Raw genomic sequence first — 129,019 nt, 5'->3', positions numbered from 1 at the left:
AATGACAAAGTTGAACTTGGATGGAAAACAAAACCTCTTCTTAAACTGGGCTCTAATTCTGGAGTCCTATAAAAATTACACATTTAAGATTCCTTAGCTACTTTTTTAGCTGTCTGGCTAAACATTAGCAATCACTTGCTGAAAGTTTATGTCTCTTTGGTGGATGCCATAGTAATCCTAAGGGCCAGGACTCCAGAGTAAGATTCCCTGATACAAGTCTCTGCTACACACTCTCTCGTGGTGGGATTTAGAAGTCACTTAAACTTTCTGTGCCTAGTTTCCTCACTTGTATTGAGCTGGGTGGAGAAGACTACTTGAATGGATTCCTGTCAGTGTTAAAAGAGTGAATTCATAGGAATTGGTGCAGAGTTGCATCTATTGCATCTTTAACCTCCCCTCTGCTTTACAGCTCTTTTCTTGCCTTGTCACTCTGGTTCACCTTTCCCAGAAGCCTGACCAACATTTTACCTGTGATGGCATTTGACAACTTCATGGTTCATAATAGTTTCTAGGTCTCTTATTCTTGGTATTCAGAAAGCTACATCTTATTCATAAACCAGGAGTCAGTGTGATAAATCTTGAGACTGAACTAAAAGGGTAGGTTCAATTTTTGATCATTCACATTTTGCCTCAAGGAGGCCAAATCTTAGGATCCCCCACCCCCAAAATGGGTGATTCTTCTTTACCAGAAGGAAAGCATTGTTAGTTCAATTTTAGTTCTATTTGGTTTCTCCCTGTAATTGTTTCCTGTTTTCTTCTTCTTTTTTTTTTTTTTTTTTTATCCTTAAAACTGGTTTTTATCTTGGATCCTGATTCCCTCATGTAAAATCTGACTGACTACAGGCTTCCTCATTAGTCTTCATCTCTATCCCTTTTCCTGGGAACCTGATGGAAGTCTTGACAGCTTATTTTGCTCTAGTCAACCCCTTTAGTAACATCCTGAGTCTAAAAATGCTTTTTCTTCTATGTGCTTTCGAGCCTTCTTCAGTAAAAGAAGCCCTAAGAAGTTACATGATATCTATGGACACTTACAGCTCTAATTCAGCTCTTCTGTTAGATTCTTGTTAACACTCTAAAATTTCAAGCTCATTATGTAAAAGACAAATATGTTATGCTACACACCAAATCAGGTTCTTCGGAGTTTCCCACCTGAATTATATGCTCCTATTACTTAGACTTGAATCCTTGATTTCCCTCTCTTCTTTGCGTAGCTCATCCTATTTGTTGTCCAACGCTGCCAATTTTTCTGCAAATTTTCAACACGATTTCATCCCTGACATGATTGATTTCTATGACAGTCACTTAATGCCTTCCCAGTGCAGTCATGCATGCTCTTCCTAATGTACACTACAAAGACTCCTCTTCTGTGACAAAGTACAAGATGAATCAGCTTCTTTCTCCACCCGCATACTCTGATGCAGGTCCAGACATGGTGGATTGAGCAAGGAGTGGACTAACGCCTATAAAACGTGTCATATGATGCTTGACACAAAGTAAGTATTCAACACGTGAAAAAAATTCCAGACGACGCAAAACAACGAATACTGTAGTGTGTGAACTTGTGCCCCACTCTTCCCAAGCCGAGTGTCCATGCTGATGAACTGTAGCTTATGTGGATTATTCCCTACTCCCCTCTTTACTGTGCTTCTCCCTCGCGTACCCCATGCAAGCCCACCACATGTCTCACCTCCACTGGTGTCTCCAATTTCTTCCCTCTTTCCTCTATCCAACTGCCCCCAAAGAAAAGACAAGATCATGGTATTCTCCTGCCTACAGGCTACTTATGACTTTGGAAGATAAACTGGAAACACAAAATCACATTCAAAACACACAGAGCCACCTGTGGTGGAACTGGTTATGGGCATGTTTGTGCAGTTCTTGGTGGTTCAGTTCTTGTAGGTCTACCTGACCTGGACCACAATATGTGATCAATACCTCCACATATACTCTCTGTCTTGCTCATGTTGGGTCCTTCCTTTGCAATGTCCTGGCTCACTCATTGTTCATTTCTTCCTTTGAAAAAATATGACTTTTTGAAGATCTAGTTCAAATACATCTCCTGTAAACAGAAGGCATTCGTATGTCTAGAGCAGATTCACTTACAAGCTTCTGTGTGTGTGTGTGTGTGTGTGTGTGTGTGTGTGTGTGTGTTTCTTCATATAGGAAACTCATTGTGGTTTAAAAAAATAAAGATGCATATTCATACAGTGCTGTCTGGCAAAATTTTTTTCCCCGCCAATATTTTTTTTAAGTACTGGTGATTGAACCCAAGGGTGTTTTACCACTGAGCTGTAACTCCAATTCTTTTAATTTTTTTTTGTTTGTTTGTTTGTTTTGTTTTTTGAATTTTGAAACAGGGTCTTGCTAACTTGCTGAAGTTCTCCCTAAGTTGCTGAGGCTGGCTTTGAACTTGAGAGCCTCCTGCCCCAGCCTCCCTAGGGGTTCACAGGCATGCACCATTGCTCCTTTCATGTCAATACTTTTTGATGAAATAAAATTGGATTGACAAATTCACAATGAAAAAAGCTATTGAAGATTAAAAACTAGGTTTTTGGGTCCCTACCTTACTTTCCCTTGGCATAAATTTTCCATGGTAGACATCATGCTTATAAGATTCTGCATTAAAATGGTGGAATGAGACAGATATCATTACCCTATGTACATGTATGATTACACAAATGGTATGAATCTACATTGTGCATAACCATAGAAATGAAAAGATGTACTCCATTTGTGTACAATGAATCCAAATGCAGTCTGCAAAAAATAAAAAAAATAATAATTAAAAAAAGATTCTGCACTGAATTCTTTCTTTAATGCAGAGATACTGAGTTAAATATTAGCATTTACAACTTTGCACAAGAAAGTAAAGCATTGAGGTTCTGGAATCCTTCCCTCTGCTTCTCTAGTGCATAGTGTGGGTGGCAGACAGCAGAGGCACTGCCCCAGTATTGTGGTTTGGGTCAGTTGAAAAACTCCTACCACCAGTGATTGCACAATCCTGTTTGGAACCAGCACATAGAGCAGTGGCTACTCTCTAGGTTTGTTGGGGGAATATGGATTCACATATATTTTAGGCACCTGACCAAGATTAGACCACAGCATTGCCTAAAGATTTATATTTTTCTCATTGGCCAATGTGAAAATCACCTTTGTGACTATTCCTTTATTGTCAACATGTTCTAACACTGTAGTGATTTTTTAAACTAAAGAACCACCTGTGAGAAACAACAATTAAGAGCCACTTATATTTGGGAAATTCAAGAAATGATTTCTAATGAGTTTGTCAAAGTCACATTAAGTATTTTTGAGCTACCTCAACTCAAGAAGTATCTTGTGAAACCAGAAAGTAAGGAAAGGGGGACATATTTTGAAGAGCTTTCTCTGAGTTAGACTGGGAGGACATGGTGGCAGGGTACCTGAGAACTCATGTGTGCACGGAGAGAACACCCTCAGTTGAAGCATGGAAAGAAATGTTCAGTGGTGAGCCTCTAAGGCAATGACCATGCTGTGCTGTGAACTGATAATGTCCTAGAAGATGACACACAAGATATGGGCCCCGCCCTCCTGTTTTCTCACCCTGTGAGGAACAGACCTCTTCCGTTATTGGAGAAAGGTTTTGGTTTCATACATGGCAGACAGCTATGTGCCTGGCTTTTGTCCTTTTGGAGGATCATTTCTATTATTTCTGCTCCTGGTTTGGGTTTCTAGGTCTGAGATGTCTCCCCACCTCTTTATGTCTTAGGAGCAACTTAAATTGCTTTTGCTTAAATTTTATTTCAAGTGAAGTAAATATATGCATCACTCAGCTGGATTTTAAGTTAAGTCATGTAACACAGAATCTTAATGTAAAACCAAATACTATAGTGCTAAAAAATAGAAAATAAAGGAGAAAGTAGTGCTTAACATAGCTGGTTAGTAAGATAAACCAAGCACTTTAATCTTATTTTACTTAAAAAATGTTCTTATTTAAAAATCTTTATTAACACATTAATTGCACATGTTAATGGGTTCAGTGTGATATTTCATATGTGCATACAGGGTGCACTAACCAACTTCTCTTGTTTTACCCACCTCCACCACACCATTTCTAGTCTATAGTAATCTCTATTCTACTTTCAAGTTTAGTTATTTTAGTTTCCACATATGAGAGAGAACACATGGTACTTACATACCTGGCTTATTTCACTTAATTTCATGTTTACCAGTTCCATCCATTTTGCTGCAAGTGACAGAATTTTGTTGTTATTTATAGCTCATCATATTCCACTGTGTGTATTTGCATTACATTTTCTTTGCCCATTTATCTATCAATGGGCACCTTGGGTGATTCCATCTTAAGCTGTTGTGAATGGTGCCCCAGTAAAAATGGGAATACAGGTATCTCTTTGGTACTCTAATTTTTTTTTTCTTTGAAGATGTACCCAAAATAGGGATAGCTGAGTCTTATGCTACATCTTTTAGTGTTTTGAGGAATCCCCGTACTGTTCTCCATGACTATATTAAATTACAATTCCACCATCAGTGTAAGAGTTCTTTTGATCTCTACTGTGGTGATTTTGGGGCATATTCTTTGCTTTAAAATCCATTTGGTATATCCTAAATTACATGTAAGATTAAAGAAGAGGTTCTCAGTGATGCCCTCCGTATGGAGTGACAGTTCATGCTTGGGAGATGTCAAAGGCTATTCTGTGCCATTGTTTATTTCTTTTGTACCCTTGCGCTCCTGCAGAAAGCCTGAGCCCAGACAGGAGATTGCAAATGTGGAGGTTTTGCTGGTTGCGTCTTCTCTTTTTCTTTTGCTCATTTTGTCAATGTTAAGAAAAGAGTACAGATATAATTTATATAATTTTATATTTGTTAGGTGTAAAATTTATTCAGTTCCTATTATACACAAGAAGAAAATTCATTTCTTTTATAGTTAACAAATGTTAGGGAAGACTTGTTGAAATATTTGCTTGTACTACTTTTTAGAGTGCAGTTCACAATTATCTGCATCAGAATCACTTGTGGTGTTTATTAAAATAAATATTCCATATTAAATCAAAACCAGAGACAACCAAATATTGGGAGAGGAATGGAATTCTTCACTTTTTAATATTTTCTGGATCATGTTTGCATACTCTGAAGTACTAGTACCATTAATAGGGATTTAGTGAATAGGTTTATGTGATCATTTGAGGGTTTATGAAGAAAGTGTTTTAAGTTTGCTTTTAGAAGCTTTTGCACATGTATGTTAAGCATAAAGTTAGAATTATAAGAGTTGAAACACACTTATTAGTAAAATTCCACAATCTCAGTAAATTCAGTATTTCAGAATGTCTATTTCCCCCCATAGCTTCTATTAACTACATGGGAGAGAAATGGAGCCATAGTCTTGGGGTAGGAACATGACCAGGCCACATAATAAGCAAAATAAAAACAACTTTGCCACATTACTGCTGTTAGTCAATAAGACACATGCAAGTTATATTGCACGTATTCCAAAAACGAAGTGGAAATGTCAAATCTCCAGAGTCAATAGGACTAGAAAGGTCAATTCCAGATGCAATTGGTGACTGTCCAGGAGGTTGCAGCCGTTGGGTTGCACTATGTTGTCCTGTGGAGGCCGTGTAGGGCAGTGGCAGGCGATCCCCATTAGATGAACTGTATGACCAGGACCCAGGGAAAGACTTATCAAATACGTTGTGAGCAGGGGCAGAGCCAAGTCTTTTCTGCTTGAAATGTATTCCCATGGGAAAGAGGTCTATTGGAAATTTATCAAGAAGTAAACCCTTAGGAAATTAGAGGCTAAGAAAGCCAGAGCTGAAAGGGTCTTCATATACAAAGTTTTGATGCAAAATTACTAGTCAAACAAGGGGAAAGATTTATCTCAAGAAGTGGGAGAGGAATGAAAGATTCTACACACCGGCAAGGATATTTGTCCAGGGGCATTAAATATGTGGAAAATTGAACTACATGTCCCATGGCAGAGAAATAATTAAATGATTTATGATATGTTATTATGAGATAATGACCAAAATTGAGGACAATGGATATAATTATCATTGCCACTGACTTTGTAGTCAGACACAGATCAGAATCACAACTTTGTTCTTACTGAGTGAACCTGTGAAGTCACAGAAGTCACAGAAGTCTCAGTTTTCTTACATACAAAATGGGGACAAAACTGAAATAAGTGTAAATATATACAAAACCCTTAACTTAGTGTTCGATTCATCAAAAGATTAATAAATCATAGCTATCAGCATTGGTATGATGGTGATGATTGACTATCATGCAGTTACTTTATTTTGAAGAGAATTAAATGGAAAAGTCATAAAACATAGTATTAATAAAAAGTGGGATAACTTTTGAGGTCAGCACAATCCCAAATTTTAATAAACATGAGGTTACTTGTAATAGAATTAAATATTGAGTGATTATCTCAGGGTTATGGAAATATTTCTTAATTATGTGTTTCTGTATTTTTATTTTATAATGAACATATATTATTTATAAAGTTGAGGAAGAGGTTAATTGAAATATGGAGCAAGAAAAAGTTCACAGAGTTTAGGATTTTTCAAGTCTTACAAACTTGTAAAGAAAAAGCTTTCCATCTTAGTACATAAAGCTCACACTAAACATATTCACAGTGAATAATTGAATTGAAAGCAAGGGAAAAGAAAATATTGCATTCTCTCACATTATATTCAAGTGCACTCATGTTTTTGGTCTTGAAACTTTACTTTAACTCATTTGGGGTTTGGCATTTGTAACTTTTCATGTTTGATTCATTCTGTTATTTTTTCCCTTCCCCCCACCCCTCCCACCCCTCTTTACCCTCTATACAGTACTTCCTTCCTCCATACTTGCCCCCATCCCTAACCCTAACTCTAACACTAACCCTTCCCTCCCCCCTATTATGTGTTATCCTCTACTTATTAGCGATATCATTCGTCCTTTGGCTTTTTGAGATTGGCTTATCTCACTTAGCATGATATTCTCCAATTTCATCCATTTGCCTGCAAATGCCATAATTTTATCATTCTTTATGGCTGAGTAATATTCCATTGTATATATATATATATACCACAGTTTCTTTATCCACTCATCAATTGAAGGGCATCTATGTTGGTTCCACAGTCTGGCTATTGTGAATTGAGCAGCTGTGAACACTGATGTGGCTGTATCTCTGTAGTATGCTGATTTTAAGTCCTTTGGGTATAGGCCAAGGAGTGGGAGAGCTGGGTCAAATGGAGGATCCATTCCAAGTTTTCTAAGGAATCTCCACACTGCTTTCCAGAGTGGCTGCACTAATTTGCAGTCCCACCAGCAATGTATGAGTGTACCTTTCTCCCCACATCCTCACCAACACCTGTTGTTGCTCGTATTCTTGATAATCGCCATTCTAATTGGGGTGAGATGGAATCTTAGGGTGGTTTTGATTTGCATTTCTCTTATTACTAGAGATGTTGAACATTTTTCCATATGTTTGTTGATTGCTTGTAGATCTTCTTCTGTGAAGTGTCTATTCATTTCCTTAGCCCATTTGTCGACTGGATTATTTGAATTCTTGGAGTAGAGTTTTTTGAGTTCTTTATAGATTCTGGAGATTAGTGATCTATCTGAAGTATGATTGGCAAAGATATTCTCCCATTCTGTAGGCTCTTTCTTCGCATTGCTGATAGTTTCCTTTGCTGAGAGAAAGCTTTTTAGTTTGAATCTATCCCAGTGGTTGATTCTAGCTTTTATTTCTTGTGCTATGGGAGTCCTGTTAAGGAAGTCTGATCCTAGACCAACAAGGTGAAGATTTGGACCTACTTTTTCTTCTATAATCTGCAGGGTCTCTGGTCTGATTCCGAGGTCCTTAATCCATTTTGAGTTTAGTTTCGTGCATGGTGAGAGATATGGGTTTAGTTTCATTCTGTTGCATATGGATTTCCAATTCTCCCAGCACCATTTGTTGAAGAGGCTATCTTTTCTCCATTGCATATTTTTGGCACCTTTGTCTAGTATGAGAAAATTGTATTTATTTGGGTTTGTGTCCGTGTCCTCTATTCTGTACCATTGATCTACCTTTCTATTTTGGTACCAATACCATGCCGTTTTTGTTACTATTGCTTTGTAGTAGAGTTGAAGATCTGGTATTGCAATACCCCCTGTTTCACTCTTCCTGCTAAGGATTGCTTTAGCTATTCTGGGTTTCTTATTCTTCCAGATGAATTTCATAATTGCTTGCTCTATTTCTGTGAGGTACATCACTGGGATTTTAATTGGAATTGCATTGAATTTGTATAGCACTTTAGGTAGTATGGCCATTTTGACAATATTAATTCTTCCTATCCAAGAACATGGAAGATCTTTCCATCTTCTAAGGTGTTCTTTAATTTCTTTCTTTAGTGTTGTATAGTCTCATTGTAGAGGTCTTTCACCTCTTTTGTGAGATTGATTCCCAAGTATTTTATTTTTTTTGAGGCTATTGTGAATGGGGTAGTTTTCCTAATTTCTCTATGTGAAGATTCATCACTTATGTATAAAAATGCGTTGGATTTATGGGCATTGATCTTGTAACCTGCTACTTTACTGAATTCACTTATGAATTCTAAGAGTTTTCTGGTGGAATTTCCAGGTTCCTCTAAATATATAATCATGTCATCAGCGAACAGGGACAGTTTGAGTTCTTCTTTTCCAATTCGTATCCCTTTAATTTCTTTGGTTTGTCTAATTGCTCTGGCCAGAGTCTCAAGAACGATGTTGAATAGAAGTAGTGAAAGAGGGCATCCCTGCCTTGTTCCAGTTTTTAGGGGGAATGCTTTCAGTTTTTCACCATTTAGAATGATATTAGCCATGGGCTTGGCATAAATGGCCTTTACAATGTTAAGGAATGTTCCCACTATCCCTATTTTTTCTAGTGTTTTGAGCATGAAGGGGTGCTGTATTTTATCAAATGCTTTTTCTGCATCTATTGAAATAATCATGTGATTCTTGACTTTAAGTCTATTAATATGGTGAATTACGTTTATTGATTTCCTGATGTTGAACCAACCTTGCATCCCTGGGATGAAACCCACTTGATCATGGTGCACTATCTTTTTAATATGTTTTTGTATGCGATTTGCTAAAATTTTGTTGAGAATTTTTGTGTCGATGTTCATTAATGATATTGGTCTGAAATTTTCTTTCCTTGATGAGTCTCTGTCTGGTTTAGGTATCAGGGTGATATTGGCTTCATAGAATGAGTTTGGGAGGGTTCCCTCCTCTTCTATTTTATGGAATACTTTGAGAAGTATTGGAATGAGCTCTTCTTTAAAGGTTTTGTAGAACTCGGCTGAGAACCCATCTGGTCCCGGACTTTTCTTTGTTGGTAGGCTTTTGATGACTTCTTCTATTTCAGTACTTGAAATTGGTCTATTTAAATTGTGTATGTCCTCCTCGTTCAGTTTAGGCAATTCATATGTCTCTAGAAACTTGTTGATGTCTTTGAAATTTTCTATTTTGTTGAAGTATAGATTTTCAAAATAGCTTCTAATTATGTTTTGTATTTCAATCCTGTCTGTTGTGATATTTCCTTGTTCATTCCGAATTTTAGTGATTTGGGTTTTCTCTCCTCTTCTCTTTGTTAGTGTGGCTAAAGGTTTATCAATTTTGTTTATTTTTTCGAAGAACCAACTATTTATTTAGTCAATTTTTTGTATTGTTTCTTTTGTTTCAATTTCATTGATTTCAGCTCTGAGTTTAACTATTTCCTGTCTTCTACTACTTTTGGTGCTGGTCTGTTCTTCTTTTTCTAGGGCTTTGAGCTGTAGTGTTAGGTCGTTTATTTGTTGAGTTTTACTTCTTTTATTAAATGCGCTCCATGAAATAAATTTCCCTCTAAGTACTGCTTTCATAGTGTCCCAGAGATTTTGATATGATGTTTCTTTGTTCTCATTTACCTCTAAGAATTTTTTAATTTCCTTCCTAATATCTTCTGTTATCCATTCATCATATAATAGCATATTGTTTAATCTCCAGATGTTGGAATAGTTTCTGTGTTTTACTCTTTCATTTATTTCTAAGTTCAATCCATTATGATCTGATAGAATACATGCTAGTGTCTCTATCTTCTTGTATTTGCTAACATTAGCTTTGTGGCATAATATATGGTCTATTTTAGAGAAGGATCCATGTGCTGCTGAGAAGAAAGTGTGTTCGCTCTTGGTTGGATGGTATATTCTATAAATGTCCGTTAAGTCTAAATTATTGATTGTGTTATTGAGATCTCTGGTTTCTTTGTTCAATTTTTGTCTGGAAGATCTGTCCAGTGGTGAGAGAGACGTGTTAAAATCACCTAGTATTATTGTGTTATGGTCTATTTGGTTTCTGAAATTGAGAAGGATTTGTTTGACATACATGGATGAGCCACTGTTTGGGGCATAGATGTTTATGATTGTTATATCTTGCTGATTTATGCTTCCCTTAAGCAGTATGAAATGACCTTCTTTATCCCTTCTGACTAACTTTGGCTTGAAGTCCACATTATCGGAAATGTGGATAGATACTCCAGCTTTTTTGCTGAGTCCATGTGCATGGTATGTTTTTCCCCATCCTTTCACCTTTAGTCTATGGGTATCTTTTTCTATGAGGTGAGTCTCTTGCAGGCAACATATTGTTGGATCTTTCTTTTTAATCCAATCTGCCAGTCTATGTGTTTTGATTGATGAATTCAGGTCATTAACATTCAGGGTTATTATAGAGAAATGATTTGGTTTCCCGGTCATTTGGTTCATTTTTAAAATTTTATTTATTTATTTGTTTGACACAACTTGTTTCCTCCTTTATTTGACATTTCCTTTAGGATAATTCCTCCCTTTGCTGATTTGCTTCTTTGTTTTTCATCTCTTCCTCATGGAATATTTTGCTGAGAATGTTCTGTAATGCTGGTTTTCTTTTTGTAAATTCTTTTAGCTTTTGTTTATCATGGAAGGATTTTATTTCATCGTCAAATTTGAAGGTAAGTTTTGCTGGTTATAAGATTCTTGGTTGGCATCCATTTTTTTTCAGGGCTTGAAAAATGTTGTTCCAGGCCCTTCTAGCTTTTAGGGTCTGGATTGAAAAATCTGCTGATATCCGTATTGGTTTCCCCCTGAATGTAATTTGGTTCTTTTCTCTCACAGCCTTTAAAATCCTGTCTTTATTTTGTATGTTAGGCATTTTCATTATTATGTGCCTTGGTGTGGGTCTGTTGTAATTTTGTGTATTTGGAGTCCTATAAGCCTCTTGAACTTGATTTTCCCTTTCATTCTTCAGATTTGGGAAATTTTCTGATATTATTTCATTGAATAAATTGTTCATTCCTTTGGCTTGTTTCTCTAGGCCTGCCTCAATCCCAATAATTCTTAAATTTGGCCTTTTCATGATATCCCATAGTTCTTGTAGATTCTGTTCATGATTTCTTACCATCTTCTCTGTTTGTTAAACTTTGTTTTCAAGGTTAAATATTTTGGCTTCAATGTCTGAGGTTCTGTCTTCCAGGTGTTCTATCCTATTGGATATGCTTTCTATGGAGTTCTTAATTTGGTTTATTGTTTCCTTCATGTCAAGGATTTCTGTTTGTTTTTTTTTCAACATCTCTAACTCTTTATTGAAATGATCTTTTGCTTCCTGTATTTGCTCTTTTAACTGTCGATTGGTGCGATCATTCAATGCTTGCATTTGCTCTTTCATCTCATCGTTTGCTTCTCTGATCATTTTAATTATGTACATTCTGAACTCCTTTTCTGTCATTTCTTCTGCCATGCTGTCATTGGGTTTTATTGATGTAACATCTAGATTTGTTTGCATCATTTTCTTTCCTTGTTTTCTCATATTGTTCAGGTATCAGTGGACCGCTGAGATATTGCAGATTTCCTCTATTGACTTACAATGTCCCTGAAGATTTCTATATATATCCCCCCTTAGCCCTCAGTAGGCTGAAGTCTTGGAGGAAGTTGATAGTACGGTGCTCCACAAGGAAGCTGCCTCTCTAGGAGTGGTGGCCTTCAGGTGGGTTATATTCCCTGCTAGTGGGCAGAGGTGCCTCCACTTGTTGACCAATGGTCATCCACAGGGGACCTAGGCTGTGGGCTGAGGCAAGGCCTGTTTGGGCCTGAGTCTCTGGTTTTACCGTCCTTGTGGGGAAACCTCACCCAGCAGGGAAGACTCACCTGCTGGGGAGGTCTCGCTGGTCAGTTCCCTCCTAGAGGTTTCCCTCAATTTATAGCTACCGCCTGGGCTGGGCTGCCTTCCTCTGCAAAGTTCCCAGGGGCCCGGCCCTACCTCCTGGGCCTGGGAGCCTCACCCTTCGCAGATGAATCTCCTTAGGCTGCCCCTCCTCAGAGAATCTGCCCGCAGGCCTGGAACTTTCGCTCCGCCCCTAAGCCTGTCTCTGTGCGGCTCTTCCACCAAGAAGCCTCCTAGATCCTGGGACCCTGCTCTGCACCTAATCGCCTGGCTATGCGGCCCCTCCTCTGAGCAGCCACCTGGGGCCCCGTACAATCGCTCTGAGTCCCAGAGACCCGCCACACGCCTCTTCCTCCAGACAGCAGCCCAGTATTCCTGTGTGGTCACTAGGAGTCCAAGCAACTCACTGCGTGCCTCCACCTCCCACCAACCACCCGTAGCCCTGGGCAATCAATCACTCCGAGTTGAAGTGACCCTCCCCGTTCCTCCTCCTTCTCCAGATAACCCCCCGCGTGTTCAGGAGTGGTAGCTCTGAGTGGCTCTGAATCCACGTGACCCGCTGCACGCGTCCTCTGGGCAACCGCCCGGAGCTCTGGTGCGGCCACTCAAGACCAAGCGACCCACCACGCTTCTCCTCCAGGCAGCCCCCCTGTGTTCAGGAGCTGTCACTTTAAGTCCAAACAACTCACCACTTGCCTTCTCCTCTGAGCAGCCGCCTGGAGCGCTAATGCAGTCACTGCGAGTCCAAAGGACCCGCCGCGCTCCTCCTCCTCCTCCTCCTACTCCTCCGGGCAGGCCCCGGTGTTCAGAAGTGGTCTGAGTCCAAACAGCTCGCCATGCAGCCCCTCCTCTGGCAACCGCCTGTAGCTCTGGTGTAGTCACTCCGAATCCAAGCGGCCGCGCTCCTCTTCCTCCTCCTCGTCCTCAGGGCAGGCCCCGGTGTTCAGAAGCAGTCGTTCTGAGTCCAAACAGCTCGCCACGGAGCTTCTCCTCTGGCAACCGCCTGTAGCTCTGGTGCAGTCACTCCGAATCCAAGCGGCCGCGCTCCTCCTCCTCCTCCTCAGGGCAGGCCCCGGTGTTCTGAGTCCACACAGCTCTCCTCGCCACTCCTCCCCTGGGCAGCCGCCGGAGCCCCAGTGGTTGCTCCGAGTCCCAGCGCTGCACCGAGTGGCCTCCTTTACGGCGCTCCCAGTTGTCCGAGTTCACTGCTCCAGTGGGGGGAGGGGTGTCTCGCCGGCAGCTCTACTTCACAAAGTTTCCTGCGTTCCGGGACCACCGTCCCATCCGGGACGCCTTCCCAACAGGTGAGAGTCACCTGGCTGCTTTGAGTTGGTCCCAAGTGTCTCAATATCTCCTCTTTTGAATCCTGAGTCCTGGAGCAACATGAAATGCAGCCACCCTCTAGGCCGCCATCTTGAAACCTCCTCCATTAGTCTTTAAACAATGTCAAAAGGTGATCTGGGCAGATCCGGCACTTTGAAGCCCATGGAGCTTTATCCCTGAGATACAACCTGGGCTGTACTGCAAACCACCTGGGAGAGCTCAAGCTCCTTGACCTTCATCCTCCTCATCTGCAAAATGGAAACTGAGAATTAAGGAAACTCATACAAATGAAGCACTTCCAACAGTAGCTGGAACAGTCAGGAGCTGGAGTTGTAGCTCAGTGGTAGAGAGCTTGCTTCGCATGTGTGAGGCACTGGGCAAGGAAATAAGATTTTAATTCAGAAGTTCTGCATAATTTTTCAGGGCTGTCCTAAGCCAGTCTCTCTTACAGGCCTGTTGCTCCCAAAATTCTTGGGAAATCTTCAAATTTGTTTGTGCACTGTTAATTAACACTCCCTGTTATGGTTTGGGTGTGAGGCGCTGTCCCCCAAAAGCTCACATGTGAGACAGTGCAACAAGTTTCAGAGGAAAGACGATTGGGTTGTAAGACTCTTAACCCAATCAGTGATTTAATCCCCTGCTTGGGATTAATTGAGTGATTACTCAGGCGCCAGGGTGTGGCTAGAGAAGGTGAGAATTGGGGCGTGGCTTTGGTATATTTTTATACCTGGTGAGTGGAATTTTCTCTGTTTCCTGATCATGATGTGAGCTGCTTCCCTCTACCACACTCCGCCACCATGATGTTCAGCCTCACCTCAAGCCCCGAGGAATAGAGCTGGCTGTCTATGGATTGAGACTTCTGAAACCACAAGCCCCACAATAAACTCTTTCTGCTCTACAGTTGTTGCTGGTCAGGTCATTTAGTCATGGCTTTTTCAAAGCTGACTAAAACGCTCCCAATGAATAGATTAAGCAAATAGAGATACAATGTTTTGAGGAATCTATAATTTAGGGGATTTTCCCAATACTATTTATCAGATAATGCAAACCATATTAACCTGAGGAGCTGGAGACTAACCAGACCACCAGAACCAGTCTTGATATCACCAGACTGATACCATTCCTACCTACTTTCTATACCACCCCTCACGAAATTTTCTTCACAAGAAGACCTGATAACCCCCAAAGCACATATTTCACTCTTGAGATGATCCACAGTCTCCCTTGAACATATACCTACTTTTCTCACTAAATCTCTGTGTACACCTCTGATTGGCATGTGCTGAAATTTTTTTCCATCAAGTACACCAAGAACCCAACTGGTCCTGAGTCAAGTTCCCCTTCTCTCAGGGAACTCCTTCTCCAGTGCTCCTTCTGGGACACCTCTTCTCCTGTGATACATGTACGGATATATTACAGTGAAGCCAGTTTATATAAATATATATATTTATATATATACACACACATATATGTATATTGTAACTATACATTATAACTATAATTATAATGTATATATGTATATAATGTATATTATGTATGTATCTGTATATACATGTATACATTTATAATTATAATTCACTGATTAAAATAATAATAATAATATAATGGGAGATCCATAGAGTAGAGCAAGGAGGTGAGGGAGGGAGGAGGGGTGGGTAAGGGAAAGTGCAAGGGAATGAAATTGACCAAATTAAGTTCTGTACATGTACAAACAGGACAGAGCGAATCCATTGTTGAGATAGTAGTTTGGGGATGTCAAGATGGCGGAGCAGGGTATAAGAAAAATGTTGGCCTGAATACAAAATGAGGAGGGGAGTCATCATATCCCTCTTAATGATAAATCTCATCACCATAGCAACTCCTGCCACAAATTCTACACTTCAATTAGCCAAAAATAAAGTAACTAAATGGGGAAAAAAATGAGCAAGGTTTTCAGTCAGGTCCATTGACAGGGAAAGAGGCACAGCTCAGCATAGAAGAGGAGACTGGTGCAGGCAGGGCCTGGAGCCTCTCTTCCTAGGCCAGCACCACTCTTCTTTAGGGAGCGGCTTTCGCGTTCAGTAAATCTACCCTCTACCTGCTGCTTTGCATGTCTCACTCAATTCTTTGTTCAGCTAGCCAAGAACCTGGACCCCAACTGGACCCTCCCCTGGTATAATTATTTTGTATAATTATAATGCACCAATAAAAATCATTTAAAAAATAAATTAACAATAGATAACAAGTAAAAGAGCATACAGATTTTATTAAACACAGAAAGATGAGATTCAAAGAGGGTTAAACAGGTAGAACAATATATAAAGCTTATAAAAGGGATAGGGGCTTAGGCACCTTGGGGAGAGGGGAGGTGGCACAGGCAATGTGCCCAAGGTTGGGGGAAGGATGTGCCCAGAGGGTTGTCTTGTTATGCAGACGAGTCTCTCAGGTAAGAGCTACCTATGATGATCTCTGTCGGGACCAGAAGTCAGATTCCCACCTCTTCTTCCTGTGAAAAGATCTTTCCCATATCCAAAGGGTGGAGATGGATATCAGAAAGAAAAACCTCTGTTAATGTAGATAGATGGAGATTTCTTTTACAAAAGTACAACTTTTCAAGTCATTCCTCTGCCTGCAGAGGTCTATAGACCCTCTGAATAAACCATCTCTTAATGTGACAAAGAAATATATTTGGGATGGGATTTTTACTCTCTCACATGTTATTATTACTGTTGAATGTTGTTCTGGAGGCAGTTTGTTATTTACAAGGTCAACTGTGTCCCTTTGAAGCTCATTCTTAGGGAAGGTTTAAGGTAGACTCCCTTGGGATAATTTAATCCTTTACTAAAGTATGACTCTGCAACCAATAACCAGAGTTGGGAAAAGTCCAACTCTGGGAAAAATCCAGTGTGGAAAATCTTCCCTCTCCATCTCCTTAAACTTCAATAAGTCTGTAACTCACCAGATGCTTTGTGCACCTGGGATTTTATGTGGAAATCAGAAAATAGAGGTTAAATTTCACATCTGGGGTGATGCAGGATAGAGAACAGCACTCTAGGAAAATGAACCATCCACTAAACTGAGCTAATGTAGGAAGATGAAGAGATCAGAGCTGGGGCCTAACCAGAAAATGACAAGTAACTTTCTGGAATATGTAGAGAGTTTGGGAGTCACTCCAGGGAATAGGACTTAGTCTACTTCATTTAAATTAGAGTTTCAGCAGAACTAACAGAAGTGAAACCAGGGCATTCTGGGCATCCTTCTCTGGCCATTAATAATCATCTTTTCCACCCTAGTAATACTGTAGCACACGAAGTTAGCACACAGCTTTCCTTGTTATAACTTCCTTTCTCTCCAAAGGTCTTCTCTATGGTATAGTATTGGGGTATAAGGATTACCAGTTGAACTTCAGTGGAATTCAAAAGCCTACTTATTCCAGCTTGAGGGCTAGTCTCAGTTTAATGTGATATCAAAAAATATCACAAACCCAAGTCCAACTATCTTAAATACATCATTTCTAGACATCTTCTTGAACAGAGAAACAGAGGGAATACTATGTTAACTTCATTGCAAAATTTCCTGAAAGCCTCTGCAACGGAAAGCAAATTGAGATATTTTAGGGGAAAATTATTGAAAGGATATCACACGTTCACAGGTTTGATAGGTGTGGAAAGAAAACAGGGAGCAGAAGCAATAGGTACTACCTATTAGTAAGGTAATGGGGGTCATCTTGTACACTCTCACTTTGCTGGTTGAAAATTTTCATTTCCAAAAATCAGAGAAAAGGAACAGAAAAAGGATAAAAAAAAAGAATAGAAATGAAAAAAATAGCGATCATTTTAAATTATTTTAGGGGATCTCTTCTCTCACAGTTTCCATAATCATCGGTTAATTTGAATTCTTCATTGCATAACATATGTAAAATTCTTATGAGATGCATCTTATGAGATGTCAATGTATAAAAACAGTTCCAAATAACAAAACTATCCCTAAAGCTCTCCATATGGTTCACTGATTTCTCATGAGGCTCCAAACAATAAATTATAGAATGATGAAAGAATTTGGATAATTTCCTAGAGAACAGAACAAGACTTAACCTGCAAATACAGTTTTATTTTCTTCAACTATAATTAGGCATACTGTTTCTTCCAAGAATAACAGTACTAATTTACACCCTGCCAAGACCTTTCAGACTTAAGCAGAAAAGGGGAAAATAAAAACTAGCCACACTCTACCTACCTGTAGTTACCACCCATTAATACATTCAAATTATTAATCTAGCAAAAGGATTAATCCATAGATTAGGTTAAAGCTCTCATAATCTAATTGTTCACCTCTGAACATTCCTGCAGTGTCTCAGCATGAGCTTTCTGGAGCTATGTAGCTAGTCAGTCATGCATGGGTGAACATGGTAAAAACAATGAATGGTGACTGAAAATCACAGGGAGCCTTATGTGACAGATAACCATCCTGAAGATAGGGACTTGGCAGCACAATTCACAATAGCCAAACTATGTAACCAGCCTAGCTGTCTATCAACATATGCATGGATATAGAAAACTAGAATATAAATACACAATGGAGTTTTATTCTTGAATAAAGAAAAATGAAATTATGTCATTTGCAGAAAAATGGATGGAACTTGAGACCAAGGGGTTCACATATGAGCTTTGGAGGACACCTAATATCTAGACCATAACAATTGGGGAGTGATATTTGCCAAATTACATTGTTATGTGTGCATGTATGAATATGTAACATCAAATATCATCATTATGTGCAACTATAATGCACCAGTAGAAAAATGTGGAAAGAATAAAAAAGATGGGGACTTGGAATGTTATAACCTTCCCCATCCTTAATTTTAAAAAGATTACCATTCCAGACCATCTCTTGTACCCAAGTCTTCAGACCCTCCCTGAAGTTTGTTACCAAAGTTATGTATTTCACAACCCCCAAACACCCTGATAGCAAAAACATCAAGATCCTCACAAGGAAAAGTTGGTGGGGGCTTTAAAGAGGCAGGAAATAAGGGCAAAACCAGGAAGACTCCATAAAAACCTGTTTTAGTCAGCTTTTTCAAAGCTGTGACTAAAAGACCTGTTAAGACAAATTTTAGGGGAGGAAAAGTTTATTTAGGGGCTCATTGTTTCAGAGGTCTTATTCCATAGAAGGCCCAGCTTCATTCCTTGGGGCTCAAGTTGAGGCAGAACATCATGGCAGAAGAACGTGGCAGAGGGAAGAGGCTCATATGATGATCAGAAAGCAGAGAGAGACTCCACATGCCATACACAAAATACATATCCCAAAGGCACACTCCCAGTGACCCATCTCTTCCAGTCACACCCTACCTGCCCTCAGTTTTCACTTGGTTAATCTCATCAGGGGATTAACTTGCTGTTGTGTTAAGGCTCTCATAACCCAATCATTTCTCCTCTAAATCTTCTTGCACTGTCTCACACATAAGCTTTTAGGAGACACCTAATAACTGAACCATAACAAATCCCATTAAGGGGCCAATAGGAAATTGAGACAAAACAAGTTGACTCAATTTCTTTAAAAACCTCAACTCTGAACACCACATCATTCTCTCTTGGAAGTGGTCTATGCTTCTCCAGTCAAAAGTCAAGAGGTAGACTTGGATAGGACTCTGGAAACTTCCTGGAATCCCTAATAAAACTGTAAGGCAGGAAGAATGCTCTTTCCCCCTTTCCTATCCCTTCTAATAAACTCGTGCCTGTTACTTTCAGCTGACATGTCTGAAATCTTTCTGGCATGATTGTAAGACTCAGGTGAAGTGTCTTCATGCTGCCTCAGTTTCCTGAAGGTCTCAACCCTATACCAGGAGGACACTTCATATACTTTACAGATTGGTTTGGTGTTAACTCTGTACCCACATGAAGATGGTTAGTAACTCTGGATAACAGGTCTCTAAGGGACAAATTCATATTGACCTCTGTCTTGAATCGCAAACTTTTCTGATGCTTCTACTGTATTATTTATCTGGAAAAAAAAATGGGAACTTGGTATGTTATAACCTTCCCCACTCTTAATTTTAAAAAGGCTTCCATTTCCAGACCATCTTTTGTACCCAATTACTGGGAAGTTCCCTTTGTTTTGTAGCCTGAGTTCCTTTAGGAAAACTGCCAATAATATTTTTGGCCTTTTTTAAGTCTCTTAGAGTTTGGACAAAACTTCTTGCTCAATTCTTAACATTTTTATGGGAACTTGAAAATTGCTGTATTTTACCATGTGATTTAGTCATCTTATCATTTTTTCTTTAAAGATAATAAGAAGAATTAAGCCTTGTAAAGTTGACTCTACCCATAAATGAGGGACTAAGTGGTTCCCTTGGTAATCCAAGGGTTCTCTGTGCTAAGAGATACTGCCAAAGGGAAGGACGGACCACACTCAGAAGTCATATTGCTTCACACAGAACAGAGATTAGATGCTTATCCCTCTGTATTTAAAAATATTCAATATTCACACATCAGCACTGTTCCAAAGCTTCTGAAATGTCCTATTGAAAACTAGATTTATTGTGCTATTGTGTTATGCTAGTCCTCCTAGCATGCTAATATAAGGCTAAGGCAAGCCTTAACTCTAGAGAGAAGCTTCCATATTTCCTTGTGTAAGGAGCAAAATTAAATGTGTGACATTCTGTGTGCTGTGTAACTTGCAAAAAAACAACCTGTATACTCTGTGCTGTGTAACTTACAAAAAACAACTTGTGCTGTGTAACTTGCAAAAAACAACCTGTATACTCTGTGCTGTGTAACTTACAAAAAACAACTTGTGCTGTGTAACTTGCAAAAAACAACTTGCTTGTGTTGTAATGAGGTAATGATGTGGTGTTGCGCCCAGGTAGGATTAGATAGGATTGACGTTGCCCCCAAGTTGGAGACATGTGCAACTGACCCCGAGTAAGATAACTAAATTCCCGCAGACCAAGACCGGCTGGCAGGGTCTGATAAAAAGGATTTAAAAGGACTCATAATGAGTCTAGCTCCAGTCCCCATTTTACACCAATGACGCCAGTGTTGTGCCAAGCCTGACGGGGACTCACTGACTTGCTCATTGCTTGCTGGAACATTCATCATCCTGACCGTGACCAAGACATTCCTGTGGAAGTGACAGCGGAGCTGCACGTGTGCATCCTGCCTGAGACGTCTCCACCCGGCCTGCCTGCGGTGACCTCGCCACCCTCCTTTGCCTTCCAACCGTCCTCCAAATCAGGACCTCGACCAGAGGAGAAGGGAGTTCCCCAGCGAGATCTCCTGAGCTGTCTTCCTGACTGACCTCTGGGAGTTGCTGCCCTTCGACTCAAGACACATCACACAGGAGTGGACCTTAGGAACAGGTCTTAGTAAGGAGTGAGTCTTGTTTATTCGGGGCTTATAATAATTTAGTGATTAAGTTATGTGTGATATTGGTGTGACTAAAAGTTAGAATAACTATAAATAATTGTGATCAGCATCAAATAAAAGCCAATTGATTTTGGACCAAATTTACTCTCATTGACAACTCCTTGCCGCTCGTGACACCTTGCATCAAACAATGAGAACTACATAACTCTAAAACCAAATCTGAATATCCAGGAGTAAAAAGTAAAATTCAGAACTTAGTGGTAATAATTAATTCATCTCAGATATTCTACAGACACCTAATATTTTAATCTGTTTCAGATTGTTAATTTGATAAACCTTTTAAAAAAGTAATTTGGACAAAAAAAAAAAAAAAAGGAAAGTTTGATATGTTAAAACCTTCCCCACACTTAATTAAGAAAAACTACCATTTTTGGACCATGTTGTCATTATCTTTTATACAGACAAAATGTAGATAACTTCTTAGCCAGAATGTAACATGAACAGCCTTTAGTCCAATGTCCAATAGAGTCTTCCTTCTCCTCTGAAACCTTGAGAGTTCAGTTTTTCCTGTCCCCAGTCCTACCAGTATTCTGATCTTCTGAGCTCCCACCAGAACAACAAGCTTCTGATCTTCACCCTCCTACACTTGAGTGAACACCCTGAGGCTACCCTCATAGTCCTATCAAGTGCTGGCTATGTTTCCCCCAGGCTTCTGGAGATGGGGCAGCCTTTCAAATTCCTCATCATTGTCGCTGGCAACCAGGACCATTTCTCACAAAGAAACAACAAAACTAACAATCCCCCCAAACCTCAAATTCTTTAGTCTGTCAATAAATTATATCATCTATCAGGTCTTGTATCGACAAGCAAATATGGGAGGAAACAACTAAAACTTGAGATGTCTGTGAAATTTACTATATTTGATGTAAAACAAATAAATATTCTAATCACTAGTATGTAGAGTAGGATGATCATGATGAAGCCAGAATTGGGGATAGGCAGTTAGTGTAGAAATAGGGGATCGGGTCAAATCAAGGAAATGGAGGCCATGAAGCTATCTGCCTCTGGAAGCTGGAGACTGCCCCTGGGAGAATGAAATGTCAAGGATCTCCAGAGCCCATAGATTATCAAATTTACCTGCCCTTATCAAGGACTGCAAGCAAGGGGCTGCTAATTAATGCCCCCTGGGCCCTTGCCTGGCTGAATCACTTTGGGCCTCCCCCTGCCCCATCTGCTTCTCACTTTTTACATCTCACCTGCAAAACCAGGCCTAGTCACATAGGCAGGAAGGAGAGATAAGGGGGGAGAGAACTGGAGAAAAAAGAAAACTTAGCCTATATAAGATGTAGGGTGCGCTCACTTCTGGGATTCTAGAACATCAGCCATGGACCCCTTCTCCCCCTCAGGAGAAGTCTGTATTATTACTACTTTTAAATAAAACCTGCTTAATATGCTTGCCTTGGTGTGCTTCTCTAGTATTCAAACTTCAACATTAGAGGGAGCAGAACTCGTCACCAGTCAATGCGGTATCGAAGATATGATGCATGAGATCACTGAGGAACCGAGGGCCGGGGGAGAGTGGGAGGTAGAGAGAGAGGATGTGCAGAGAGTTCTTCTGCACCTTCAGTTAGTATTTGCAAAAAGTATTCATATTTCTAGACAGAAAGCAGCTACCTTCACTATATCATAACTCTCTAAGAGGACAATCCCAAAAGGAGCCGTAGTGACTAGGGACATAGCTCAGTGGTAGAATTGTGATGGGCTGACAGATCAGACTCCATGAGAATGTTATAGGCCAGACACTAAGGGAAATGACTAAACAGACTCCATTTTTCTCTGAGACTCCATATTATGTAGGAAATAAGCTTCTCCCATGGGAACACCCCACCTTTGTGCCCATCATCAGTTACTTGGTGTGACATGTTTAATAATATACAATGGCAACTCCTATGTAGTAAAGAATTGCTCTCTTTTGATTCCTATTGCTCCTAAACAATGTACCATGTAAACAGTAATTGTGTGGGTGTTAGCAACCATTCTTTAGTTTGTACCTAGGTAAGGGTCATTTTGACCCACTTCCCCTTCTGTCGATGATCTCATGATGTTAATGTCTAATTTCGAATCATAGCAACAGACACTTATGTTTAATGTGATTTTTGGTATAAGAACCCCTACAACCCTGTGGTCGGGGCTGTTCTCCCAATAGCCATTTTTTGGGGCATTGTGTGAGATAGTCAGCCGGCCGGCTTAATAAAGACTCTCAAATTTGGACTTCTCAGTGGTGATCGATCTGTTCTTAAGTTGCGCCCCATAACAGAATGAGTGCTTATAGAAAGAGTGAGGCCTTGGGTTCAATTCCCCAAGTACCCCCAAACAGGTAAACAATGAAATAAAAACTTAATAAATGAAAAGGAGTATGGAATTCAAATATATGGCCATCAAACTTTCTTACAGACTTTCTGTATTTCTCTATGACATTTCTTATAACACCAAACTCAAAACTTCGCAGGTATCCAACACCTTTAAAACTCTTACTCTCTCAGGTAGGGAGATAATAAAATTTATTGTCTCAAGCGGAATACTTTTTTGTATGAAAGGGGACACTCTTAAGGAACAGATACCCTGGGGTGATATTAATTACCCACAATCATTTTGGCCAAACTAAGACATATGGTCCTATTTCTGGCTGTTCTCTTGTGCCTGTCAAATGCTTCTTTTCTGTCGCTGAGAATTGACGGTCTGAATAAAATCCAAATTTTTCTATATTTTTAATCCCCTCTTTGAATATGTGTTCACCTTCCACCTCTTGAGTGAACACCCTGAAGCTACACTTATACCCTAGCAAGTGCTAGCTATTTGTTTCTCCCAGGCTTCTGGAGATGGGGTACCCGTTCATCTTTTCCTGGCAACCAGGACCATTCTTCCTTCTTTCTTACAAAGAAACAACAAATCTAACAAGTCCCCCAAACCTCAAATTCTTAGTCTGTCAATAAATTATATCACCTATCATGTCTTGCAGGTATTTCTTGATTTCTCATTCATTAGATATTTCAGCACTTTGTGCACTAATTTAAAAAAAAAGATGCACCCATCATCTGTTTTTGTTTTTTGTTTTTTCTTTCAAAATTAAACTTTCCAACTTCCTGTTAGTTGAACTACAAACTCTTTTTTACACCATCCTTCAGTTACTCATTCTCATAGTTACATTTTCGAGTTTGCAATAACCTTAATTACAGAACATCTGAAATTTAAATTTTAAGCATTATTATTTCTGAGTGCTGCCTCTTAGTTTTCTAGTTCCCTGACTCTAGTGTTCTATTCCAAACATTCAACAAAACTTGAAACCCTTATCGCTTTATCATAACCTCATTAAAGTCAACATGTCCCTTCTTTCTTAGCTTAAATTTATTGATTCATTGCTTGAATCTATTGTCCCATATTCCTCACCTCCTTTCTTTCTTTCCTCCTTTGTAATCACTTGGCAAAATCTAATTACTGGATAAACCCCACTTTCTACCTCCTTTGTGACTTTTGCATGAGCTCTGGAAAACAGTCCTGAAATTCTCAGGACTGATTCATGATTCTACCCAATTATCTAAAGTTTGAGATTTTTGAAAACACTGGGATACAAAACTAATTTGAGAACCGTCAACCTATATTATTATTGATAGAAGACAATGAGTAGAAATAGAGTATATTACATAGGAATAGTAACTATTCATGAACTTTTGTTTAAGGTTATATACATGAATTGCTTACCAATTCACGAAATAGGACATTTTAATTTATTTGTTTATTTCTTGTTTGATTGTGGTGATGGGGGTTGAACCCAGGGCCTTTTACATGCTAGGCAAACTACACTCACAGCCCTGGAACTATTTCTTCTAGTGGATCACAGTCAACGATTCAAAACACTGACTTGGCAATCTTCTATTTTATACCTGCTCTGTCTTCAAAACTCTAATCCACCTTCCTCACTTCAGGTCCAATTTCAATTTCAATTACAAATCAGAAGCAGAAGAGAACTCCTTTACCTTTCCACCACCAACTGTACGAGACTGCAAGCATTTAAAGTGGATCCCTTCCAGGTCATGACCCTGATGACAACCTGATGAGCCTTCAGCACAGAGGACCCAGCCGGGCCAGGTCTGGCCCAGACTTCTGACACATAAAACTGTGGGTACTAATGTGTGTTGTTTTAAGACTGAACATTTGTGGTAGCTTGTAGTTACTTGGTAATACTTTTTCTTTCTTGAGTACATTCTACATCTGAGGTGCATCCTACATTATTTCTCAGAGGGTACTAAGCTCTCTGCCCTCATTGGTTCAATAACACACCCGTTATTGACCTTTTTATCTTCCCATTCGCTGCCTTTGCCTATGGGTTTCTCTCTTAATAGACCGGTTTCTCTGACATCTTTTTTCAGGTTCTACTTTCAGGAGAACTAGAGTGACAGATACAGGGAGGGATGATCTGAGGAAGAGCCGCCTGTCTCTTTCCTCATCACCTCGCCTCATTGTCTTTGGCTCTCTGAAATCCTCTTTCATGCCTGCCACTCCAATCAATCTCACTTTTCTGTTGTCACCAGTGACTTATTCATGTCAAATCAAATAGTCAGTTCTTAACCCTAATCTTACTAGGTTTCTTAAAAGCCTGGACCACAGTTAATTACTTTCTTCTGGTTGGGAATCTGTCCGCCTGGCTTATGGGACACCACATGCATTTGCTGACCACTTCAACTTAGTATAGAGGAAGCTTGTTTCTCTTTTCCTCCTGATTTCTGGAGTTGACATACCTGATGACTCTGTCTTCCTGTTTTCCGAAATGCAGGCTCTTAAATAATCGCTTTTTCAACAAATAAAAGATAATTCTATTCAAAGTGTACAAAACTTGAATTTATTTTAATAAATATTTGAATAAAGTATATTTTATCATATATATAAATATTTGTTAATATTTAGCAAACATTGCTATCATAAAACATTAATTAAAAGACAAACAACCCAATTATAGTGCCAAATAAATACATTAAAAATTGCTCAAATCATTAGTCATCAGGCAAAAACAAATGTAAAACAAGATGAGCTACAACTTCCTCAGGGAAATGCAAATTTAAATTACAATGAGGTACTCATAATGGCTACAACTATAATATTGGTTTAAATGTGTTGGTAAGGATGTAGATCAACTGAAACTTTCAAATATTGCTGATGAAGAATTGATCTGGCAGTAGTTAATGAAGTTAAACATAGCATCTGACCTATGATGTAGAAATAAACCTACTAGTAGAAATATACACAAAAGAAAGGAAAGCTTACTCCCATAAACAGACTGTACATGAAGGTTCACAGCAGCTTTAAAATTGCTAAAATCTGAAACAATACAAAAGTAAATTTATAAACCGCAATATTATTTGATATTAAGAGGGGCAAGCTACTGAAACACTCTATGGTTTAAACTAAGATATGTTGAATGAAAGAAAGCAGACGCTAAAGCATCCAGAATATGTGTCAATCATCTTCTAAGATGGAATCCAATAGTTTCTGCCTCCTGGTATTGGCATCATTTCCTAGGCTGAAGATTGCTCCTAGTGACTTCTTTTGAGCCACTAGCATGCAGCAGAGGTGCTAGAGAGTCACCTCTAACATTGGGATACAAATGAACTGCAGTTTCCATTTTGAGAATCATATCTATTTGGCTTATTCTAAGGGAATCCAGGTATCCATGTTGTTCACTGCCCTAGAAAGGCCCCTGATGTTGCTGTCCAGCAATAATCAAGGACCTGAGATTTGCCACTGGCCACGTGAGTAAGCTTAAAACAGCACTTATATATCCCAGCTGAGCCTTGAGATGAGGGCAATTCCTGTTAAACATGTCAATAGCATCCTTTATGATGATGACACATAATGGGGGGAAGGAGGGGTTAGTGTTAGGGTTAGAGTTAGGGTTAGGGAGGGCGGCAAGAATGGAGGAAGGAAGGACTGTATAGAGGGAAAAGAGGGGTGGGAGGGGTGGGGGGGAAGGGGGAAAAAACAGAATGAATCAAACAACATTGCCCTATGTAAATTTATGATTACACAAATGGTATGCTTTTACGCCATGTACAAACAGAGAAACAACATGTATTCCATTTGTTTACAAAAAAAAAAAAAAAAAAATAGCATCCTTTATGACTGTCTCCAAGCCAGAGACTAGTTCAGCCATGAAGGGATTCCACTGAAACCATGAGACAGAAAGTCTTTGTTTAAAGTTACATATTGTTTAATAATATAAAAGGGCTGACCAATAGATTAAGAACTAATACAGCAATAGCTAATTAATAGTGTGTGATTTCATTTATGTGAAATTCTGGGGAAGTCAAAACTACTTGTGAGTGACATGCAGCATAAAAATGGTTGCCTAAAGGTAAGAATTAGATAGACTAGGGTCAAGGAAATGTCCTGTATCTTGGTTTGAATGATGGTGACACAGATGTATGTATTTGTCAAAACTCATTGAACTTATTTGTGGTCTATGAATTTTACAGCATTTAATTATAATGAGTATTTTTTTTAAGCCAGGAATATCAGTCTTTGACCAACAGGCTGAGGTAACTTTGGATCCAGTCAGGTATGTAGATTATCATAATTGAATCAAATAGAAAAGCAAAAATATTTTCCAAAGTTATCTACTGTACAAGAAGAAAGGGCCATAAATTTGAAAAAGCATGGACCTAGTCCAAGGTAACTATGCCAAACAAGTTAACTTGCAATTTAAAACTTCACTAGAGACTCTAAGCAGATGAGGCTAGAGAATCCAGATCTGGCAGACTGGAATCCTTATGTTGGGAGGATCAGGTCTCTTTATTTTACTAATAGAATGTGATTGCCCAAACAAATCTCTTTCCTCATTTTCCTCAAAAATGACCATATACAAAGATTTACTGTGAGTTAAAGAACATTATTCCCATTTGTTCAAAATTAAGAGAGTCAAGGGGAGGAATAGGTCAGAGGTCCTTGGATAATCTTGGGGGACATAAAGGCATTCTCCTGACCAATGACTGTAACACGATGCTTCCATCTTCTGTGGATAGATGGGTTCGGAAAACTGTCAGAGAGACCTAGGAGAGCAAGACTCAGACCACTTAGACCACCTTATTCTTAGGTAATAGTTTCTTATTTATAATAACTTGTTATATAAGGAAACGTACATAAAATGTGTTCTTTATCTTTCGTTATGTCCCAAGAACTTGTGCATGCTTATTATATTCCAAAATCTTTCAGGGGAGAGAAAGACCAACTCTCAGTGTACTAAATGAGAAAGGAGAAGATGAGACTAGATGACATTGGTGTTGGTTATCTTGGGAAAGGCAGGACACCACAAAGGACAAAAGATGTCATGACCATAACCATAGTGCTTGTCTGTTTATAACTTCTTTTTGTCCACCTAGGATGTCAAGAATAGGGCAAAGAGAAGCCTCCAAACTCTGCTTAGACCTTTGGAACATAAGCAGTTGAAGTCAGATAATTCATCATAACAGAACTGAGAAATTGTTCCTGATAATATTTGGTCACTGCTATTTTAGTCAGTATTTTATCACTGACCAATATACCTAACCAGGACAACTCAGAGGGTGAAAAGTTTATTTTGGCCAATGGTCTCAGAGGTTCTGTCAATGACTGGCTGACTGTATAGTTTTGGGCCCAACGTGAGGCAGAACATCATCATGGTGGAGGGTGTGGTAGAGAAAAGCAGCTCAATTCATGACAGCCAGAAATCAGAGACCTCAGCTCACTGGGACACACCTACCAGAGACCTACTTCCTCCAGCCACACCTGCTTATAGTTACCACCCAGTTTATCGAATCGAATGAATTAATTCACTAATTAGGTTACAGCTCTCATAATCTGATCATTTCACCTCTGAACATTCTTGCATGGACTCACATGTGAGCCTTTGGAAGACAGTTCATTTGTGAACCATAACAATTACTTCATGTTGTCTTGAGTAGGATATAAGGAAATTATTTTGGCTAGTGTCTCTTTGATGTTGGAATCATTTATCTTAAAAACAAAATTATTTATCACTTTTGGGGCCTGGCAGGAAGGTTTTGGTCAGAGATTCTCCTTTTACAAGTGAAGCATTATAGTTAAATCCGGGATTGTCCCTGACCAACATCAAAATAGAACTCAGAAACTGGGAGAAACAGTCAATTTTACTGAATGTGAAGAACTTTGAAATCTTACTAGAAACGGGGAGCAAAACAGCCAGCACATACCTAGTAGGAAAATTTCTATCTCCTAAGTTTTCTCAATGTTCAGGCAGAATCTCTGAATTAGGTTTTTTTTTTTTTTTAATTTTGATTCATTGTACACAAATGTGTACACAACTATTGTTTCTCTGTACACAAAGTAGAGTCACACCATTTGTGTAATAGTACATGTACATAGGGTAATCATGTTTGTCTCATTCTATTATCTTTCCTTTCCCCGACCCCTTCCCCACCCATTTTTCTCTATACAATCCATCCTTCCTCCATTTTTGTCTCCCTCCCACCCCCAATTATGTATCATCATCCACTTATCAAAAAAATCATTCAACCTTTGGTTTTTTGGGATTGACTTATTTCACTTAGCATGATATTCTCCAACTCCTTCCATTTACCTGCAAATGCCATAATTTTATTCCTCTTTATGGCTGAATTATATTCCATTGTGTATATATACCACAGTTTCTTTATCCATTCATCTATTGAAGGGCATCTAGGTTGGTTCGACAATCTAGCTATTGTGAATAAAGTTGCTATAAATATTGATGTAGCTGCATTACTGTAGTATGCTGATTTTAAGTCCTTTAGGTATAGGCCAAGTAGTGGGATAGCTGGGTCAAAAGGTGGTTCCATTCTAAGTTTTCTAAGGAATCTCCATACTGCTTTCCAGAGTGGCTGCACCAATTTGCAACCCACCAGCAATGTATGAGTGTACCTTTTTCCCCACATCCTCGCCAACATCTTTGTTGCTTGTATTCTTGATAATAGACATTCTAATTGGGGTGAGATGAAATATTAGGGTAGTTCTGATTTGCATTTCTCTTATTACTAGAGACGTAGAACATTTTTTCATGTATCTGTTGATCGCTTGTAGATCTTCTTCTGTGAAGTGTCTCTCATCTCCTTAGCCCATTTATTGACTGGGTTATTTGTATTCTTGGTGTTAAGTTTTTTGAGTTCTTTATAGATTCTGGATATTAGCGCTCTATCTGAAGTATGAGTGGCAAAGATTTTCTCCCAATCTGTGGGCTCTCTCTCCACATCATTGATTGTTTCCTTTGCTGAGAAAAAACTTTTTAATTTGAATCTATCCCAATTATTGATTTCTGCTTTTATTTTTTGTGCTTTGGGAGTCACGTTAAGGAAGGCTGGTCCTAAGCCAACATGATGAAGATTTGGACCTACTTTTTCTTCTATTTGTTGCAGGGTCTCTGGTCTAATTCCTAGGTCCTTGATCCATTTTGAGTTGAGTTTTGTGCAGGGTGAGAGATAGGGGTTTAGTTTCATTTTGCTGCATATGAATTTCCAGTTTTCCCAGCACCATTTGTTGAAGAGGCTATCTTTTCTCCATTGTATCTTTTGGCATCTTTTTCTAGTATGAGATAATTGTATTTATGTGGGTTTGTCTCTGTGTCCTCTATTCTATACCATTGGTCTACCTGTCTATTTTGGTGCCAATACCATGCTGTTTTTGTTACTATTGCTCTGTAGTACTGTTGAAGTTCTGGTATTGTGATACCACCTGCTTCTTTCTTCCTGCTAAGGATTGCTTTAGCTATTCCTGGTCTCTTATTCTTCCAAAAGAATTTCATGATTGCTTTCTCTATTTCTATGAGGTATGTCATTGGGATTTTAATGGGAATTACATTGAATTTGTATAGTGCTTTTGGTATTATGGCCAGGCAATATTAATTCTGCCTATCCAAGAACATGTAAGATTTTCCCATCTTCTAAGGTTTTCTTTAATTTCTTTCTTTAGTGTTCTGTAGTTCTCATTGTAGAGGTCTTTCACCTATTTTGTTAGGTTGATTCCCAAGTATTTTTTTTTTTTTTTTTTTGAGGCTAATGTGAATGGGGTAGTTTTCCTAATTTCTCTTTCATAGGATTCATCACTTACGGATAAAAATGCATTAGATTTGTATGTGATGATTTTATATCTTGCTACTTCGCTGAATTCATTTATAAGTTCTAGAAGTTTTCTGGTATTTTTCGACTCCTCAAAATGTAGAATCATGTCATCGGCAAATAGTGATAGTTTGAGTTTTTCTTTTCCTATTCGTATCCCTTTAATTTCTTTGGTCTGTCTAATTGCTCTGATTAGCGTTTCAAGGACGATGTTGAATAGAAGTGGTGAAAGAGGGCATCCTTGCCTTGTTCCAATTGAATTAGGGTTTTTTAGAGGAACAAGAAACTGGTATCGCTCTACACAGATGTCTGCAAGTTAAGATTAGTGCTTTCCTCTTGGGGTAGTAGGTCATTTTTTATAACATGGAAAGGGAGAAACAAGTGTGATGCCTGAAAGCAAAGCAAGAAAAGCACTAATTAACGTGGTGTGGGGCCTGTTCAGTGAACACCACGTAGTTAACTGGTGGAAGGCTCCTCCTCCTCTAGTGATACGAGGGCTTAGCAAACTGAGCAGGATGAAGAGAAAAGACATCTTGAAGTAATAAAATTAACTGATCCATAATAGTTAGTGAAGAAAATAATAAATGGATGAACGTTGAGTTAAATAATGTACTACCCATAAGGAACTGGTGAGAAATAGCTACTTCTCTACTTGTCAGTTAAAGGATATGCCACATCCCCAGGCCAATGTTGCAGGATGGTCCTGAACTTCTGGGAAAAGAGAAGGCTGATGGGACAGTGATTCAGGGAATGACTCCAGGATAAATGACACATGAGATCTGGCAGTCAGTCCACTCACATCTGTAACCTTCATGCTTGCGCGATGTCCTTGGCACAGACAGATGCATACCATTGGCTCCTGAGGACATGAGAAGGTCCGGGGAAAACTAGAAGTCTCTTACCTAGTAGGAAGAAACTTTCTCTCTGAAGAAACCCCAGTGGAGAATTATGAGATGATTCCAAATGAGAAGGACTAAAAATTCACTCATTATCAGGGTTTTGTTTCATTGCTTTTGTTTAGTTATTGTAAGAAGTTACACTCACACAACAGGTCTTTGTTTTCTGTGTGGAAATTACCATTCCTTCCAGCTCAGTGACAAGTCACTGGGAAACAGCTCCTCCCTCCCTGAAAGGACAGCTTGCAGAAGAGGATATTTGTAAGGGAGTCTGAAGACTTTAGTGGAGGAAGAGGAAAACCATTGTAAGAGTTCTTGACTCATTAATTAACCAAGACTGGAAGGGAACCTTTCTGAGCCTGGCACGCCCTATCTGGATTGGATTTACTGCCACAGTGTTACTGTAGCCTGGATAATTGGGAATTTGAGATATGTACATGTACATGTCAAACTTTTTTTTTTTTTCTTGTACCAAGGATTGTATCCAGGTATGCTAAGTCACTGAGCCACATCCTGAGCCCTTTTTAAAATATTTTATTTATAGACAGGGTCTTGTTAAGTTGCTCAGGGTCTCACTAAATGGCTGAGGCAAGACTGGCTTTGAAATTGCAATTCTCCTGCCTCAGTTTCCCGAGCTGCTGGGATTACAGGTATGTGCCATGGCACCTGCCTTGTCGAACTTCCTATGATGTTGCCAAGATTCTAGTGAAAGGCCACTCCTTTGTGGACCAAAAAGGATAGTCCTGCTATCAGTATCCTGGGGAGAAGTGAGTACCTGAGGAAACCCCCTACCAAGTAGGGAGAAGGGGCAACTTCTCTTTCCCTGGAAGCCAGCGATCATTTTGGCCTAGCGTTGAGGTTCTCTTTGGGGTATGTAACATTTCTGGCTGGGTGGAATTTGAGCTGGAAAGAGCATGCTTACCCTGGGAAGACAGAAGAGGCAGACAAAGATTCTGGGATGGCTCCTGCACTGGGCAGCAATGTAATTCTTGTAGGTTACTAGTGACTTGAACTTCCCATTATCCCCAAGCCTTCCTCAGTCTTTTGAAATGGCCAGAAAGTCAAGGTTATTTTCAGGATTGGTCTGAGGAGTTAGAGGAGGGCCTCTAGGCACACCATAACTTTTTATCTGAAATTATATTCCAAAAGTGCTTATGAGCTAACATTCCATGGCAGACTTTGCTTTGTGTCACAAGAACTGTTCAAACCGATCTTTTACTTGGTTTTAATTTAAGCTTCTTTTCATATATCTCACTTTTCTTAGCAAATTTGTTTCCAACATCATATGATTATCTGGCAGTATTTTATAAAAGCATTTCAAGTGGTCTACATTTGTCACATCCCTGACTATGAAAAAATGGGGAGGTGCATTAGACCTGTGGGCCTGGAAGTGCACAAGGCCACCAAGTTCAGTGGGTCAGGGGTCAGCTGCCACCGTGTAAGATCAATTAGTCTTTCCGTGGCCAGAAATTCCTTATTAAACTTCTTTTCTGCTAAAATTGTTATGATTCCCTTGGATTCTTTGGTTTGTACTTTTTTATTTTCCCCAAAATTTCTTCTCATTTTTGGGTCTCTTATCTTTCAAACTGAAACCACAACAAAGGAAGATAATAAATCACTTCCCCACTTTGGTCCATTATTCCTTTAGCATAACTGGCTGTACAGCTTAAAGGACAGGATAATAAAATAAAGACATGACAGAAGAGTTTATATGCTTTATGGTGTCTCATGACGACTGGAAATTAATTTTATTATAGAAAGTATCCAATTTTAACTTCATTGGAACTGAAACTCACATTTTAAAACATTTTCAATGAACTCATTTTAAATTATAATCCACATAGGAGAAATAAAAGCGATTTCATTTCTCTTTAGCACATTTTCATGCTATCATTATAACTATGTAAAGATTTTTTTCTCTAAATAATAAATATGCATTGCTTTATATTAGAACTTAGACTAATATAGTCATGACAGACAAGTACCTGCTATAACAAAACAGGAAATTCCAAAATAGTTACTAATACTGCATTTGGTTATTTAACATTGATGTTGCACCTAGATATTTGGGATTTGAATTACAAGTATCTCTAATATGCTTTCTTCAGTATTTCTATGATATTAAAACTTTTATTTTGTAGAAGCTAAATGTGGAAGCTCAAAGCAATTGGCATGTAATCAGTAAGTTTAACAACATCCTCTTTTAGACAGCATGGCCAAAACAACAAGAGGATAGCAATTTGACAGTTTTTGTCACTTGCAAGGTAGTCTTAATCAGGTTAGATTAGTTAATCTGAAGATAAAGTTTAAATCATAAGAAAACTAGGTACACTTAGAATAGAGAAAAAATCTATCTCAAACTATGTGTTACATGGTTATTAAGTGAAAGCCGTATCAAGTTACAAACAGGTTCATTAATAATAATGTACAAACTGACCCAGTGATTAATTCTGTAACAGTACTTAGCAACTCTTTTTACACATTGAGGGCTTGTACTCCATTTCTACCAGAATGAAATCCAGTTCTTCAGCATAGTTGGTTCGGAGCCTCTCGTTTTGGCTAGATTCCCAGCCAGAATCTGGCCAGAATGAGAATTTTCTGCCTCCTGCTTCCCTGATGTAGAAAACTGTCACCCGTCTCTTCAGAGCTACTCAAATCCTGCTCCTCTTCCATTTGCCTGGAACATTCTCTTACCCTTCCCTCTTTCTCTGTTCTTACCTCAAGCATCTTTGCTTCCTCAGACCTTCTTCAGGTGAGTTCTAGAGCCTCTGTTCCACAATTTCCTAACACCTCAGCCCTTTACTTTAATTCTCCAACCCCTTTGCCCAACTCTTTGCTTTAACGGTGAATCCCAAGTTGGAGAGTATCGGGCGATTGGTGTTGGCATCTCCTTTCCTCACCCGTGTTTCTGAGAAGCCAATTCCACTGTGTTTCCAAAGACTGGCTGGAGCTGAAAGAAACTTTGAGAAACTTTCTCCCAGGTCATGGGCAAAGCTGAAGATTTGGAGGATGGGAGGTGAAAATTCTAGAGTGGAAAGACGTTTGGAGCCCTTTCTCTGAGCCTGGAAGTTCCTTTCAAACAGATTTTCTCTGATGGATGTCTCAGGTACCTCAGAGATGAAATTGGGCAGCTGAACTTATGGTGCCTGAGTCCTGAGAAATGAGACTCAGGAGTTTCAGGGAAATCCTAAACCTTCTGGAATACATGGCTTAGACAAGGAGTCTATTAGAAATGGCCAGGTTGAGATGAATGAAGTCCATCACTCCTTTTTCCTTAATGATTCTGGACTGTCTTTGGGTTCTGACCTCCAAACTTTTGAATGGTCTTTGAGGAGCAGCAACACATTTCTGAGAGGGCTTTGCTCCTGAATCCAGCCCTGTCGGGGATTAGGAAACATAAATCCAGTTTAGAGAGAACTAAAGAAATAACAGCATGTACTGTTTTGATGATAGCCTCCCTTCTCTCCTAGATTTTGAATTGTTTTGGGCAGTTCTGGGTTTTATTATTTCCTTTCCTGCAAACCTCCAGGTAATGCCTGGTGGACTTTCAAACCTGAAACACATTGGATGATATTGAATTTGGGGGCCTCATTTTAGAGTAGTTTTTGTGCAGCAGATTTTCTTTTGACCACAAACTGAAAATTTTCATCTTAATACAATTATGCAAGTAAGCACCAGACCACTGATTCACATTTAAGGACAAACACTTTCTTAGAAGGTTCATATGAGGCCACAAAACTTGTCAGTAAATACGCTCTTAGTGTAATCACTAACATTTTGAGTGTGTAAAATATCATTGGATCAGACTTTCTTTTACTTGGTTTTAATATCTGGCACACCAAATGCAGCTTATTCATGCCACTTGAGATAGTTTTCCTTCAGTCCTTTATCGTGTCCTGTTAGACACATTCCGGAGACAATATATTTATTTTGTTTAAACACGACATTGCCCAGAATTTGTTCGGGAACCTATGGGAGAAACTGCTGATCCAATCACAAGGTGTTCCTGGCACCCAGCAGGGCCTGAGTTGGGGCAGGCAGATCTGGGTTCCGCAGTGGGAATGCTCAGCGCAGCGCAGCGTCAGCGATGGTGACGCCCCGGGACGATCTGGGCGGCTGCCCCGCTGGGCAGACTAGGGGTGTGGGAGAACCCGCAGAGGGTGGGCCTGGGACCGCTTTCCCGTGAGTGAGCGCCCGGACGGCCGCGGGGAGCGAGGTGGCAGGCTGGGGCAGCTCCCCAGTGGCTCCGGCGGTGATAAAACTTGAGAAATAACTAGGAGGGGCTGCTCTAAGTTTCCTGGGTCCAATCCGATTTCAGGAGAGAACACGCTCCCGGGCAGACAAGCCTGAGAGAGGCCAAAGCGACTTCAAGACAAGCAACAGCCAGCAAAGCTCCTCCCGCGCGCTTGCTCTCGGTTACACTGCCCGGCGCCCGTGTTCTTCTGCCACTGTCCAGCGCTGGGATGGCAGCCGCCCGCCTCCGGGATCCACTGTGCGAAGCCCTCTCCTTGCAACTGCTGCTGACCCTCTTGGTGAGCCATCGGTCCCTGTTTTATGGAGCCGGGATGGCGGAGGAGGTCGATCGGTCTTGGTCGCTGCCGATGGGTGGCATGGGGCGGTAAGGGACCAAATGAACCGAAAGGTAACATCCACTGTTCGGCTTAATTCTGGGGGGCAGATACTGGCCCCAAGTTCAGTTTTGAGGGATGGGGGAAGCAAACGGGTCTTTGAGGGGCAGCTGTATGCCCAGATTTTTTAGCCCAATTGTGTGAATTCTGCGTTGCTTTCCGACTCCTCAGCACTTGGGTGGGAGCCATCGCAGGTAGCAGGGGACGGGGACTCGCCCGACTCTCCTGGCTCGCAGGCTGGTCTGGGAAAGGTGACTGGGCGCGCCTTCGAGTGGAAAGGGACAAAGAATGATTGTTGGTCAGTTAGGATCCTGGAGGGAGCAAAGACAGACATGAAATGGGGCTCAACAAAGTGCCTCTCCTAGTGCCCAGGGTCCTAGTTGACCTCGGATGGGGACGGTTGTGAATGGAGTGGCAGTACCGGTTCCCTTGTGTACCCTGCAGGGTTTTCTCTGAGAAACGGGTTTCCTGGCTATGCCTCTCCTAAAGGTTATTCAGGAGTTCGCCCAAACTATCCACCCCCGCGTCAGCCAGCCGGCGGCGGTGTCTGTCTGGGGAGAGAGGGTGTGGGAAGGCCGGGCAAGGGCTGCTATTGGGGACCGGGTGGTAGCGCGTTATGGCTATAGGACTGGGGTGGGGCGGAGAACTGAAGTCAAGGTGGGTTGGGATGAGGTAGAATGCGGTGGGATGGGGTGGTACTTAGTTCTACTCTGGGGGAAGCACTATGGCATGCATAGACCATGTGCCTCCTTTGCCCTAAAATCCTGCGACTGAGGACAGGATTCTCCTGGACAGGGAGTTAGGGACAATTCTCCCAGAACCCAGGAGTCTTGAAAATAAAAACTGGGAAATCTGACAGCAGTTACCTGTGAAACTTAAAACCGAACCAGAGTGGCATTTGGGACCTAGGGGAAAGAGCGGCGGTCTTTTCTTGTCCAAACATGATGCTGAGGCCTGGAGGACAAGAGGACTATGAGCGTCTACCGAGTGGGTCCACTCTGGTCAAGCGGGTCTGGGTTCCCTCAGATTGGACGAGTGGGTCCAAGCTTTATCCTCTCTTTAAATGAGTGAGCTAGGAATACTGGATTGGTAGTTGTGAGGTAAGATATATCTGCGGGCAAGGAATTGTACAAATAAGCGCATGACCAGCGCTGCAACTCTTTCCACAAATGAGTTCAAGAACTTACTCCTTAAGCATGGGAACTGCTGGCAAAATGTGTTCTGCGATATTTTGAAAGCATATCCAGCATTTATATCTAAAGACCTTGAATTGGGTGTTTTGTGTTTTCTCCGAGAAGGGATTAGGGAATGGGGAGAAGAAACTGCAGGTGCTGTTGCCAGGATTCCCAATATTGACTCTGTGGAGGGCGCTGAAAACACCCAGCTGTCCCGACTGGGATAGGGGTACTCGGTACATCTGCGCAAGAAGGTGCAAGTGAACCAAGTAGAGAAAACTTCAGCTCTGGTCTACGACTTATTCGTTTAGGATTATCTTGAAAAGGAATTTCATAGAGTTTAAATTAAGTAGTATGTTTGGAGACTTGAATACTGGAGAGTTGACACAGAATGGTAGTTTCTTTCATCTGCAACCCCCAGTTTACAAATTCTTTGAGTCGGGATGGGTAACTTAAGATCTCAGTTCTCTCTCTCTCTCTCTCTCTCTCTCTCTCTCTCTCTCTCTCTCTCTCTCTCTCTCTGTTATTGACTCATATGACTTCCAACTTTTGAGCATATCAGTAATGGAGCATTTATGGCACAGCATTTTAGAAACACTTTTCAGTTTCTAGAAACTAATGGAGCTCTTCAAAAACACTTGCTTGTTCTAAGGAGACAGCTTTTCAAATGAAGTCTGTAACACAAATCCGAGATTTCTAACATGTTAGCCTTCTCAGGAGCTGTCCCAGGAGGTAGAGGAAACTTTCCAATTTTCACTTATCTTTTCTTGCTTCTTTGCCCCCTGCTCTTTCTTCAACCTGCCATTAGAGACTTTCTATTAAACACACTCACAAACTGAAGAAAGGAGAAAAATGGGAAGGAAACGTATTGGGCATCTCACTGTTTTTAAAGTTTTTAAGTGTCTTTCAAAGTGTTTTCTCTTTTAATGTAAGAAAAATTATTAGGGATGGTGAAATTAGTATGCATTAGATCAGTTGTCTTCTGAATGTTACAAATAGTAGGATTGTTTAAAATAAGTGTTCTCCATATCAAATGTACCCTGAGAATGGTTTAATTCCCATTTATATCCTATAAATGGTATATTCTTGGATACAGTCTATCATTTTGCTAAGAGGACTCCAAAGAACCTAAAGTCATAACATTTGGCATATGAGCCCCTCCCTCTTACACTAATGTACTTTTCCCCCTTGGAATGTATATGAACTTTACCTGCAACTGGTGTTGACAAATGTGCATTTCTTTTCAGGTTTTATAACATTAATTAATGAGAATGGTGTGTGAATCCTTTATCAGACTTTTTTGACAAACTCACCTTTTTAAATAAAAGGAAATACAACGATTTATACTGACCTATGCTCATGAAAAAAAATTTAGGCAAATAAAGTAAGTTAGTGAGAAGTAGTTTTACAGCCATAAGAAAGTCAAAGTTCTAGGACATATTTAGATTGATGCATTTTTAGTTACCTTTGTAACACAAGGTTGTTGATGTCCATATTGAGAGGCAGCTAGATCCAGAAGTCACTTTGGAATGACTAAATGAATGTACACCCAGGCACATTTTTTGATCCTGTTGTAATCCCCACAGCAGTTGTCTTCCATATATGGCACTTGCAGTTAATCATACTTTCCTTTTAACCAGAATTCCCATCTTAAAATGAGATTGGTTAGAAGGAAATTTATTAGAATGACCTAAGTACTGAGACTGTAGAGAGGTAAATTTCACCATTTGCCTTCTAAGTGCTAACAAGTTGAAAGTTTATATTTCCATTTTGTAGAAGGTCAGTGTCCACAGGAGAAATGAAAAGTTTAAAATTCTATTATCTTTATGCTCAGTCAAAAGGATCCCCTTTATATGTCAGACACCACACACATTTCCTCCTTTTATTTTAAGTGCTGGGGATCAAGCCCAGGACTACCTGCATGCTTGGACACTCTACCACTAAACCATACCTAGCCCCATTCTTCAGCTTCTTTTTCTTCTATCAAAGAAAGGTAACATGTAGAAAACCTCTGCGTATTCAGTTCACATAATTGAGTAACACAAAATGATTACAGATAATTTTAGTTTTTGCTGTCTTTGGCATTAGATCTTTTTATCAGAGTTTAATGACTTTTCTGATAATAGTGCACTCATACCATTAATGAAATTTATAAAGTACTGTAAAATAAAACTATTTTTTCCAGGTTGCAGTAGGCCATGCTTTATGTTATATTTTAAAACTAAATTTGTTGCATTTCAAGTTACTTGTAACTATAGGTTTTATAAGTCAGATATTTACTTCTGAGAGTCTCCTTTAAACTTTTTACTCAAATTGTAAAATAAATAATTCATTAATATATAAAAACTTCAATTTTTAAAAGTTTTTGTCATCTTTTAAACTTTTTTATTTTTACAAACTGCATTTTGATTCATTGTACACAAATGGGGTACAAATTTTCATTTCTATGGTTGTGCACAATGTAGATTCATACATTCATGTAATCATACATGTACATAGTGTGATGATGTCTGTCTCATTCCACCATTTTTCATAGCTCCACACCCCTTCCCTCTTAATTCCCTCTACATAATCTAAAGTTCCTCCATTCTTCTCTCACCCCCTACCTCTGACCCCTATTATATATCATCATCCACTTATCAGGGAAAACATTTGGCCTTTGGTTTTTTGGGATTGACTTATTTCACTTAGCATGATATTCTCCAGTTCCATCCATTTATCTGTAAATGCCATATTATAATTTTTCTTCATGGTTGAATAATATTCCATTGTGTATATGTACCACAGTTTCTTTATCCATTCATCTATTGAAGGGCATCTAGGTTGGTTTCACAATCTAGCTATTGTGAATTGAGCTGCTATAAACATTGGTATGGCTGCATTACTGGAGTATGCTGATTTTAAGTCCTTTGAGTATAAACCAAAGAGTGGGATAACTGGCTCAAATCGTGGCTCCAAAAAAATATTTTAAAAATTGAAGGTTTTTGTATATTGCATTTGTTGTTAAGCAATCTTTATACAGAGTGATTTATAAAACACCTTTAAAGGTCATTAATTTTGTTAATGACAACTTTGCAGTATTTTTACTTTATTTTATTTAGAATAATATATCTAATTCACCCAAAAATATAGTTTTAATTACTATATTTATAACTTCAAGAAAATAATAACTCAGATCTATGTATTCACGTTATTCCTTTTAAAAATTATATTGGTCAATTCACAATATTTTTTTGTAATGATGTATGATACAGCAATAAAAATGAATGAACTAATGTTTTGTCCTCAGCTTGGATAAATTTCACAAACACAATTTTTAGTAAAGAAAGCAAGTTGGATACAATTACCATATGACTTTATAGATTTAAAAGGCAAATCTTGGCAAAATAAAATTATATCTTCTTTAGGGACACAGATACATGGCATAAAACTAAGCAAAAGCAGAGAAATAGATGACGAACACAAAAGTCATCAATCAGTGGTTACATGAGTTTGGGAGTTGAGGGATGGAAGGAAAGGCAATTGGATAGAGGGGCTTCAATATATAGGAATTTGGAAAATAGTAGTAATAGGGCCTTCAGTATATAGGAACTTTGAAAATAGGAGTAATGTTCTGTTTCTTAACCTTGAATGTAAGACTTTTATTACTAATTTTATTCTTAATTAAAACATACGCTATGAGCAATCTTTTGCATTGATAGTATATTTTGTAAAGAACTAAAAAAGAAACAATAGAATCAAGAAAACAAATGCTCTTTAAAAGCATAGATGTCTATAATGAAGTGAGTAAAAAACAGAGAAGGCTCAGATAAAGCAATATTAGAACAAAGAGAAGATAGTTATGGAGAAAAGCAATGTTAAAATAATGTTAATATATTGTTCTAGTCAACTAGAAAGCAGAAAGCAAGCAACAGCCTACAAAGGGCAAATTACCAACATCGACTTGAGGGAGTACACAGAATCTAAATAGATTTATAGCCATGAAAGAAACGGAATTAGAAGCCAAGTATCTCCATACACACACACTGCATAAACCAGGCTGGGATCTATAATAAGAAGTGAACTATTCCAAAATTATGTGGAACTGATTATCCCTATCTTATGTAAATTGTTTGATAAAACAGAAAAGGGTGAAATTCTTAATTCATTTTATGAGGATTGTATGAACTTGAAAAAGAGTAGCCTTATCTCATCTATGGAGATCATAGATGTGAAATACTGAAATAAATAGCAGTCCCCCAAATCAACAGTGTATTTAAGAATCTATCATATCCATGTGAGGTTTATCCCAAGAAAATGAAGTTGGTTTATGTTAGAAAATCTATTTTTATATTTTAACATATTGAAAGAGAAAAACTTCAAAATAGGTTGAAAATTTTAATGTATTTTTAAAGAAATTCTTATCAAACTAGGAATATAGGGAATGGACTTCCTTCAGCTAATAAAGCATAGTTTAAAAAACAGGAATGAATATAATGAAGAAAAAAGAATAAGACTCATAATTAGTTGTGAAATGGTAAAAATATTCTTTTTAAAGTTAGAAACAATGCCAGTATGTTCACTTTAGCAATGTTCTATTTAGCCTTCTATTGAAAGTTCAAATGAGCACATGAGAAAAAAATAGTAACAACAATAAAAGAGGTAGAGAATTAAAAGAAATTTTATTGTCATTTTGAAGACTATCGGATTATTTCCATGCAAGAACCAACAGTATCTTTTGATAAACTGCTGTAATAAAAGTAAGCAAGTTTCCTGGATGTAAGTCCCATTTCAGAAGACATTTCTATAAACTATCAACAGAATTAGAAAATAAAGGCTAAGAGGAATCCTATTTGATACAACACTAAACCATTGATATATCTAAAATTAATCCAACAAATATGTGAAAGCACTTTATAGCAAAAAACACAATACTTTATTGAAAGGCAAAAAATTACCTGAGAAGTAAATGAAAATGAATGGAAAGACTAAATAGTCCTAACATGCTCAATTCTACTTAAATAGCTATATTAATATTTCATAAAAAAATTTATGGAACTTAGTCAGTTGATCATAAAAAATCTTGAAAGAGTAGAAGGTTGAAAAGTGCAAAGATACTTTAAAGGTAGATGAGAGGTATTGGGGTCACCATAACAAATACCAAGATTGGTTATAAAGCTGTATTGATGAAAACTATATTGTTGTGATGGACAGATGAACATGCATACAGATGAAATAGTGTAGAAAGCCTGGAGACAGGTTTGCTTTTGGGGCATGACTCATATTACAGATGCAGCATTCTCAATTCAGAAAGAAAGGGTTGGTATGACGTTCTGGGACATTGGCTATCTATACAGCAACAAGTAAGACTAGGTAGCCAGAAAAACTCATTCACAAAGTACATTCCAGATTGGTAGACATTGAAAAGCTAGGAACAACTTTAAAATTTTCATAAGAGAATATTGGATAATATGTTTATGACAGGATAGAAGAATTTTTAAATTTTATGCAAAACGCAAACCAGAAGAAATGATTTAAAAAGTTGATTAAAAAATCCAAGGCAATGAATAATAAAATTAACTAATGTTGATCAAAAGATGCACTGAGACAGTTAAAATGCAAGCCACACTGACCTACAAGCAAAAAATAAATTAAAAAAGAGAAGAAATTAATAGATAGATGGTTAAATGATACAGCTGGAACAATTTACAGAAGACAAATGGCAAATAAAAACAGAAAAAGACAGTCTCAGGAAAACTTAAGAAAATGAGAGTCATAAATTTAATTGTGGGAAGGGATATGAGAAATAAGAGATTTAGTACTCTGGGCATGAATGTAAGTTAATATTAGTGCTTTGGAGAGTCACTTAGCAACTGCTAATGAAACTGAAGGTGTTCATAGATAGAACAGCAATTTCTATCACTGACATGAATTCTAATATCTTGCACCAGTGAGACTTCTCAGTGCAATATCATCTGTAATGGGAAAAAAAGGGAAAGCAGTATCAATAACTGTTAATATAGAGAAATAATTAAAAGAAACATTAGTATAGAATTTTGATTGTGTATTATACATATACATTATGTGTGCACATACATATACACATTTTTAGTTATCATGAGTTAATCTTTCAGCTTTGTGTAGAAATATTTTACATTTGATTATATCAGAACCAATAGAATTGTCTTTATTTTTCCATTGTATATTTCTAAAATCTCTTATGCAAATTTTTTAATTTGAAAAAGCCTTTCACTGCCAATTTGGATACTGGATGTGGAAAGAATCATTTCTCTATCCATGATGTATTCTCTTGTTTGTTAAAAAAAAGCTTTATTGAGGTATAATTTACATTTCATACAATTTACCTGTTACATGCATAATTCATAATTCATAATTCAATAAATTTTATCAGGCCCACAGAATGAAAAACCATTACTGCAATTTAATTTTATAACATTTCCATTTCTTTTTACAATCACGTCCCAATTCTACCCTTAGCTCTAGGCAACTACTAATCTGTTCTCTATATAGTTGCCATTTGGGGGCATTTCATATTATGAAATTATCCAACAGGAATCCTCTTGCTCATTTTTTTTTTTTACTGGGCATAATTACTTTTTAGGTTTGTCTATGTGGTAGCATGCATCAGTATTTTGATTTTTTTAATAGCTGAATAATATTCTACCAGTATATCACATTTTGCTGTCCATTCATCAGTAGATGTACATATGAGTTTTTTATACTTCTTGGTTATTGTGAATAATGCTGCTATGAATAGTCATGTCCAGGCTTTTATGTGGACATAGGTCTTCATTTCTTTTAGACAGAGTGGGATTATCGAATCATTTCCTGAGTTTATGTTTCACTCTTTGGGGAACTGCTGATCTGTTTCCCAAGTGTCTACATCACTTTACATTTTCACTATCAGTACAGGAAGGTCCCATTTTCCCCACAATCTCATTGACAACTGATTATTTTCTTATTTATTTTTGCCATCATGGCAGTTATCTCATAATGGTTTAGATTTGCATTTCCCTAACACCTAATGAGGCTGGGTCTCTTTTAATCTATGCAAGAGTCATTTGTATATCTTCTTTGGATCGTATCTATGCCCATTTTTTGTATCATTTGTCACTTTGTTATTGAAATATCAGTTATCTTTATATATTATTGATATAGGTCATGTATTATATGATTTGAAAATATTTTCTCTGAGTTATATTTTCACTTTGTCATTTGAAAAACATTTTTAATTTTGACTGTGTTTATCAATTTTCCTGATCACTGTGCTTTTGGTGTTTTCCTTTAACTAGTTTTAGTTCTTACATTTGGGTCTGCAATCCATTTTGAGTTAATTTTTGTGTGTGGTATAATTTAGGGGTTCATATTCACTTTCACTGAATGAGTATATCTTATTGTCCCAGCACTATGTGTTAAACAGATTTCTTTCCCTTGAACTTTCTGGGAGCTAACACCAAGGGAAAACTTATTTCTATTTCTAGAATTTCAGTCCTATTCCATGTATCTACATAATTATCCTGTTGCCATTACAACTCTGGCATCTATTGTACCTTTAGAGTTAGTTTCAAAAATGGAAAATGTAAGTCTTCCAACCTTGTTCTTTGTTAAATTTATCTGGACTTCCTTGCATTTCAATAAGATTAATTGTCCACTTCTTCAAAACAAAAAAGGTAGTGAGATGTTGATAGGGATTTTATTAATCTGTAGATGAGTTTGGGGAATATGTCTTCTGATCCATGAAGATAGTATGCATCTCAATTTATTTGGGTTTTTTAAAGTTTCTTTCAATTTTTTTATTATTATCATTTTTATTTAGCTTTTAATTTTTGTAGACTGCATTTTGATTCATTGTACACAAATGCGGTACATAATTTCATTTCTATGGTTGTACACAATGTAGATTCATAACATTTGTGTAATCATACATGTACATGGGGTAATGATGTCTGTCTCATTCCACCATTTTTCATACCCCCCCTCCCTCTCATTTCCTTCTACATATTCTAAAGTTCCCCCATTATTCTCTCATTCCCCACCCCTCACCCCCATTATATATCATTCTCCACTTATCAGGGAAAACATTTGGCTTTTGATTTTTATATGTTCATTTGTATCCTGTTCAGCCTTGCTGAGTTCATTAACTTTTTTGGTGGGGGATTTTTTTTTTTTTTTAGTGTAGTCTTTTGAGATTTTCTGTATATAAGATAATGTCATCTGTGAATAGAGACAATTTTAATTCTTCCTTCCCAATTTGGGTTTAATTTTATTTTCTGTGTAATTCCCCTGGCTAGAAGCTTCAGTACAATGTTGAATGGAAGTAGTGATAGTGAATATTATTGTCTTTTTCCTGATATAAGAGAAAAGTTCTTCATTAAGTTGGAATTAGTTGCAAATTAATAAAATATTAATAAAAAAAGATGTCCCTTATCATATTGAGAAAGTTTCCTTTGATTCCTAGGTTTTTGAGGGTTTTTAGGTAAATAGGCCTTAGATTTTGTCATTTGCTTGTTCTACATCTATTGAGATTCTCAGTTGGTTTTTGTTCTTTATTCTGTACTGTATTAATGTGTTCTTTATTTATTCTAGGTCTTCAGTTTTGCTGGTGAAGCCTGCAAAAAGGTGATATTTAAAGTACCTTCTAAGCTAGAGGCAGACAAAATTATTGGCAGAGGTGAGAAATTACAAAACAATCTTTTTATGTCTTTGATTTTTTTTTAATGTGGTGCTGGATTTGAACTCAGGGCTTCAGTCATGCTAGGCAAGTGCTCTACCACTGAGTTACCTGCCTAGCCCTGCAAAATAATCTTTTAAAAATGAGAAATTTAGTTTACTCAGGTTTGAAAGAGTAAGTACGATATACTATCTTTGCCTCTATGGAGTTGGCCTGAATATACAAGTAGACACAATTCAAGATTATTTTAAGTAATTTTTTACTTTTGTAACTGTGTTGATTTTTAGTGTCAATGTATACTTTTGGTTCTAGCACAAATGTTCTCAGCCATGTTTTTGTAGTCATTTGTGTGTTTTAATTGTTCAAAAATTCCACAAAGAATTACACACAAAGCATAGTTCTTACGGTATTCTAGTTTTCTAAGCATTAGAGAAATAGGGATGGGGAGCTGAGAGTGTCAGAGCAGTATTTAAATCAGTGCTTTTGTTGTATTGAGTCACAAAAAAATGTGAATTTTTCCATTCAAAACTGAATTCAAGCTGCCATTTGCATCGTGAGCACTGAGAAACTGGGGACCTCAGACGTCCCCCAGAATGGAAATGCTTTGCCCATATGGGCTTTTCAGGTGTATGCAGAGAATATTGGAAGGAAGCATCATGACTTTTTTATTTTTTAGAGGTATAGTATCTCCCAGAGATATCAAATTTACTTTTTCAACAGAACATTCCATTACTAGTTAAAGCATCTCAGTTAACTTTTTTCAACAAATGACAATTTTCTTCCTGTGGGGAATAAGGAAATGAATGGATATAGAAAGGTCTGGGGCATTTCCTAGGGGAACAGACCAGAACTTATCATTTGGCTAAAAACTCGAGGATGAGAGAAATATGCCATCATCCCTAAAACTGTGCATTTATTTTTAGCTAAACATCTCCACCTGTGAGAGATTCAGATTGAAGTGAAAGTACTATACATGTATGTAGCATAAGACTCCTTTGGGAGGATTAATTTAATTAATTTAATTAATACTTGTGTATTAATTTATCTTTGGATTCTGTTAAAGTATATAGATAAAGAATGGAATGAAAACCAGGTATAAAATTTCCAGGGAGGGAAGACACCATGTAGAGTTTTCAGTGGGATCCTGGAAAGCTAGACACCATACATAGAACCTTGGACTCATGGGGGAAAAGTATACAGAAGAGAGCCAATGAAAGGATTCAAAGGTTGATTCTTCTTGCTTGAGTTTGCCTAACTCCTTTGTTCTTTGTGTTCATGTGTAAAATTCCTGAGTGAAGACAACTTAAAAGACTCACAGTGTATTGTTAAGGAAAACTTTTCTGTGTGTTTATTCAGGTGTCTGTGGGGGTGTGTAGCTCAACTTTGTCATGATTTTAATGACAACACCTCCTTAATTAGAAGGTCATTTTCATAAGCCTATTAGAAACATATTAATGTTTACTATACCATGATAGACATATCAATTGAAATCATTTTTTAAATTAAAATAACATTTTCTAATAGTGTAAGAGGACTAATTCATATGTTTATTAAATACAAAGTGATTGGCTTATATCATTTAACTTCTTGGTGTTCTGGAATATTCTAGAAATTATTTTAGTATTCTTTCTCTTTCTGCCTGTGTTTCTATCTTATAATGGGGAATTTTTATCTGCAGTTGATTTGAAAGAGTGCCTTAGGTCTGCAGACTCCATCCAGTCAAGTGATCCTGATTTCAGAGTTCTTGATGATGGGTCAGTGTACACAGCAAGTGCCATTGTGTTGTCTAATGAGAAAAGATCATTCACCATAGGACTTTCTGACAGGAAGACACAGACCCAGAAAGAGATCGATGTGCTTCTGGAACACCAGAAAAAGGTATTCAGAGTACATTAAATATTTCCAGACATGTTCTTTTCATTAAAACATTCTCATTAAAAATTACAAAGAGGACCAAAGGATAAATAGTATCTTTTCCTCTCCTTCTTTCCCCTTTCTTTCCTTTTCTGCTTTTCCTTTCTATTCTTTTCCCTTTCTTCCTCTCTTAATAGCGTTTAAACACTGGCTTTGGTTTTACTGTTAAATCTAAGTGATATACCCTCTGTGAAGTTTTCTTACATCTCTAAATTTTAGTTAATGACTTTTATGCACATCATCAATTAGGTAATTGTACTGTTACAGCATTGAATTTTTTTTAATTAGTGCAAACAATTGATCATAATGAATGGCATTGCAAAGGTAATCAGAAAATGCTGAAAGTTTAGATTGTGTTCCTCCTAATTTGATAGCTGTACAAATGATGAAGTTAATTAAAATGATTGCTTAGCACTTGACTAAATGCTTAAGATAATTATTTATTGTCATCAAATCTAATGTCTCCCTTGCTATGTCATGAAATGAAATGAAATGAGTGTCACTAAAATGTCCAATAGAACTTTTCTGCAATGACAGAAATGTTCTCTGATCTGCACTGCTGGTATAGCCCAATATTGAGCCCTATGACTAGTGCAACTGAAGGATAGAACTTTTCATGTTATTTAATTATAGTTAATATAAATAAGCACATGACTAGAGACAACCAGTGGCTATTATATAGGACAGTGCAGATAGAGTGTTAAGGCAGTAAAAGAAACACATTCGCTTTTTGTAGTTCACCTGAGAGTGTGAGGTTTTAACAGAAAGAAGGTAAGTGCTGTGCAGAGTGGTAAAGTGTTGGTTGTTTTTGTTTGTTTTTGTTTTGCCATGCGGGGATCATATCCAGGGCCTTGAGCATACTATGAAAGTGCTCAACCACTAAGCTACACACCCTCACTTTCTACTGATTGTTATATAGAGGATGCATTCTCTATTAGGCCAGAGCAAAAACTAAGACTATAGTGATTTTCCTAACCTAAAAGTATAGTCAGTGCTAGGAAGGTATGCAAAAGGAAATTCTCTAGTCATGAAATCTTTAATATCTGAATACATTCTTATAATGGGCAAGAATTTATTAACTGGTTTTAGCAAGAGCATGGAAATTCCTGAGGCTGAACCTCTAGAGAGACTTTATGTTTATAAGCTGCCCACTATTTTACATTTTTGCTTTTGTTTATTAATTCTTTCTTTAAATTTAGGTGTTGAAGAAAAGAAACACTAAAGAAACTGTTCTCAGGAGAGCCAAGAGGAGATGGGCACCTATTCCTTGTTCAATGCAAGAGAATTCCCTGGGCCCCTTCCCTTTGCTTCTTCAACAAGTAGGTCTACATTTTTTTCTGTTTATGAGTGCTTTATTTATGAGTCTGTTTGTTCAGGTTGGTAGCTTTTGAAGCTTAAAAAAAACCAGATTAGATTGAAGACATTCATGAAGTATAATAAAAGCAAATAAAATGAGAAAAAAATTACTAAAATACTGATGACATCAGGTGGACTCTATAGCCATTGTATGATCCTTATTCACTTATTCATTCATTTAGAGTTATTGGGCAACCACCATGTTCTGTGGTAGGCACTGCTCTAGGTATTAAAGATGAAAATGAATTTAGCCCTGGCCTTTGCTCTCCTGTGGTTTATTGACTTAGTGAAGGTGCTAGAATAGAAATAGATGAATGATTGCAGCTCTTAGTAAGGAGTGCTATGACGGAGATGTAACCATTAGATTGATCTGGTAGTGCCTGTGATGAATACCAAGCCCTGATATCAGGTAGCAAAAACAAGGCAGGCTCAAGGGAAGATATATTGGAGTTGAGTCCTGAAGGATGGGACAGTTCTGTGCAGGTAAATAGTTGAGTGGGAAGAGGGAAGTACAGAGATAAGGGGAATGAGAGCAAGCCTGGCTCCTTAGAGGAGCACTGGAGCTTACACTTCCCAGGAATATGAGGGTGGAGCAAGGGAAGAAGCATTTTGCTAGGAAATTCCACTGCATCTTAAAAAAAGGGAGACAATTTAAGCAGGATAATAACAGGATCAGGTTTGCTTTAGGTGGAGCATGGACAGGAAAGCCATTGCTGAAGTAGGTCTGTGGCTTCGTGCTTACTTTTTTTCTCCTTAAATTTCTTTACTATGGTTGCTCTTTAAGACTGATGCGACCCATGTGCCACTTATTTAAGTTTTCAATATTCTTTCCAGAGTCTTTCACACTTAGTTTATATTTTATCCAGCACTTGTCCCTCGCTTCTTCCTCATGAATATCATATCTTAAACAATGATGAGGCATATTGAGAAATGACTTCTGATTATTGAAGTTATACTGATCATAGATAATTTTAGTCACTGCATTGCTAAACCTCTCTGTCCTCAACATCTTGAAATATATACATTGGGCATATCTGACCTTTCCCTCCTCTTGGAAACCTTTCTCTTACTTGGCTTCTACAATACATTCAACTAGTTTTTCAATTTCTTCATTGGTCATTTTTTTTTTCCTTCTGGCTCTTCTTCATCCTCCTTCCTCCCTCAGTCTCTAAACTTTGGGGAGCACCAGGGCGCAGCCATGAACTTGCTTCTTGTTTATTTGTGCACACTCTTTCATGGATCTCATCCCTTCTCATGACTTTATGTACTACTATTCACACACTGGAGACTAGAGACTTCATATTTCCAACTCAACCTGCCTAACTTATATTTCCAACTTAGAAGTTTAATAGACATTTTCAACTTGTATTACAAGTTGTATTTGTATATACAAATGAAATATTTGGTTTTTCTTCTAAAAACATTCTCCCATTTCAGTTAGCAACTGATCATTCCTATTTGGGCATTTGAGTGTGTTTCATTCTAAGGTTTTATTGTAGAGAGTACACATCTCTCCAAGTAGATAGCAGATTGGAATTTATTACAGTGTATACAATAGTTTAAGGAATTGTTAGGAGAGCTGGAGAGACAAACTTCAGGTTGAGCTTTCAGGAACAAATTCCGTGCTAGCTACACCAGAGCCTGCCACCAGGGGCTGTTTTGCTTTCCTTGTGATAGAGAAGACACTAATTCTAATCCAAAGTGTCACCGCTGCAGCCAGAGCTCCTCCTCATGCGGCCCCAGAGTGACCTCTACGGTTCTAGCCAACACTAGAAAAAAAAAAAGTGTTCTTTCTTTTAAATACTGTGAATTTTTATTAATTCACAGTAATAATGAGTGAATAATTATTAGAACTTCTGCTGCTGCAGCAAAAAAGAAATTGCACCTCAACTGTGATGTCAGCAAAACCAGCAGAAGCAGCAAAAATAAGAAATCTACCTCACTTAAGTCTTCCAAGTCTTGTACAAGCACATCTGACAGTCCATATTTCAGTCTGGAACTCTGGCTGCCAGAGATGAGAGAAAATTTAACATTTTTTGGTTGGGTTTTGTCTGACTCTTTCCAGCATTTACACTATCAGGACAGAGTAGAAGAAACCCAAAATAGACGTTGAGCCCCAAAGTATTACATCCACCTCTTCTTCTCCCAGTTAAGTTTTTAATTTCTGATTATTATAGGACATTGGTCTGGTTACATTTTACTGAGATCCAAAGTAATAGTGGCTTAAGCAAGACAGAGGCTTATTTTCCTCCTGTGTAGAGTGACCTAGTAACAAGATTCTAACATGAGGCAATGCTGGGGACCCAGCTTTATGAATTTTTTGGTATTAGGGATTGAATCCAGGAGTGCTTAACCACTGAGCCACATTCACAGTCCTTTTTTTATTTTTTGAGACAGAATCTCACTTAATTGCTTAGGGTCTCATTAAATTGCTAAGACTGGCGTTGAACTTGGGATCCTCTGCCTCAGCCTCCCAAGTGTCTGGGATTGTAGGAGAGCACCACCACATCTGACTGGCTTCTAATTTTATATCTTGACCACCCCTGCAGGTTCAAGGTGACTTACACAGTATTTAAAAGAAAGAACACATTTCTTTTTTTTTTTTTTCTAGAATGCACCATGGATTTTTGCAAAGCTACTTTTTATTTATAATTATTATTTATATTATTTTTGCCTACATTCTGTTGACCTGAACTTTCCATGTGACCACACCTAATTGCAAGGGAGCGTGAGAAGTGCCTTTCTTCGGGGTATCTTCGTGTTCAACTATAAATTCTAATACTAAGGAAGATAGGCAAAAGAGATATTAGGGGATTCTAGCACTCTCTGATATATCTTTGACTTGTATCTTAACTCCACATATCCAACCCATTGGGAAATCCTGTTGATTGGACCTTTAAATTGTATCTAGAATCTAATGTTTCTCACCACCTCTCCTGCTACTGTTGTCTAACAAATAATCTTCTGTCCCTTGAATTTTTGTAGCAACTTTCAAAATGGTCTCTCTGCTTCTTCCCTTACTCCAGGACAAAGCAACAAGTATTGCCCTTTCAAAATATGAAAAAGAAAAAATATCCCATATTCTTTTAAAGGCAACCTATGGAATAAGAGAAAAAAAATGTAAACTATAAGGGATTAATATCCAAAATAACAAGGAACTCACATAATGTAATAGCAAAAGACAAATAATCTGATTAAAAATAGGCAAAGAACCTTAAAAGATATTTCTCCGAAGAAACACAAATGGTCAACAGGTACATGGGAAGGTGCTCACCATCATTAATCATCACATAGTAAAATCACAGTGAGATTTCACCTCATGCCTGTGAAATTAGCTATTTTTAAAAATACAAAAAAAAAAAAAAAGAGAGAGAGAGAGAAAAGTGTTGGTAAGGATGTTGAGAAAAGGGAACATTTGTGTATTGCTGATAGAATTATGAACTAGTCAGTCATTATGGAAACTAGTATAGAAGTTCTTTAGAAAATTAAAACTAGAACTACCATGTGGTCCAGCAACTCCACTTCTGGATATATATCCAAAGAAAATGAAATCAGAATGTCAGAGACATCTGCACTGACCATGTTTATTGCAACACTTTTCACAGTGGTCAAGCTGTGGATACTCCATGAACATCCACTGACAGATGCATGTGTGACGACATCATGTGCACACACTGACACACACACACACAAACACACACACACACATACACACACAGCGCCCCCTACAGGAGAATTATTCATCCATAAAAAGGAAATCCTAACATTGGCAACAACACAAAACCTGGAAGACTTTATGCTAAGTGAAGTAAACCCAGACAGAGAAAGATAAATATGTATGATCTCAGATGTATGGAATCTAAAAGAGTTGAACTCAAAGAAACATAATTGTGGTTGCTAGGACCTGGGAGGTGGAGAAAAGGGAGAGGTGTTGTCCAAAGGATATAATCTGTCATTTGTAAGATGAACAAATTCTGGGAATTTACTGTGTTATGATTGTTGGGTTCATTATTTGACCATGGTAATCATCACACAATACATATCAATGTATGCAAGTCATCATGTTGCACACCTTGTGAATATACAATATTTATTTTTAATTAAATATTTTTGAAAACATTAAAGATGTTTAAATTTAAATTTTAAAAAATGTTTAAATTTTTAAAAATTATCAGTCAATATTACTCTTTTTATAGTCTTCAGTGGCTTTCTATCTTCATTTTCTACAAGGGAAATCTGGCTTCCTTGGAATTACCTGCATGATATGGCCCCTATCATCTGATTACTTCTTCATCTCCTAATCTCCTCCTGGTTCTTCCTGACCCAACAACAGTGTTTTTGTAGAACTTTGAACACCCCAGTCACCTTAGCCTGATTCCATTGTACTTCCTGTTTCTTCTGCCAGGAAGACTCTTCTCTGTTTCTTCTCAGAGAAGCTCATTTGTGAATTCCTCTCTCGTGTACATTTTGATTCCCTCACCAGTATGGGAGTTCCTGTTTGCCTCATCCTTATGAACGATGGGTATTATTATTCTTTTCTATTGAAATCTTCTCTTTAAAATAAAAAAAAAATACATATGAACACTTCAACTGAATTTTTAAAGACAGAATTTAAATTTTAATGTTTTTACATATATGTCTCTTCTTTGTAGGTTCAGTCTGATGCAGCACAGAACTATACCATCTTCTACTCAATAAGTGGACGTGGAGTTGACCAAGAACCTTTAAACTTGTTTTTCATAGAAAGAGACACTGGAAATCTGTATTGCACGCGGCCTGTGGATCGTGAGGAATATGATGTTTTCGATGTAGGAATTTTATTGAGAAACATGACTTTATATTTTTATTAAACTGTCCTTCCTCTGGTACTCCACTTACTCTTTCCTGTCTTCTCGCACTCTATCTTAGAGGGTATCTTAAAATCAAAGGAGCATAGAGTGTGCAATAGTTTGGAATACTTGGTCAACACTTTATCTCAACTTTTGTTAAGTAAAGCTGAAATGAAGCAAATAAATTTAATTATAGTTGAATGTAAATTCTAGTACATTTGTAAGTTTGTTTTTGCTTATGAGATACTTTCTCTGGTCACTGGTTCCTTTTCCTCTCTCCAGGACTTGTCCACAGTTGAAAGAGATCCTTTCTCTACTGCTGTACTCTTTTCCTTCCACATGTGTGACTTTTTAATCATGTCTACTAACTAGATCAGGATATAAAACCAAGCTCAAATAAAGGCTAATACACAAGCATTTTTACATGGATGAGCTTATCATCAAAGAGAAATAGACAATTTTCCTTGTGATGTAGTAAATACTATGGGGTTCTGAGACGATCCGTGGGTTGGGGGAAGGATTCCTGATTGGAAACATATTGTTTCTCTAAGACAAAAGTGCTACTAGGTTGCAAATATGGGTGAAATCCCCATATAAAATTCTTTACTTTCAGTTAGAAAATGTTCAACTCAGTGTTGTCATTACATACTGAATAGAAATACCTTTTATTTGACTATATATTGCCTTTGATTAATTAGCAATGAGGAAATTAGTAAGTGTATTTTGTTGGAAAAACTCTTAACAAGTATGTGGTCTATGAAGTAAAAAATTAAAAGGGCTTAAAAGTGGTAAGACTGGGAATTGTTACTTTATGTAGATCCCATAGTAGGGATTTTTCCCATTGCAATAATATTGTTATTCAAGTAACTTTCTGATTATGGAGAGAATAAGGTCTATAATCCAAGTCATTATAGCCACATGTAATTCCTCAGAATAGCATACAGAGTCCCTGTATTCTTACCTAGGTATTATTTGAAGTGAAGTCATTTCCATCAAATACTAAATTTCTTTGCTATAAAATGTATCTCCATTTGGTGCATTGATAATTTAAACAGCATTGAATAAAAATTGTTGAAATTGTTTGTTATTGAAAAGATTTGCAGTGCAGATTGTTGATAGGGCATCATATCCTCTTGTTCTAATCTGATGTTGATTTTGAAGTTGCTTTTCCTTGTTTTATAGCTGATTGCCTATGCATCGACTGCAGATGGGTATTCAGCAGATTTACCTCTTCCACTGCCCATCAAAGTGGAGGATGAAAATGACAACCACCCAATTTTCACAGAAGCAATTTATAATTTTGAAGTTCCAGAAAGCAGTAGACTTGGTAAGGCTGTTTCTTTGTTAAATATGTTTGTGTACATTTTTGAGACTTTTTTTTTTTTTTTTTTTTTTTTTTTTTTTGAGGCTCATGGCCAGGTCATCCAGTGGTAACACCAGATTAGAACCTATTTATCAGAAAAATTTTATTCCCATCAATTCTAGTCAGCATGTTTCTTACCAGTTGTTACAGGAATTTTTGGCATTGTCAATATGATACTAATTGATTAGAGTGGCAGCAGTTATTCAAGCTTTGTACCATATTTGGCTTATGTATTTTATTTCACCTTCTCATTATGTGGATTTATCACTATTGTCACCTCCAGAGTGGAATGAACAATAAAACTAAAAAGTTGTGAAGATGTTTTAATGAGGTTTCATTTAGAGAGTTTTTAAATGATATCAGCTGAGGACACAATTTTTTTGAATGCCTTTTTTTTTTGGTATTGTCTCTTCTTTTAAAACTACTACTTCAGTACTTCCAATTTAGAATGAATACTGGAATAATGTTAGAAAAAGTTACATAACACATTCTCCAGCCTAAACACTTTCTCACACATGTGGAAAATCAAAGTATTTCAGTTTACTTGGCCCTTAAATGTGTCATTTATGATGTCTCCTGAGACTTGCAATATGAAGAATAGGTATCCTGTCATAAAGTTAAAAGAATGTGTACTCATTATGAAGGATGACTTTGCTAACTTGCCTATTAAGGATTCTCAGGGTTACTTAGACTTTCACAGCATTATTATATTTATTTTTCCTTTTTATATTTTACTTTAATAATTTGATGTTAACCTCCTTATTATCTACACATACAATTAAAAAAACACAAAATCATTGGTTTGAAGTTTAGAAAACGTACCTTTTCATGCAGGTTCTCTAACTCATGAATTCCATGAGAACTCATTGAAGTCACTTTGAGTTCTTTCACCTGTAAGGGAGTTAATTACAGTAGATGGTCAACACTATTTTTAGCTTCACAATTCTATGTCTCTGTTGCATTTTTCCTTTTTCAAAAAAAAGATAAACATTTCCAGATTTTTTTAATGTTGTGGATTCTGCGTTTTTTCAGTAGTAGTAGAGAACGTTGGTGAATACTTTGATGCCTCTATTAACCCCTTGTTCTTGAAGCACATCACATCAGTAGGTTTAGAACTCTTAAGGCTTTTATACTAAGCAGTTGAAAGAAAACGAATCAGAGCTTAGAAAACAACAACAAACAAACCATAAAAAGGAGATACTGGGCCACTGGGCTATTAAAAGTCAACTTAACTATCTATGTAATCTTATTCCAAATAGATCTTAATTTAGAAATTAATTGAAAGCTTGATTTGAAAAATTCTGAATTATTTAGGAGACATAGTTTATCCTTCCAGCTAGGTTTGTTACTGCAATATATAGGAATATGTATCAAAATAATTCGTTATAGCCATTTTTAAATAATGCATTTTCAAACCTTTTAAACTGTAAGCAAAACACAAGGTAACTGATTCTCAGCATCAAAATGTTTTATCATACATTTGAAGTCATCTTCAATAATTCTATGTAAAGAGTGTTACCTCTGGTAAGAAATACATTTTGAATTAGGAGTTCACCATCATTGTTAAAGTGTGAAAAGTGTAGATACTTCTAAACAGGCTTTGTAGTTCTGGAAATTGAAAGTTCTTTTAAATGCACAGGTACTACAGTGGGAGTGGTTTGTGCGACAGACAGAGATGAACCCGACACAATGCACACACGTCTGAAGTACAGCATTTTGGAGCAGAAACCGAGGTCACCTGGGCTCTTCTCTGTGCATCCCAGCACAGGTGTGATCACCACAGTTTCTCACTACATGGACAGAGAGGTAACATCCACGTTCTGTAGAATGCCATTGTACTGGGGGCCCAGCACCCTTTGCCCCTTTACTGTAATTTATTATCCTATGGATTAATATTATGAATATTAATAATATTATTAATATTTGTTATTTTATTAGGGTCTTAAGACAATAAGAATTTCTTTGCATTTTTTCTATTCTTTACATTCTGTTTCCTTATGTAAGAAGCCAAAAGCAATAGAAGTACAATTCAACTGGTGTTCAGATGGGATAAGAAAAAATATTTCTTTTGAAAATTATTTTCATTATTTCTTGTCTGTGACTTGTTGGTTCCTGTTCAGTCTTTAATTCTCATGTAGGACAATAAGTTTTGCTTGTTCATGAGTCTAGATCATACCCTGAGCCCTATTCAGTTATTATAGATATACGTACTTTTTATCAGTTAAGAATCAGTTCAGATGAAGTTGATGAATTATTAAAATTCTGTAACACTATTCAAATGACATTAATAGCATATTGTCATTCATATAGTAATTTGTGCTCAAATTATACATAGTTTCATTTGGTCTTTATAATTTCCTTGTTTGATTAAATAGGTGCTCTATCTAATCTATAGAGGAGAAATGTCATGGTCAGAAAGATTGACTGACTTACCCAATTCAAATTATTTCACAGAAACTGCTAATCTTTTGTTTTCACTGTTTCTCTGTCCTCTCTGTCAGCCTATACTTAACTCAGAATTATACATTAATAACTGAAGCAAATTTCATATCTATAAAATAGCTTTATAGAACATTTCAATAATCTCTACTCAGAATAAAATATATAGAAGGATTGACATGACTGGAGAGATTATGAAAAAGAAATCAATGGAATTGACACCAAAGGCAAAAAATCTATAAAGAGGAATTAAAAGTAGTACAAAAGTTGTAGTTACCATCATTTTAATCTTTCTCAGGGTTGGAGCCCTTATGTGGTAAAGCACATAATAATAATAACAAATGAGAAAGATTGCAAGGGAAAATGTGAATGTTTTGTTTCTTTGGAGCATGTACTGTTAACATGGTAATCAAGCAAAACAAGATTTTCCCATTCATTGCAAATGGAAACAGATGATGTTTAGAAATATTAAATTTTTTGGGGGGTACAGAGACATGTTTGGGTAGCCCTAGGATGGCGGCTGGCGTTGAGCCAAGAGGTGGCACATAGTTAGTGTTAACACAGCGTGATCTACTTTTGCTTGATTAGTTAATGTCTCCTTTGTGCTAGTGGTCAACAGATGTTCCCCATTCTTTCTTAATTGGTACCGTGGCGCATGCTCCAAACATGCTCCTTAATCCTAAGCTGACTGGCTGCCTTAGGTATATAAGACACACACCTATAGGAAGCACCTCTGATAGATCGCAGAATGCGGAGATTGCAGATCGCAGAAGGCGGGACTAAGCACACACCTCCAGATTGTAGGTCACAGGAAGCACCACTAAGAAGCACCTCTGATAGAAAGCACCTCTGATAGCACGCACCTCTAGCATGCACCTTTAGGACGCAGGATGCAGGACGCACCTCTAAGAAGAAGCAGCTGACTTTTAAGAAGCAGTAGACCTTTGATAAGCGTAGCCTCTCTGAAAGAGTAGCACTTCTAAAATTAAGCAAAGTCTCTCTTCCTCTAAGCAAAGCCTCTCTTCCTCTATAAACTAGCAAACAAGTAAACAAGCAAGAAAGCCCGGATAAAGTAATAGAAGTAGTTCAGTTCCAGTCCACCTTCGATAAATTACCGAGAGATTGTTGCTGCCGGTGGCAACAGGGGTGGCGGGATATTAGGGATTGAACTCAGGAGCACTCAGCCACTGAGCCACATCCCCAGTCCTATTTTGTGTTTTATTTAGAGACAGGGTCTCCCTGAGTTGCTTAGCACCTTGCTTTTGCTGAGGCTGGCTTTGAACTCAAGATCCTCCTGCCTCGGCCTCCCCAGTCATTGGGATTACAGGTGTGCGCCACCGCACTGGGCAAGAAGTAGTAAATATTTTAAGATTCTAAAACTTATATGTTGCAGTTTAAGGGCCAAAGCCATTTGTGATTTCCCGGTGCCAAAAAAGAGAAAAAAAAAAGTAATGGAATTTTGTGGGAAATAGGTAGAGTGCATTGTGGAGAATCACACAGGAACTAAAGGAATAAGGCAGAGAAAGAAACTGAATTTAGGTGAATAAAAACACAGGGTATCAGACAGTCCTGAAGTCTATGTAGGGTGGGAATGATGATTTCCAGTGTGGAAGAGAAACTGAGCAAAATGAAGCCTGAGGGAGGGAAGAGGGCAGAGGACATGGCAGAGAAACCAACAGAAGGCCGAAGATGAGTGGAATAAAAGAGAAAGGCGACCATGATGAGTGTTTCAATATCTAATGAATTAATTTCACATCACCATACCATGTGCAGAAGTCAGTTGGCTTCCTGATTGCCACATCCAAGTTATGTCCCTCTTTATAGTTGGAGCTTATGAAAACTCTCTTCCCTTGGATTTCTGGGTCCTCTTATTTCCCTGATCTTTCTTTTTTAATGTGCTTTGCATCATCTTCTTATTTTCTCTATGCTTCACATGCTATTGTTCCTCCTGTCTTCAGCGCTTCTCACCCTGTAATGTCTCCTGGATAATCTGATTCTCACCACAATTTCAACTACTCTGTACTTCCTGATGATGCTCAGGATGGTATTCTGGCCACTATCTCTCCAAAAGTATGGAGACATATACTCGGGTGCTTCTCTATGTCTTCCATTCAATTTAGCTTAGGCACACAACATTCAGTGTATGCAAAGGAAAACTCTCATTGTCATCCCTTCACTCTATATTTACATCTTTGGAGAGATCTCTCTTTCTGCATCTTCTGCATTGGTTGATCATATTTCTGTTCAACTATCCAAGTAGACACCTGACCATTATACTCAACCACTTTTCTTTTTTTTTTTTCTTCCTCTTAACTTGTGCACAGAACCTACTATGAAGCCCTACTGCATTCTAATTCCCAAGTGCTTTCCCGTTATCCTTTTCTTTGTCCCTATTGCCACTGACTCACGTCTGGACCGCCTGCCTTAGGTTATTGTAGTTGGCGGGTGAGTGCATTTGGCTTGCTCCAAATTATGCTCAATCTTCCTCAAGACTCTTCTTTCTAAAACTCAAATATTTCTATTTTGTATATTCCCTGCTTCCCATAAAACTTTTCCTCATTGCCTCTTAAAGCATAAACCTAAATTCTTAGTTTGTGTCTTTGTTATTTAACCTCTGCCTACATTTTCAGCTTTAGCCTTCTCTACCAGATTCTTAGAGTATATGGAAATGTGGAAATCAAATACAAGCATGAAAATAGAATCACGTGCAATTGGGTTTCCTTTGTGAAGCTAAACAAAAGTATCCATGATTAAACATGGGTTTTGTTTTCAGGTTGTAGACAAGTATACATTGATAATGAAAGTCCAAGACATGGATGGCCAATTTTTTGGATTGATCAGCACATCAACATGTATCATAACAGTAAAAGATTCAAATGACAATGCACCTACTTTCAGACAAAATGCTGTAAGTATGTAATATCAAAATCTATCTCTGCCTTGATTCTTATTTATTATGTAATATGAATTAATAAAATATTTGTCATACTTTGAAACATATTTTGTGAATAAAAGTTTATAAAACTCATTTATTCTTATTAGTATTTATATTATCTACCTTTCATTAAAAGCCAATAACATTTGAGTCTTCAAACGCACGGAAGTTCTTTCATTTAAAAGATAACATTTAATGAAACAATACTACTTGTGATTCATAGTTTTAAATTAATCTGTATATAAAAACCATAAGAATAGTGTTTTGGTTTATTTATTTATTTATTTTTGGTACCATGGATTGACCCAGGGGTGCTTAACCACTGAGCCACATCCCCGGCCCATTTTATTTTTTATTTTGAGACAGGGTCTCACTAAGTTGCTTAGGACCTTGCTAAATTGCTGAGGAAGGCTCTAAATTGTGATCCTCCTGCCTTGGCCTCCCCAGCTACTGGGATTACAGGTATGCGCCACCATGCCTGGTGCCTGGCTAAATAAGTATTTTTAAAGAGGAAGAAATATTGTACTTTCTTTGAAGTTTTCTTTATAAATCAAATTTTTAATGAATTCTATTTCTTTCAGTATGAAGCATCAATAGATGAAAATACTTATAATGTGGAAATCTTACGAATACCTATAGAAGATAAGGATTTAATTAATACTGAAAATTGGAGGGCTAATTTTACCATTTTAAAGGGAAATGAAAATGGTTACTTCAAAATCAGCACAGACAAAGCAACTAATGAAGGTGTCCTCTGTGTTGTAAAGGTACAGTAACAACAACTTATTAATAACTTGGCAACTTCACATATTTTTAATCAACTAAGTAGTTTTAGACCATGGACTCTACCAGCTCAGAGAACTTAAACCTATTTAGTCTGACTCTTCCTATTTGAGGCCTGCCTTTTCTGTAATTTTATTGTTAGTTACTAGTCTTAGAGCATATGCTTGACTATTAATTATTAGGATCTCTATATTTCCATTGGCAACATATTCTATATTTGGAGGGCTCTGATTCTCAAAGGTTATTACTTCCACTATGCACAAATTATTTTCCTTATCTATGTCTTTGGTCCTGATTCTACTTCTAAAACTATTTAGAATTGATAACAATTTTTGGAAAATGCTGCTATATCCCTTTTCTAAGATATATTCCCAATACTTTTAACCCTTACGTAGTATACTTTAGAACCACATGCTTCTCACCATATGCATATACATGTATATAAATGGGTACATCTGATCTCCTTTAGGGGAAATTTTGAAGTTTAAATATAGTATCATATCAAATAGCACTGAGTAAATTTATTTTTTGTTCTTTATATTGCACATTTGGTTGAAGTGCTACATTCTTGGGCTCAGGTTTTTTTTTTTTTTCCCACCCCTCCTACCTCCCTGTTCCACTTCCTCTATTCTGCTAGTCTTCTTTCTATTTATTTGTAGTTTTTAAAAATTAGTACTTTATAGGTATACACAAAGGTGAATTCACTATAGTATATTCATATATGTACATAGCATAATTTCGTCAATTTCATTCTATCTTTTCTCCCTTTTCTGTCCTTTTACTCTTCCCCTCAATCTCCTTCTTCAGCTCCACTGATACGCTTGCTTTCTGATTGCTATAAATATTGATATGCTGATTTTAGTTCTTTTGGATAAATGCCAAGGACTGGGATAGCCGAGTCATATATGTCTCTATTCCTAGTCTTCTGAGGAGTTTCCATACTGCTTTCCAAAGTGGATGTATTAATTTGAAGCCCCACCAACAATGTATGAAAGTACCTTTTTCTTCACATTCTTGTCAGCAGTTATTATTGTTTGTATTCTGATGATTCCCATTCTGACTAGAGTGAAAAATAAAATCTCAGTGTAGTTTTTTTATTGTAAACAAATGGGATACATATTGTTTCTCTGTACATGGAGTCAAGGCATACCATTTGTGTAATCATAAATTTACATAGGGTAATGTTGTTTGATTCATTCTGTTATTTTTTCCCTTCCCCCTCACCCCTCCCACCCCTCTTTTCCTTCTATACAGTCCTTCCTTCCTCCATTCTTGTCCCCCTCCCTAATCCTACCACTAACCCTTCCCACCTCCCATTATGTGTCATCATCTGCTTATCAGCGATATCATTTGTCCTTTGGTTTTTTGAGATTGGCTTATCTCACTTAGCATGATATTCTCCAATTTCATCCATTTGCCTGCAAATGCCATAATTTTATCATTCTTTATGGCTGAGTAATATTCCATTGTATATATATACCACAGTTTCTTTATCCATTCATCAATTGAAGGGCATCTAGGTTGGTTCCACAATCTAGCTATCGTGAGTTGAGCAGCTATGAATATTGATGTGGCTGTATCTCTGTAGTATGCTGATTTTAAGGTTTTGAGAAATGGTGGATTTGTTTGAAAAGGACGCTGGTTTTACATTTCTAGACAAGAACCAAAAAGAGAGGGCACATACAGTGGTCATTCACTGTATGAAGGAGACTTACATGTCAACAATAATATAGTGCCATCTCTAGTACATAGACCTATTTGTAGTTGTTTCCTTTCAAAGAGTTTTCAGGAATGATATACTATGGAAAGTTCTGTCCAGATGTGAATAGTTAAATATAGAATCTGAACATCAAACTTCTCCCTATTTCAGTTTGAATAGTAAACACGAGCTACTTAAAAAATGAAACTTTATATTGAGAGTAAAATAAGAGAAAAGAAGAAAACGATATTAATTATTTTTTCTGCCTTACTGGCCCATCCTTTATTTGGACTCTCCAGAAAACCAAGTCGACAATAATGTAGGTAGATACTTCGAAAGAGGATCTCTGGAAACCAGCGTGAAAATGGGCAAGGAAGACAAGGAAGGATGAAAGCCAATCAAGTCTGAATTCTTGGGTGTTCAATCAGTCAAAGAACCTTTTAGAATGTATCTCAGAATTATCTATTCAAAGATGGAAGCCTTAGGCATTTACCCATCAACTCCCATCCTCAGTACCCATGCTCTGTTGTTTGAAGGACAACTTCCCTGTACTTCTGGGCTGGGTTGTGCCTGCTGTTTGTTGAAGGAGCTTTCTGACTTTGGAGGAAATCCTGAGTCTGTAGAGCTGAATCTTTGGGTGCTTTAGAGGTGAACCAATCAGTGTAGATGAGATCTGTTCACCACACCGTGGCTGAACCTAATGGTGGACTGAAGGGTTGTGGTGTATGATTGTTTTTTATAAAAAGTGTTGCTGTGCATTCTAGGGTAGTTTCCAAGGCTGGAGACTTCTGGAGTAAAGTCATTCGATTCAAAACTGGTGTAATTTCTACAGATGTTTTGTAGAATGTTTTCCCTACATCTCCTTCTCCTCCCTACCACACACATCTTTTTTTTTTTTTTTTTTTCCTTCCTAGAAATAAGTCAAAGAGATAGTCTGAGATTTAGGGTGGATATTTTATACCAACTGCAGTAAGAGACCCAAACTCAGAACTTTGAAAATGATGCCAACCTGATCCTTAGTCAGAAGGCAACTCCTTAGGTTTCCTTCATTCAAGGCCAGTACTCAAGGCCCATTTGGAGAAACTGTGTCATTAACATTATTATTATTTAAAAATACCAATGTTTTTTCTTGCTTAGGGAAGCAAGATTTAATATTAAGAATTAAAATTTTATCTTTTTGACCAATTAAAAATAATCTCTAGTAAACTTTCTCAACAAATGCATTTGAAAAAAGAACCTCATCACCGAGTATAGGTAAATATATTCAGTATCTTTTTCCCCAAGGAATACTGATCACAGTTATTAAAGCTTTTGTCCAAATTTCTTTGAAAATTGTAGCCTAGATCCTGGAATATTTCTGATTCCAAGTGACTCATAAATATCAGTTTCACTTCTTGTGAATATCTTCTGGATTCTACTCCAAGAGTCCCCAGAACAGACAGTGGTTAGATGTCATACTTTCCTATTCCCTTTTAGGTTTAGGCATTATTTTCTCCAATTTATAATAACATCAACACTATAATAACCTGAGGCCGTGGAGGTAAATCAGTTCCCAGAAGTTGAATATTCAGTAATTATCCAGCCTGGAATACAAACCTGGTTAATATTGATCCAAAGTCAATGATCTTTCAATTGCTTCCAGACATACCCCATTTAGCCCACATAGCAATTGGTATTCAGTATATCATGGTGTCCATTTGCTGATTTTTATTACAGAATCCAATTATATTTTCACATTCACACCTGATAGTAAACCAACAATTGCAATAATGACTAACATTTATTATTCACTGAATGCCAGACATCATGTCAAGGGCTTAACATGTAGTATATAGTATTTGTTTTAGATGTCAATAGATAATTAACTTATAATTAATACATCATTTATTTTTAATTAAAGTTTTGAATAAGAAGCCCATTCAGAAGTCCAAAAGTAAAAGTATGTAGTAAAAAAGTCATTCACCCGCGTTCCCTAGCCACTCAGTTCTTGGAAGAATCAATAAATGTGTTACCCATTTCTTGGTATTATTTCAAAGTCGTTTGCAAATGTGTTTAAGGAATTTTTTATCATGTCTTTATTAAGCAAGTATTAACATATCTCTGATATTAATTTATTTCCACCTGTAATATTTCATGGTATGAACATAGAGTATTTTTAACCTGTTCCTTATCTATGAATTTAGATCATATCATTCTTCATTCAACAACTTATCTTTGAGACAATTACCTATTAAGTAGAATGTTCTTGTTTTTAATAGCTATATGTTATAGATTTTAGAGTATAATACCCATGGGCAGGAATATAAAATGTTTTACCAGCTTTACCAATGGAAACTATAATCTCTTTTCTGAATTAAAAATATGCTACAATAAATAGCCATGTATACATATCATTTTAAAATAACGAAAGATAAATTCCCAGAAATGGAATTGCTTAATTAAGATCATGGCTATTTTTATGCAGTAAATTAATTTTTTAATGTTCTTTCCTGTTGAGAGTTTTTTTTCTAATTTATATCTAGGATTTATATCCAAATCCACAATTGATATTTGTCCATAGTTACTTCTTCTGTACAACTGATGTTGTTTCACTATTGATTTTATGCTTATTTCATTAAAATATATATAAATATATAAAATGTATAAAAATATATATGTAAAATATATATATGTGTGTATATATATATATAGATACATATATATATATATATTTCTTTTTCCCATGCTCTGAAACAATTTAAAAATACTCTGTTATAAAACAGATAGGGTGCAAACCCAGATCTGATGAATGCAGAGTCCTTATTCATAATCTCTGAGCTGTTCCTCCAACTGGGTGTACTTGGGTTACTTAGTTTGGTAAAGGAGCAACTTCATTGGTACCAGGTAATCTTCTCTTGTTGTAACCTTGCTTGATTCACTTCTATTTTTCTGAGTTTACTTTTCAAATTATCTCCTCCTTCTGTCCTTATCAGCTCCTTTGCTAAGCTTGCTTATTCTTTTTTCCTCTGAGTCAAATGCTATTTTCTAACATTTTAATCAATAAAATTTGTGTTTGATATATTATGTCTTCCTTTCCATATTTATGCAAAATCTTAGAAAACCTGAATTTATCACATTCCTTTGGTAGCCACACTGGCCTTTGAAAGTATCTTATTCTTTTCCTCAGAAAATATTTGTGACTGTGTAGTTATGTCTTTCGGTACTTTTTTAACCTCAATGAGACATCTTCTATTTTCACAGTCTAATTCAGGCATTTGAAATTCATCTTCAAAAGATGATGACTGACCTCCTTATTGCTTAAATATGCATTGTTCCTCATAACTCTAAAGGAATTCTCCTCTTCCAGTTTCACAGTTTTTACTTTTGAGAATCATATTCAGGAAAAGTATACATTTTTTCCTTTTTTACATCCTGAAGGATTACATAATCAGTAGAGTAAATTAAGAACTGTTCAGTTATATTTCTTTTGCTTAGTAAAACTTGCAAACATTGTTTTGTTAGTTGGTTTCTCTTATTATTGCCTTGTTGAGTTTTGACTGTCAACAAAAATACACATCCCTTATTCTCTTCATTTGTCTATGTGACAGCTTGAGAGGTTTACTAAGTGTAAAGCACTTACTGTATGTTACCACAGTAAATGTCATTCTTAAAACAACTGTACGGACCAGAAAACTTAGATCAAGAATCTTTCCAAAAGTCACTTAATGCCAATGTATTACAGACAAGATTTGAACCTATGTCTCTGGTTCCAGGCTTGTGCTGTTAAGCATTGTGTTAAGTTGCTTCTCTTAGCTGTGACCTTGGAAATAGTGTTTCTCTCTGCCTTACTAACAGTTACTCAAACACAATGAAAGTGAAAGCACGTAGCACACTATAGGTGTTATTTAATTCTGAAAAGTCATACCATGTCCTTGGGGGCAGTATTACAATTTTCTATAGCATGACTTTTCCGTAACTGTAGATCATAAGTTTATGCTTCCTTTATCTGAGTCCTGGATGATCTCTTTACCTTGGTGTTTTCTTCCCATGTCAGCGGCAACAGTAGTGCATGTGGACTTGAGTGAGGACAGCATTTTGATCATTGTCAACACCGAGGACTCTTAAGTTCCATCTCCACCGAATTGCATGTCCTCAGGAGTTGTTAACATCTCAGGGCAGATATGGGGTATTTTTGAACAATTTTTATTTTTTCATTGGTGCATTATAATTATACATCGTAGTAAGATTATGATGCCATATTCATATATACACACACAATGAAGAATTTTTTTTTTCAAATAATGAAACAAGAACACCTGAGGTGGCAGAGAATTTACATTCTTTCATTAGTCATTGAGATTCATCTTGCCAGATTTCAAATCTTTTGCAGTCTTAAGCAACTAAGGTAATATCCAACTTAAGCCTTGAAAAATTGCCTAAAGGAACTCTAAAGCTAGCAAGTTGTTCTGGATCACATAACTGGCCCTCTGCTAGTGCAGCAGCTCTACCCTGTATTTCTATCAACCTCACATTTCCAACATTTGCCCTACTACTCTGCATGGTCCTGCCAGCACCTATCATTTGTTGAGATGGCGTTCATTGGCATCAAAAAGCAGATATGAATCCTCTTTCCTTCTTGACTCTTCAGTTTCTGTGATAGTCATAAAAAATAAAAAGGTTCACATATATTGTGTGTATTCTATGATTCAAAAATTTTCTTGACTCCTTAGGACTCATGATTATTAATATCTCATTCTGTTAATACCTAAGATTATGGTAAGAACAGGTTAAAAACAATTTTGTTTATTAGTTTTGATTTTGTTCAATGGTTAGCCAGTGGTTGTTTGGATAAGCAGAAAGAGAATCAGAGATTTTAACTTTACTGTGTAGTGGAAAATAGTGTTTTATGGGTTTTGCTGGATTTACTATCTAAAAACCAATTACTAAGGTGTTGACTTAAAAATTTGCAGAGGCTGGTGAACCAATTAAGCAGCTTAGTTCATCTGAGGGATTATAGCCCGCTGGTTAAGGAAAGGGACTTGAACCAGACAACCTGACTTCAGATTCCAGCTTAAACACATACTTTTGGCCTTAGGAAATTCAGTTTATCTCTCTCTTTTCCAGTTTCCAGTTCTGTAAAATAGGGAGGATGATAATACCTACCCTATAAGGGTGTGAGGATTCAGTGAATTTATCTTCACTGCTCAGAAAAGGGCTGTGTATTACAGGACTGTGTATTTAATGATGAGTGCCATTAAGACCCTCATATTTCTTTGACATCTCTGTGTTTCCTCTGTCAGGTTTTCACAGGATAAACTATAGACAATTGCCCAAGTATTATCATCAAATTGTCAAAAACAAAATTTTCATAACTGTAGATTAGTGAGGGAATTAGCAAAAAGACAAAGGAGATTCCTAGGAAGAAAGGGGGCCCTGGATGGATTTTGATTAAAGGAAAACTGTTTTGAGATGGCTTGGTTAGAAGCCTAGTAGGATAATGAAAGCAGACACTGGAATATCTCTTCTATCAGACAAAAAATAAAATCACTGCACCTTTTGAGTTTTGTTGAAGTTAACATCTAACTTTAAAGAGTTGTCAAATGCCTAGGCCCTAAGTCAGTAGCAAATAGTCAAAGTTGCTTTACCAGTGGTCCTTAAGGTCAGTCTTTTAGATATTGTCTTCATTTTGTGATATTTCCAGGTTCAGAACAGTTTTCCTTAGTAAGAAAGAAATATAAAAATATTTTAGGAATGTCTTTTCTACAACTTTGTAAAACTATGTACATAAAGTTTTGGATGACTCTTTCTTACTAAAGGTTCTTCAGCTCAGGATCACCTCTGTCCTTACAAGGAATAGAAGTTAATATTGAAAAAATGTGAGCGTGAACTTATTCAGCACTGTTCACATTGACAAAAGTTCACTTGTTATTTGAAGTAGCAAATGTATTTTACACTGATGTGGATACATCTTTTATTTTAAAGCCACTGAATTATGAAGAAAACCATCAAGTGATCTTAGAAATTGGAGTAAACAATGAAGTTCCATTTACTAGAGATGTTGCAACCAGAGTGCCAACCATGAATCGAGCTTTGGTTACAGTTCATGTGAAGGATCAGGATGAAGGGCCTGAATGCAGCCCTGCAGCTCAGTACGTGCGAATTAAAGAAAACTCAGCAGTGGGGTTAAAGGTCAATGGCTACAAGGCATTTGACCCTGAAACGAAAAACAGCAATGGCTTAAGGTACAAAGAAATCTATAACTGTGTATTAATAATACATTTGTCACAATTGAGACAGTTTCTTATTTTAAAATATATTATGATGCCAGAGTTTATTCTTATTTTTTTTAACAGATACAAAAAATTGCATGATCCTAAAGAGTGGATCAGCATTGATGAAATATCAGGATTAATAACAGTTTCAAAAGTCCTGGACAGAGAAGTTATGACTCCCAGAAATGATGTATATAATGTTACAGTCCTGGCAATAGATCAAGGTAAAAAAAAAAAAAAAAAAAACACACACACACACATTTTCATGTAATATTTCTTAAATCAATGGGAGAACAAACTGCACTCATTCTTGTGCAGAATTATTTTGTGATAAGTAAATGCAATTCTTAGAAATTACTTTGAAGACTGTTCTTATCTGTCTTAATCATCTAACAAGGTGAAACTGGTTGGCAATAAAAACACATCTCTTATTATCTGTATACTCCCAAGATGTATGGTAGGACCTCAAATGCTTATGTAGCTCACTATATTAAAGGACAAAGATAAAACTTAAATCTAGATGAAATGGTCTCATCAGACTCCTCCAGATCTCTGTCTTACTTTAATTTGAGCTTCTAAATATTACAGCTGATTTTTAGGTCAAAATTATCCTTTCCTTGAATTATGTTCCATAAGTATCCTAGAATGTCCCAACTCTGATTTCAAATTAAAATTAAAATGTCAATGCCTAGACATTACCTTAAACTAATTGAATCAGAGTCTATGAGCATCGCATATTTTAAAAATCTCCCTGAATGATTTAAATATGTGCTGGGATTAGAATAATTTTCTGTAACTACTCCACTGCTTATTAACATTTGCATCAGGAACTCAAGAAAATAGGGTTTGCAGTTCGTATTTATTATTTGGTAGTGATTTTGATAAAAGATGTGTTGAAGCTTTGATATTATTAACAGTAGTAATCATTCTAAATTATGAGAGAGTTTATTTTAAAGAACCAGTACATCATTGGATTTGGAGAAGATCATGCTAAGTGAAATAAGCCAGTCCCACAAAATCAAAGGCTGAATGTTCTCTCTGTTTTGTGGATGCTAACCTAAAACAAGGGAGATTGTGGAGGGGGATAATGGAAATCCATTGGACTAGACAAAGGGAAATGAAAGGAAGGGAGAGAGGAGGATAATAGGAAAAAGGAGAATTAATTGGTTATAATTTTTCCTAGCTTTGTATTTGTGTAGATGACCAGGTAACTCCTCATCATTTACAACCACAAGAATGGGATCCTAAGTAGAATAAGTTATACTCTATGTACGCATAGTCCATCAAAATACATTCTAGTCATGTATAACTGAAAATTTATAAAAAGAACTGATACGTCATATATAGATTCTAAATGATTTTTTTTTCTCTTAAGAAATCACAAAACAAGAATTGAGAAGCAATGCTAAACCTGGTTTCTTCCTCTTCTCAGATGGCAGATCATGTACTGGAACTCTCGCAGTGAACATTGAAGATGTGAATGACAATGCACCAGCATTACTTCAAGATTACATCGTGCTTTGCAAACCAAAGATGGCGTACACTGACATTTCAGCCATCGATCCTGATGAACCTGTCCATGGAGCTCCATTTCATTTCAGTTTGGCAAATACCTCTCCAGAAATCAATAGAATATGGACCATCAACAGAGTTAATGGTATTTAGTTAAAACTCATGATATACATGCTCTGAAATGAAAGAATAACTAGAGGATGGAATCACTTGTTTACTTACATAAAGCATAATGCAAAATTGATATTTAGGAGGGCAAATAATCTTTTACAAATACTGTGTGGTTATTGGGTTACATATTACAAATGAAATGAAGGGATTCATAACTTCTATGCAAGCAAAATTTACATTTACAAGACTGTCAAAATGTTTTTTTAAAATATTGGGCAGCAGCTTATTAAGATAAACTTTTCATTTTGTTTTTAAATTCATACCAGTAAAGTACAGAGAGACCAGAAGATGTGTAGTTTAAATTGTATTGTAAGCAGGCTCTGGAAGTGAGGATTCTGTGTGAATGAGGCAAACATTACTCACATATTGGAATATGAGAAGGGGCCTGGAACCTCCAAGAGACACCTCCTATGATCAGTTTCTGGGGGGAGTATTGTTCTGTATTTCATTCACATTTCACTCTGTTGTTTTACTATGTCTTCTTTTTTTTTTTTTTTTTTTTGTATCAGGGATTGAACCCAGGGGTGCTTAACCACTGAGTTTCATCCCTGGCCCTTTTCATATTTTATTTTGAAATGGGGTCTCACTAAATTATTTAGTGTCTCACTAAATTTCCGAGGCTGACTTTGACCTTTCGATACTTCTACTTCAGCCTCCCAAGCCTCTGGGATTTGTCATGCTCTTTTATGAAACTGAATTTTGAATATTCTGTCCCTTCTTCCTGAAAAACCTCCTTTCCTGTTTTTTTACTTGATATTGATTTATAATATTTGTTGAACACCTACTATTAGGCAGTGTTCCAAATCCTGAGGAGATATATATATATATATATATATGGAAAAAGAGAGAGAGAGAGAGAGAGAGAGAGAGAGAGAGAGAGAGAGATGAATAAGACAGATACAAACCCAGCTGGGATGCTCAGCCTCTGTGAAGTCTTTCTTCAGGTACAAGGAACAGCACTGCAGCCTTATACTACCTGCATTTTTTCACCTTTCATCTTGAATAACCACATGGGTACTATAAGATTTGTAATCCTTTCTTATTTCCAGTACCTAGTCTAGTGCTTAACAGTTCCTAACTGCTTAAATAGTGTTTAATCAATATTTGATTAAGCAGTGCTGCATCTAGATTTAGGTCCTATAAAGTCAACATGGGTGACAGGAGGATAATTTGAAGAGGGCAAAATTGAGTGATAAGTAATATAAGAGACTGCACTTCTATGAAGAAAAAGACATGAAGATGACTCAGCTGGTGATCTTGAAGGAGAAGAGGGACTTGAAAGTCTCGCCCTAGACATTTGTGGTCCTGAGGTCTTCCAAATTAACCCAAGTAGTAATTTATATTCCCTAGGGGACTTTCAGGTATGAGATACAGCCAAAAACCTCCGAGTTTTTAGAGTTATAACTCTGCATTTATCAAGACTTAGAAATTCCAGATGACTTCTGGTATGTGCATTATGCTACTTGGTGATATTTTAAAATCTGTTACAAAAATTCAAGGAGGTTGTGATTACCACTGAAAGTCTGTGGAGTTTTAAAAAGTAAGGTATTAATTAAGACCACTCGGGAAAACTGACTCTCACATTAATAAAACAAACTGTTATGATGTTCATTATCTATTTTTGTGTCAGTCTTATAATTAGCCTGAGTGACACAGTCAGTTTTCTGGTGTTGAGATTGCTTCCAGATGTAAGGCATTAATCATGAAAGATCTATTGAGAGCCTTAGAAACTTTCCTTATCCATAAAGATAATGGACAGATACCAGAAGGTAAATGGATAAGAGAATGCAAATTCTTTGTGTGTATGAACTGGTACTAAAGAAAAGTGCTTGAAATGTAAACTAAGATTCAATCTAGCATCATTAGTTTGCATAGATAAGGGAATATTAAATATTGTTGGGTCATTCTATTGCCAAATTATTTTTTATGTTTTTTTTTTGTGGTGCTGGGGATTGAACCCAGGGCCTTGTGCATGTGAGGCAGGCACTCTAACAATTGAGCTATATCCCCAGCCCACCAAATTATTTCTTTAGAGCATTCTTTAGAGTTATAAGGGGTAATGTGTTAAGTAATACTAGTCCTTGAAAGGGTTGGAGATATTTCTCCATTTGTTTTTATTTTCATATGGCTGGCAACTCCAAAGAAAATGCCTTTTGAGACAAGTATGGTGAAACAGATGCTAAGGGAAAAATACATGATCATTGAAAAACAATTTTTTTAATAAAATTTTCTTACAGATACAGCTGCCCGTCTGTCATACCGGAAAAATGCTGAACTTCAAGAATATATCATTCCTATTACTGTAAAAGACAGAGCGGGACAATCTGCAACCAGAAACTTGCGAGTTCATCTCTGTGACTGTACTCACCCGAGTCAGTGTGCCTCGACTTCAAGGAGTGCAGGAGTCTCACTTGGAAAATGGGCCATCCTTGCGATATTACTGGGCATAGCACTACTGTTCTGTAAGTATTTTCACTTAGGTCACGCTCACATGCATAATAGAAGATGTAGGTGCAGGAAGGGTCTTCAAAAAGTCAGCTCGTCCAAGTGTCCATCGGGTGTGAATCTCCTCAAAAGTTCCCTTTGTGTTATAATCTGAGTTTGTTTTGAGAACTTACTGTGTAAGGAAACATGCTCTTTTTTTTTTTTGTACCCAGGTCAAGCCTGGGGCACTTAACTCAGGGGCACTTAACCACTGAGCCACATTCCCAGCCCAATTTTGTATCTTATTTAGAACCAGGGTCTCATTAAGTTGCTTAGTGTCTGTTTTGCTGAGGCTGACTTTGAACTCACAATCATCCTACCTCAGCCTCCCAAACTGCTGGGATTACAGGCGTGTTTTTTCTTGAGATAGAAAATTCCGTAACTTGAATAGAATTATTACTTTTTTTTATTATTTTTTGATTCATTGTACACCAATGAGCTACAACTTTCATTTCTCTTGTACACAAAGTAGAGTTACACCGTTTGTGTAATCATGTGTACACAGGATAATGATGTTTGTCTCATTTTATTATCGTTCCTCCCCTCCTCAATTATTACATATTTTTTTAGATTGCACAGTTTCTATTTTTTGTTCCTGGTGCTACCACCTTTTAGGGCTCAATAGAAGAATCTAAAACTTCTGATATGAAAGTCCACAGAAGCCTTCCATTTCATGTCTTCTCACTTTTCAGTCAGGCTGAGGGGAGATGTTCAGATCATAGAAATCTCATCTTGGGTTTATCTTGCAAATGTTGAATTATCCCTTGAGCCAGTTGTGTCGTTCTGAGGGGAACGACATAATTCCCTGCTCCCTGTACTCTAGACTGAATTAACTTTGTTCTGTGATAGAAGTAGTGATTACGAGCAGGATTCTGGAACCAGGTTGCTTTGGGCTTGTTACTCAGCCTTATTACTTGAAAGCCATGGGTCCTGGGGCAAGTTATGTAACTTTAATTTTCTAATCGACAAAAGGGGACAGTTGCAGTAACCTATCATATGGGGTGGCACTGAGGATTAGCTGAGCTAATGCACCTGAAATGCTTAGAATAGTGCCTGGTAAATTTCTAATAAGTCTTCATTATTTTTCATCAGCTCAAATTAATATATATAATTTATTGGTTCTTTTGTATATATTTTGCATACATATTATATATACACATATTTTGTGTATGTATATAATATATATTATATATTTATATTTTATGTATATTATATATTTTCTGGTGTTTAGTAGATTTATATATATTAAAATATATATTTTTATATATAAATATAATATATATATATTTATATACATATATAAAAATCTAAATACCAGAAAAGGAGCACACAGAGTAGGCGTTTTTACACTTTTCAATGAAGGACCCGAAAGTATATTTTTTAAACTATGCAGGCCTTACAGTTTCAGTTGTAGTTAATCAAATCTGCCCTTGAAATAAGAAAGTAGCCATAGGAAACATGTAAATGATAGACATAGCTGGGTTATGATAGAATTTGATGCAGATGCTAAATATTCAAATTTCATATAATTTTCATTCATTAATTATTATTGTTATCACTTTGATTTTTTCCAAACATTTAAAAATATAAAGTCTTAGCTCATGACTATATAAAAACATATGGTAGGCTAGATTTGGGGCTGTAAATTTGCCAATCTCTTATAGGGATTTTAGATCATTGTAAAGAGTTGTTGGTATTACTATTGGTTTTATTATCATTTGTTAATAAATGATATAGAACAACATTCTAGATAAGAAGATGCAAACTAGGTTTAATTAAGGTTCTTGGCGATGAATATATTCTTAGAGAAGGGTCTGTTTTGCCATGTTTTCATATAGACTAAGCACCCTTTTGGGAATCAATACATCTCTTTAATGTCTTTGTCTTAAATGAATGTCAGTGATTTTTAAATGTGTTATTTAACTCATGCTTTAATGTGATGGGCACAATCAACCCTTAAATTAGAAAATTATCAAATCACACATATGATCCTTCCAAATTTTACAATCTAAGCTAAGTTGTGGTTTATTGACTTGGGTCAAGAGAATTCATGGGAAACCATGCTTGTTAGTTTCATTTTTTTTCCAGTGGGCCCTAAGTTATAAGAAATAAGGAATGATTATTTTATTCTATGTATGTTAAATTGTTTTTTTTTTTTTTTAATTTTTTTAAACTCAGCTGTATTGCTAACTTTAGTATGTGGAGTTGTTAGTGCCAGAAAAGGGAAAAGTTTCCCTGAAGATTTAGCACAGCAGAACTTAATTATATCGAACACAGAAGCACCTGGAGATGATAGAGTGGTAAGTAAATATTTTTTGATCAATCTTTATCTCTTACAGTTTGTTTTTTTAAACTCATCTTTATGAAGCCATTCCAAAATTTAGTTTATTTACATTTCTAATCAGGTCCAATGTTGTAAGCATAAATATTTGGCCTGTCAGTATTCAAATGTTTCTGTAGTGGTATTTATTAAATTTGTTGAACCAAATTCCTTGTTTTAGATATATTTTTCCATTTTATTTATTCATTTATTTATTTATTTTGAGATCTTTGAGCCAAATTTAGGAACTGATTTTTTTTTCTTTTTTCCATATTTTTAATTGGTTCACTGTAGTTGTAAATAATGGTGGGTTTTATTGTTACATATTCATTTATGTGCACAATGTAAATATATAATTTTCCAGAATCATTTATTTATTTTTCTTTCCTTAGTATTATGATTTAAAGCTGATTCTTTGATGCAAATTTATTGTGAAAATATATTTTTGACTGCTCTCTTCAAATGGCCTCTTCTTTGAACATTTTATAATAGGATAAAAAAAAAAAAACTTCCTAAGAAATTTCAAGATAAGTAGGAAAATAACAGGGAGAGAGCTTTGTTTAAAAAGTATGATGAGGAGTTGGACATTACTTTCATTCTCTTTGCTTACAACTGTTGGTTCTATGTTTATCATTTGTGAAGATATGAAAAAGTACTTACAAGGCACATCTCTCCTCATGGAACATAGAATCTATTTTTATGGAAAAGATAAATAAGAATATGACAGTAAACCAGGGTGATAAAGCGCTGTTGGAATTCAAAGATATCTATAATATATAAGTATAGTTTTATGGTTTGGATCAACTAAGGGAGGCTTGGGGAATGGGGTGTAGCTTTCATTGTAACTTAATAAGTTGGGTCTGAAAGTGAGAAGATGATGAGAAGCGCTAAAGAGGGGCAAAGCAGTCAAGAATAATAAAGGTGATGGCAAAGTCTAGGGACTGTTCAGACAAATGGTAAATAACTTGCTTTGAAATGGAAAAAAAAACACGTTGAAATATGGGCTTCAGCCTAAGAGTTGTAAGGGAGAGGTGGGAGCTGGGACTTTTACATGCCACAAGAAGGCTTTTGGATTTGTTTTCTTGGTAGGGAGAGACAGTCAAGACTTTTCCAGAAGAGTGTGACATCATGCCAATCACTCCTGAGATGCTGAGTCAGAAGGGGGATCGGGGGATCGATGAGAATAGGAAGCCATTTGTGTGTGTGTGTGTGTGTGTGTGTGTGTGTGTGTGTGTGTGTTGGGGGAGAGGTGAAGGCTCCAGATATTCTGACAGTTTAAATATGAGATAACACTATTAGGGCAATGGAAATGTGAACATTAAAATAGGGATGAAAAACATATTTTTAAAGACATAAATGACAGACTGTTTATTGAATTTGAAGGATAAGGTAAAAAGTGTAGAAATGACTGTATACATGTCCTCTTCCATATCTCAGAGTGAGGATGCCTTTTTTATTTACCATGTGTCTCTTTTCACCTCCTCTCACCATCATACAAAATGATAGTCACCTGTGCCTGACACAGCTACATGTGGAATGCTTTGATTATCTCCATAATTATAAAATATGTCAGAAAGTGGCTTTAGTTAAGCCCTGAGTCATACCAAGTTCTTATTTTATGCCTGAAAATGAAGTGAATAAGCTTTTCTTAACATTTGTTCTTTGATGTTAGAGCTGATAGTATTGGTTGACCATTTTACTATATTTACCTGTTCTCTGTTAGGATCACTTTTATTGTTATTATTATTATTATTATTATTATTATTGATGCTGTTGTTGTTATTAGTATTATTAAAGTTCTAAAAAGGGCTTAGAATCATTCATTCATACCAGAACATAATTTTAGGCACATTTTTACAAACTTTAACAAAATTTCAGAGTGAATACATAAATTCCCTTAAGAACAATGAGGGAAGGTGATGCTTTTTGTTTTGGATCAACGTTTCAGTTAAAAGTATTCAGGTGGGTTGATAATTGGATAAAAAATCAGAAGTAAATGTGGGGAATTACTGACCTGGGTAGGGAGCAGTTGATACCCTGTGAAACTTTGGGGGAAAGCAGATAAAGTTGGGCAGGAAGAAACGGAGAATAGACTAAGAGGAGGAAGGCTGGCACTGTGGGCTCAGTGTTGCCACTGATGTTAGCGTATTTTCAGTTCTTTCATTAGCTTGGGTATGTATTTATTATGGCAAAATCACACCATCATGGAGATTTCATAGTCAGGAATTAATTTTTTTCTTGTAGTGGGGTTTTACTGTAGCAGCATCCTAAATATGAGGTAGCACTGCCACCAAATGGCTACTTTTCAATTCTTTTTTGAATTTTTTTTTTTTTCCCCCAAAGGCAACAAGATTGTGTGTATGACTGATAGATATATCTCAGGTTAGGTAAATCATCTGAACTTGAATGTTTTCCAGTTTAGTTAAGAGACTCTACACATTAAATAGGAGAAACATTAAATGGATAAGAGGCTGGCACAATGGACGGACGGTCTGATGGTAGTGGAGGTTCTTGTTGTGACAACAGTGTAATGGTGTATAGTCAGCTGACACAGCAAGGTTACCACTGTAAATAAACTCCTTACCTGTGGCCCAGAGTGCTGGAGTGAAGGTTCAGGGTTAAATTAATGTTTAATCAGTCTTTTTCATTTTAAAGCATTTCCTTGATTCTTTGTCCTTGTCTTCCTTCCTTCCTTCCTTCCTTCCTTCCTTCCTTCCTTCCTTCCTTCCTTCCTTCCTTCCTTCCTTCTTTCTTTCCTTCCTTCCTTCCTCTCCTCCTCCTCCTCCTCCTTTTTCTTTGTCTTCTTTTTTTCTTTTCTTTTCTCTTCTTTCTCTCTCTCTTTCTTTTCTTTGAAACTGAACTTCTGGAAAGAAAAAAATATATATACCTGATTTATCTATAGGTTTATTTCCTGTTTGCTCAGTACTTTTTGGAAATTTCTTAGACAAAAATCAATGACCACTTTTCCACTTTTTACTTACATTCAATGGGCACTTCCTGTATTTGAATCAATTCTTATCATGCTCCAATAGTTTTCTTAAATTTCTCGATCACTCCCTCCTTCTCATAAGCCTGTTGGCATGGCATCAGAGTCCTACTTCTTTAGTCTCTCTGTGATCTCAGTGGTTGTTCCAGATGGATCCTATCACAATTGTTTCCCTTCTCCATACTGTGAGACGTGATTTTTCTTGTGGTTCTGTCCTTAACCCTTTTTTAAATTTTGGTCTACAGTTTTCTCTGGATACCTCCATTATTCCTGTGACTTCGACAACCACCCCAAAATTAAGACTCCCAGAATTGTGTATCCACCTCAGATCTCTTACCTGAGCTCCAAAGATGCCTATTCATATATTCATCTTGGACGCTCTACATGTGTCTCAAATTCAGTTCATCACTCCATAGTTGACTTGCTCACCCTCCTCTGGCCCACAAGCACATTTTTCTTTCTTATTTCAGTGAATTATATTATATTTATCTAGTTGGCCAAGTAAAACACACAAGAATAATTCCTGACTCTTCCCTTTGCTGCTCATCCATGTAGCCGCCAGAACACTCTGCATGGAGTTCATCCACGTTCAGTCAACATGGTCTGCCTAGGTTTAGGTCCTTGTAATGTTTCATGTGGAAAAATTCAACAGTCCCCATCTGATCTTCATGATACTAATTTGTCTCCATTTTATCTTTCACATTACTGTCTAGAGTGATATTTTTGATATTTTTGAAGTGTGTTCCTCTCCGTAGTAAGTTAAAACACTTCACTGGGTCTCCATAATCTCATTGATAAAGTTGGATTTTTTTAGCACATCATGGAGATCTTTCTCTCCTTCATCTCTCTGTGTGATCTTTTTCTCCTCTGGCCCTCTTTCTTCTCTCTGTGTGCCTGTCATTGTCTCTCTCTCTCTCTCAACTTCATGTGGTAGCCATTCTCAAGTCATTGAAGTTGAGAACCCCTGCAGTACCCCATTTGCCCTTGACTCTAGACCTCCTGCAGTATTGCAATCTTCCCCCGCTCCTACTCGTCTTCAGTCCCTCGGCTCAGTTTTCCCAGTCTACTCCACTTATTCTTTCTGAGATCAGATTTTAATGTTTTACCTCTGTGTTGCTATAGCATTTTGTGTTCACCTACATAGCAGAGTAAACATATTCTTTAAAAAATTATATTTTTTTTCTTATTGGAATAAAAGCTTCTTGCAGACACTGAGGGATTTTGTTTACTTTTGTATCCCTATGCTTTTGCATTCATAGTAAATATTGAGAAATGTGTGTCAAAAAAATGAATGAATGCACAGAAGGTTGAATAAATGTTCTCTCTCCTTTGCCTTCTTGCTATTTTATTTGGAATTCATTTCCTCCCAAAACAAATGGTTTTATTTTATTTTGAATTGTATCATAGTGTTCTGCTAATGGATTCGCAACCCAGACTGCCAACAACTCCAGCCACGGCTTTTGTGGCACCTTGGGATCAGGGGTCAGAAACGGAGGGCAGGAGACCATTGAAATGGTGAAAGGACACCAGACTCTGGACTCCTGCCGGGGAGCCGGGCATCATCACACGCTGGACTCCTGCAGGGGAGGACACGTCGAGGTGGACAACTGCAGATACACTTACTCGGAGTGGCACAGTTTCACTCAGCCCCGACTTGGAGAAGTGAGTTTCCCTAGGTGTTTTAACTTTGAAGTTTAAGAATTCTACTGGAGAACAACAGGAAGTTGAAATTAATGTGTGTTTTCAGAGATTGCTTTTCCACATTGTTCCATGTTCTTTCTCTTGCTCTCTCTAATCATTTTTTAAATAAGCTCTTTGATTTTGTTACATTAGCTACTTAAAAAAAAAATCATTTCCTCCCTCATATTCACATAATTTCTAAAATCCCATAAAACTAGAGATTTCTAGTGTCCTTCATTAAAGTTTTAGGTGTGTATTTATCTCACAAACTCTTTGGATATAGAAGAAAGTGAAAAAAAATTCTAGTTTGACATGGTTACAAACTTCCCAAATCAAATATGTATTTCTCTGTGAAAACACAAACATCTATATGCTGTCAAAGATGATGATTAACATGATTTATATGAAATATTTATTTATTTGTTGTTTTTAGCTTTTAAGTTTACTCTACATTGACACATTATAATTGCATATTGATATGGGATATGGTAAGTGATGTTATGGTATCCATAAACAAAATCACCTGATAAAACTCTGTGTGTGTGTGTGTGTGTGTGTGTGTGCGCGCGCGCTAAGAACATTAGAGATATGCTCTCTTAGCAATTTTGAAATATTTTTAAAATGTCACCTTATAGTAAATATTTTTAGTAGATAAAGCACTGCACGAATATGAAGTGTTTTTATCAGAGGAAAACAAGAATGTAAAAGAAAGGAGGCATTAAACAAGGGTTTCTAAGTCCAGATGAAAATCCCTTAAGAAGATCGTAGAAAATACTAATGCCAATGCTCCACTTTGAAAGATTCTAATTTAATTGATTTTGTTTCTTTTAAAAAAGTTCTCAGGTGACTTAGGTGTTTAGTCAGGATAGAAAGCCACTGGGTTAAATACTTTTGCTGGTGCTATGGTTTTACCTCTTTGACCCTCGGGTACCATTGCCTCTGTAGCAAGGACTGGACCAGAAACTGGTAGTGCTTAGGTGGATGGTAAAGGGCAATATCCTGTGGTAGGACAGTAGATTATCATATGTCCACAGCATTTTTAATTCTTATCAACTTGAAATGTTAATCCTTTATCTGTTTGAAGACAGTATTCATGTAAGATCAGGTTGAGAAGGAGGAAAGCTTAAGATACATTCTTAGGAGAGTTCAACAAAGTGCACATCTGGTAATGGGATTAATGAGAGGTAAGATTAACAAGGTCATGAAGAAAGGCACTCAACATTAGCCAAGCAAATGAACACCAGTTTAGAGAAAGGTGGGCATGCAGGTGGGGAAGGGGAGGAGGCACAGAAGTTTGAGAATTTGGCAGATAGGCCAGCAATGGGAAAAGATGTGGTCGGTCAAGTGTTTGACCTCTTCATTACAAAAATCCAGGTTTTGCTATGTGGTTTATGTTGATTACTTTTAATTTCAGTGAATTATTTTGTGCATTTCTGTATTTTGCCATGTTTTGATTATCTTGGAAATTTGATTCTGAAGTCAATATGGTAATTCTTACATACTCTATAACTGCATATAATAGTGATCTTAGTTAACATTTATTGTACAATTACTATATGCTTGGCATAGTGTCTATTCCATGCATTATTTCATCATTAATTTCTAAAATAATCATGTAAGTTTGTTCCTGTCTTTATTATCATTCTGGATATAAGGAGATTGAGACTTAAAGTCTTATTAGTAACTTGTTCAAAGTCATACAGTTAGTTGGTAAAGCCAGAACTCTGATTCAAAACAAAAGCTGTTCTATAGCAAAGCTCAAATTCTGATCCTATGCATATCGTCTAGGGGGACTAGCCTGAACTCTAGATATAAAATTTAGAGACAAATATAATTATAATACAGATGTACTTAAATATAGCATTTGTATACATAATTTTTTATTTGTAGGAATTATTAGAAATGTAAAATATATTGACTTTCTGATATGGTTGTAATATAGACCAATCATGTGCATTTTTTGTGTGTAGGAATCCATTAGAGGACACACTGGTTAAAAATTAAACATGAAAGGTAAATAAAAAATAAATTTCATGTTCGTATGTTTAAGTTGTTTAAAACAATAATACAATCTTCTTTTTTTTTAATTTTATAGAAATTGCATGTGTGCAATCAGAATGAAGACCACATGCCATCGCAAGACTATGTCCTCACATACAACTACGAAGGAAGGGGATCTCCAGCTGGTTCTGTGGGTTGCTGCAGCGAAAAACAGGAAGAAGATGGACTTGACTTTTTAAATAATTTGGAACCCAAATTTCTTACATTAGCAGAAGCATGCACAAGGAGATAATGTCACAGTGCTACAAGTAGACATGTCCTTGGGAGGCATTCTGGATGTTTCAAAATTATATACAGATGGTCCTGAACTTACCAATGGTCTGGCTTCCAATTGTTTGACTATATGATAATCTGAAAGCGGTACACATTCAGGGGAAACTGTACTTTGAAATTTGAATTTGACCTTTTCCCAGGCTGGTAATACACTGTCTGACACCCTTGTAATGCTGTGCAGCAGCAATAAGCCTGGGCTCCCAGTCAGCCGGGCAATCAGGAGGGAAAAGAACTGATGCTCCACAGGGTGTTGTGTTGCTAAGCTACGGTGTTTGGTAAATTAGGTGTATCAAATGCGTTTTCAGCTTAATAACATTTTCAGCTTATGACAGTTTTATTGGAACAAAATCCCATCATAAGTAGAGGATCATCTGTATATATAATGGATTTTTTTTTAGATTTTGAATTATACTACTTACCAAGTTTGCATTTTAGAAGCAATTTGTTACTTTTCTTTTCCAAGAAGTACAAAATGATAAAATAGACACCTAGCAAATCTCCTTCTGTAGTATTGGAATTACAGTCTATAAAGGATCTACTCTCTAAAGATATTTTCTTAAAAATATGTTGGGTAAAAATTAGTTCAGAAATAGTGAAGCTATGCCAATATCACATGATTATATTCTGCATCAAGTGAAAGGCTAAAAGATAGACAAGAAATTTTAAATATGAAGAAAGTTTTGCTCTGAAGAATTGAGATCAATCCTCTCCCCATTCCCACTATCAAATTCCTCATTTGACCTTGGAGGCAAAATTTGCTGAACTAGCCTAATTGAATGGCAATAGTCTATAGGAATATAGTTTGAAATTAACATGTATGGGTATGAAATTATTAATCAATGAAACATTAAAGATTAAATGAAAACAAAAAAAAATGACAACTTAAAATGAGGCTGGGATGTGGTTTGTTCCTTAATTACAATCTAAGGTTTAAAAAAAACAGAGTTTCTTATGCCTAGTTCTTGCATACTATGTGTATCAGGATAGAGTTTATGTCCATGTGTGTAATTTGTTTAAACTTGTAAGCAAATTACAATTCTCTGGATTCAATAGAAAGAAAAGAGGGAACCAAGTGGAACAGTAGGTTTGTTTTGCAGTCTAACAATTTCTGCATCCACAAATTAGTAGCAGACAAGGAAATACCCACCATAGTCAAGACTCCCTGCTTTCTGGTGGAAGGTTCCAGAATAGGTATTTTTCCTGGGACTTAATACTAAAACCACTTTTTTAACTTTATCTCTGCTGAAATTAAATCTGCTATCACCATTTTTTTCTCTCTCTCCTATCTATGAATATCTTTTTTATTTAGAACCAAGTAGCCATGTCTTCTAAGTCACAGTTTAGTGGCTACGTGGAGCCGGGAGGCAAATTCTCCTGAGACCATCGAGTTGGGAGTGAGTGTCTGTTAACTCAAGCCCACAGACTATTCATCATTTATTCTGGGTCCTAATCAGAAACAGGGAACTACAACATGTTTTCCCGACTCACCATCCTGTTATAAAGTGGCACTGGCTTGATTCAAGAAAATCCAGGCTTCGAGAGATATCTTTTAATTCTCTGCCATCACTGTCTCCCAAACCTCCAGGAGACATTCACTAAGTGCCCAATACTCCAGATTTTCAATCATCCTTCAGTGTGAATTGTTGTTTTTGTAATCAATTTGCTGTGTAACAAGAAATTTTACATAGAAGAAATAAGAATTTCGAATGCATGAAAGAGAGATCGAGTTGTCCTTTGAGAACACAGTGGAGGGCAGGTCCAAGAGATCATTTTGGGAAAGCCCAGACCAAGTAGGGTTTTTGGAAAGTTAGTGAGCAGTAAGCCTTTAAGGTCAAGGAGAGGCACCAGCAAAGGCTAGAAGTGGTAGTGAGGGTTGCGTGGTCTGCCTCAGACACTTTTTTGTGCCTAGTCTTGTCTTTTCCTTCCCTTCTTAAGTCAGTGCAGCTGCCATTTGCTTGTGGAGAATGGTCCGCCAACCCCTTCTTCATGTCTTTCCTTGTTTGGATGTGGTATAGGGGAGAGGGCGGGCTGTGTGTTGAGTCTGAGGCATTCAGGATGGGTCTGAACAGGTCCTGCAGAATAAAGCATTCATGAGGAAGGCTTGATTCTCCCTGCAGCCCTCTGGCACAAAGAGGTCTTCACCTAAAAGTGTATCTGAACTTCTGATTTGATTTTCCATTTTCTATTTTCTCATTTACCACTGAAATCTAGGGGTTTTTAGACTTAGATTTTTGATACAGTCATTTTCCAAAGCTTCTAATTTTAATGTAATCATTTGAACATGTAGAATTCTTCTTTTCTTCTATGTGCAAGGTGAAAATTATGCTATTTTCATGTGTAAGGAAATAATTTTTTTAAAAAACTTTCCATTTTTTTCCTTGGGTGTTTTAAAATGTAAATACAGTGGTTTTTTTTCTTACATTTATAAGGAAACAGTTAACTGTCTAAAGTGCAATGGGGTTTATTTTGCAGTGTTTTAAATAGAGCTTTGATTTTGTCATTAAAAGAAGCTACTTTGCTTTAAAGAAACTTGGCAGGCTAAAATAAGCAAGGATTGGATGTGTAAATAGTATTTACAGACATACAATGTAATAAAACAGTGCTAACATGGTTTCTTGTCTTTACTGTGTTTACAGATTGAATGGTCTAAAATGCAAAACTGTTTTTGAGGTTAGCATGGAAATAGAAATCCTCAACAGAGTCATTATTGTATTCATGGGCAATATTTTGGAGAATAGGTCATCATCAAATTGTCAACATCATTAATATATATTATAATTTGGGAAATGATTGCTATTTTGAGGTACTGCTTTCTAAACGGGTATCTACCTATGTGTATGTTTACACTGGATTTTGATTTGTCATGAAAAGTACTAAGCAGTTATAATTGCAGTGTTCCAGAAATAGTACACTCATATAGGAGTTCTACTTTGAGGAGCAATGTAGTCAAGGATGAACATTATGAGTTCAAATAATAAAAATCCAAAAGAAGGCACTATTCCAATCTGGGTTCCTTCTCTTACTTGATAGAAAATGTCCAACTTTTATCATGAGATGATCCAAGCAAATAAGGTGGTGTGTACTTCATAGTGAATCTTTTACTCATGTATGAAAGTGATCCCTCACAAAGGTGAGATTGTCCGTTTCAAAAAGGTATTAGTTGAAGCTAAAGCCTTAAATTTTAATATACTTTGAAATACAATTTCAATTGCAGGAACTTTTACTGTGATCATTATTTTTCTGTATTTGATTTCAAGAATATTCATTAGATTTTTGTCTGTAGTAGTAAAACATTGAATAAATCCCATGTATCCAGCAGTATTGATTTACTTAAATATTTGCCATAATAGTTGGGAGCAAAGACACCGGAGTCAGATTGCTTGGATGTGAATCCCAGTTCTGTTACTAGTTGGGTGATCTTAGGTTCTGTATCCTTTGTCAGTTTTCCCATCTTTAATATCAGAACAATACCAAGTGTATGGGATTCTTGGAATTCAGTTAATGAACATATTTTAATCACCTAGAACATTGCTTGTATATAGCAGAAAAGTTGTATTAGGTATATAGCCGGTAATATCATGAAGTTGAATATACTACAAAACAATATCTGCTGCCTTTTCAGGGTCAAAATGTTTGTGCTTACCTGGGGGTGGGGGAGAAATCTTGATAGATTCTTCCCAGACAATGGAATTATGATTAACTTCTGTGTTCTGTCTTTATTTTCTATGACAAAAGAACAATATTTTGAAGTGTGTCTTTAAAAGGTGTTACCCGACTAAACAGCTTCTTTTCAGCTTTTTAATATTTACAATTAGTGTTGGCTGCATAGATGGAAAACTTAGTGTCCAGGGTAAGTTTGCAACCCTCTATGTTCTGATAACTAATTATGGCTCCATATTTGAACTTCGAAGCTTTTGTCTTTGATTTTTTTTAACAAATTGTAGTGAAACTCATAAAATATAAATTTCACCATTTCAATCATTGTTAAGTGTACAATTCCATTGCATTTAGTACACTCAGATAATTGTGCACCTATCGCCACAATCTAGTTATAGAACATCTTCAGTACTGCAGAAGGAAAACTTTTAAGGAGTCATTTCTTATTTCCCTACTTCCTCAGGAATTAAAAATGCCTCCCTTCAGTTTGGAAAGAAATTCTAAGACATCTGGAAGGATCTAAATATTTTTAGAAATAAATATGACTATCATTCTCTTGTCTAATTGAAAACCAGGATCCTTTTGTGAAAATCAAATGAATGAAAGCAAAAAAAGAACTGATAATATGAATAACAGTATATAGTAATTTGTGATTTGTAGAAACATCGTATCCTCTTGGCAAGAATTTAGAGCTACAAAAATGATCATTGTTAACAATAACAAAGAAAACTGATAACACAAATGCTATAATTGGTAATGTTTGATTCAAATACTCAATTGAGCAAATGCATCAATTTCGTATTAAAATATGAACAAAGATATTTATTCCCATTTGAATATTTTTGAGATAAAATAGAGAATTGGAAAAAGTTTAACTTTGCTGTACAAGAATTTAGAAAGTCAAAATGCCTTAATCTTACCTAGGCTCAAAAATATTTTCTGGACAAGTTTATCAATCTGGTTGTAATTCTACCATCTATACTCAAAAAGTAAAACTCTTCTATTAGGTTGAAATTTGAATTTCCAATTTGCTTTATTTTTTCTGTTCCTCTGATGAGAATAAAAGAAATTTGTCTGTCTTTCAGTCTATCTGGCCTTTACATCAGTTAGCATGGTGCCTGAGGAGTTGGTTCTGGAGTGTGATCTCTGATGAAGGCACACGTTGTGCTCTGTGCTTGGATCTTTCTGTGTAGCACATTGAACTTCTTTAGAGAGTCCCTGTTTAGACTTTGCATATTCATGACTTAGAGGTTCTTACTGAAATACTAGCCCCTGATTGAAAATAAATTCACCAAAGCTTAGCAGTCTCTATATACAGAGAAACTATCAGACTTGCCAGTATACAAAACACACTTTCTTCTAGACTGTGCCTTAAGGAGTTCCAAGAGATTCCCAAGGAGAGAAGCCACAGGACTTAATTATGGGTGACTAGGGAGGGAAAGGGGGGTGGTAAAGAAATTAATTTTTTTCCTAAAAAACATTAACTTGTAATACACACAAAGTTTTGTAATATTTTTTTCTTATTTCCGGCAGTTTAATGTGTTCTCAGCTCCCAACTTCCATCCCATTTAGGCAGACTTCCTTTGTGTTGATTAGCCAATCTGTAGGTGTACCATAGGGTTAACAGAGACTCCTGGTCTGAGGCTTCCCAGAGGCTTTACTCTGTGATTAGCATGAGTGCCACCTCAGTGACCACTGGTATAAGTCAGTTTCTAAGCACCAGCAACTCTCCTCCCTTAGGTCTTGTGTTCCCCTGTCAGACCAGGCAAACATTAACAGTAAACCTCAGAAAAGTCAAGGCAAAGATAAAATCCCAAATGATTGAGATATATCTTCTATCACTTGGCTCAAGGGTAGACTTGATATAGAAATGTATTAATATAAAAACAAAAGGAGTTATATTTCTGGGATATATAAGAGGCGGAGAGATCCTTACCTACATTTCAACAAAGAAACCATTAGAAATGAATCCAAGAAGTAAACTGGTTTACGCTGTTCTTTTGATTTTTTGACAAGTAAGTTCCATGTGAATCCTGAAGGTAGGAGAGGCTTGGAGTTCTGCCTTTGCCTCTGGCTCCCAGTGTCTATGGCTTTTTTTCAAGTGTCTGCCAGAGAGTGGGGCACACCCTTCAGTGATTCACACCTGTTCTGTCCTCTAGAACAAACAGGAGTGGCTGCAGGACAATCACATTAGCAGTGCCTGGAACCATGTTGTTATTCTATATAACCTTAAGGGTAGAAGGATCTTCAGGAGAAAATTTAAAAATGCTATATTTTGGAGAAAAATTTGTAATCTCCCTCTTGTATAATTTTTTCTCTGCCTCCCATGAACAATGCAATCGCTATAGAAGGAACATGCACTATAGATACTGTGAACTAGCATTTTCATTGACCCAGGCTAATAGATACAGTATGCATTAGATAGATGCAAATGCAGAGGGACACTAAAAATGTTGTTGCTGAATTCTCACACAATTTATATTGATTTTTAAATTTTCTTTTCAAAGTGCCTTAAGGTAAATGTATGTTGTATGATATAAGTGCATGCTTATTTATTTTATAAAAAAGATAGATTTCAATTGTAACCTTAGCAGATTCACTTTCTCTACATATAAAATTCAAGTCTGAATTACTGGTTATAGAGTTGTGCTTTGTTTTTGAATTTACGGCTCATGGACCATGCAGATTTTTCTGACATGATGTGACAAGTTCCAAGCTAAAGGGCAATTTCACAGATAATCCTAGTACATTGATGCTTCTTCTTCTTCTTCTTCTTCTTTTTTTAAATATGAATCATCACAGACAAGATAAAGCAGACATATAAGATTTTAAGTTTACTTGGGGAAATGCCAAAGAATGGCTTAAGCATACTAGGCTGGGAAGAGAAAAAAAAAAAAAAAAAAAAAAAAAAAAAAAAAACCAGAAAAAAAGGGATATGAGTTTTACTGGAATCAAGTTGCTTTACTCACATCTTTGTTATGCTATCTACTTGGTGAAGGGGGATATGTCTGATCCACAAAGAGAACAATGAAAGGTTATGGAAAATAACATTCCTACAAGACATCTCCCCAAGAAAAACGGAGGGACAGTGTCTCTCAGGAGGAGGGAAGGGAAATTGGTCAAACATTAAAGTTCTCCCAGTGCACCCTTTCCTAATAACAATGGGCCCTAAAGAGCCAAATACTGAGTCTGGGCCCTAAACTTTTATCTTCCCCATCACAAATTAGTTTTAAATGGAGGCACAGCAAATATTGAAACTCTGGGAAACAATGGATCCCAGAGAAGGACAAGCAATGGGCAAAATTTGAGTACTCATCCCTCAGGATCTGGATTCCTCTCTCCCCAGATGTCCCCAGATAACAATGAGTTTCAACCTTTTTACAACTACCTTCCCTAAGTTAAAGTTTTAACCTGTGCAACTAGCCCCTGATGGTCCAAACTGCATGTTTGCAGTCTCCAATGAAACTATAAAACCCAGGCTCCTTCTATAACTTGGGGACCAGCCCCAACCCAGAAAATGGGCCCAACCATGCCTGATCCATGGACTTCAGTGCAGAATCAAGGAAAGCTTGCTGATCTCAGGTTTGCTTCCTATCTCCAGCCTCTGTCATTTGCTCACTATGAGCTTACAAACAGTGGTTCAAAATTGAACACGCGCAAGTTCCTCAGTCCAAGTCTTAAAAAGACGTTTTCTTTAAAAGGGAATCCCATTCGCCTCACTCTCTTGATCAAGAAAGATCCTGTATCTTAAACTAGATTTTATATAGTAACTCAGGATGCAACTAATATATCCAGTAACACATTCTTATACCCAATAAAGATGTAGAAAATATACCTTTATTTCTTCATAACTTAATTTGTCTTTATTTTGACATGCACACATGCCCATTTATCTGGGTAGAAAAAAATGAAATAAAAATGTAATTTTATTAGTCAGGTTAAAATGAGGGGTCTCTCTTATACCTCTATTACTGGGTTGTGTCTAAGTTTCGAGCAATTTATACCTTTTCACATAATTCATGAAAATCTTCTGTTGTTGAGATCTTTATATCCAGAATTCTTCAACTCTTATTACTTTTAAATTGTCTTTTACTAATACTTCAAAAAGTTGTAAGCACCTCTAATCAATTTCTGACCAGATTTGCTAGGTAATGTTATTAAATAAATTATTTCAGCCAATTAGACTAACTTCCTGTCCCCAATATGTACATCAACATGCATGCCGATCATGTAATAATAGAATGAGGTTATTATCTTGATAGATGAGGTAAGACAACTTAAGAATAATGATCCAAAGAGAAGACCCAGAAAACAGAAAAACAAACATTTACATATATGAACAAAAGGTAAGGTTCAAATTTGAATGCAATTAATGTTCAGAACAGGTACAATAATTGTTTGGTCTAACATAGAAAAATATTTCATTTGCCAAATAACTTGGATACTTAGTTTATCTGTGCTTCAGTTCATTGTTTAAAACAAGGCTCTTCATTTTTTTCTTTCAATCAGTCTCTCATAATTTTTGGTCAACTGCCACAGGCCAAGCAGTTTTAGATGCTAAAGACATAGCAATTAATACAGTAGTCAAAATCTGTGTTTTCCTATTAATTATGTCCCTGGAAGGGAGGGGAGATAGATTATAATAAATGAATGTAGAAGTACATGAATAATAAATACATCATGCAGCAATGCATGATATGAACAAAGTAGATCAGAGTTAGGAACACAGAGAAAGACAGGAGATTTTGTGATGGGCTAACAGATCTGGCTCCATGGGAATGTTATAGGCCAGACTATGGGGGAAACGACTGGACAGACTCCATTTTGCTCTGAGACTCCATGTTATGTAGGAAATAAGCTTCTCCCATGGGAACACCCCCTTCTGTACCCATCAACAATTTCTTAGCTTCTCCTACAGGAGCACCCCACCTCTGTTCCCATCATCGGTTGCTTAGCATGACATCGTTAGCAATACAAAATGACAATTATTATGTAATGAAAAATTGTTCTCTTTTGATTTCTATTGCTCCTAAACAATGTACCATGTGAACGGTGATTGTGTGGATGTTAGCAACCATTCTTTAGTTTGTGCCTAGGAAAGGGTCATTTTGACTCACTTCCCCCTCTGTTGACGATCTCATGATGTTAGTTTGTAATTTCAAATCATAGCAACAGACACTTATGATTTATGTGATTTTTGGTATAAGAACCCCTATAACCCTATGGTCGGGGCTATTCTCCCAATAGCCGTTTTTTGGGGCATTGTGTGAGACAGTCAGCAGCCAGCTTAATAAAGGCTCTCAAATTTGGACTTCTCAGTGGTGATTGGTCTGGTCTTAAATTGCGCCTCATAACAATTTTTATTTTATTTTATTTATTTATTTTTAAATCTTGTTTTCATTTATTTTTATGTGGTGCTGGGGATGGAACCCATTACCTTACACGTGCAAGGCAAACACTCTACCACTGAGCCACAACCCCAGCTGGAGAGATTTTGATTTTATTAAGAATGTTCAAAAAGGCCGTCATGGTAAGATATTTGGCCAGAGACCCAAAGGAAGGAAGAAGGCATGTAGACTCAGGGCAGAAAATGTGAGAAGATATTCCAGGGAAAGAAAACAGGAAACATGAGGGGGGGATTTGGTATGTTCAATAAAGCTAGTATGGCTGAACCTGGGTGGAAGAGAGGAGGAGCAAGGCCACAGGGAGAAGCGAGGTCTCCAGGGTTCTGCGAAGACGTTAGTCATGGTCTTGCGTCTTACTCTGATAAAGTAGGAGACTCTTGGAGGGGTTTGAGAAGCGGAGACACCCAAGCTACAGCAGTCCCTAACCCCACAGGCTCAATGAGTTAGTACTCATATTTTCTCCTTCTTCTATTCCTTTTTCTCTTCTTGCTTCAACTTCTTTTAGTTTTCTTCTACTGAATTTCTTCTTTTTCTTCCCATGTCCTTCATCATTGTTAATTCATTTAATTTTTTTTTTTCTTTTTCTTTTTACCATTTCCTGGAGTTAGAGTTGGGTTTGCACCTTTACTTTGTCATTTGCCAGATGCCCTTATTGGCTTGTCACGGGGGCCTCCACCAGCAGGCCTTTGGAATACACAAAAGGCAAGCACTGGCAAGTGTTTTTGAGAACCGAAGCTGCCAATACCAACATTTGGCATCTTGCTTCTCTTCTAACAGTGGGAATGGGAATCCAACTTCTCTTCCAACATGTCTTTACAGCCTTGAGCCTGATCTGATTTCAACTCTGCTATTTGCCCTCCAGCTGGCTTACATTGCCTTTGAATATTTCGTCTCCACCCTAAGTCAATCCACTTTTGTTACAATGCTTGGAAAACATTTCCCTTTAAACAGACTCAATTAGGTATTCACTAATCTTACAGCATGGCGTGGTCCATCTATGTTCACAGTCTGGGTTTTCTATTCATCTCTGAACCAATAATCCTGCATTTCTTACATGTTGGTAAGAAAGGTAAAAAGGTGTAAATATTTGTGCTCCAAGAAGCCTGTGGAACAAGCATGCAGAACACACTCCTTGGAAATTAAGCAGATTAAAACAAAGACCTCAAGAAGATTAAATATGCCAATTTATGTCACTTTGATTACAAATTAAAAGTCCTCACGTTTGTGTTGACTGACATTCACTGGAAAGAGAGGACACTTGATGAATTGTTCTCCTGCAGAACTTTTTATCTCTGAGTTTATTTATGTGTCTAAATGACATGTTTTATATAATTTTGGAAGGTATTAATGTTATTAGTATATGATGGGATAATTATTAATCCATTTAATCTATTATTTATTACTTCTACTGTACCTGCATTCATAGTTAAATACTGAATTCTTTTTTCCTCTTCCCCCTTCTGTAGTTAAAACCAAATGCTTTATTTCACAAGCCATAAAAAGCTCAGCGTAGTTCATGTGTGGTAAATAGCTATTCATAAGCACATTCTTTCTGCCACTGAGTATTCCAAATGTGAATCAAATGCAGTTAACATGTTTTCATGGTAAAATTGTTTTCCATACCTTGCCAACATTAGGTGAAAATCTCATTTTTGAAAATCTCATTTTTGAACCGCGTCCAATTTATTTTAAATCCTATTTTTAAATTCTTGGTATTAAGATTTCAGGATAGAGACTAATTGAAGAATCTTTTGGTTCTTGCTGACCTTTTTTTTCTACCTCAAATGTATTTGTCAAACATGTAGATATTGTATACTTCTATATCTATAAGTTAGATAAGTTTTTTCTTTTTAAAACAAATCTGTCCACAGAATCCCTGCATCTTAGAAGGCCAGTGTGGAATTCTCTGAAGTATAGCTGGGTGTTTTACGAATTTCACTACAAACCTTGAAGTAGAAATAATAGGCAGATATTAATGATATGAAATGTATGTAATTTTAACTGTCAGCTTGCGTTCTGGTTCTTTGATAGCAACATAAACATCAATGGGGTGTAATTTCTGGATTTAAAATTTTCTCAAAGGAAATTTGCAGGATTTTTCTTTCTTTTACATTTGTCTTATTTTTTGTTGTTGCTGTTAATGACTTACAAGTCTCTTGTGAATTTCTTGTCAGAAATTGTACACTGAATAAAGAAAGCCTATTGGTGACTTTTCCTAAGAGGGGATATGATGTACAATACCAGTAAATTGATCTGAAGAGTAACTGAATTGGAAGGTAGAAAATACTTAGAACATTGCCTGATATTATGATCCACGCAGTATAGTTTGTGTCCCGTGGTGATCCTTCACCACATTTCTCTTATCAACCTAAAATATCTCTGGATATTTCAGTGCAACTGATTAGTAAAAAATGATGGAGCCGGGTGCAATCTTCACGGATCAACAGCGTTTCTTTATTCAGCAGTGGAGTCATGCATCTTTTGGACCCACTTTCTTGATGAAAAATAAGCCATTGGCCAAAGGAGGAATCTGTGTTTATATAGGTTATACTGAGAAGTGACTTAATTATTGACAGTGTGTCAGTTTGGGCACTCAGGAAACAGGTTGTGAGAATTTGAAATTTGTTTTTACTGACAATGTTTTTACTTGGGGAAGAATGAAGGGTATGGGGTCAGCGTTCAGTGCTTATCTCTTTCCCTGCGGGGTTCCATTGTACTGTCACTGGGAAAGGATGTATTTGGGGAAGGATCAATGGTTTGGCTTCCTCTTAGAGACTGCCATTTCAGGTTGATGGGTATGTCCTTCCCAGGGATGTCTTGTCACTACATGATGTTTGCTTCCTTTCCAGGGATTGTCCGGTCACTAAGAAAGGACATATTGGGAAAGCATCAATATTATCAATGTGTTGACTTCCTCCTCACTACCTTTTCCCAAGCCCCACTATTTTGAGGTTTGTCATTTTCCATATTTTACACTAATGATTTTTTGCCCCCATGGGAAGAGTAAATAGGATTAGCAATGAATAAAATGGAATTTCCTGAGTCAGCTTGTTAAGGAGCTTCTTGTGGGTGGAAAAGAGGGCACAATCACCTCCCCACTCCCTTCTTTGGTGAATTTCCACAATTATGGTGCATGGATGCTATTCTTTCTAAAATGCTGCATCGTTTTCGTCTATGAACTAATTTAGGCCCTTGATGGTATATGCTTACTCCAGATCCCATACAACTTCTGAAAACAGCTTCTACCTTTGCTATTTTAGCACGAGCTCTCATTGGCACTTTCTGAGGACTTCCGTTGGCCCTCTTGACGCACAACTTCTTTCCTCATCTTAAGATTTCTTCTTGATTTAAGCTGCATTTAGCATCTCTGGTATACAGTTTGTTGTCTGACGGTGATTCCTGCATATTGATTTGCTGCTGCTCCACAGCAAATGTCCACAAACTTAGTGGATTCAAAATGCATGCATTTATTATCTGAATGTGTGAGTCAGAAATGCAGGTGCAGCTGAGCTGGTCCTTTGTTTTGGTCTCACAGGCTCCAACCTAGGTGGCATCTGGCCTGCATTCTCCTTCGGAGGCCCAAAGAGGGAGAATTGCTTCCAAGTTCATTCAGGATGTTGGCAAAATTCATTTTCCTTGTTGCTGTAGAACAGAAAACCCCACAGTTTGGTTAACTCTGTAGGCTGCCTTTAGTTCTTATAGGGTCAGGTAAGTTCCTTGTCATGAGAGGTTCTTCAACATGGCTGCTTGTGCTCTCTGCCTGTCCTCTGATAAATGATGTATCCTAATCAAGGGAGCAAAATCCCATCACCCTTGCCATATTTTATTGGTTAGAGAGGATAACACAAAGGCATGGACAGTAATAGGTAAGAAATCATTGAGGGTCTCCTTGGAGATGGTAACTATAGTCTTTGTCCTGATTTCACTAAAAATAGAGCTTCAATGTTTTATGTTTATTTGCTTTGTTTTTAGTTTTATTTATTTATTTATTTATTTTTAGTGCTTTTATATGACCTGCAGGGGGAAAGAGAAAAGTGTTGGTCAGTATTTTCATATTGGACATTCCCTGGCAGAAATTTTAATAGTTTATTGAGGGAGACTATTTCCTTCAGTCACATTATACATTTTGACTTGGAATATTTTACATTTGTACAGTAAATTCATCACATTTTTAAGATTAAAATTTGAGTCTGTATTATTTGGGAAGAGGAAAGGAAGAAAGAAAACCAGCATTATTGATTTCATGTTGGATAATTAAGCTAGTATTCTGCTATATTATTATATTTGTTTTACAGATTAAGCTACTGAAGCTTATGGATTAAGGAGTTGGTACAGGGTCTTAGAGGTAGTTGAGGAAGGGTAAGATCAACACTCAATGTCTTGCCTTAATCTGTCTCCCTTGAAAGATTTTTTCAATTTCTTCTATATATTTTTTGCTCCTCAGTGGTTACAATGATAAAAAATCATATAGAAAACATCAAATCAGTGTGGTTGACATTTAATTATTTGAAATTGTCAAAAAATTGGGTATTCTCTTTCACTGCTTCTCATACTTGAAAGAAATGTGAATTTTGAAGTTTCTATAGCTAGCGGTTTTATGCATGTCCTTTAAATCAATTTAGCTAACCAAGTTGATCAGATTTTATATTTTTTTACCTTGTGTTTTGTATACTCATTCAATCAAACATTCATACATGTTAAAACATCCAACTATGATTATGAACTTGCCTCTCATTTTTTGAAAATTTCATACAAATTAGGAATTTTTCTTCCTGTTTAGTTGACAACCTTTCTTTCTTTCCTTCCTTCCTTCCTTCCTTCCTTCCTTCCTTCCTTCCTTCCTTCCTTCCTTCCTTCCTTCCTTCCTTCCTTTCTTTCTTTCTTTCTTTCTTTCTTTCTTTCTTTCTTTCTTTCTTTCTTTCTTTCTTTCTTTCCAGGAATTGAACTCAGGGTCACTTGACCACTAAGACACATCCCCAGCCCTATTTTGTATTTTATTTAGAGACAGGGTCTCACTGAGTGGCTTAGCACCTTGCTTTTGCTAAGGCTGAATTTGAACTTGAGTTCCTCCTGCCTCAGCTTCCTGAGCCACTGAGATTACAGGTATGCATCACCATGCCTGGCTCTCTTTATTTTTATTGTAATTTTTTTCCCTTAAATTCTAATATGTTTGATAGTAATATAGTTACACTAGCTTTCTTTTTAAAAAATGTTTGTGTGGTATATATTTCTCCCTTTCCCTTATTTTCATTAGTTGTGTTTCTTGCATTGAGAATGAAGTCAGATTTTTTTTCTTGTAATACCTGCAACCCTTACCTTTTAATTGGGGTGTTTAACTCATTTACATTTAGTGTAATTCAACATTAATATAGTTTGGTTTCTACCATCTTGCTATTTGCTTTCTTTTAGTTTCATCTGTTTTTCTTTTATCGATCTTTCCTCACTTCATTTACACCAATCTAGTTTTATAAAAAAAATTTTATTATATGTCTATGAATAGGTTTTTTTTTTGCATTTGTGTATATATGAATGTAGGTATATATGTATAACATTTGTTGAAATCTATTTCACATACCATACAGTTCACCTACTTGTAATGTGTAAATGGATGGGTTTATTATAGTTACAAAGTTGTGTAATCATCTCTACAATCAATTAAAAAAAATTTCATAACCCCCCCAAAGACATTTTATACCTTTGAGGTATAATAACCCAGAATCTCCAGTTTATTTCTCCTAAATAATTCCAACTTTTTCCATTTTTCTACCATCTTGGAACATTTTATGTTTGAAAAAATGTGATAGAAAATTTTGAAAAATCAAAAGATGCATTGTTGCCTGCTCAAAACCTTCTTTTCCATTTAATCATAGGTATGATATTAAATCCAAATGAATCAGGTTCAATGTTAATATGTACCATAGAGAAAAGTTATAAATTTTTTTTTTTTTCTTCGCAGGGCTGGGGATTGAACCCAGGGCCTTATGCTTGCGAGGCAAGCACACTACCAACTGAGCTATTTCCCCAGCCCAATAAAAAGTTTTCTGATGTAAGTAATATTTGTGTAAAACATCTTATGATACTATACTTGATTTTCCTCAGAGTTGGTAAATACTTTTATACTTCAAATGCTTTAATATTTACTTTGATACTACTTAACATTTCTTTTGACTCATACAATGATTTGCTTTTAACTTAAAATAACATGTATCCTGTATTTTCTTTATAAAATCCAACATAAAATATCTTGAATTCATTTTAAAAATACTTTTTCAAAAAGGTTTTATGAATTTCATGTAATTTTCTTTTTCTTCTGAGACACTATAATATGTGGACATAGGAATTGTCTTTGTGAAGGTAATTTTCAAAATCATGTTGATTTAATCAACCCAATTAATGTAGTAATTATAAAATATCCTCACAAGTAGGCTTTAAAGTTGGCTTTTGCCTCCAATTACCTTTTCAATTAACTAAGAAGGGCTTCATGGATAAAAATTTGTCCAAATAAGACCTTTGAGAATAAGAGAGTCATTTTGAGAGAATGTCAACCAAGCACTTTTAAGGGATTATTTTAATAATGAAATAAGGGTACCCATTAGAGAGAGATGAGCTGCTCTGTGGTGTCAACTGCTTGTAAAAGTGTTCCAGAATGTCAGTGCCCAAGGGAGTCAATGACCACTTCATAGCATGATAAATCTTCTTGTGCATATCCCAGTTAGGGATCGTTCCCTTTCCTCTGGTAGAAGAGCTTCATCCTCCACTCAGCCTAGTGCTCTAGAAGATGAAAAGCCTGTGATCTTCCAACCCAAGCTGAGATGGCAAAGTGAACTGTGAGCATGTTTGCTGCCAGCAATTTTCTGACCTTGAAGATTTTTCATTTGTAATTTCCCTTGCAGCATCTTTTCGCTTATTTCAAAATTGAAGGCTATTGGTAGAAATACCCAGGACTTGAAAAATAATGTATATTCTTTCTCAGTACTCTCTCCTTGGGTAGAGGGGGTCAGGAGTGAAGCTACATATACAACTATGAATCTTTTCTTTCATTTTTTTTGTTATTTGTCACTTTTTAAGTTTTCAGGAGCATATAATTACGTTTCATTCCTCATTGATTATAACAGGTGAGCTTATTTTGATGGATTTTACATTAGATTATAATGAAATCTGTTTGAGGAAGGAACTATTGGAGACTAACCTAGGAATGTACACATTGGGCTGTCACATTCTAGCTTCATTTGCCAACATCATAAGTCTGGGGAGTAAGAGCAAACCCTAACCTTCACCCATATAGATTTTACTTATATCACACAAGACTTGAGGTGTTTTCAATAATATACATTAAAAATAAAATAAAATCTGTCCTTAGTCCATGAAAACAATGGTAGTTTATGAAAACGTTGGTAGGGTTTGGAAAAAAATATTATCCAGATACAAAAAATTAAAAGCATAAAATGAGTTTATAACAAAAACTTATTTGAACAAGTCAGCACCTAGTATTTCAGTTTATTTTCATTCTGATTTTCTGTGCATTTAGTTTATATATAGCTGTCCTATAAATACCAAATACTTGGTGTTTCAAACCATTTCCATATGAAAAATATTTTCTCCTATAATTGATGGCAGATTTAGACATGATTTATTTCCCTTACATGGAGTGCTAAGGAACAGATATATTTTAATGATGCAAATCTAAATATTTCAAGACCATATATTAAAAATTATTCATGGGAATTTCCTTTTCCTTGAAGATAAGGATTTTTTAAATCTCTGCCTGAGAATAGTGAGGAGGGAAGAAAATGTCCAAATTGTAAGGAGTAAGGAATCCTAGGACATGGATATTTTTCTGATTCTTGGAATTATGTGGGGTCCTTGAGATCAATGAGTTGTAGCATGGATGATGAACAAGAGAAATAGGTACCATGTGATCAAAAGACCCTTTGAGGAGGTGGGCTAGATCTTCATGAGAAAAGCATAGACTGAGGCCAAGAGAAATGGTAGACCAAACCTCTAAAGAGTTATTCTGAAAACAAAACTTGAGCCAAGTATATTAAGCTATCACTGAAAGGAATAAAAAAGAGAAAAATCCTTATGTATAAAGATTAGACTCCAGGGTTTAGAGAAAGCAAAACAAAACAAAACAAAATAACAACAAAACTAGAACTTTGGAAGCAAAACACTTCAAAGGAACAGCATTCAGGCTGGGGGTGTAGGTTACTTTGTACCACAGAAGAATCTACTGGAAATCAGTAGGGTTCTACTTAGGTAAAGGTTGACCTTTACTCAGGACAATTTTCATCAAGGGAGACCAGAAGAAAAGAAGTGAGGAGTGAGAAACAAATACGCAGCTATAATTTAAAAATAGAAGAGCCAGGCATAGAGGCACACACAAGTAATCCTGTGATTCCAGCGGCTGAGGCAAGAGGATCACAAACTTGAGGCAAGACTTTAGCAATGTAGGGAGACCCTATCCAAAAAACCAAAACCAAAACCAAAACCAAAACCAAAACAAAACCAAAAAACCTCAAAAATAATAAAATACAAAAAAAAAAAAAAAAAAAGAAAGTAGTAACGTAGCTCAGTGGTAAAGTGCCCCCTAAGCAGTTCAAATTCCAGTACCAAAATATAAAAAATAAAATGAAAGTTAAAAAAAAAAAATTAGGGTAGATCATCCAGATAATTTGAAACAGTAAGAGTTTGGGCTCTTGTTCTAATGCTTGTTTACTTGAAAAAGCAGTGTGAGCAGAACCACAGTAAATCAGATGGGAAGAAATAGGTGCAGCTACCAGAACATCGAAGTATGGAAAAAACCTAGAATTCCCTGGCAAGACCTTGGGTGGTGCTGAATCAGAAAAGGAACGAAAATTAATCTCCTGAACAAATCAACTCAGGGTGCTGCACTCTATTTTGTGACGCTGATGGTGGATGCTTTTTCGATTTATTTGGGTTGCTGAAAGACAAGATTCATGTCTATATATTTTTATTTGACTAGTTACCTCTTCTCCAGGTCACACGGGTTTTCTTCTCTTCTTGTCAGTTCACTTAAAGCAAAAGCAACAATTGCAACTGCCTGTCATTTAAACAAAATGTGATATTTAACTTTTAACCTACATCCTCCTTGTTACAGCAGGAGTGTTGCCTATTCTAGCAGAGACGGAGCTCTGCTTGTGTGGTGGCACAGTCCCATTTTACCCTCCTCTTGTTAACTGTGTGCCCTACAGACTTTGATGATCCAGCATCTGCTTCTGGAAGCAACCAGGAAAGAGAAGTCACAGACAGCACAGCACAGTGGTGATTTTAAAAGATAAACTTAGGCATATTGAAATTTTAAAGAGTTTATTTGAGCTGATAGAGGTCCATTCATGAATCAGGTAACGTTTGCATCCTCTTGCCAGGTTAATATTACCAGCTAGACTGATAACTAGAAAGAACGAAGCATCTCTGAATGACCCACAGGTTGACAGCCTTGAATCTATGTAAAGGTTTGAAAAGTCAGTGTTAAGAAAGGAATCTGGATCCAAGGACTGGGAGACCCTTCTAGAAATTTTGGTACTTCCCAAGTGGTCTGCTTGGAAGGCTGTAACTTCTGGAGTTTCTCTTTTCTTTCTTTCTCTGATAGTGATCATCACTAGTGTATGGTTTTCTTCTGTAGGTTGTGATTCACTTATCTCCAAAACATTTACTACTATCTTTTATGCCTTTGTTAGCTTTTGTTTTGGAATTTAGAGACACAAAGGAAGAACCCAGTAAAGAAAACCAGACACTCTTGCATTTACTAAGGCCTTTGTGGAGACAGAAAAACCATATTGGGGTGTGGTGGGGGATATCTGCAGCAACAAGCAGGAAGCAAAACAAACAAGTAGCTGCCAGGTGCACAAATGGGTAACAATGCAAAACCTCTTTCTCCAATATATGATAGGACAATGGTTCTGGAAAGGTTAGAGAAGATTCTAAGTTAAATTCAAACGAAGTGTATTTTGTGTGCAATTATTTGCTTAGCATTTATTTGGTCCCCCAGAAACCCCATGAAGTCAAGGTTAGATGTTTCTTGTTTATTAGTTATCTCTATTTATTAGCATTTAACAAGGCACCAAAAAAATATTTCAAATATATTTGTTAAATAAATGAAATGGAACTCTATTTAGGGTTTAATGGTATCACTTGGGAAAACTGACCACAAGCTCAATTTTAGTTGGTTACAATTATTATTACTTTTTCTGAAAGGCATTATGACTATCATTTGCCTGAAATTGAAACCAGTCTTAAAAATCAGGATCTGGTCCCCTTTCCCCTGGTGTTAAAGAATGAACACATGAACACCTGAGAAAGACTGAGGCAAGAGCACTGAGAGAGAGGGAGAGAGAGAGAGAGAGAGAGAGAGAGAGAGAGAGAGAGAGAGAGAGAGAGAGAGAGAGAGAGAGAGAGACTCCTTTCTGGAGAGGAAGGGGTCCAGAGCTGGTGCCCTGAGGGAGCAGGGGTGTCTTGCCCCTTTTATAGATTTCTAGGTTTCCTTTCTTCTCATATCTCCTCCTTCTTTTATCTTTCTTATGTGACTAAAGGCAGGAAAGGAGCCATCCTGGGATGCATCTCCCTGTTTTCCATATCTGCCCAGAAAGGCAGGAAGAGAGCCACCCAGGGGGAATTCATTAACAACTCCTTGCTGGGAGGAACAATTCCCTGGAGGCAGGTGAATTCGGTAACAGACGACTGAGGAGGGGAAGTGTCCTAGAGGTATTAGCATTTTATTTCCTTTTGAATCAGCCCCCATTTTCCTGACCCAATATATCTATACTGATTGCCCTTTTGCCCCATCTCAAAATGATTGGAAAATTTATAAATTGAATTGCAGGTAAACAACCAGACAGAAATATGTATAAGAAGGCAGGTTAAGGAAGTCTAATATTCAGACCCCTAGAAATGTAGTTAACTCTTACTTACACTTAGGTGTACTCAGTTAAGAAAAACAGATAAATTAAATGAAAATCAAATAGATTTCCTAAAGAACATGATCATCATGAATTAAACTTTTATCATGGTGGGATTAAAAGTTAACTCTAATTTAGTGATGATCTCTGGAATTCTATTTCTGTAGTCGAGCACAGTAGCATGGCTCTTTTTAGCCACAAGTCCATTCCAACTGTGATTTGATAAATGACCACTAGATGGCAATGTATGTTGATGAATTGAATCATTTTTACCACTGGGTCCAAGTTACAGTTAAATGGTGCACAATTTTCACAAAATTTTTAAAGATAAACTGAATAATTTACATCAGTTGAAACATGAGATACTTTAAAAATTGGATTAAAATATTTTTTCAGGAAGTTTGAAATTTGGGTTTTCATTGTCAACCAATATTCTTGTTTTAATTCTACTTTTATTATTTTATTTAACAAATATTCTTGAGTTGACAACTAAATAGATTGGATATTTATTCAGTATTTATGGTGTTAAAATGCTAATGTTGTAAGTGATAGATATTATAGTTCTTGAAATATAGTATTCGTGTTTTGGATGATATGTTTTAAATCAGCATTTCTGAATGCATTGTGATAGCATTTAAAAGTTGGATTTATAAAACAGAAAATAGTTATTTTCTGAAGGACTTTTCAGAGACTTAATATATTAGTGTGTATAAATATTCTCTTGAAAAGGAAAAGTATGTGAAATTTCCCAAATGGAATCCTTATAATACAGCATTTCCTCAGAGAATATTCCTTAGGGAAAATGCTGCTCTTGGTAAGGATTTATAAGCATGGCAAGTAATACCATTTGAAGTAAATGTAGGCATGTATGAAAATGGAAAATAAATATACAGCAAGAATATATGTCCATCAAATATGGGTGCTTTAAATCCAAGTAATTTTTAAAAGATTGCAATTTTTACCCCTTAAAAAGACCTAACATTCATTGACTAGTTCACCTGCTTGGGAATAAATTATGTTTTGTTCTATAAGGGATAATGGAAAGGCTTTAAAAAAAAACCCTGTGTTAATGAACCAAAAATAAATTGATGAAGTCAGAATGGATTTTTTGCACATTTTAATTTTTTCTTTATGTGAGAGGGAAATGGGAGCAAAAACAAGAAACTGGGCATTTATTTTCAAAAGAAGCAAACTCTAAGGTTGTTGGTGGACAGATCTTTTACATCTTCTCTGAAGCCATTTATTTCTCACTACAAATTCTTTTTCAGATTGATAAAGCTGTGATGCTACAACATGCTATAGCATGAAAGATTCTGTCATGGCCTTTTAACTGGACTAAATTGAGAAATTACTTGGTGAGGTGTCATTGAAATCACACGTGGATAGAACTAAATATCACACACGTTCCCTGTGAATGAATTTGCTACCAGTTTCATGTGTTAGGCAGAAAAGGATTCAAGCCTGATTAATAACCTCTGTGGATGATTTTGAATTAAGCAATCAATTTTGATTTATCGTCCTATGCTGCCATCCTGTGGTTACTTGAGAAATGAATAAAGTGGAGAAATTCAATGTTTAAAAAAATGATTTGAGCTCCTGGTTTCTATGGAATAATAGGAAAATGGGACTGAAGCAGACACGTGACTTCTGTCTCCAGAAAGAATGATCTTCACTGGCATTCCTTCATTTATTTTTTCTATCTAACACCCCGCGGAGATAGGCTGAGTTTAAAATAGTTGCTGCATAATGTATGAAGGGAAAAAAAAAAAAAAATCCTGAGAGGACCTAACAGTGCTGAGAAATAATTGTCTCTTGTTCTTAAATATTCCCAAGGGAGGAGGGAGGAAGGACATCTATTTTCACCTTAATTTTCATTTGATCAGGAGAACTCGTTCCTTTCTGAACAGTTTGTCTAAACTAGGCTTTGAAAAATATCCATCATATCCATATAGTAATGAAAAAACTAAAGCTGATCAGCATAGAGCTGGGCTGATTTATTCTGGAATACTACCACTTCAGGTTTTATCTTTTTTTATCTTAATGAAACATGCTGCTATTATGCAAGTGTTCTTGCTATTACTGCAGAATAATCCACCCTGTAATGGAATGAAAGTCTCTTTAAGGCAATTCACTGTAGAAATGCTTTCACTTACACACAGTAGATAATGAATTATCTTCTAAGAGAAGGCTAGCTTCTGATCACCTGTTTATAATTTCAAATAAATTTCTTGCTCTTTTGTAGTTGCATTTAATGAAAAAAAACATTTAAAATGTTAAGAATTAACTGCAATATGAATATTTTTATTATTTACTGTTGTATTGTCAAGTCAATTAAAATCATTAATTAGTGCAATAATTATCAAGAGTTTTACCGCTAAATTTTCTGCTTCACATAAATAGATATGAGGAGGTTTTCTTTGTTAATTGAAGTCACAGAAGATAACAAAAGTTGAGAGAAAATTAGAATCCTGAGCTACTGATTCAGGTTTATGTTTAATTACTCATTTATACAGCTTTTGATAATACATTTTAGAAGGCATTAAGTAGTATAATTTTATTATTACATGTTTATTTTTAGCACTTATATGTTAAGATATTAATAAATCATGACTTTGCCTAATCAGAAGGAATACTTGGATATTAACTTGCTAAAGTTTATTTTATCCCATTCATACCTTCTAGTCACCTATTAAATAAGAACATTATTTGTGAGATATTACTATATTAAAAAAATCTAGTTGGAAAGAATATTATCATTATAAGTCAATCTTTGAAATCCAGGTTGAATTCAGTAAATTCATGTTATAATGCAGTCACCTTATCAATTACAAATACATAGTTATAATCATTATCTCAAATTATACTAAATTTCCTTCTGTAGGAGGAAAAAGCTATATGCATAATGAATCAACATAAAATGAAAGAGGTAAACAACAGCTTGCTAAATAAACAACGTGAAACAATTCCCCATCAAAGCCTCAGTAATTACTTTGTGGAACAGGCTGCCCTTAATAAAACAATTAATTAATTTTTCCTAATGAATTATGTAAGCCAATAGTTTTTCTTCATTAATGTTTTGTTGAAATGATTGCATTTTATTAATGAATACCATAGGAGGAATTGAATCTTTATTCTGATATTTTTTTATGTGCTTAACTTGAACTGATTGTGTTTCCAATATGTATTCAAATTGGAATCAATTTAATTGATTTACTGGTCGAATGTCCTTCTGGAGCTCTAGCTACTTCATGTGGATGGCTCTTCACCAGGAGGGTGATCCTGAAGATATCCAGGTTCTGCCAAGTATCCTGTTAGTTCTTAATTACAGCCCATCTGATTTGCTAAAGGAGGCTACTAGAGATTCACACAGAACTTTATTATCTGACTCTAATTGATGAATTTGGATAAAAGCTTAAAATTCATCAGTGCAAAATAAATGACTATTGGCTGAGATGAAGCTCCTTCTCTAAAGGAATAAGAAGGCAGAAAAAGTCATGCTAACCTTCATTTTGTGTTAGTATGAACATAGCCAGCAAGTACTACTCCATTTTTGCCAGATTTCTTATGGCCACAAATATCATAGTGTCTGAAAAGAAGAGGCAAAGCTCATTTTGTTCACATACTGTTGTTACCTCCCAAACAAAAGAAAATTGATTGCTGAATTACCTGACACTTGGCTGCAAATGACAGGGTTTCATTCTTTACATGACTCACGAGTATTTCATCATGTGTATCTATCACAATTTTAAAGTCCATTCTTCACAGTTGGACTTCTCCTTGGATTTCATATCTTAGCTATTGTGCATTGCACTGCAATACGTATGGGTATATTGGTGTCTCCCTGATAGAATTAGTTCATGTCTTCTTTATATGTAAACAGTTTTGGGTTTGCTGGATCAGATGGTATCTTTATTTTCAGTGTTTTGAGGAACTTTCATACTGTTCTCCATAGTAGCTGTACTGATTGACATTCCCACCAACAGTCCATAAGAATTGTCCTTTGTCTACATCCTCACCAACATTTGTTAGTTTTTGTCTTTTTGATGACATTCATCCTAATTAGATGGGATGGTATCTCATTGAGGTTTTGATTTGCATTTATTTGATGATCAGTCATATATACTTGATTTTTTTCCTATTTATTGGTTACTTGTATATCTTTTTTTTTTGAGAACAATCTATTCAAGTCATTTGTCTATTTGTGTTGGTTGAGTTCCTCATATATTCTGGATATTAATCCCTTATCTGATATACACTTTGCACAAATTTTCTCCCATTCCATAGGATGGTTTTCTTTACTGTGCAGAAACTTCTCAATTTGATATAATCCCATTTGTCTTGTTTTGCTTTTGATACCTGTGATTTTGGGGTCTTATCCAAAAAAAAAAAAAAAAAATCTTTGTTCGCCCAGTGTCCTGAAGTGTTTTCAATCTGCGGGGCTCCTCGGGCTCGACGGTGAACGCAGCACCAGTGATATTTCTCAGCTATCTGAGAAATATCTTTGGGAAGAAACGTCAACATTTCTCATCAATATAGCTTTCTATTTTCCAGTTTTGTAGCCCCGTAATGAAGCATCCTAAGTTTTTAATTATGGGGCACCACACAGAAGATGACAGCATCTCAAAGTCAACATTATGCCTCTGAAAGAGCAATGAGTGCTTTGAGGTTCATTTAGGAAAGCTTGAGCAGTTCAAGTTGGGTTGTGTTTATGTTATGACATTTATAATGACAAGCCATCTGGATGAAAAGTAAAAGTTCTGTGAATTAACCAGATGTGTCCAAATGTTTACATTTGCAGCATCAATAGACTGGCTGGGTTTTAACCTGAAATAATTTTTACCTGACTGTATGAGTGGAGGATCATTGCACCATCAAGGGTGTGCATCACTCAGGGGACATCAGCCATCATCGCTAGAAGAAGGTCATGGTGAGGAGCTGGTCCTTGGGAGTTAGGTATACCTGGCTTGAAGCCTACTTCTTTCACCTGTTAGCTGGGTCCCTTTAAACAAATTAGAAAACTTTGTTGTTCAAATTAAGCAGCATCTGTAGTGTTTAATCACGTTTCTCTTTTAGAGTTGATATGAGAATTAATTGAGATTGTACAGGCATTGTTTGACATAAAGTGTTAAATAAATATGAGGTATCATTACTACATGCATGTTTATATGTCCTACATATTAATGTCTTTAATAGCAGGAACTGCATGTACTCAGTAAAAGTTTGATAAGTGTGACAAAATGGTCTGATATTATAGCAGTTCCTCCTTTAAATAAATATTAGAATTCTAAATCTCACAGGTTCTACCTTTCAGAGCTTCCGTCAACTATCAGTGGTGTCTCCTGGGATTTGGAACTGATGGCGGATATATTTCTTAGGGGCAGGTTAGTTGAGAAAACTAGAAATTTCTTACTATCGAAATTAAAAAAAAGTCAAAATAATTTATTTTACTTTTTATTATTAAGGACATATTTTTTCCTCTATCCATGAGCACAGTGAGGTTTAGGAATTTGCTGCAAGTTGCCCAAATAATACATAGGAGAAGGGGGATTCAAATGCAGTATTATCTAACTCCCAAGGCCCCTCTTCAAATCCTGCTCTCTACTAATCCCTCACAATCAAGAAGTGATGGCTAAATGTCATCTGAGTGACACACAATTAGTTGTGTAATAATCCTTCAATCTTGCAGGCAGACTGGAAACTAATTATCTTAAAATAAAAATTTAGTCAGCCTTTCGATGCTGAAAATTTGGACATTTAGATAATGTCACACTATTGTGGCAAAGACACATCTACATATGGGATGTGTATTCTGTATTATGGGGTAGCCTTTTAAACACGCTTAAGAAAAATACATAGTATAGATTTCATCTTATTCCTTTATGTGCACATTCCATACACACATACTGGGTGTACACAATACCCAAAGCTCAGGAGATACAGAATCGAGTTTCATGGGTATCTTGCTCCATTTTGCAGACTGATAGAGGCATTAAAACAATCAGTTGAAAGACTACTACACTTCAGTATTGTAGAAATGCACCTGGATCAGAGTGGCAAAAGAATGGAGTGTTCAAATCTGTGACTAGGAGGGAAGGGAGGGTCGAAACAGGTATCACCAGGAATTTGATGCTTAGTATACTAAACAGAGTAGCTCTTCAGCTGATCAGTAACAGGAAGGCCATTACAGCTAGAGGAGGTATAAAAAGCAAAGGAAAAAAAACCACAATGGTTCATTTGGAGAACTGAAAACAATTTGGTTTGCTGTCCAGAGTACAAGGGGAGGGGGTGGTGGTGGATGGGCGGGGAGAGATTACCATGGGAAAACCTGGAATAAACAGCGGGGTGCAGAGGAGAGAGGGCTGTTAGGCTGGGCTTCAGGGCGTGGCTTGACCCTGGAGCCAGCTTTAGTCAATGAAAGGTGGTAAATGCAGACTTAGGAAAGATCACTCTATTGGGAATAAATAAGGAGGACTGGAGAGGCTGGAGGACTGAGAGACCAGCTAGGGGACTATTATAGTAATCTACCTGAGGGTGAGTTGGGCCTAGTGAGTAGCCTTAGTGCAGGCTGGATAAGAAAGCACCCTGGAAGTGTTTCAAAGTTACTGATGCCTGGGATCCACTCTAGATAAGTTAAATCAGAATTCCAGGGGCAGAAAGTGACATTGGTATTTTAAAAAACAAAAAAGAAAACCCCAGTGATTGATTGTCATATGCGTCAAGTGTGGGAACTTAGGTCCCTGAACCATGAGAGTAGCAACAGGGCTGAATTCGAGGCATTATAGAACAATTTTTCAATCTTAGAGTCAGGCTGGAAACTAATTATCTTAAGAAAAAAAAAAAAAAATCCAGTCAGACTGTTGATGTTGAAACTGGATATTCAGGAGCTGAATTTGAGGCATTGTAGGCATTATAGAGCCATTTTTTCATTTATTCTGATATCAGAATAACCAAGGATCTTGAAAAATGCAGCTTATGAGTCCATAAACCCGGCCGAGGCCTGAGATTCTGCTTTTCTATCAAGCTCCTAGGGGATGTCAAAGCTCATGCCGCATCTTGTAGAGTAAGACATTTTTAAAGGAGTATAAGAGAAAAAGTTTATTTCTATGATAGCTAAGGATGCCTGGTAATAAAACCTAGAAGAAAAAAAATCATGAATGGTTTTGAACATACCGAGTCTAAATGGTCCTGTGAAATACAGAGAGAACGCACAAGTTCCAGAGTAGCAGAGGTTCACATGGTCAGCCTGAGAGAGCGGCTGAAGGGAAAAGGACTCGAGAATGTCTGATGGGGTCAAAGACGAATCCTGACAATAGTAAGAAAAGAACACCAAGGGGAAGGTTAGCTGCAGTAGAAAAACCTAGTAAGATTTTTTTTTGGGATCTAGCAGGCTATCCAACAGGGTAGTAATGTCACAGACACCAAGATGAACATGGTCAGCTCTGTCAAAGTCCACTTGAAAGTCCCTGTGAGACAACTGGAAGAGGCCCATGGATGTTCCAATAAGGAGGACACAGGTGATCTTAGTGGGCGTGGCTTCAGAGTCTCCGGGATTGAAACCTGAACTGGAGGTGAGGGAGGAGGACGCTATTTCTCAGAGATGCTGCCTGGGCTGTGGGGGATGGAGGTAAGTGGGAGGAAATGGAAGAAAGTGGAAAATGGGTATTGGTGGGACCGGGCAAATAGGCAAGATTTTTGTTTTGTTTTGTTTTCTTCCTTTTATTAAGTTGTTTACTCACTAATTTTGACAATCCTTTATAAGTCTGTTTATCTCTTTTTAAAATATAAATATATACATTTAACCTGTTTTGGACTGACTTACTAATTTATTCTCTGTTGCTAGTTCAATCATTAAAATCCTCCTTAAAATCTGATACTAGTATTGTTCTTATTTCTGAATATAAATTGTTTGCAAATAGCCTTCAAGTTCTGTTAACATAGTGTACCTCACTCTCTGGCTCCTTGTTTTGCTGGCTTCTTCCCTTCCCTTCTCCCATGCAAGTCCACCTCAAGACCTGCTCTTAGCACTCTGTCTCTCCACAGGGTCCCAACTGGTATTCTTTTCTTTATTTGAGGCTGATCTTCTACAAGAGGGTTATAATTTCACATTATGGCTGGTATTCATCTTTGAATGTATATTAGGATCAGTTTTGGAAATCTAGATGTTAAGTCTTCATCTAGGCCATTTAAATCAGGGTTTCTGAGGTAGGCTCCAAGACCCTGCATGTGATTCTTAGGTACACCCAGTGGAATGCAGGAAACACTTTCCCACAATAGGTCAGCTTGGCACAGCAGAAACTGGAACGTCAGTGTCATGGTTTAGATAGGAGGGTCCCCCAAATCTCAAGTCTGAGACTATGCAAAAGTTTTCAGGGGTGAAATAATCCAATTATGAGAAGTGTAACTCAATCAGTGGATTTCCCCACTGATCTGGATTAAGTGTGTGGTGATTGTAGGCAGGTAGTGTGTAGTTGGAGGATGTAAGGTCATTGGGAGTGTGCCTTTGGGGTTTATATTTTGCCTCTGGTGAGTGGATCTCTCTCTCTGCTTCCTGGTTACCACGTTCCCTCTTCCATTCACTTCCACCATGATGTTTGGCCTCACCTCTGGTTCAGAGATATGGAGTCCACTGACCATGGACTGAACCTCTGAAACTGTGGGTCCAAATAAACTTTTCTTCCTTAACTGACTAAAACTGCCGTTCTCCCCATTCTTCCGCTGTACTTCCCTAAAACATGATATAGATCCTAGGAAGGTCATTCTCTGACCATCTCCCTACCTTCTCCTTTTGAAGACCCTCATGTGAAATGTGTCCTGGCCTTTAGTAGAGGAAGGGCACCAAGAAGAATCTGAACAAATAGCCTTAAGTTCCCTGCAGTTTATTATCATATATCTTCCAATATTGCTTCTGCACAACTGTCCAAACCAACACAATTTTCACTGGGTCCTTGTATCTTCATTTCTGATGGCTCATATTTAAATGTTTGTTATGTTTTTCTTTTGTTAATCTGTCTTTTGCTAGAGAGGAGACTTTCATGAATCTTGTGATGGGAAAGAAACTTTTTTACCCTACACAGCAAAGTTTGAGAAGCACCATTTTGTTAGCATTGGGGCTTTATTTTCTGTGCACAATTTGAAGAAAATCAAAACGGTTTTGTTAACAAGTGAGCAGGTTCTTTCATATATAGAGAGAGGAATAGATTGATCTTAGGAATACTATTTTTATAATGTCATCAAGTTATTGACAGGAGGAAGAATGATTAAAGACAGAAATTGTAGACTAAGATAACTCTTGGGAAGGAGGTGTGAATGAAGACAGGATGTGGAATGAAGGAAACACCATAAACAGTGTCTGAAGACCTAACTGACTAAATGGCAGTGTGGAAAAATAGTAGTAACAAACCAGAAGAGGCTGGAGAGGGGACACCAAAACTGTAACTGGGATAGGGCCTCAAGAGCGAGATGATTTTATAGGGTTCTGTATTTGTAACGAGTGGAGAGGGATTTATGGTGGAGTGTCGGATTCTTTTAGAACATCTCTCTCTCTCCTTGAAACATGAAGTTCCTTCTGAAATAGAGTAGGGATAGCCTCGCTTTAATCAAAAACTCCAAAAATAAACTATGCAGACTGGAGCTGAACCACACTAGGAAGAAGAAAGCAAGGTTTGCCTAACTCTTATAACAGGGCTCTTTCCTAGTAATTTGCCAACATGTATTTCATGTGTACCTGAATGTACTCTGCTGGACAGAGTAAACCGTTCTCTCTGTGGTGTTGCTCCTAATGGAAGAATAATAAAAGATGTTAAACTTAGGCTGAGTTCCAAGGTGAAAACTTCATAGAACTTGCTTTAGTTCCTTGGATGACCTTGGTAAGCTATAAAATAGGAAGAAACTTTCCTTTAAAATGTTTTCTTGTCATAGCCAAATTATATTTTCTTACATGTAACCTTTAAGATAGTTGGGTATGAACGAAGTGAAAAATTGTTGTTCACACCCAACTATCTTAAAGGTTATCTTTATTCTATGTTTGAGAACAGATAGTTAAAATAAACATTTATTTATTTATATAAAAATATTTGTTGTGAGGGATTGGCTTATAGGATGAGGAGGTCAAGAAGTCCCACAATATGCTGTTTGAAAGGTGGAAACCCAAGAAAGCTAGTGGCGTTGTTTTAGTTCCAGCCCCCAAACTTGAAAACTAGGGAAAACAATGGTGTATGTCTCAGTCCAGGTCGTAAGGCCTGAGAACCAGAGGCCCAGTGTCTGAGGAGAAGATGAGCGGCACAGTGCTAGTGAGTGAATTCACCCTTCCTATGCCTTTTATTCCACCCAGGCCCTCAAGGGTTTGGATGATGGCCACCTACATCAGAGAGGACAATGGAGTTACATTTAAAACCCTACTTCTGGGCTGGGGATATAGCTCAGTTGGTAGAGTGCTTACCTCGCAAACACAAGGCCCTGGGTTCAATCCCCAGCACCGCAAAAAAAAAAAAAAACAACAACAAAAAAAAACACCCTACTTCTGTCTCTGCCTATGACCATTGATTCATTTGAAGAGATTGTTTCTACTGTGGAAATAGATGACCCACCAGTCAGTTGCTAAATGATCACTGCAATTGAGACGCGGACATTCAGAATTACATTAAGTAAATCCAAATGACCATTTAAAACGCCCAAATTTAAAAGCCTTTCATGACTGAACAATTGCTTAGTGATACAAAAGCCAAAAAAGTATAATCAACTGGACAAAAGTTAATTCAGGGCAAAACTAATTGAGTGTAGTTTGTTCACATTACAATTAATTTCAGTATTTTTCAGTCTTTTAAATTATTGAAATTAAAAATTAGGAAGTGTTTAAATCCATTGTAAGTTCCTTTAATGGCAATGTTACAATATATTAAAGAAAGATGCTATTAGCTCCTGCAATTACTCTACATTAATCACACTAATTATGAAGTTGCTATTGTGTTTATTTTTGAACTAATTTGATTATAAATGCCAAAAATCATCTTAATGAAATAATTCGTTGTTGCTAGAGATCCATTTAGTATGAACACTGTATATTGAAAGTTCCTAATTTGTTACACCATCAATATGTAATCATTAGAAAGTAGAAAGTTAATACTAAAAAATTAACAATAATTAAATCTAAAGAATTTGGATTTATTAGATCCCTAATTCTGATTTATATTGACATAAAGTAACTTAGCTTAGAAATTACTACTCATTTGTTTGAAGGAAAGTTTTAAATTCTTCTTAGGCTTTTTTCCCCCACTTTACAATTGTGTGTGTGTGTGTGTGTGTGTGTGTGTGTGTGTGTGTGTGTGAAGGAAACAGTATATTAAATGGCTCTTCTTGAAATGAGCTAAGTGATTCTTTGGAACTATGTTAGCCAACATAAGTGCCACATGTGGCTATTGAGCACTTGATTTGTGTATGAGGTTATTTTCTGTTACTGTAACAACGTACCTGAGACTGAGCACCTTAAAAACAAAAAAGGTCATTTAGCTCACAGTTTTGGAGGCTAAAATTCAAACAGTATGGCACAGGATCTGGCACAGGCCTCCTTGACTACACCATTTCATCATGGCAAGAGCATGTGAGAGAGGTAGAGGTCACCTTATAAGAAAGGGAATCCTGGGAAGAACAGGGGTGAAGTTTGCTCTTTTCCTAATAACTCTATTTTGAAAACTATCTCAGGGTCCAATAGGAGCTACTGCAATCTATTCTAGTGGGTGATGACTCCAGTGACCTAATCATCCTCCTTAGACTCTGCCTCTTGAAAGTTCCACTGCCTCTTAACATCATTACCTTGGGATCAGGCTTTAGATTGGAGGGCAAACTTCCCCAAACCATAGCAGCATGTAGCTCATTCAAATTGAGAAGTGCTGATCCAGATTTTTGAAGATTCACTCTGATAAAAGGGATGTAAAATATCTTATTGATATGGTTATATTGATTACATGTTGAAATGATGTTTTAATATATTTTGATGTATTGGTTTAAATTAAGAGGAGAACAAACCTAGTGAGGTGGGCAGTGGTCGGCACAATAGGACACAGAGTCATGCTGAGGATTTTGGATTATGTCATAACTACTAAGAAGACGTTGGCAGGTTTGGAGAAGGTAGTAATATAGTCAGTTTTAAAGGAGCTCATTTGGTTTCTGTGACTAAAAAAGGGATGAGATCACTGTAAAAAACAGGGACTGTTCTTAGTGCAGGGCTAGAAAGCAGAGGTTGTGGATGCTCAGAATTTATGGCTTCCTTTTGAAGGATGAACAGAAAGAATGGACAACAGGAGCAATGTGATAGCTAATTTACATGTCAACTTGACTGGTCCACTAGGTGCTCCCATACTTGGTCAAACCTTCTGTGTCTGTCTGGATGTAGTGTTTAGTTTGAATTGTCAACTTGATTGGATTAAGAGATGCCAATGATTAAGAGGCTTCTGGGTGTGTCAATGAGCATGTCTAGGAATGATTGGAATGTGGGACAGTGAACTGAAATGCAGTCCTCCCTAAGTCTGGGCAGCACTGCCTGGCAGGACGGAATAAAAGCTGGAAGAACAAGGAAGCAGATGCAGATGCAAGCTCGGCTCTTACTGAATAGGTTCTTGATCGCAGCTTTGATCATCTGAGGATATTGGTCTTTCACTTCTTCACTCTTCCATGGTGGACTCTGCCAGTGATTCTCAAGGTAGTTTCCAGAAACCTTGATCTCTGACTAGGGTAGCACTGTTGATCTTTCTTGTTCTGGGGCTTCTGTTAATTGCACTGCACAGCTGCTGTTTCTTCCAGCTCTCCAGCTGCAGACAGCCATTGTGGACTATCCAGCTTCTGGTTGTGTAAGCCAATATAATAAATCCCTTTTTTGTAATCATACTTCCTGTTGATTCTATTCCTCCAGAGAACCCTAACTATTACACTGGGGCAGTATTTTTGGGTGAGATTAACACTTAAGTTTTCAGGCTGAGAAAAGCAGACTTCTCCCTCTGATGTTAAGAGGCCCTCTTGCAACCAGTGGAAGGCCCCAAAAGGACAAAAAGCCTGTCCCTTCCAAGAAAGAGGGATTTATCCCTGCCTGATAGCCTTTAGATAAGGACCCCAACTTTTTCCTGCTGCAATAAGACATGTATAGTCTGCCCTCCACATCTTCAGGGTCCACATCTGCAGATTCAACAAACTGTGTGAATTGAAATATTAAAGAAAAAATTGTGTCAGTATTGAACAGGTAGACTTTTTTACTTGTCATTATTCCCTAAACAATGCAAATAATATTTACCTTATATTAGGTATATCCTTCCATGGAGATACACACACAGACACACACACACACACACATACACACACACGAAGTTTATGTGTAGGTTATATGTAAATACTATGCCATTTTATATATTGGACTCAAGCACAGATTTGATATTTTGTGATATCTTAGAACCTATCCCCTAAGAATACAGAGAAAGACTGCATATAGACATCCTTTTGCTTCTGTTTCTCTGGAAAATCTTAATAGAGGGAATAATCTGGAATATGCTTGTTTGGAATGCAAGATCCACATTTGCTGACTTGATTGGCTTTACTTATCACAGATCTCTTAAAGTTCAGTGTCTCTGGCTATACAGCTTACAAAATCTAAACACTCATCTATTTGGGTTTTAGGATAACAACAACAGTATCAACAAAAACCCCTCAGAAAAGCCTGTCTTTTCTGTGTCCTCTGGAAACAAAATCATCACAAAAACTCCTACTTACTTGCCAACCATATTTTGCTTATTGGTCCTACTTATTTGCCATCACAGAGAGAATTGTATTTTGCAGAAGTCAAGGTGATTTTGCATGCTATGCTATTAATCTTTATGAGACCAATGAGCACCAAAATTCAACACAAGAATAAAATTAATTATCCAAAGATGTGGGGGAAAGCATCTATGCTGCCCATGACTTTTATATATTCTGCCCCTTGGCATCTTTGAATTCAGGCTGCAACCCATTCAGCAGCATGCCTAGAAAAATGAACACAACTCAGACATTTTTACTTTGAGCGCCTCTGTCACTATTTAACATTCTATCTTCATATACTGCCTACATTGTTAAATTGCCTGAAACTGCAGAGCAGTCAAGCAGTACACAAATTAAGCCACAAAGTAATCGGATTTCAATCACTAAATATTCACAGCTCAATTAAGTTATTTACTGAGATGTTTGTCTTAGCTGTTGAAATCTTTGCATATTTATAGTCACTTCACACTAACCTTTTAAAAATATCCTGATGTGAAAATAAAAAGCCACATTTGTTTTATAAGGTAGGTTAAAGTTATGGCTCCAGGTATTTAAAAATGAATAAAAAGTCAATTACCTTCAAGTTTTCCAAGAGTATGATTTGGTATCTAAAATAGAAAGCCGACTACAAATTGCCTGATTATGCTTTTGTTTCTGAAACAGAATATTTAAAAAAAAATGTGATCCAAGTTACAATCTAATCTTCTGTTCTTCCTTCCATTTTGTGCTGTTATAGATGGATCATATTTCCCAGATTCAGCACTGCTATATTCTGCTTCATATTCAACCATAAAATTCTGAGAGTGGCTCGGGATAACTTTGTTCAGTTCAACTTTTGAAGTTTCATTTCCTCCACAGCAATAAGGGGATGACAAAAGCTGCCTAAGACAGAATGGTTCCAGTGTTCATTTGATGGTAGTAAAAATTCATTTTGAATCTTTAGGGAAAACTATGTGCTAATAGGTTTATAATGTGTGATAACAGTAGCTAATATGGGTAGCAAGGACTGGCTAAAGATTCGAAATAATTTTAGGTAATTCACAAATACTTCCTTTGATCTTTCCAGAAAACTCTTTTTAAATATACATTAATCAAATAAGAAACATTTAAGTTCCAAGATGTCAGTTGCCCAGGCAAGCATCACTCAGGAGACACAGAGGCAACTTCTAACTGGGTCTGTCTGCATCTACAACCTATGCTCTCAAATATTGCACTTGATTGATTCTTTTATATGAAATGACCCTACTGTATCAGTTTCTCATTGCTACTGGAACAAATTACTACAATATTAGTGGATTAAATCAGCACACATTTCAGTTCAAAAATCTGAAATGAGTCTTAAAGGGTTAAAATCAATGTCTGAGTTTCTTCTAGGGGTTGCCTGAGAGAATCCATTCTTTGTCTTTTCCAGCTTCCAGAAACTACTGAAATTTCCCTACTTCTATGCTTCTTTTTCTCTGACCTGACCCTCTTGCCTCTATCTTCTGAGCACCCTTCTGATTCATTGGGTCTATTTTGGAAACCCAGTAAAATCTCCTTATCAAAAAACCTTAATTTAATCACACCTACTATGTCCCTTTTGCCCCATGAAGTAACATATTCATAGGTTCTGAGGACTAGGATTATTGTATGTTGGACTGAGGAGACTCACAGTGAAAAAAAAAAACACATTTCAGAATGTGCCTTGGAAAATTACTACTATGTCTGTGTAGGACAGTAATGTATTTTATTTGTAGAGTGATACAATTCAATTTGCATATTTTTATGATGAAATCTTGAGTAAGCATGATATCTATACTCTTCAGGAATCTGTGGGATGCATAATTGGCCAGTGGGAATGGGGACCTTTACTATGCATAGCTCTTGCTAGGACATAAATTTCTTCATCCAAGAACCATCCCTCTGTGAGGGCAACTCAGCCAGTTTACACCCACCAGACTGGGAGAATCTGTTTTACAATCATATGTTACAGTTCTATCTTCCTTGTGTAAGGACCATGTACATCATTACCACATTATAGTCATTCAGAAAAAAAAAAAGTAATCAAAGAAGGCAAGAGAAATTTGAGAAGATATTTATATTTTTAGGCATCTTAGAAGAGATGTTTAGAATATTGTGAAGACATTTAGGGTATTAGAAGATATTTGTGGAACTGAAAAAATCACGACTTTAGGGATTTTTTGCTTGTCTATGTTCCCTAAAATTAAATGTAATATACCCAATCTCATACATCTTTAAAGAAGATACATATTAATTTTTCCATGAATAGCCCAAAGGGAAAAGATTATTAATGCTGTCATTACTTTATTCAATATTAATTCCATGGGATATACTCCTATCCTTCATGCTATCATCCAAAATATCAATAAAGTAACAATTCTTTTGTTACATTTTGAGGAGATAATTCCCATTTCCTTTACTGTTTTTACTTCATTACTTCCCACTCCGGTCTCTTCTTCTCTCCCTTCTCCTTTCCCTCTTTCTCTCCCTCTCTCTCTTTCTGTGACATGTTTAAGAGCAATTTAAAGTGGAAATGCACATGGTTAGAATCTCTTTTATGTCATTCACCTAAAATTAATAAGACATTAACAGGGCATGGTGATGCATGCTTGTATTCCCAGAGACTCGGGAAGCTAAGGCAGGAGGATCGTGAGTTCAAAATCAGCCCCAGCAATTTAGTGAGGCCCTAACTTTGCTTGAACCCTGTCTGAAAAAAACAAAAACAAATGAACAAACAAAAAAACCCAAAAAGATTAATATGATTTGGATTGACCATTTCTCCCAAATTTAAATATTAGAATTTTTTTTTTTTTTTTTCTTTCTCTCCCTCTGAAGCTAGAGAATGGTATTTTCCCATTCCATTTGTGTCACCAAGCACTTCCCAAGTTAGGAAAACTAATGAATGGAGGAAAGGGATTTTTTTTTCTCATTGAATATAATTAAAAGTGGAGAGACAGGTATTTTAATGCAAGGCACAAAAGACACATTTTTCCAGAGATCCTTCCGAAGTTCTCTTCAGCACCCACCACCCCACAAAAAGGCTGAGGGGAGGGACCCTTGAAGGGTGGGAGAGAAGGAAATGGGGAAAGGGTTGAAGAGCTTCCCCCAGAGAGGAGGGTGTTTAAGAAACCCAGGATGCTCAAGGGAGGAAAGGAGGGACAGAGGGAGGGAGGGAGGGACGGGATCAGGCCTGTTCACCAGGGAGGGCTCCATAGCTGGGTCACAAAGTCTGTGTCTAAGGAAATCTCTGTCTGGGTGTCCCCGTGGCTTGCACCTGAGCTCATGAGCTTTCTGGGTACCTTTTAAGACCTGCCCCATCTGTGCCACTCAGGAGCACAGTTGAGGTTTTATGGTTATTATTTTTATATTTCCTGTATAGGAAATAAATGTGCCACCTTACTGTTTGATGCTGTGTATAGTAAAGAGGTTACATAAGCATTTAAGCTTATTAGAAATTACATTTCAAAGGAGAGATGCTTTGTTGTGAAGGGTTTGGAACATGATTTGATCTGTCAGTGTAAACAAAAATGCTGCTGTCATATTTTCTTCTTTGAGGCTGACAGTACTGATTACTTCCTGTAACACATGAAATGTGGGAGCTGATAGATGAGTGCTGGTTTTCTGTACCCTAAACCGCTTTCTAATTTCTGAGTCATCTTCCTATGCTATTATCCTATTTTTTTTCTGAGATATTAAAAATTCTTACCTTTCTTTTGGGATAAACTCAAGTTATTAAATCAAGCTCAGAACAGTTTAGAATTAGGGTAAATGTGTTTGCTTCTCTATTTGAACTTTCAGTAGAATGGTAATATAATTCGTTATAATTATTTTCACCTCAAGAGATAAAGAGAGGCAAATACTTCCAGTGGAACCCTAACCTTATAGTATTGATTTGATCACATTTTTGCCTAATCATTAGACTGAAAACTCATGGAGAGCAAGGATTGAAAAAATTCATGAGATATTTAAAAAAAAATCCCTTGGCTAATGTTAAAAATAAGCTATCTTTCGATATCTCAGATGGGCAAGTTCAAAAATAGACTCCATTATGAATTGAATTGTATCACTTCTCAAATATGTTGATGGTCTACCCCACCACACAACCTCAGAATGTGCCTTTATTTGGAAATTGGGTCACTGCATATGTAATTAGTTAAGATGAGGTCATACTAAAATAGGGTTGGTCCCTAATCCCAAATGAGTGGCAGCCTTATAGCAGGATGGTCATATGAAGACAGATGCACACAGGATGAAAGCCATACCATCATGCAGGGAGAGTTCTGAGTGCTGCATCTCCATATCAAGGAATGTCAAAGACTGCCAGCAAGTGCCATGAGCTAGGAAGTAACAAGGAAGGATTCCCCGTACAGGTGCCAGGGGGGTCATGATCCTGCCTTAGTCTTCTAGCTTTCAGAACTGTGAACCAACACCTTTCTGTCATTTTAAGCCACCCAGTTTGTGGTACTTTGTTATGGAAGCTGTAAGAAACTAATACAAACTCTCCTCCCCAAGTATTTCTTAATTATAAGTCTGATGAAGTCTTCAGAAATATTTCTTCACTTATGATAAATTAGAAACTACTATGCTTCTCCTCTCTGGGAATGCAAGGCTTTCTTGTAAATGGTCCAGCTGACTATCTCAAGATAGTCTCCCTGGTGATTGAATCAAAATCATTTTGTAAAGGACTTTAATTATATTTTTAAAATCTAGTCATGGACTGGAAACCTTGAAACTGTGATCCAAAATAAATCTTTTCTCTTTATAAGTTGATTATTTCAGGTATTTTATTATAATAATGGACAGCTGACAAACACAGTTGAAAGGGCACATGCTTTCTAAAAAGTGGTCGAGGTATCAATACTGGAAGGAATTAGGTTAGGTCAAGGCTGACAAATTATAATTAGGCTTTACTTTATAAAAGATTTATCTGTTTCAGTAGAAGTATTAATAGTTGCTGCTGGAGGTGGAGGTGTGTTGAGAGAAGGGCTTTGTTAATAAAAGTTTAATAAACAAAGTTACTCTTCTCTTTAAAAAGTTTTAAAAATCTTTGGTAATGATAATGAAAATTGTATTCATAGTTTGTTTCGAATGTAGGTATAGATTTCTACTCTTCACATTAGAATCCACAGTAAATGATACAAGAGTTCATGGAAGGATATATTCATAGTTGTACTCAAAAGGGAAAATTGTTCAACATCCGTATTAGTATGTCCAAGATGGGTGCTTTAAATGTAAAACTTTGTGTTTTGCTTAAGTGGAAATGCAATTATTTTGTTAAACAAAGGGATCCTTACATTGGAGAGATAACTTCTATGTACAGTTGAATTTGAATGTGAATGTGCTCTTGGCATTAGGACCCTGTTGAATCCAACACCAGCTGTCTTTTAAAAGGCTAATAGTTGGTTGAAGCATCTGTAGCTTCAACCAGCTCTTTTCATAGTTTCTGTTTCTAAGAAGACCATTTTGAAACTTTCATATTAGAAATTCTAGTTTTTCTGAGAAATTAGGAAACATTTAAATGAAAGAGCCTGCTATCATCAATAGAATAAAAAAACAAGTTCTTTGAAAGATTTTAGTTTTGAAGGTAGGGAAATTTTTTGATCTTCTGCCAGAATTAAAGGTGCAGAATTCTGGTCTGATGACAAAGATAGCTTAGGTTGAGCTTTCTCCATAGTTACTAAGAAGGACATTGCGTCCAAAAACTCATCTCACATAAGAAAACCACATCCTACCTGTTAATGTGCAGTAGACCCAACAGCTTGGGATTCAGCAACCCTCAGATTGTTGGGTGAAGAGCTGCTGTCTCAAGCTACAAGAAGGCACCCTCTCACCCCAGTGAGAATGGTTATTATGGAAAAGATAAAGATTAACAAATGCTGAAGGATGTGAAGGAAAAGAAGTGCTCATACACTGTTGGTGGGAATGTAAATTGACAGGGGCACTAGGGAGAGTAGTATGGAGCTTCCTCAAAAAACTGACAGTAGATTTATTATATGGGTCCAATTATCCCACTTACGGATTTATATCCAAAGGAAATGAAATCAGCATATTGAAGAGATCTCTGCACATCCATGTTTGTTGCTGTGCCAGTCACAATAGTTAAGATATGTTATCAACCTAGGTGCCATCGATAGATAACTGGGAAAGGAAAATATGGTGTATATATACACACAGTGGAAAATGATTCAGCCATAAAAGGAGTGATGTGCTATTGTTTATGGCAAAATGGATGGAACTGGAGGATATTAGGTTAATGGAAATAAGTCACCAACAGAAAGAAAGAGTTTGCATGTTCTCTCTTATATGTGGGTATTAAGAAATGGTGATTGGGATGTATGATACTATCAATTCAGAAGCAAGAAGGGATAGTGAGAGATTAGGTAATAGGTACCCAAACCCAGTTAGTTACAAATAATAAGTTCTAGTGTTCTGTAGAACAGTGGAATGACTATGTTCACAATAACCTATTATATATTTTATAAATAAATAGAAGAGAGAAACTTAATGTTTTTAAAATAATACAGATAAGGAGATGGAAATGTTAATTACTCTGGTTTTATCACTGCATATTGCATACATGTATTAAGACATCACTGTTAATTTTTGATTTACACAATTATTATGTGTTAATTAAAAATTTTTAAAAGTGTTAGAGGAAATGTAGATGTGAACAACCCTGATTTGATCATGACATATTATATACATGTATCAAATTATCACATGGTATCCCTCTACATTTGTAAAATTCAAATGAATAAGAATCAAAGAAAAAGCTATTGATGACTTGCTAATTCTGGGTTAAGTCACTAAGGTCATTTAATTAATGGTGAATGTTTTGGTCTTGGCTCTCCAGGATGGACAGCATCAGGCCCCAGTTAAACCAGATTCCAAATCTCTTGTTCTATTAGGAAGAAGCATTAAGTTATTCAACTTGATAAAAATATTTCAAAGATTCTCTCAGTTTTTGAGAATTTAGACTTTACCCCTTTGAAAAGTTTTTCATTGGGTAATAATTTTTATATCATATTAAATCATCATTATTATATTGCTATTTAGATAAAATTTGCTGAGTATCAGCAATATAAAGCCTTTACTTGTTCTAAAATGACATTGCATTTGGTCAGAAATATATTTTCTTTAGCAGATAAGCAAAATTCAACATATAAGTCATAGCAGTTTAATTATCTTTTCAGTTAATATATATTTTTATCCCCACCCACATTAGATAGCTATTGCTGCATTGCAAGTTATTACAAAAGAAAACAGCCTCAGGCGATAAGCATTGTTATCTCACACAGTTTCTGAGGTACAGGATTATGGAATGGCTTATTTTGTGCTTCTAGCTCAGAGTCTCTCTCTAGTGAGGTTGGGAGTCAAGTCATCTTGGATGGGGATGGAGGGCTGACTCCAGGCCTACTCACTCACATGGTCACATGGCCTTTTCTTGTTAAGAGGACCAATCCATAGCACTGTTCCTGACAGGGCATCTGTATTCCCCTGGAAAAGAGAGAGAGAGAGAGAGGAGGGAGAGAGAGGAGGGGAAGGAGACAGACAGAGAGAGAGAACAGAGTGAGTGACTTTTATAATTTAATCTTGAAAGTGACATATAATCACCTCTTTGGTCACACAGATCAACTGTGGTACAATGTATGATTGTATGTGAGGTGACTTCCAAGGGAAGTGAATTCCAGATGTGGATTTTGGAGGGTCATCTTGGAAGCTGGCTACTACACTTAGACACAATTGATAGAAACTGCATGTGAAAACTTTATGGTAAAATGATAATGTTACATTTGATAGAGCATACCTATTTCAGTGTTGTTCTTAACTTTAATATCTATCATTTTCTTTATCAATGATTAAACATTAAAGTGTGATCATAATAATAAATGGAAGTAAATTTATTTTCCATATATTTTACTGCCATATATGTATAATAGATTAAATTTATTTAATCTATTAAATAAATTTCAGCTTTATTTAAGTGTAAGTGAAGAATAAAAATTACATATATTTAAGGTATATCTTATATTTTGATATAGTTATACACTGAAATGATTACAATTATGCTAATTAACAGCTCAAACATCTCATACAGCTTTTATTTGTGCATTCGTGATGTGTGTGTGTGTGTGTGTGTGTGTGTGTGTGTTTGTGTGTATGAGAGAGAGAGGGGGAGAGAGAGAGACTGGAGGTTGCTTAAGTTCAAGGGCATTTAGAAACAATAGGAATAAGACTCCTAGAGAAACAACCATGCACTCACACACACATACTCATTTATTTTCTGTTTTTATTTTCTGACCATAGCATATCAGTCATTAACTGAGAGCAATAAAAGCTGCTATAATGAGCCACGACTACCCTAATTCTAGGCCACTACTTACACAATGGGGAAATCTGGATGATTAAATAGAAGCTTGAGTTTTAATTAGCTTTGGACATTTGAAGTTGAGATCTATGTTTCTCTCCTCACTGGTTTGCCTTTGCAACAATAACATAAAGGACTGCTTTCTAATTTCTGACTTCTTATACTATTTTGGTGAGGAAATGAGATCAGTAAGATAGGTAAAGGCAGTGAATGAGAGTGAGGCAATAAATGGGTCAGTATTGTATGTTTCATTTAATTAATAATCAGTATTTATTAATATAATGTATACTAATATAAATAATTATAACCCTAAGGATTTTTTTTCATTGTCAAAAAAGATGATTAATTTTGACATTCAGGTGATAGAAAGTCATTTCTCTTTGTATTGATAATTTTGGTTAGATTTGAAAGATCCTAAGTGTTCTATCTAGCCTTTGGATAAGCCCACCTTGCAGATTAACACATTTCATAAGATGATTATTAAGAACTTTATTATTTAATATACATTAATATTTTACCAACTAAAATGAACTATGGCTGCTATGATGTAGAATTGACAGATTATCCAGTCTCTACCATGTAAACCACTGACTGATTCCTTCCCCCTGTGTTGGTTGTATGATATCATGTTGACCTCTAAGTGCAAGCAGGAAGAGTGACACCATTGGAAGACAGATGTAGATTCCATTATCCACCTCTTTTTGCTATTTCCTTGCAGTTCTGGAGATAAATAAAACTACTTGAATGAGAATAATCAAAGACTATTATTCAGAGCTTACTGTAACAAGGTGGTGGGCTAGTATTACTGGCAGTTGGCTAAGACTTCCAAGCAGCAGGGTAGGGGAAAGTTTTTATGGTGGAGAAAGGGAAGATTTCAGGTTTGTTTTGATCAAGGGGAGGGAAAAAAGAGAAGCTAGCAGTGGATGACTAAGTTCTACTAGTCTCAGCTGTGTGTTGTGGGGACTGTAGCTCAGATTTCTCTTGTTTTCTAGCCACTGACACTTGGTGGACTTGATCTCTAACTGGGGTCTTAGAGTTGGGACACTAAAATCCTATTTGTACATCAGACACTAAATGACAAGTCTGGAAACTCAAGACACATCAAGGAGTTATGAAAATACCTTGGACTGGAAATAAATGTGGAATGCAAAACAGACAGATTCTAAAGAAACAAAACAAATAAGGTTTAATTATGTATCCATGAAAGACAATGTCATCCCCATCATGTGAAGATAATTTGTGGGTGAAATTTTCTCAGCTGACCACAAGAACAGAGAAATAATAGTCAATTATAATTAATGAAGGGTTCTTAGGAAAATCATTTTAAAAACAAAGTTACAACACTCTTTGCCAAAACCTTCAAAGTAAATTTAATGTGGTTCATGGGAGCATTTGATTGGGTTTCCATGATACGGGGTATGGCTCCCCGTAAGCCTGAGTGCACCTGCATGTTAGGGAATCTGTCAGCACCAGCTCTCCTCACAGTGAGATCCCAAGGGGGATTCTGTTTTTTAATATGGGTACTGGTTAAGGTCCACTTTCCCGCTGCCCAGACGGATTCACTTAACTCTAGTTAAACTAAAAGTTCTGCTACCATCAGGTATCATTATAATTTAGATTGTGGAGGAGGAGCCTTCTGGGATGCTTCGGATGCATCAGAGTGGCAAAGACATATTGTGCAGTTAATTAACCTCATGGAAAGATGAAAGAAAACTACCCGGCAGCACAAACTTGACTTATGTTTATTTTTGTATTTGTGCTTTTGTCCTCATTTGGTTTTCTTTTCCCCAGCCCACTGCCATATGCTGCTGGGACTCCGCTGTAATTATCCTACCCACAGATGAAACACGAAGTGAAACAAAACAAACACAAAGAACCTTCACCACCACAATTCAGGGCTCTGCTTGAAAGTGCCTGTGTTTATTTTAGAGCAAGACGAAACAACTTATTTCACATGGAAAAGGGATATTGAAACTTTTTTTTTGTGATGGGTGTGGCCATGACCAATCTATAACTTGTACATCTGAGCCAGTATGAAACTTTTGGTGATACATAGGACAAAAATTATACCCATCTAGACATACATATTAGAAATACCTGGGATGCTTTAAAAATATTCAGTCCCCAGCTCTACCAGGACCAAACTATCACAAATTCTGAGGGTAGAATTCAGGCAACGGGAGTTGGTTTTTTTTTTTTTTTTTTTAATTCCTGATCCTAGCGTCCACCCCCGCATGCCCACATACAAATGATCTGATACTTAGTAAAGACTGAAAGACTCAATACTTGAGATAATAATATAGCTGTATATGGTCTCTAGGGATAGTGTTATTTGGGATAGTTTTATTGATGAGTAATTAATTAATAGTGTCTTGCTGACTAGTTAGTGAAGGTGAACTATCCTGTTAATTTTCAGATCTAAACTTAGGACTGCAGAATTTAAGCATTATAAACTGAAATTTCAGAAAATTAATTTGTTTTTAGTTGTACTGGTTCAAGAGACTTCTGTAACCTGAATTTAATTATCCTGACATAAGAGATAATTTTGGCAAAGAGAAGAAATTCTTTTATATTTTCTTTGGAGTATTTGATGTGGTATTTTTCAGGTCTACATACTGCCTTAAAATAAGCCAGCAGAGGTTACTTAGCAAATAGATTAGAAGGTAGTAATGTATAACTATGCAGTTGGAACGTGGAAGCCAACAACCAGCAATTCCATGGTTTCTTAAGTCTTGATGACAAATCAAAATTCTCTCTCTCTCTTTTTTAATACTGGGAATTGAACCCAGAGATGCTCTTACCCCTGAGCCAAAGTCCCAGCCCTTTTTATTTTATTTTTTTATTTTGAGGCAGGGTCTCTCTGAGTTGCTTTTTTTCCCCAGGCACAGTTAAGATAAGTTTCTTAGGGCCTCACTAAGGCTGCTGAGGCTAGCTTTGAACTTGTGATACTTCTTTATCAGCCTCCCAAGTAACTGGATTTACAGAGGTATGCCACCATGCCCAGCACAATTTAGTATTAATGTTCCAGCTTTCACATATTTCAGATCTGGAGAAACTGCCAAAAATATTATCTGATAAACTGGGAATAATTGTATCAAATTTTGATTAAATCCAATCAGTAACTGCTATGAAGAAAGGAAGAACACACCATAAGAAAAATGTAAAGTGAAACCTTAAGCTAAATGTGAAATTGACAATAATGCTGCCACCCCCTGGCAATTATTCAAATGTTTGTTGAATTTTAGACCAGAAAAGGTGAATCTATTTTAATATATCTAAAACCACTCCAAATGCATCAACTTCAGTAGGTATAAAAACTGGCTTATTTCACTGTTAACTGACATGGTCAGCAGCAGTTAAATGGAATAGATTAAAACTTCATAAAATGTGAATCTAAGGCTTTTTAAAAAAAATTCTTGTAATCATGCCTGCTTTTAAATTATTAATTTTAGATGATTTCTTGTG

At 36.7% G+C, this 129,019-nt stretch overlaps 1 protein-coding gene across 2 annotated transcripts; it reads left to right on the top strand.

The window, feature by feature from the left end:
- Positions 1 to 35,945: 35,945 nt before the first annotated feature.
- On the top strand, positions 35,946 to 84,035 carry DSC3 (desmocollin 3). Of its 2 annotated transcripts, XM_079109324.1 has the most exons (18): positions 35,946 to 35,989; positions 36,218 to 36,431; positions 46,289 to 46,373; positions 48,052 to 48,251; positions 49,487 to 49,606; positions 54,296 to 54,451; positions 55,655 to 55,799; positions 57,475 to 57,641; positions 61,048 to 61,182; positions 61,791 to 61,976; positions 69,653 to 69,912; positions 70,024 to 70,166; positions 71,375 to 71,599; positions 73,863 to 74,087; positions 76,288 to 76,409; positions 80,823 to 81,077; positions 83,066 to 83,108; positions 83,191 to 83,326. In XM_079109324.1, exons 1-17 carry the CDS (start codon positions 35,961 to 35,963, stop codon positions 83,090 to 83,092), a joined length of 2,694 nt encoding a protein of 897 aa, XP_078965450.1. In that variant the 5' UTR covers positions 35,946 to 35,960; the 3' UTR covers positions 83,093 to 83,108; positions 83,191 to 83,326. The 2 variants fall into 2 exon arrangements, with proteins under 2 accessions (XP_078965450.1, XP_078965449.1); XM_079109323.1 differs by lacking the exon at positions 83,066 to 83,108 and having other exon boundaries at positions 83,191 to 84,035.
- Positions 84,036 to 129,019: the final 44,984 nt, after the last annotated feature.

This window comes from Sciurus vulgaris (assembly GCF_902686455.1).
Source record: "Sciurus vulgaris genome assembly, chromosome: 13".
NCBI classification, from domain to species: Eukaryota; Metazoa; Chordata; class Mammalia; order Rodentia; family Sciuridae; genus Sciurus; species Sciurus vulgaris.
The sequence above is the reverse complement of the archived record's forward strand: the minus strand, read 5'-3'. Positions and strand labels throughout refer to the sequence as shown.

Bases quoted from the DNA above. Each gene is read 5' to 3' on its own strand.
- DSC3 (XM_079109323.1), top strand. From the start codon at position 35,961: ATGCTCAGCGCAGCGCAGCGTCAGCGATG. The intron at 61,183-61,790 runs GTAAGTATGTAA...TATTTCTTTCAG, and splicing joins CTACTTTCAGACAAAATGCT to TATGAAGCATCAATAGATGA. The intron at 70,167-71,374 runs GTAAAAAAAAAA...TCCTCTTCTCAG, and splicing joins AGTCCTGGCAATAGATCAAG to ATGGCAGATCATGTACTGGA.